The sequence below is a fragment of the Lemur catta genome, chromosome 15 (assembly GCF_020740605.2).
Source record: "Lemur catta isolate mLemCat1 chromosome 15, mLemCat1.pri, whole genome shotgun sequence".
Classification (NCBI taxonomy): domain Eukaryota; kingdom Metazoa; phylum Chordata; class Mammalia; order Primates; family Lemuridae; genus Lemur; species Lemur catta.
Window position 1 is genome coordinate 52,815,745 of NC_059142.1, and position 141,244 is coordinate 52,956,988.

The window sequence follows — 141,244 nt, forward strand, 5'->3', positions numbered from 1 at the left end:
GCACGGAAGCTGCTGGGGGTGCTGTGCACCAGTGTGGGTGTGTGGGTGGCAGGGGCTGGGTGGGGACGTGGATCCCAGGCAAAGCGAGGGTGAGGGGATTGAAAGGTGCTGGCTGTCACCCAGACATATTTCCTGTGCCTCAATTTCCCCACCAGGACTCTGGTAGTCTGGCCAGTGTGAGTGGGGGTGACTCTGAGCACTCCACGCCCGCTTCCCTGGTGGCCTTCCTCCTCCCCAAGCCTGCACTGGCTGAATACACACCAGAGTGGGACACGGGGGCCCTGGGGCTGGGGCCCTCTGACCTCATACCCAGTCCCTCCAGGAGAGGACGGAGGGAGGGAGGTGCTAGACACAGGCCCGGGTGGGGATGAGGGACTACAGACTTGGGCAGGCGAGCCTGGGCAGGTCCTCGTGGTAGGGGAGCCTTTGTGAGTCCCTGCGCTGGAGCAGGGGCCAGGGGCCCACCCTTCCCTTTGGCTCCTGCTCCCGGGGGCCATGGGCGCAGGTCTCCCCATTGGGCAGATGGGGGCGCTGGGGCTCAGGCTGCGGTCTTCTGAGGGCTGCTGAGGGCGTGGGGAGTTCATCAGGGTCTCTCTGACATCCCCCAGTGTCCCCATCGTCTTCTCAGCCATTCCTCGGCCCTCCCAACAGTGGCTGGGCCCTCACCTGTTCCCAAAGAAAGTTTTGAGCAGGTCCATTTTGAGATTTTTTAAAATTTTATTTTTAAAAATTTTTTGTTGTAAATAACTTTCCATGAAAAAGGTTAAATTGCCCCGAGGGGCAGGAGGGTGAATGTGGGACGCAGCCCAGGAGGTCAGAGTGGAGCAAGGCATGCCCCCCACAAGAGCAGGCAGGGGTGCGGGGGTCCCCCCTTCCTGGCCCCAGTGGTTCCAGCAAGCTTGGCACCCCTCCCAGTTAAGCCTTAGCTACAGCTACTCTCACTACATTAGTCTGTCTGTTCCCTGCCTCCCCACAGCTCCGCTGCCCCCAGCGCCCCCAGAACCCCAACTTCCTGCTGCTCTCAGTTTCAAGTTGGGCTCAAAGATTAGGGATTTACATCTGCCCTAGGGCTGGGGCCAGGCCGAGACCCCAGAGGCCTTGGGGAAGATTTCCATGCCCCACCCTGCACCCGCCTCATTTCTGTCTCCTTGCTCTGTGCCCCCTCTCCCAGGCCAGCCTCTGCCCCCCAGGCCCCAGAGAGGCTCTGCCAGGAGAGGTCTCCAGGGGTTAATTTGCTGTCACCTAATTAGCATTTGTTGTACTTTCTCTGGATAGAGACCTGGGGAAGCAGGAGGGAAGCTGGGGTGCTCTGGGGAGGGCCCTCTCTGTTCCTCCCCAGCCTGGCCAGGGCCCCCCAGGCCTCAGCTCTCATGGTGCAGGGCCCTTTCGCCGGCTCCTGGGGCAGCGGAGACACGGATCAATGAAACACTGTGTGTACAGGGGGCTGGGAGGGGAGGCAGCAATTCTGGTCCTGGGCCCCCAGTTCTCAGCCTCCTGGGCTTGAATCCGAGGGCAGCCGGGGCTGGTGGCGGTGTAGCCTCATGGGGCCAGCCTTGGGAGACCTGGCCCAGCCCCTGCCTGGGCGCTGGGGTGTCCGTGGCCTGTGCTGGGGGGGCAGTTTTGGGCCCTGACTTGGGCACTGTCCGGAGGTGGGGTGGGCGGGGCCTCTTACAAGAAGGCGCCCACGCTAGCCCAGTCATGCAGGTCAGCGGCCAGAGTGGCGTCCCCAGCCTCAAAGAGGGGCTCCGGGGGCAGGCAGCCACTGCCACTCTCGTCCCAGGGGTGCTGCAGGAAGGAGGTGGCCAGGAAGGTCTCGTCAAAGTCCAGGCTGTCAGCGGCCTGCTCCACTGGAGGCCCCCAGGTCGCGGGGCAGTCGATGTGGCGGCCGTGGACAGTGAGGTCCACGTCCCCATGCGAGGCGGGGCTCAGCGGTGGGCTCAGCTCCAGGCCCTCCAGGGCACCCAGCTCCCCGCCCAGCGAGCCGCCGTCGAAGATGGCCTCCCAGTCAAAGTTGCCTTTGAGGGGTTCCAGCTCGCCCTGCTCCTCCTGGGTCAGCAGCAGGGTGCTGGGGGGCCGAGGGACCTTGGCCACCCGCTTGGGCAGCGGCTGTTTGCGCTTATGCCCCAGCCTGCCCTCGCCTGCGCCCCAGCCCGCCTCCCCAGTGGCCTCCTCGAACTCCCGCAGCAGCTGCTGGGCCTCGGCGTTCACCGTCAGCGGCCGGGCCCAAGGGGCGGCGCTCGGCTCCTGCGCGGCCTGGCGGGCGAAGGCCGGGTGGATGTGGACCGGGGGCAGCCCCCGCTTCTTGAAGGCCCCGCTCAGCAGCCGCTCGGCGTACTGGGGGTCAATGCGCCAGAAGCCCCCCTTGCCCGGCTCGTCCTTCTCCCGAGGCACTTTGATGAAGCACTTGTTCAGGGACAGGTTGTGGCGGATGGAATTCTGGCACAGGGAGAGAGAACAAGAGAGAAAGGAACCTATAGGTCAGTGCGGACCCTGGTGATGAAGTGGCACCCAGCCTCCTGCAGGCCCCCCATCGTCTTTCCAGGACGGGGGAGGGGAGGGGAGGACAGACGTGCTGCTCTGACCAGGCGCTGCTGTGGCTCTGGGACACCAGCCACGGGGCACCAGGAGCCTGGAGTGCTGTCGAGGGCTTTTGTTCCCTGTTGCCCGGATATCTGCCTGCTCAGTCATCCAGCTCTGAGCCGCAGGGTGGCTCTCAGTGCCACCCCATCGCCTGCCCTCCCTCCCTTACCCTGCCACTTGCGGCCTCTGGCCAAAGCCCTGGGCTCCCCCAGGGCCTGGACCGCCATCTCCCTGGCCTGGGCTGGCTGGCTGGCCCTCTCTGTTTGTGGAATGAGTGGGTCGAGGGAGGGGGCTGGGCAGCTGAGGATGGGGTGAATGTGTGTATGGGTGTGTGTGTGTGTGTGTATCTGGTGTCTTTCCTTGTTTGTTGAGCCGGCTGCTGGCCTGGGCCTTCACCCCCCAGGGCCCCCTCCTCCCACCCCGGCTCAGTTGATTATTACCCAGCCAGGAGCATAGCGCTCATTCTTGGGGCCATTTCCAGAAGCCCAAGCTGCACAGGCTTCGGGTAGGGTGGGGGTGGGGGTCTCTGCTTTCTCATGGAGGCTACAAATGGCACTGTCCCAGGGTCAGGGCCATTTGGAATGGCTTGGCACTGTGTTCCTGTGGCCTGCCCCCTCTGGGTGCCCCAGAGAAGAGTCTGTGCATCGCTGGGGTCTCTGTCTCCAACTGCCCTGGTCTTGATGGTTGAAGACTCTCAGGGCAATATCTACCCAGCCTCAAACCCATCATCATTGTCCATTCTTAGGTGCTTAATCTTGTCCAAACCATGCTGGGGAATAGGGTTCTGGGCTGGGACAGCAGGGTAGGTGCAGAGCTGTGACAGTGCCCACCCCCCTCAGCAAGCTGGATGTTTACATGGTGGCCTGGGCCCCTGGCTGCTCTGCACCAGGTTCCTGCGACTTGGAACACAAAGCCAGTGCAGTAGGCAGAGCCCCTGTGGAAAGTACTTGGCTCAGGTAATTGTCCCCCCAGGGAGGTTGGCTGAGAAGGGGGGGGTGGAGGCAGGAAACTGGGGAGGAGTTGCTGTTGGGGGCTGGAACAGAAGCTTTAGGAAGGCCCCATTGACCCCCACTGGGACACAGCTGGCTTCACACCCCACAACACCCCCCACACCCCTCCCCAAGGCAACTGGGAAAAGGTGGGAAGTAGAGCCTGGCTCAGAGGCCACACTCCAGTGTCTGTTTCTGAGTCCGGCCCTGGCAAACTGTCTTTGGGCAGAGCAGTGTCTAGGAATTCTAGGACTTGGGACAAGAATGTGCCCTCAGTCCACCAGCCTCCCCCAGGGGACTGTGTCCACACATAGTCTAGCCCTGGCCTTTGGCTGGGCCTACTGGATGAATAGCAGGTTCCTTCCCCTTGAACCTTAGTCTGCACCCCTAATGCCCTCTGCCCCTGGACATTCTCCCTCCTCCCTCTCCGGGAGGCAAAAGAGGCAGTTCCAAGCACTGGACTCCTTTGATCCTCCCCTCCAGCGTCCTGACTGCTGCACTGCGCCTACATGGCCCGCAGATCTCAGATGTGAATCCAGTGCGGCTGAGGAAGAAGGGAGTGGGGAGGGAGCAGCCACCGCCCGCACCTCCCCTACCTGCCAGGTGGGATCCGCATGGCGGAAGTAGCAGAAGTTGTCCGTGATCCACTTGTAGATGGCCGACAAGGTGATCTTGGTGGCCTTGCTGGCCTGCATGGCCATGCAGATGAGCGTGGCATACGAGTAGGGAGGCTTCACGTGAGGATTGGTGGCGTAGTCCACGTCGTCGGGGGGCGGGGCCCGCAACCCCGGGGGCGCGCTCCGCGACGTGCACGACGACGTGGGCTTGCCTGGCGTGTGCGGCTGCCCCAGGCAGGCGGGGTCGGCCGCCAGGGGGGATCCGGGCGCCGCGGAGCCTGGCACCTGGTGGTAGCCGTGTGGGTCGGTGCCCCCCGGGGGCAGGGCGGGGGCCTTGGCGTTGAGAATGGAGAATTCCTGCAGCCACTGTAGGCTGGTCAGGCTGTCATCCAGGGCGTCCGGCTCCTCCAGGCCGCCCTCCGGCCCGGCCTCCTCCGCCGGCCCTGCTCCCGAGAGGCGCAGCCAGCTCTCCGCCATGTCTGCGGGGACTCTCCGAGGGGGCGGGCACCATCCACGGGCTGCGCCGGGGGTGGCCTGCCGTGCTCTCCGGGCCGCGGACTCCCGCAGCTCCAGTTACACAGCCTCCTGGACGTGCGTTTCCATCTTGCGACCCCGAGGTCGCCTCCTCCAAATACGTATGTGGTGCCTGCGGGGACCACAGCGTGACCTGAACACTCTTACCCCACCCCGGGGGGACAGGGTGTGTGTAAGGCGGAACCTCCTCTAAAACCGTCCCCGCAGCTGGATTTTTTAGTGCCTGGGAAACAGAAGCAATGCCCTGGGGTACGACCCACCGGATCCGCCTCCCTCTTCCTTTCCTCTTCGAGGTTTTATTAGCCAAAGGAGGGAAGAGGGTAGGGGCATACGGGTCTATCCCTTTCTCTCGAAGAGTAGGAAATCAGGATCCCCTTCCTCCCCGCAACAAATGGAAATCGGGCGAGAAGTCCGGGAGGGCAGAACGACGGGACGGGGGCGGAGGATGTCGTCTGATTCTTGAAAAGGGATATTAGGATGGGGGCGGGGGGGTGTCAAGGGAAAGGAAGGAAACGGAACAGAGAGTTATGGGGGGCAGGAAGCGACTTTTCCTCAAACTCCTCAGATGTCGGTCCCTGGGGCCACCTGGGCCCACCCCTTCGTCTGGGACGGATGGGAGAGCCGGCTGGTATCGACGCCCTCCCTTCCCGTGGCCTGTAGCCCTCCCCCGCCGGCCCCTTACCTGGCTCAGAAAGCAGCCCGGGCCCGAGGAAGGTTCTGGAAGAAGTACCTCCCACCCCCCGCAGCTCTCTGCCCCCAGCTCCAGGGCCCCGCCAGCGCCCTTCGTCGCCCCCCCGCCCGACGGCGCTTCTCTGAGCGCCCGCGGCCCCGGGACCGGCATTAAGTAGCCGCTCCAAAGGCTTCTCCTGCTGCCATGGCGACGCTCCGCCCCTATAAACAGCTTCCGCTGGTGCCATTGGCCAGCATGTCTCCAAGGCGACCGCGGGCACTTGCTACTCTCTCCGGCGGCAACTCTCTTCGAACTCCCTCCTTCCGCCGCCCTCTCCCGCGCCACCCAACCCCCCACCCGCCACCGCGTCCCGGCTCGGCGCATTCCCGCCCTAGGGCCCCGCGCTGGGGTCGGAGAAGCGCGCGGCTCGGCCCGAGGCCCCAGGAACCGCCATCGGTCCTTCACCTTGGGGAACCGCCACTCTCGCCCCCGCCCGCTTCCAGTCCAGGCTGCTCCGAGGCGCTCACCGCTCCTGGACGGAGCCAGGGCTTGGGGGCCAAGGCTGGAGTGGGCTCAGAAACTGTGTCCTTGAGGTTTTCTTTCTCCTGCGCCGCGAGTGCCACTTTCTCATGCTTCTGCGGCCTTTCCCTCCCTCTCGACCCTGAGTGTCGTCTCTGGTGCCCGCAGCCAGGTCTAACTCTCCGATGCCGCCTGCCGCGCATGTCCACAGTAGCGGCCACACAGATCGCGGGCACACCGCGGCGGGGAGGGTGATCCAGGGGTCGCGGTAAACAGCTCCCTCCCGACCCGTACCCTCAGCCGGGTTCCGTAAGCTGACTTTCCAGAGCTTTCTGTAGAAGTGCAGTCCCTCCTTTCCAGATAGCTGAGGAAGCAGAGCCCGTGGGTAAAACTCATAGGTCATGGACTTGACAAAATTCCCCTAACAGGGTCATTTGCCCCGTTAATTTCACCAACCTCTTTAAGTGACAAGGACTAAGGGTAGAGGAGCACTGGGGACTGTCGCCCTCCCTCCTCCCTTCCCCTGGCCTCCCTCCTGTCACCAGCTTTCCTGCTCTTTTAATTATTGAGGAGCTGCAGTGTTGGAAGTTCTCCGGTTTAAGGTGGCTGCAGAGGCCGAGGGGGGCTGGGCTGCCCGCTCAGCCTCTGCCCAGGAGCTGGAGCACAGGACTGGGAAGCCTGGTGCCCGGAAGGCCTCACAGAAAGCCAGGCAATGGCATGTCAACTTCCAGCCAGGAGCACACTTTTTCCTACCCCTTGCCTCTCCCACTCCTCCAACTTTAGATCCTCTTGACTAAAAATATTAAAGAGTGCTGGAGAAAGTCGGACAGAAACTCTCACACATAAGCCCACTTTGCAGTTAATAGTTCTCCTTCCCTTGTAAACAGTTTTATTCATTTTTAAGAATCATGCAGCAATCCATAAATATTGCATCCTTGATGTCCCCACTGTAGTGTGCACATGAGTGTACTCCAGGGAGCGAGGGGTACACAGATGGCATAAATACTATACACATGCACACACCAGGTGTGCAGACCCTAAAGCAAAGTAAGCAACCAGAGTGCCAACACCAGCTGGGCAGGATCCTAACTCCCCAGGTGAGACGGCTTAAAGCATGTGGGGCTGTGCCCAGGAGATGCCCCAGAGGGGGTATAAATTCTGGCAGGATGGAATTGAGTAGAAGGAAACAAGACTGTGAGGAGGCCAGGATCACACCACCTGAATTGCGGAACTGCAGAGCACAGACCTAGTGTGGCAGGAAGGAGCCCCAGGCCCTCACAGTTAGTCTGTGCCCTGTGGGAGGAGTCAGGCCCCATCCCTTTTCTCTGGGTGAACTGCTGACAATGTGATGTCTCTAGACAGACTAGGGCAGAAGAGTTGGCAGCTGACCTGCCCTCATCAGGCTGACTGAGGACCAACCCCCTGGGATGGGATATTTTTGCTTGTCAAAGAGCTAAATCAGAACAAAGAGGACAGAGAGAGAGAAGAGGAGGAGGGAGAGAGAAAGAGAGAGGAAACAGGAATCTAGGAACTGAGAGGCCAGGAGCACAAGGCATCTCTAACGTAGGTATGTCTTGGATATGGAACTGCGGCCTTGAGGAATCCTTCTGAGCCTTTTCCTAGGAGAGGCCTGAGCACTCACAGGGAGGGAGGACACATCCTCCAGAAAGCGGTGAAGATAACAGCTTCCTCTTAGGGGTCCTGGCCACTGTGGCTACTGTTTACCTGAATTTCCTTCATCTCAGCTCCTTCCCCCATCCTCCCAGGTAACACCACACTGGGAATACTACCTGCTGGGGACAGGAGGAGGCTCTGTGTGCTACCACCCCAGAGTAAGGGAAGTTCCCTGTTGCCTTGTGCTTCTGGGGCTCATACTCTAAGGAAATCAGGAAGTGGGGTTATTGCTCAATTTATACTGGCTTAAATCTTAACTATGAAAGGGGCTGTAAGAATGTCGGGGGAAGGAAAGTACATTAGGTGAGGCCTGAACCTGCAGAGTCCACTGCGGTATTTCAGACGGGGTGGATGACAGGCTCCCCTCCACCAGGGCAGGACTCGAGCCACCACCGCTAGGCAGCAACAGCCATCAGTCATCACACTCCTGGTCTCTGCAGCTACACAAGGTGCAAAGGACCCTCTGGGCTCTGGGCTCTTTTTGAGGCTATTTGCCCTAGAAATGGTTCCAAATCCTAAAACAGCCTACCACGATGGGCATAGCCTGTAAGGCTCTCATACATCTCAACCTTACAAATCACTGTTGTTTCTAACTTTGCTTCCAGAATAATCTCACGTCTCACTAAACAACCACCTTTTCCAACAGCCAGTAGACAGCACATCCATCCAAGAGCCATGTGGAATCCATTGATAACACCAGTGTTGAGAAAGGAGTTTAACAGCCCCCAATTTAGAGTCTAGCCATGCTGTTTCAGGGTTGTTTATGTGCCTTAACAGGGGCACGGGACGTGAGTGGAACAGTATCTCTCGATTGCTAATGAGCATGTGGAAGGCTCTACCTCCCCTTCACCAGTTAGGCTCAGCAGATCTGGAAGGCAGGAGAGTAACACATGAAGGGCGGGGAGGGACCTGGTGGTGAAGGCCCAGGCTCCAGCCTCTAGACCACGGCTGCTGGCCCCAGGCTGCGGCCTGGACTGAGTCCAGTGCTCTCCACCACTGCCTTTGGGGTCCCGGGCACCAACTTAAGAATCACTGGTCCATACCTCTCTTAGTATATTTCTTCAACCATTAAAAAAGGGGCAGAGTTGGGGGCAATAGGAGTAAGAATCCCACCTCCTAGGGCTAGGTGAGGATGAAACACAGCAACATACAACAGCTCCTCACACAGGGCCTGGCACATGGAGGTGGTCAACAAATGTGTTTCTCAAGGTGTCACCTTAGGATGGAGTTCCAGGCCTTCCTGAACGTACCTGACCAGGAGAAATTCTCCTTAAGGGTAATCATCGTAACAGGATTCTCAGATTCAAGGGCTCTTCCCCAAGCAGACAGGCATCTGAGGCACAGGAGACTAGCTCTGCTACTAGAAGGAAGAATTTTTTTTTTTTAACCAACTTTTGGTTGCCACCATTTCTCTTTTCCTTGAGAAAGGAGCACCTAATGCTTTTGGAGGGAAACCCCATGTATGGTGCAATATCGTTCTCCCTTTTCACAGGAGCCACCCCCCAACCCCACCCTAAACTGGGGGTTTCAAGTTGGTTATGATGTGCCAGAGATCAGAAAATGCCAGACGGATGGATGTTTGTAAGACAGCTGCCAAAACTCCAAGTCTTCTTGGATCACCCCTTAAGGAGAAAAAAGATGCGTAAGAAACAACTAGCTTGTGGACCTCAGCTCCACCTGAATGTTAACATACAGCGGGAACATTCCAGAGAGTCTCTGCAAAGGGTCTCATGAGCTGCAGTTCATTGAGTGGCTTCAGCCCACAAGGAGAAAGGAAAGGAGGGCTTCCAGTCCCTTTTGAGAGGGGAAGGACCACGGTTACAGGAGGCGAGGCTGGGAGGAGCAGGCTGAACTCAACGTCCAGCTTTCGCAGGAGTATAAAAAGTCTACACGTGTCTTGGTGAGGATGCCCAGGAGGCCTGCAGCCCGGTGAGGACGGAGGGAACGTGAGGACAGGATGGGAGCCTGGTACGCGGCTGGGGCTCTCACACAGCCATAGGACCCCACACACAGGGCCTATTCTCAGGGTCCTCCAGGCTGCTGGATGACAGGCGCCGGTGCTGGGTGTTCCGACGACTGACAACGTTGTCATCAGCCTGCCAGGCACCTGGGGAAGAGAAAGCGAAGGTTACAGGAGCTGGACCTTTGGCCAGGTCTAGACGATGTCTCCAGCAGGGCGGCCCAGGAAGCTAGCAGGATGCATGGGCCTGAAACTCCTAGAGGGGCATAAGCCACAACACACGAGAAAGAACGGAGAGAAGCAGGCACGATGGTGCAGGGGCTGCGTACTGTCACTGCCGCTGTGGCTCCCGGACAGAGGACACAAAAGCTGTTCCCTGTTTTGTGAACTTGCCCTAGGCTCCACTTTTGCACCTTAATTACTGGGTTTAGAAGTGTGCCTGTATGCGATGTTGGACACGGACAAGGACATGGAGACAGGGCCTGGCTGAGCTGTTTCTGTCAGGGCAGGACGAAGTGCAGGGGAGAGGAGAGTAGGTTTGTTCAGGCCCAAAGTGTTAGTGTTTTCTGTGGAAGCCAAGGTGGGGCAGGAAGGGGCTGGCCACCAGGCAGGTGTCTGCGACAGAGTGGCATCCTGTGGGGACAGCATGAGGCTTTAGCACCCCTCCCCCACGGCTGCTGCTCTTCATCTCCCCTTGCACCTGAGCAGCACGCAGAGGTTTGCTATCAGCTGGTGCCATCAGCCCAGGTGACACTAGCCCGAGAGCCTTGGAGTCCCACAGGTACCACCATTAAACTCATCCTCCTGCCACAAATCTGCTGCCACCCTTGTGCGAGCAGCAGCTGCCCGTCTAGAAACCCATTCTTGGTGCTTCTCCCTCCTTTGTGCTCTGTATCCAACCCACCGCCACCTCCTGCTTGCTTCCTGCCTGGTCATGTGACTAAATCTGTAGTCGCACCCACCTGGGCTTCACTCCCAGTTTACGCTGAACTGTGACATTGGGTACATCACTTTACTTCGAGCCTTGGTTTTCTCATCCACTGAGTGGGAGAGAAGTACTTGGCTCACAGGCTGGCTGTGAGGACCAAAGGAGATCACAGGAGAGTGCAGCAGAGCACTGGCTCCGGGCGGGCTGTGCTCAGTAAGCGCCTGTGCTCCTTCGGGCCACCCTCATCTCCTGCCCGCACCCACTCCTGCTCTGCAGCGCCCAGCTCCCCCTCCTGAGGGAAGGCAGGGCCTCAGCCACCTCTGCCCTGGGGATGAAGCCCTGGCTCCCTGGGGTGAGGAAAGGCATTTCCTCCTCTGGTCCCCCTGGGCCTTGGGAACCTTGTCTCCCAGTGCTCTCCCCACAAGGCACCTCGGGGCCAGAGAGGCCCTGCGTGCTCCCCGCAGCCTGAACTGCCACTCCACTCCCCACACTGCGGAAACTGCTGAACCCTTGAATCCTCCCTTAGACTGTGAGCTCCTCCTGGGCAGAGCCGGTGACTTCTTCACTGTGACACACCAGAGCCTGGCACTGAGCCGGACCCCTCAAAGGACTCGTTCAGTGGACAGGGCCGACCAGCTGTAGCGTGTAGTCCTGAGGTTGAGGGAGGCCACTCGCAGGTGTCCAGGGTCTACCTCAGGCCAGTCCAGGACACGAAACCCTTTACGGCACCAGGGTAGTAAGCAGGTCTAAACTGCTTGTTTCCCAGTGTGGAATGAAAAGCCATCCCGACGGCCTCATAGTAGTCTATGGGGTGGACCCCAGGGGGAGAGAGGTGAGTAGAACAGGAGCGTCTGAGGTACCTCTCTCTCACGCCCCAACTGGATTTGGGATCTTTACTCCCTGGGGGCACTGGAGCCTGGGACATGAGTCAAAGGTGCTTCTTCCCCTCTAAATGTGGCAAGATGAATGTAAGGCAATATTGCCTTTTAAATCAGGAACCCCAAATAAAATGAGCTGCTTGTTCATTTATATAATTTGGTAGATCTCATACCTATTCTTCAATGTTTATGGGGCAGGACTCCGGAACTGCGGCTGTTCAGTAGGAAAGACCAAAAGCAAATGGTAAACAAGAGAGAAGACACTCACACCCCCACACCCACACACACATACTCTAAAAACAGCCATAGCAACATCACCACCACCACCACCAGCACCACCACCAGCACACCATGAAATGCTGGGACCACGAGGCTACCCAGAAAGCCGTCCTGACTCTGAATTCACAGGGGTCCTTGCTACAAACTCCACCATTCCAGAAGCCTTAGCCAGGGCTGAAAATCGGTTCCTTGTGGAAGAGACTCAACCCTCAAATCTCTGTTCTCTCTGGCTTCTTCATTTTTTTTTTTTTCAGCAGGAGGTAGTGAGGACAGGGGTTAAATTTCCTCTTTTTTTTCGGGGGGGGGGTGGCAAGTCTCACTTTGTTGCGCTGGGTAGGGTGCAATGGCTTTGTCATAGCTCACTGCAACCTTCAACTCCGGGGCTCAAGCGATCCTCCTGCTTCAGCCTCCTGAGTAGCTGGGACTACAGGTGTGCGCCATGATGCCCAGCTAATTTTTCCATTTTTTGCAGAGACAGGGTGTCAGGCTGGTCTCAAACTCCTGAGCTCAAGTGATCCTCCCACCTCGGCCTCCCAGAGTGCTAGGATTACAGGCGTGAGCCACTGTGTCTGGCCCTCCCTGGCTTCTTGGTACATTCTGTGGTGTGGGGAGATTTGCAGCAAGAATGAAGCACCCTTTCCCCTGGAAAGGACTCTAAAGGGCCCACAGCAAAGCCCTGTGGCTGCTCTCCCTTCAGCCTCATTCAAATGGCGGCCCGACTGCAGGCAGTGGGTCTGGGATGCAGAGGAAGCTTCTGCAGTGAGTGCCACCATTTTGTCTGGCTGAATCCAGGACCCTCAGCCAGAAAATGGAGCTCAGAGATTTAAAATCTTTGGAGGGAGATGGATAAAGGTGCTTTCCATTCAATTCCTGTTTTGAGGACTTAGAAATGGGAGAGCGAAGTGACCTCTAGAGGTAGATTTTGGGAGCACATTTAGGGAAATTTTGCCTCTTTCCTGCCTGTACTAAGCCATTAATTAAATTTAAGGACTCCAGTAATTCAATTGTCTTTGTAGAGCTTCTCTCTAGGGGAAAGAAAAAACTTAATTCGAATTTTTCCATAGTGTCCATGAAGTGTAAACTTTCCTAGCAGCATCTTGGTCTTGGGTTACGAGGCTGAGAGAGAGATGGGAAGTGAATTTCAGGCCTCCACAAGTATTTTTAGATTGAATTGGATATGCCCACTCCTGTGCAATAATACAGTCATTTAAAAATTGTATTTGTGTTTCCACTAAAAAGACCCAAATTATTTGCATTTTTCCATCACATACACTACTCAGAGCCTCTCACAGAACCATCACTCACCCTGATCACCATCCTGCCACTTGTGTAATTATCCACTGAATTCCTTGGTGTGACCTCTACTTAGTGTGGTCTCGCCATTCTAATCTACCTGACACATCCATCCACTGAGCTCTCCCGCTTCCAGAACCTTTCAGAAGCAATCTCAGAACACACCTCTCCCCTGCAAGTAAAGAACCAGAAATCCTCCCTTGGTCTTGGGGCCTAGGAAGACCCAGAAGCTTCAGAGGGGAAGGGGGACTGGAATGACACAGGCGCTGCTAAGCCTCTCACAGGTGTGACTAGAGTGGTGAGGACGGGACTGCCAGGGTTCTCAGTCCTCGCCACCTGCTGGGTCTCCTGGCAGAGCACATGGGAGCATCCTGTGCTCTCCCTGTGCCGGGCTCTGCTTCCCATCAGCCCTCCAAGAAGGGAGTGGCACCCACTTGGAGACAGAAACGACTCAAGCAGAGACCAGGTGCATGCGTAGCTGTCCCGAGGGAGAGAGGAGTGGGGAGCCAAGCTAGCCTGTGGGCCTCTCCATCGCAGGGTGGAAATCTGAACGCAGATTTTGCCCAGTGAGCAGATACGCTTTCCCCTCTCGGGTAAAGGGGGAACCAGAGGTCTTGAGACCTCTCCTGAGGATACAATGGACACTTACAGTGCTTATACTTGAGTCCCTCCCTGTCCTGACAGCTGTCACAGCATCTGATTGCATGTCTGGCCCAAACTGTGAACTCAGTATCATCTCAAAATAGCTGGCTCCAGAAGTCACCATAATGAATGAACCCCAGGGCTGCTTTCTTCCAATTCCCACTCCCCTCCCACAATGCCCTAAGCGGAATCAACACCAACAAGAAGGCTGGCCAGAGGGAGTTAGGAAGAGGAGGAAGTAGAAGGAATAAGCTCAATTTCTACCAGCACTGTTGGCTAAAACAATTCCCAGCAGCTCCCTCTGCCAAAAAATAAGGGTGAGTTGGGGAGCCCCTTGAGGGAGGCAGGGATCTAGATTTCTCTCCTGAAGCCCAGGGAGAGAATAGCCAGTATAGAGCTGCCACAGACACAGGGCAGAGCTAGGGCAGAGATATCCTCTTTACCCAACAATTGACCAAGGATGCCAGTTAAAGACAAATCCTTCCCATCATCCTTGCCACAGAAACATCTCCATTGTTGTTGAATAGAAATTAATAAATATTATTCTTAGAAAATCTTAATATATTGAATACGGGGCCTTGCCCATTCGAAAGGAAAAGCTTGCTTTTAGCCCTAAGCAAGAGCCTCCGAGGTGTGTGCACGCCCAGCAAGCGTGGCGTCGGGCTGAGCAGAGGCAGGGAGGACAGTGCTGGCACAGAGTGAACATGAACTTTCATACTAAGTCCAGATAACATAAATGAGTTTAAAAAATAAACAAATCAGACAGACAGATTTACATTTGACAAAATGACGTGAAACACAAACGGACAGACAGAAGCAAGGTCAGGAGTGGGAGGGCAGGGAGTGATGTGGACCCTGGGCCCAGCAGCCCAGTCCAGGCCTGAGTGGCAGCAGGCTGGCCACGTGGTCAACGCTCCCCCCTCCCTGCTCAGGCAGGAATAGGGTCTTTCCTGGGCCTGCTCGGGAGAAGCAGGTGAACTGATACTGCCTCTTTCGGCCTCACTGAAGATTAAGAGACCTGGGCAGTAGCTTCAGGACAAACTGAAGAGAAAATAACTTAAGAGCCCTTTGAAAGGCTGGCGAAAGTGTCTCCTGAGAACTCCAGCTTCCCCTGCCACAAGCTTGTGTGGGGCCAGAGGGTGCTGGGACCGTGTCTTGCACAGGCTGATGGAGAGTGGCAACCACCGGAGGTCATGTGGCTCCAACACCTCCAGCCACGTCGCCGAGCGAGTAAAGCACTGGACCCATGATGTGGCTGCTCTGAAGCTGATGTCAGTCTTCATTCAGGGAATGTTTAAGAGGATTACAGTCGGTGCAGTGTGAAGGACAATCTCTGCAGTGAAACTAGGAGGGGACATTTGACTGAGTCCACTTGGGCAAGATGTGGCTTTTAGAAAAGTGGTTCTTGGAGCCCTTGAATGAGCACATGGAGTAGGAGGAGGTCAGTGCTCAAAGTGTGAGTAACATGGCTCCTTTATAAGGAATTATCACAGATTCAGTTTAGTGCCACAAGAAGGAACACGAGGCACCCTGACAACCTGATCAAATTTAAAGTTGGGGCTCCAGAGAGCACAGTCACCTCCGATCCCAGACCTCTCCTTTGGGACCCAAATCTAGCATGTACAATGCACATGGTAACCCAAAGCTCACTGGATCACAGAGCCATTTCCTCGCCTATAAAACGCTGGCTTTCACACTCCTCTCTGATCCTAACTGAAACATGTTTCTTCTAAGGAGCTATGGCGTCACTTTTAAAGGACTCAGGCCATCTTTCCAAGACTTTCATGTAGAGGTGGTGTTTTATCTACTTAAACTTCCTGTTGATGAAAACAAGACCAGGCACCTGATATGGTATCGGCAAGATCATGACAGCGGGGGTTCCAGATCAGGCCAAATCATAAGGAGAGGAAGTTTTGCTACTTTCTTCCTACCCTAATATTCTCACTCAGAGCAGGGGTAGCTCTCTGCAAAAACCTCAAGGACTCTCCCAAGGCCTTCTCACTTCCTTTCAGCAACTGGTCTCCAGCACTCAGCACATCCTGGAACTTTTGGGCAAGAACTGCAGGGCAGGAGATGGGTGTATCAGGGTAAGAGCAGGGGTAAGAGCAGAGGGATTGTCTCCCACCAAGTTCATGTTCAGCAGACTGCCACTCACCGGGTAAGCAGACCTCAGAGCACAGCTTATTGTCCAGTGCTTTCACGCTTGCGATGTCAAAGTCATTGTTATTGTCACACTCCATACCTAGAAATGCGCATGTCCTTTGGCCTGTAACGGAGTTAATGCAGTTAGAGAGGGACTGGCTGTGTTTTTCTCGCTTTGCTGTCCTTAAAATAAAATCTTAAGGATGGAGACAAAAAAAATCAAATCATATGTTAAAAAAAAAAGACAATAATTAAGTGGGTAAAGAGTGGACAAAAAGGGAGTCAAATTGTGCGGGCATGTCTGTGTTCTTGAGCTCTCCTGTTCTGTTTCTCTAACTGGCACCTTTCCATCTGCTGTCCCCTAACAAGTCAGATCACCGAGGACGCTGCAGGACACAGGCTCCACTGAGGACACCGCAGAGAGCAGCGCCGGGCAGAGGCCAGGCTGGCACAAGCTGGAGAAGGCCAGGGAGGAGTCACCCTGCTCATGCCCGTGTCTGCCCTGGGCGTGAGTTGGGTGTGTTTGGGACCATAAGTCTCTGCAAAGTACATAAAATAACAACTAAAGGTCTTCAGTTCCATAATTTTGCATATCAGTCAGAATGACCACATGCACAAAATTATGACTGAATTTCCTTTGAGACCTGAGTTGTTATTTTGAGTATGTTTTAAGTGACCAACCAGAAGTCTAAAGACATGTAAGAGGGGAAGGGAAAAGTTTTAGAAGTGACTTTTTCAAGTTTCCCTCTTTTTTTCTTGGTGAAAAGGAGAGAAGAAAACGTAAATCTACCACGTGGGCTAGGGAATGGCAGGTGACACAACCTGGCCACACGGAACTTTTAGAAGCAAATGTTTTATGGGGGAAACAATCGCAGAGGGTAACTCTGGAGTCTTGAGCACGGAAACCATTGGCCGAGTTGGTGAAGCTCCAAACCCTCCCGGGCTGGTGCGTGGGAGCTGAGGAGCCCACCCCTGGCGGCCACCTCTCCCCAGGCTCCTCGGCCAGGCGGGAGCCGTCAAGCCCGCATGCACCTCCTGACCGGCCCCAAGCAATGGCCAGCGCTAAAGCAGAAGCAACTTGGATGACATCTGCTGGCACGTCTGTGTCCAGGCCGGGGCACACGTGTGCTCTGGAGGTGCCCCTGCGGGAGGCGCCTCATGCAGCACAGGGAAGAGTCAGGTGCCAGGAACACGTGGTGTTCCCTGCACAGGGTGACTCTCCTGCCCCCCCTTCTTCCTCCTGCTTCCCTGCTCTGCAGACCACTCCTTCTCTCCTAGCCGGACTGGAAATAAAATTCTTCAGCTGAAGGTATAGCTGAGGCCTGGAGTGCGCTAAGGAAAACCATCGCGTAGCCTACAAAATACTGGCGTAAGCTGAGCTGCTGAAGAAACTTGGATCTAGCTCCTCGCCCCTGCCTGCGGCTCCTGAGAGCCCTCTTTTACAGGAACGTTGACCAGTTTCCTCATTAGAGCAAAACCCGACCAGCTGCCAAATGATCCTCTGTCCCCAGTGAAGACACTGCCACTGCTGCTCAATATCTGAGCTGCTGCGGCAGCTCTGCGGGACTCGGGTGGGAGCCTGTGGCAGGGAGGCTGGCGATGGGACTGCCCGGAAGGCTTCAGAACCCACTCAAGGTAAACACAGAGCTACATGTGTCTTCTGCAGCACCCTAACCCTGATGTCCTTGGCTTCGAGTCCCAGAAAGAGCTGGGAAGGTCACTGAGGTCATCAGTAGCCTGCTTGCTTTGCTATGCCATCAAGAAGACAACCTGTCTGTCCCCCAACAGCCACACAACTGGCAGTGCCACTGAGTCACACAGGCACCTCTTTCTTTACCTTTTAAAGAACACCCAGGAAAGAAACATAAAAAAAGGGAACAAAGGACCAGGCCTTTTACCGTCTTCTTGTGTGGGCGATCCATCCTCTTCCTCTATAACATCATTTCCCTAGGACAGAAGGAAGGCCCCATGAGTCTATATGGCAGCAAAATGAGGAAATCGATTGACTAAAACAGAACTAATCATCCTAATGGCATCGAACTCCAGAGCCTATGTCAACAGCACACATTTCCCACCATGTTTGACACGCCCAGGAGGCAGAGCAGAGGCAGACCAGCTCCGTGAGGCACGAGGGCCTGCCGGGATGAAGTCTGAGCCACATGCCAATATACGGTCTGTCAGGAACACCCTTGTTAATAGCTTAGCTGATATGGTTTCTCTAAGGCCAAGATAAAAGTCATTAAGTAAAAAAGCAAATCTTGAGATCAAAAGACTTTCAGAAATCCCTTAGGGTCCCAAACTCTATCCAGATACTACTTTGAGAACATCTGGTCCAAGGAAAGTTCTAGAGCCCTCACTGTGAGCTAGTGCTCCCAACACTCCATGTACACCGTAGTCAGGGCACTTAACTTCTCACATGAACTGTAGTCCTGCCTGCCTGCTGGACCGGGCTCCTGTTTGGGCACAGTGGGTCAGGGCAGGCAGAAACCTCGTACTCCGAGCTCTGTCTGGGCCCCAGTCCCCTTGTGTAAATACTCACTAGATGGATGAAGGACAGCACATTCTCAAGGTCCAGCGTCTGGCAGGAAAAGTCCCCCCCTGAACCCACTCCACACCCACCACACTGGAGCCGGTGCCCTGCTCACCGGATATCCACAGGCCGGAGTGCGGCTGCCCCTATGTCTGCCCACCGTCCACTTCTAACTGATCCAGGCCCGCCACCCAGGGAGGCTCCTCCAGCACGGCCTCCCGCCCTGTCCTCACTGGCGTCCCCAGCCAAGGCCGGCGGGTGCTCTGGCTGAGGGAGGGCGCTGCTGTCAGGGTTACCTCTGCATCCTGCTCTCCGGCTGGGAGGCCAGCAAAGTTGCTATCTGGAGACTCTGCTGGCAGCCCCTGCAAAAGAGCAAGAGTCCAAGGGCGCAGTTATTACAGACTCTCCTATCAAGCTCTCAACGACAGCAAACCCAAACCCACGTCTTCTTCAGTACAAAATTGGTGCCAAATAGAAGAGTCCGATCTGAGGGACGACCCTGTTTTGCACGGCACTCCTTCCAGCACCTTGGGGGGTGACACAGCCCAGCCTGCAGACCTTTGATGAGGCCACTTTGGACACATGCACAAAGCACAGAGAAGCCAGGGCGGCCCCGTGCCCTCCCCTTACCTCTCCTTCTTCTGAGGGGGCCCTGCTGGCAGCCCGAGGGGAAGGGAGAGCCTCTCCCTCCTCTTCAGTGCCGGGGGCGATGTAGGAGCCGGACATGGAGGACACGGTGTCAGTGCTGATCTGGGAGGACGCCATGGACATGACAGACTGGGCCAGACTGCTGCTGGCAGGGCCTTTGGAGACAGGGGGTGGAGGAAGGGGCCTGGAGGTCAGGCAGGGCTTCTGCACGGTTCCTGGGGAGCAGAGCTCTCGCCCTGCGCTCAGGCCGTGAGAAGTACATCTTGCCCTCCCCTAAAAAAGGTTTTAGGTTTAAGGTTTTCCAAGATTCTCCTCCTTTATATTTTGGAGCTCAGAACTCGACCTCAGGGACCAGGGATTTGCTTTCCCCTGTCATGATGTTAAAGGAAACCTCATGATGGCAGGGCTGGGACTGAGAACTGGTTCTCCTCCAGCGACAGGCAAGCCCTGTCCCACCCTTCTGCTGCTGTAGGAGAGCAAGGCCCTCCCCTCCCAAGCTGGGCCTATGTAGCCATGCACCTCAGGTGCTAGCTTGCTGCTCCGAGTCCATTCCCAGAGGAAATGCCAGGACAGCTGAGGACGCGGTTAAGGGGAAAGGACAGGCAGCCGCTCCCTTGCTCCCCCATGTACCTTCTGGGGAGGAGATTGTGGACGAAAGGGGTGTCCCCGTGCAAGACGACTGGTCAATAGCTCCCGATGATGACAAGGTGAAATTCTCACTTTCTGGAGTCACACCACATTCCTGGGGAGCGTGGGGGACACAAGGGGACATGGAGTAAGCACAAGCCAACCGTGCTGGAGGAAACGGGTTAGGGTGGAGGGGTGGGTCAGGGTAGGGATGAGAGGAAAGGGGACACTGGGAGGGACTATGTGGCATGCGGCTTCTCTTCTGTCTTCACTTCTCAGCCCAGGCCTGGAACGACCGTCTCCCAGGGGAGGCACCGACTTCAGTCAGCACCTCCTGCCTGAGGCACAGCATCTGCCGGGGCTGTACAAAGACTGCAGCTCAGGTGACACAGGTCACCCAGCAGCTGTGACATGGGGACACCCCAGGTTTCCCCAGGATTATGATCAGCTTTCCTTCTGAGGGAAAAGAATACAAAACCAGCAGAGGCCTCACTGCCTGCGGGAACTCTCCACGTGGATGCCAAGATGGTTCCAGCTCCACCATCTACTAACAAAACAAACTCTGCCTCGGCTCCCGCCTGCTGCTCCTCCCACGCCCCACCTCTGATCCCGACCCCCTGCCGGGCTCCTGGGCACACAGCCTCACCCACTGGCAGATGCAAAGCGCCACTGACTGTATCTCCATAATCCTCCTCCCTCCAGGTGCCCTGCTTTTGGCTAGTTCCAGCATGGGCTGCTGAAGCCGTTCGCTAGCTGGTCTGTCTCCTGTCTAGTCCAGGCCACACTGCTCTCAGGGGGCCTCAGGAAGCAGAGCCCTCAACTGTACCCCTGGCCTGCTCCAAGCCTGACTTCCGGCCCGGCCTTTGGTGCACTGTCCCCTCCACCTGGATGTTTCTCTTCATGACTAAAAAAAAAATTTCAAGATTCAGCTCAAATGCTACTCCTTATAACAGTTTTTCTGATTGCCTCCGCTTACAATAATCCTGTCCATCTCTGCTACAGCACTTTATTGCCCTTGTTTTGGGCACACTTTTTTCTAGACTTAAAATTCATTCATTCATCCATTCAACAAATACTTATTGAGCAATAGCGACATGCCAGGCATGGTGCTGCACTTCACGCACCTTTCCTGTCCCAGCTAGACCTGAGCTTCTAAGGGCAGGGACCACTTTATTAGCTTCCTATGCCCCGCTGTGCCTAGCTCCTGCCCTATGGAGAGTAGGTGAGTAATAAACCTCTGTTAAGTAAAGTATGTGAGGGTAGAAAATTCCAGTCTCCTTCCACTCCACCACACTGGCCTCCCAGCACCTCCCCCAGGGCTTTCACTCGCTGTCCGCAGGCCCAGAGCCTCTCTGCTCAACCGTCGGTACAGCTCACCTCTCACCTCCCTTGGTCTCTGCTCCTGCTCCAGTTTTTAAAAACGGCACCCCCACGTCTAGCCTCCACACTCCCTTCCCCTATTCTGCTGCACGGCACCATCCGACACACGTACATTTTTTTGCTTATTGTCTTTTGTGTCTACCCTCACCCCTATAGCAAGTATAAACTCCACGAGGGCAGGAAACTTCGTAGCTTCCCACTGCTACTATTCTCAGCATATGGGACAGTGCCTGGGAAATAATACAGGCTCCAAACAGTGTTGAGTAAATGAATCTAAGGAAACCTGTGCCACCACGTCAGAGGATGTTGCAAAGGTGTTTGATGAATGAATGGAAGCAGAGGGACCTGGAGAGCCATACAGGTAGGAGGACAGTCCCTGGAGTCCAACGCCCAGGAAAGGCGAGGAATGTAAATTACCTCTCCGAGATGCTGGGCTGACGGTCTCTGAGAAAGCTGTGTTTCTGACTCACTGCAGGAACGCTCATCCTCCTCTTCATGCAATATGGAAGAATTTTGGGAAATGGATCTGTAAAAGTCCAGAGGGAAAAGCAGCTATATCCAATGTCCATTTAAAGAACAGAACTTACCCTGCACTCTAGCTAAGCAGACCTCACAGGAAGAGGACAACTGCTGAGAAGAGGAAGCTGAAGGGGAAACCGAGATCTTTTCTGTTTGTTTGTTTTTGAGATGGGGTCTTGCTATGTTGCCCAGGCTGAACTCAAACTCCTGGACTCAAATGATCCTCCCGCTTCAGCCTCCCGAGTGGCTGGGTCTAGAGGCTACCACACCTGGCCGCAAGGACTAGGGAGTGGGAAAGAGCATGAGGGAGGGGCTGAGACCTCTCTACTGGGCGTCAGAAACTCTTAAGTTTTACCCTTAGCTCCTTCAATGAATTGCTGTGTGAACTTGGGAAAAACTGCTGACATTTTTAGGGTCTCAATATTTTCATCTGTAAAATATGCTCCTTTACTCTGCCACAGAAGCCTTACCATGGTTTGTGCCTAGGGATCTAAGTGTTTAGGAGGTACAGGTCACAAGGTTCCTCAGTGTTTGGACTCAGCAATGCTCCCAATGGCCTGAATGACCCTGTGCAAGTGCTCGAAGTCCTCTTCCCTATACACCTGTCCCTTTCTCGTGAAAACAAGAACACTTAAGAGGTTTGTCTAAGCCAAATGCTCCTAAGTACCTACATACTATCTTATTTTCATCTCTTAAGGATGGGATAATCTTCCCGCCAAGCAGCTGTGGGAACAGCTCAGAGGGTCTACCCTGCCCTGGGGCCCCGGGATGTGAGCCCAGGGGGGGGAAAGACGGGTTGAAAGTGTCTCATCAAGGATCCTGGGGGCGACAGTGTTGAGTGCTGGCTACTCACTTGGAGAGACTCTTTTTGAGCTTGAGTCCTTGGTTGCTGCAGTCAGACAGGCGGTCAAGAGGGGAGAGCGCCCTGGCAGGGGGCAGGTGGCCATCGCTGCCATACGATGGCAGCATTCCTGAGAGGTGGCCATCTCCAAGCACATGAAGTGGAGGGACTGCTGGGGACGGGGTGAGGGGCCCATTGAGGGCCTCCAGAAGAGACACCACTTCATATCCTGGTGGGATATTCTCTGAGGACTAGGGGAATCAGAGACAGATTAAAAATTAATGATTTTGGTTTTTGTTTTATGGCATGATTATGATCCTGACTCTACAATGAAAAAGTGTTTTCTTTTACATCTGATCTGGGGGGTCTGGGAAGAAGAGCTTCTGCACTAGAGGCAGAGGAAAGGTAAAACACCAAAGAACCACACATTCTAGATCCTGCTTGTGAACTTTTTCTTAATAATCTCTATTTTTTCTGCTTATAATAGAAATACATGTTCATTACAAGAAATTTGGAAAATACATAAAGGTAGAAGGAGAAAAAAGTCACCAAAAATCAAATCACCCAAAGTAATTTTTGTTACTAATAGCATTCTGATGTATTTTCTTCCAATTTTTTTCTTTGTGATGTTTACACAGTTATGATCAATCTAGAAATAATAATTTTATATCCTGCTTATTTCACTGAACATAAAATTCTTTTTTTAAAATTAGAGACAGGATCTTGCTATGTTGCCCAGGCTGGTCTCAAACTTCTGACCTCCAGTGATCCTCCTGCCTTGACTTCCCAACGTTCTGGGATTACAGGAGTGAGTCACCGAGTACAACCTCTCCTGTGTTTTTGAAACCTCTTCATATTTATTCCCTTTTCATAGATCCCATAAGTTTCCTAACTATTCTATTAGTGCTGGGTATTTAATTGTGTCCAACATGTCCTATTGTAACCATGTTTGAAAGAATATCCTTGTATATAAGTCTTATTTCAGATTATTTTCTTGTCATTAAATTCTTAGATCTTAGATTAGGAGGTATAAATGTTTTTAAGGCTCTTGATATATATATCAGTTCTGTCTTGTTTTGTTCAATAAGCAATACAGAATACCTTTTTGGAGTGTTTCCCTGCCAGCACAGAGAATTTTTAAGAAGGAAAGGTGAAAAATGGTATCACATTTTAATTTGCATATCACTGATTTTTAATGTAGTTGAACGTTTAGAAAACGATTAACCAGCTATGTTTCCTCTTTTGAAAATTTTTTGTTTATATTCTTTGCCCATTTATCTAGTGCTTGATTCAATATGAGCTATGGCAAAGATATTAGTCTATCCTCTGATACATACATTGTAAATACCTTTTTTTCTTTTTAAGAGGCAGGCTCTCAATCTGTTACCCAGGCTGGAGTGCAGTAGTGCCATCATAGCTCACTGCAGCCTTGAATTCCTGGGCTCAGGCGATCCTCCCACCTCAGCATCCTGAGTAGCTGGGACTACAGGCTCACACCACCATGCCCAGCTCATTTTTAAATTTTTCATAGAAACAGGGTCTCACTATGTTGCCCAGGCTGGTCTTGAACTCCTGGCCTCAAGCAATCCTTCTGCCTCAGCCTCCAGAAGTACTGGGATTACAGGTGTGAGCCACCGTGTCCGACCTAAGTACTTTTCTTTTAAAAAAGCAATCTGTTGTTTTCATTTTAATATTGGTCACCTTTTAGACTTCTGAGGTGTTAAACTTTTTACATGGTAAAATCTAGAGATTCTTTTTTTGTAGTTTTTCATTGCTTTCAAGCTTAGAGTCCTCGCCTATCTAAAGCCAACTAAATAATCATCTATAACTTATTCTAAATTTTAATGTTTGGTTTGCTGTGCTTTTAATATAGTTAATTAGTTACTCTAGCTGGAATTTATTTGTTATCTGGTAAGGAGTAAAGTGCTAAAGTGATTTTTCCTTCCTAAATAGCTAACTGATTATCCAAATACCATTCACTGAATAATAATCTCTTCCACCGGTGGGTTAATCTAAAGAACAACAGTATCTGCTATTCTGTAACTGCACAGCTTTGAGGTTTTACCCTAACACTAACACTTCCACTATGGAACTGAGGTCGATTATCTTGTGTACTCGGCTCCCAGTCATGGAAGCCATGAAATGGAATAAAGAAAAACAGTTACTTTCTTCAAGGATTCAGATAAAGACAGTAAACTGTACTCAAATAAAAAACAATCTCTGCTTGTTTCTGCCTGGGGGAGTTCGAGGTGCGCCCCACTGGAGTGGAACTGCAAGCAGATGGCTCCAGGAGTGGTAAATATTAACTGGACACCATGTTCCCAAGGCGGAAAAGGGAGGTTTTAATGACCTGTATTCAAGTTTCCATTGTAATATTGGTTGGTTTTAACAGAACATGACCTCAGCCAGCCTACTAAAGACTTCAGTGTGCCAAGGTTTAATTCCCTGCTGCACTGCCATGTAAAGAAGGATAAAAGGTTAAAAAAAAAAAAAAAAGCCAGCAAGGAGGACCCTAGAGATATTTGCTTCAGAGGGGCTGTGGGTCCCAGCGCAACTTACTGAATGCTCCTCAGAGTCAGATGTCTGGGCTGAGATGATGGGGTTAAAGCTGGTGGGGGATAAGGGGCCCAATTTTTTCCTCATGGCTCGGATCTGAAGCAGTGCGCGGAAGGCTATGAGGAGGAAGATAGCGATCAGGACATCCTGCTGCAGGATTAAGGATGAACAAGAGCCCAGACAAACCGCGATCCCCCCCAGCGCTCACAGGCTTGCCAGCCCCAGTAGCGGCCCGTGCTTCAGGGCTTTGGAAGTGTCCCCCCTGTCCTCACCCCCGCCCTCCGTGCCCCTGTGGCTCTGGGGCTTACGCAGGCGGCAGATGGGGCAGTTGTTGGCCTGGTAGCGCAGGGTGTCTGCGCAGGTGTTACAGAGGCAGAGGTGGCGACAGGGCAGAATCAAGGTGTCCCGGACGTCCGAGAGACACACCACACACTCGGCACTGTTGTCGCTCACTTCGTCCTCAGCCACCTGGCCAGGGAGACAGAAATTTAGCCAGAGACACAAAGCCCTTCGTGTCCCCTACTCTGTTTACCAGGCAGCTTGGCTGAAGAGACAATAAGGACAAAATCTACACTGACATTGGACTTTGTAGTTTACCCAATGTTTTCACCTACTTAGTCTCACTGCTTCTGGGAAGAGTTTTTCTAAAGTTGAGAGGATGGGACTAAGAACTCAAGCTCCTCCTATGAGGCTCAGACCTGGTCCCCTCTGGCAGCGTGAACTGAAGGGACCCAGGAGGCCACACAGATACAGGAGAAAGGGCAAGGAGAGGACCCTGGTGGGAAACCCGGTTGGACAGAGCTCCGCAGCACAAGAACGAATCCAACCAGCCTATTTGAAAATGAGGACATTTTCAAAGTGAGATCAGCATAGTAATCTGAAATGAGGAACAATACCCTTCTGGGACCCGATTCCAGAGTTTGGCTCATTAAATTCCTAGATCCTGGCTTTATCTCTGCCTTCTGGGAAGAGTACATTCAGAATTTTGGATAAAACTTGCCTTAGAATCTTGTGTGTTGTACTTGTTTTCAATTCCATAGATCTCCTGAAGGAGGTAGCTGACCCCATCTACCTGAACAGCAAACAGAAAAGTTCAAGGACAGCCTGACTCTACTGAGAGACAAGGGTGAGACCTCCCCACACCCGACTCCTTTGGTAACCAAGGACTACTGATTCACAATGAAAAAAATCAAAGGCCTAGACAAGTAAAGGATGCTTTTATTTACTTATGTTTTTTCTTTGAAAGGGGAAAGAAAATCAAATGTTTAATTCACCCACCATGTTATACAACGGGGAACATAAACTTTCACAAATGCAACAATAATACTTGTACTGCATCTTACTATCATGGGCAGTTAAAGGCATAGACTAGAAAAAGGATGGAAGAGTATGTATCAAAACATAAGTGTCAGCTATGTAATAAAATTTAAGTTCAGCCATTACAGAAATAAAGGAATGGAAAAAAAAGAAAGAGAAAAAGAAATGGGCAAGTTAAAAGGGGGGATTGTACACGCAAAGGGAGACAGCAAGACCTTGAAGGAAAGGCTGATAGTGTGCACCCCCATGAAGCCACTCCATCCCCAACGTGCAGCAAATTTACCCCTCTTGGCCCAGTTCCTTAAAACCCCAAGTGTCAATGCCCATCCCACTCCCACTAGCCTGAGCCACGTCAGTGCTTAAGGTGGCCCTGCCCTTGTTTCCTTTTAGGAGCCCACTCCTCTCTTCTGTCTTGCCTCTGTTCCCAGCGATCCCTTCTGTCTCTGATTTTATATTGCACCTTCCAGTTTGACAGTCTGTTGCTAATGCCGATCTAGCAACAGAAAAATAGATAAAACATTTTGCTTTAGCTACACTAGCCTCTCCATCCTACCCAGGCCTCCTGGAGAACTAGGCATCCCCCATGAGGCAACTCACCAAGGCCTGGCCTGCCCAGGTAGTACCCTGGGCTCAGGATCTGTTTCCTCCTCTGCTTCTCTTAAAACTTGTTTTCACCTAGTGATTATATTGGAAAGGACATTATCGACTAATTTATACTAAGGTATTAATGACTACTAGTGACCTCATTAAAAGAGGGGTGAGTACTTAACCCAAAAGAGTGAATAATGTAGAATTTCAGATATTTATCACCCATGTTGAAATGGGGGCCTTTCTTTGCATCTCAACAAAAGCCAACCCTGCCTCCCACCCAATGGCTCCACACCCTCCATGAGACGAACTACTCCTCACTCACTCTCCCTTGCCACTGCTGCTGGCCCCACTCTCCCCGCCGCCTCCACGAGATCTCCTACTATCTCTGTAAGAGTGGAAAGAAAACTGCTGGCACACGGTGGTGGTTGGGACTTCCAGCAGACATATGCATAAGGTGCTGATCATTCTGGAAGGGGGAGGATGGCCAGCAAATCTGAATTTTCACATCATTTTAGAAAAGGAATGGTATGAAAATTAAGCCAAGGGCTCTAATTACCCTGAGTTGGACCCCAATACTTTATCCTATTGCTTGAAATGTTTCTTGCCCTGGCATTTTAAATAAAAAGAGTTCTGCCTAAACCCAATGTCAGAAGCTAAATCTTATCCTTTCACTTCTCAAGTCCTTTGCTCAAATAACAGCTGTCTGAACACCAACAATTCGGGAATAATCGAGACATTAAAAATCAGTATTCCTTTCAGGCCACCCACGTAGTTTGTAATAGTTTCTCACACTCAAAAGCATTCCTTTATTTCATCTTTGATTAAAAAAAGAAAGGGGTGGAGGAAAAGAAGAGACTTAGCAAAAGAGTTTAAAAAAAAAAGAAAAAGAAGGGGAGAGAGGGAGAGAGAGAGAGAGGAAGGGGAAGAGAGGACAAGGAAAGGGAGGAGGGGAGGAAGGAGGGAGGGAAGGAGGAAAGGAGGGCAGGAGGGAGGAAGGAGGGCACTAACAGACTAACAGTTCTGGTCCTCAAATACTTACTACTTGTTTCTGTTTGAGGGGCTTGACACAGAAAGTTCCGTCTGTGTGCTAGAATGAAAATACGATAGCTATGACAAGGAAGGAGGGTAATACAGTGCCAGGTATCTTTTGTTACTCCTCTCAATTACAGCAGTCTCCCCCCAGCTGCAGTCTGGCTTCCCACGGTTTCAGTTACCCACGGTTAACCACGGTCCGAAAATATTACATGCAATAAGATACTTTAAGACAGAGAGAGAGAGACTACATTCACATAACTTTCATTATAGTATATTGTTATAATTGTTCTAGTTTATTATTAGTTATTGTTGTTAATCTCTTGTTGTGCCTAATTTATACATTAAACTTTATCATAGATGTACACGTAGTATAGGAAAAACCATAGTCTACATAGCATTCCATACTATCCACTGGGGTCTTGGAACATATCCCCCACGAATAAGGGGGACTACTGTATACATGTTTTTGGATTCTCACAGAGTGGAACTAAAGAATTCTAATTCTTACAGTTATCAAGTTATCCAGTGCAACTCTTTCATTTTAAGAAGAGGCGCCCGAGGCCTAAGCAGTGGAAGGTCATGCAGCAAGTTGGTGGCAGAGCTGGACTGAGACCCAAGCGTAGCCCCTAGTGTGACTGTGATGCTCTTTCAACACCACCACAGCCGCTCAGGCAAGCCCATTCTGCTGAGCTCAGGCAGCCAGCAAACTGTGGTCACGTGTGTCCCCACGTGAATGAAAGGGCTAAACATGACAACGCGAGGCCCTCTAAGGTTACTTACCTTTTCAAAAGTACCCAGCAGCACATGGCAATGGCCAAAATATTCTGAAAGAGACAAAAGCACACGGATGAAGAAAGCCAAACAACGCACATCGATGCCCACTACCTTCCCCAGCCCCTGCAATCTGGCAAACCAAATGTGCCAGACTGTCCCCAGAAGGGGCATGTTATGTAACCCTCACTCTTCACGTCAGCCCAAGTAGCTTGAGATCACAGATGGGAGCGCATGCAGAAACTGCCCGACTGACCCACAAAGAAGGCGTGTTGTTCTGCGGTCACAGCTGCTGCCAGGGCTATGCCACAAAAGGGGACTGTGCACGGCAAAGCAGACAGAATCGCCCTTACCGTCTCCTTCATCCACCACAGCGTGCACCACTAGAGGGTAAACCTCTCGGTCCAGATCAAAGCCAAGCTAAAGGGGAAGAAAAGGAAAAAAAAAGGAGGACTTTGCACATTCAGATGGTACAGTTACCCGGGGAAGAGAAGTATGTCCAGGAGCACTGATCTCGTCTCTGCTCCTCACTCACCAGCCCAGGTCTGTTTAAGAGAAGCCCATCAGCTTCTTTTAAAAAATCTCATAGATATAAAGCCCTCTAACCTTCAGGGTTTTTTATTTGAGCATGGCTGTCTCAAAGTATCCTAGGCTACTGGCTTATTTTAGAATAGAAAAATTAACAAAAGTAGGTGTATCAATGATGTGAAATAAGCAGAACTGTTAAGGACATGACGAGGTCACAAGGCTGAAAGGTGAGCATGGCCTTTGGGCATCTGGGCAGCCCCTTGGCTGCCAGCCCAGGTCCTACGTCGCTCCCGGGCCCTCCGGAGTCTGTGTGAGGAGCCCTCACCTCCTCCTCGGCCCACTCCGACGGGTCCACCGTATGGGAGGGCAGGCAGAACTGCTGGCACACCCCTCGCTTGTAGTGCACGGTCTCCGACTGAAGGCTGTTGTCTTTTGGAATGTAGCTATTGATACAAGAGGGAGGCAAAACAAAAGTTAGTGTCCAGCCCAGGCGGATCTGACAACTTCCTCTGTCTCATGCCTGTTCTCAATTATCAATAAACAGGCTCCGGCACGGAGAAGAAAGGCCTCCTTTGTAATCCGTTTCCTTTACTCTTGCTTGGAGATGTTGTTAAACTTATCTATTCAACCACACATCCACAGTAAGGTAGCTTAACTGATTTCTAACAGCATCTTAATAAGGACCTGAAGGGCTATCTTGCCATCTGCCACTATTCTAAGAGGGGACAATTTGAAGGGAAAAGGTGAACGAGTAGAGTTTAGTAGAAGAAAATCTAAATTCAGGAACCAGCTCTCACCTGGTTGCAGAAATTTTTTTTTTTCCTCCCTAGGTGAGCATATAAGACATGGACCCTACCTGTCTGGGAAGGAAGTGTTCTTACCTGGCAACACCATTCTGGAACTCCTCGGTGGCCTGATAATAGAGGGTGATGGCTACCCGGGCGTCCGTGTCAAAGGTGAACTCAACATTGTAGTGGACTCTGGCTTTGCCAGCCTCTTCTCCAGGGCTCTTCACTTCTTCAGCGCATCTAGAAAACCACAAAAGACTCAGCATATCAATATTTTAAAATTTATCTTATTTTTTTTAACTGAACCATATATTGTAGCTTTTCTACATGATCATAAACATAGGTCTACATCTTCATTTTGAATGACCATAGAGTACTTTATTACCGACACATTGGGTATTTAGGTGATTTTTGATATTTCACAGCACTACAATTAACATCCTTGTGCCCTTTCCAGACTTTTTTTAGTTTTTATTTTAATCAAAGTTATTAATCACATAGTTTAAATAGTTTCCACACGGCTTGTTACAAAAAACAGCAGGACTTACTTCTTCCCTTTCTTCCTCTTCAGAGGAAACTTCTTCTAGCTGATCATTTTGGTGTTTACCCACATTCAGTTTTACTTATTACCTATTGGTTTCCTACTATGGAAGTGAAGATTTCTTTCTCTTCCCTCACTCCACCCTATATAGGAACTTCTCCATTCCCATGGTGTAGTTATATTACCATTTTATTAGTTCAGGATATTAGTGTCTGTTTTACTGTGTTTATATAAACATTATTAACAGTTCAGCCACAGAGTAATCTATGATTATTTTTCTTTTCCTGCATAACTTATTCTTAGAGTTAATGCTCATCTTGTTTTTTCCAGTTGCTTAGTTTTCTATGTACTCATCACACATTCCGACCAAACTCTGCTGGCTGTCTAGATTTCTCAAGATGTTCAGATGCACCAGGAGCTCTGGCTCCTCCTGGAGCCCTCTGACCTGCTCCCATCTGGACCCTGGCCCTCTGTACCTGGCACACAGCCGTCATCCTGGAACCTCTCTCCCCCATCATCCCGCTGGCTCCCTTTTGCCTCTGTCCCGTGGAGCTCATGTTCCTGCGCCTCCTGTCTTGCTCTTTCTTAGGTTACTCTTTCATGTCGGTGGAGCACAACTTCCACTAGCTTCCTGAAAAAGGGTGTTTGCGGGGCATAAGCTTTTTGAGAGCTTTTGCTCTGGACTCACACCTCATTGAAAGTTTGGCTGAGCAAAGAATTCTAGGTCACAAATACTTTCTTTCTAAAAGACACTGGAACACCTCCTCACCGCCTTATCTTTTAGCTGCCAGTGTTGCTCCAACTCCTTCTTCCTCTGAAAGCTTATAGAAGCTGCTCTTTATCATGCCCTGTGCTGGGCACCCGGTGGTCCTTTCCATTTAGAAACTTGTGTCCTCTGGTTCTGGCAAATTTCCTTAAATTATGTATGTCCTTGATGATTTCCTTCTTTTTATGTTCTGTGTTCTCTGTAAAACCATTAGTTGGATGTAAGACTTTCTAAACTGGTGCTGTTATTTGTATCTTTCCTCTTATATTTTCTCTCTCTCTGCCTTTTTGCTCCACTTTCTAGAATATTTCAACTTTTCTTCCTGCCGTCCTATTGAGTTTTTCATTTCTGCTACTAGGTTTTAAATTTCTAAGAGCCATTTTTTTGTTTGTTTCCTAAATGCTTTGTGTCATTGTGTCCCTGAAATAAAAAGGTATCTTCTCTAATGTCTCTGAGGCTATTAATGAAGTTTTCTTCTTCCTGCATTGCTGTTATGTTCAATTAGTTTTTTTTTTCCTGTTGGTTTATTTTACCACTGTCTTTTATATTATAGGCATTCCTTACACATCTAAGAATCTTTGGTTGTCTGCTCCTATTTAAGAAATCTAAGGCTGCTGATTAGAACTCTGAGTGCACAGCAGGACTTTGGGACCCTGGGCTCCACTGTGGGCTGATCTGGGTCTGCTGAGGGACTTCCAATTCCAGTCTCCTAGATTTTCCTATCCAGGTGGGTCTACGTCCCAGAGAACAGTCTTCCTCTCTCTGGACAAAGGCCTGGCTGCCAGCATTCCAGGGGCAGGGACAGGGGGGCAGGCTGGAGGGCCCAGCATGCAGTATGCCAGAATTCACTTACTCTCTGTTTTCAGTACTGAGTCTGGCCCTCAGCTGTGCCAAGTCCAGAGATTCTCTCTTTTAACCTCTCCAGTGAGTCACGGGCCTGGCTTTGCCAGGGTGTGGGAAGGGCAGTTCTGGCTGTGCTGTGCAAGCGAGGGGATCCAGCTGCCTCTCAGGCAGACTTTCCAGCAGTCCTCTTCGTGCTGGCCTCCCACCTCGACTTCTAGAGCCAACTCCTGAGCCTTGGGGGACAGCACATTGTAAACTGAGCGATTTTCAGCTTTCCCTTCTGCTAGCGCAGGATGCTCAGTTCCTGGGTCTAGCAAGTCATGTAACACTCACCACATGTTTCTAGCTTCTAGAATTTTGCTGCTGTTGCTCCTTTCCCATTCTCCCAATTCTTGTGAATTCATGTCTTTTAAAAATACTTCTATTATTACTTAGCGGGGTTTTGAGAGGAAGCAAAAAAGTAGATGTTCAATCCTCCATCTTTATCTGGAAATCTGAGAATCAGAATTTACTCTATTCTCATAATCTCAGAAAGACAAAACAAAAAATTCCCTTCGCCTAAACATCTATGGAATATCAGGTGTTTTTCCCTTCTGTTATCTTGTTTAATTTTGACAACCACCATGAACGGTAACGTTGAGTATCACTATTTTACAGATGAAGAACCTGAAGCTCAGAGACTCTTTTGAGTGAGTATCCATAGACCTTCTGCTTCCAAGTCTGGTCCTTCTGGTACATCCCAGCCACCTCACTCTACTCTAGAGCTCTGGCCAGGCTGCCACGGCAGGGCCCGGGAGACAGCTTGCGCCCTCAAACCATCTCAATCGAATGTGTGAACGTGCCATATGTGACGAGAGAAACCAAGTGCACAGAGTGGCTGACAGCTGGCAGGCTCCTGAGCCCTCTTAGGCTCAGTCTGCTCTGCTGCTGCAGGAGCTCCCTTGGGGGAGGGGTGGCTGTTCTGCAGCAGAGGAGCGTCTCCCCGTGGCTCCCTCCTCCCCAGAGTTGACCTTAGGGGTGAAGAGAAGTTTAGCTGGGGAACGAGTAGCAACTTCAGGGACAAATAAAATATTGAGAGAGAGAGAGAGAGACAGACAGACAGACAGACAGACAGAAATAGATTAGCGGTGATTTAGGGCTGGGTGGGAAATGAGGAGTGACCACTTAATGGGTATGGGGTTTCTCTTTGGGGTGATGAAAATGTCCTAAAAGTAGATAGTGGTGACGACTCACGACTCTGTGAATACACTAAAAACCACTGAATTGTGCACTTTAAATGGGTAAGTTGTATGGTACATGAATTACATCTCAATAAAGCTGCTATATTATCAGAGGCCGGGTGTGGTAGCTCACACCTATAATCCTAGCACTCTGGGAGGCTGAGGCAGGAGGATTGCTTAAGCTCAGGAGTTCGAGACCAGCCTGAGCAAGAGTGAGACCCCCGTCTCTACCAAAAAATATAAAAATTAGCCAGGTGTAGTAGTGCACACCTGTGGTCCCAGCTACTCAGGAGGCGGAGGCAGGAGGATCACTTGAGCCCAGGAGTTTAAGGTTGTTGTGAGCTAGGCTGACGTCATAGCACTCTCTATCCAGGGCAATGGAGTGAGACTCTGTCTCAAAAAAAAAATTATCCGAAAGAAACTTCCAAATGCCATTAAGGCTGACCTACACAAGGATGAAATGGTCTCTGAGCGATCTTCTTTGCCCATTCAGAAAAATTCAGGACCTCTGATTTCCCCTAACCAAGTTTGTCTCCCCAGGGACCCAGAGAGCCTTAGTCGACATACTGTCTTGGAGAGAACAGCATCAGATTAAAAGTTGCACTGGCTAGAGGATGGCACAAAGAAGGCAAAAATGTGGATGGTAATATTGATGGTGAGGATTAAAAACAACCAACTCAGAGCACAGGAGTTCTGTAGAGGAAAGGCATGAGACTAGGAATAAAAAGAAAACATAAGCAACAAACTAAGGATTTCATTATTTCAAGTTCAAATTTCCTATTTTTACTTTGGCTTGTTGGGGTATCTACAAAATTCCCTTTTTCTCAATAATTCTTCTTCCTTTTTTAAAAAAAAAACAAACCCATAACATAGGGATGATAACAACCGCTTCCACACAAGTCAAAGTTCTTCACAAACAGACTGCTGCATCGAGCTCTGAGCATGGGTGTGGAGGACCCGATCTCAGCAGATGAGCAGCTCCCGCAGCTCACGCTAGAGGCCTGGAGCAGTGGGCTGGGCTGTGAGGCTGGCAGAAGCCTCTGTGAGAGTCCCTGGGGAGTGTGCTGCCACCAGGAAGGAGGGCCCTGCGGCCTGGCCCCAGCCTTCTTGGCCTCCCAGGCAGGGAACTTACTTGACCAGTCTCAGGGTGTCCTTTCGGATGTTGATCAGGCTTCGGAGAGTCTTCACGGGTTCTTGGGGAGGTGGGGCAGCATAAGGAAACTGTGTCAGAAACAAAGGAAAAGGCAGAGTGTGTATAAAGATCGTAACTGTGGCTTTATGACTGACAAAGAATAGTGCTGGGAGGTGAGGTGGGAAGGCACCACTCTCCTAACTGAGGAAACTGAGATTCCGACATACTCAGTCAACCCGCTCAAGGTCACAGCTAGTGGGAACGCTGGGATTCAATCTGGAGTCAAAAGAGCTTGATTTATCTGCTTTTTCCATTATATGAAGATTATTTGGGTCGGTGTTCAAACTTGGAGAACTAATCAAAAACTACTGAAAAATACCAAGGACACACTGTGGCCCAGTTAATCACAAAAGGCTTTTCCATCTGACCTTAGACGACAGGGAGCCAGACCTGCAAGCCCTTTCCTTCAGAGAAGCCATATGGTATCCTAGGAATTTAGGGACTGCAAATAAAAGAAAACCCCATCATGTATACAGAGCTGACGCTTGCAAACAGTGAAGAACAAATTTCCCCTGCAGCTGATCATATAAAGCAGAGTTCTTTAACATGTGAGCCAAGAGTTATTTGGGGGTCATCAGAGGTTTATAGCTTTCTTCATCATTCTGAACCATACACTTTTTATCTCTCTTTCCCCATTTAGACCTTTGGATTTAGAGTTCTGAGCTGATGATAATGAACAGACAAAGAATGGGAAATAGTAGAACATCTCATTGGGAATTGCTTTCAGAAGACCAAGAATGATTTAAAATGTTCCCAGTATCTTATAATGTTATTTGGGCAACAAAGTTTTTTTACATATAATTCCTAGAAAACCTACTGATCTTTGTAGCTCTGCAAAATTGGTTCTCTTAGTTCAAAATAAGTCTACTTCTGTAGTGCTGGTATCAGAAAACAGGACACCCATATTATAATCTAATTGTGCCTTCACAGAGTTTTATTGAATGTAGTTATTTTACTTGGGAAACAATTTAACTATGGTACATCTGATTTACGTTCAGTATGATTGCTGATAATTCACATGTATGAATGTGACCCTTAAAAAAACACATTTAATCTAAATTATTGTCATTTGGATTACCTACTTTGTGGGCATTAAATAGCAACAGTTTACTTGCTTACTGATACATTAAACATATATTCTTTCAAAAATTATAGTTGCTTTTTCTAATTACAAAGCAATACATGTTTAACCAGAAAACTTGAAAACCCCAAAAAAGTATGAAACTAGCCATAATTACGACACTTGGCAATACCAAAGTTAACACTGCAGAATGTGTCTGTCTTTCCAGACAGGACTCTATCTATCTATCTATATATTAACCATCTCTATAACTATGTATTGTTTCAAACTGTACATACTATTTTATAGTCTCATTTTCACTTAGATGTGGTAAACATTTTTAAAGTCTGTAATTTTGACAACATGTAAAGATAACAGCATACTTTATTTAATCAATCCTGTATTACTCAATGTTTTCAGTTGGATTTACTTTTTTTGCTGATATAAATGTTGCGGTGAATATAATTGTCCCTACATTTCTACATGCTTCTTTGATTATTTCCTCAGGACAAATTCCTAGAAGTGGAATTACTGGATCAAAGAGTAAGCATATTTTTAAGACTTTTAAAAATATTTTGCCAAATTATTCTCCACAAAGCTGACTCCAGCTTTGCCCTCCTGCAAACAGTGCCTCAGGAGGCCTTGATGTAGGAAAACCGAAGTTCTAGTTCAGATCCCATCTGGGGCCCATTTCTCCTCCCCCCCAACCTTCCAAGGCTGTCCTACTAAAGGAATTTAAAACAATTTTAAAATAAGCTTAAGCAAAATGTAATTAGGCAGGAAAATCCGACACAAATGCAAGTCTATTCTAAAGCCAAAATAAATGACTTTGGGATTAAAATTTTTTTCTGGAGTAGCAAAGTTAATCATTTTCATTTGTACAGGTACTTGGGAGTTACCCATAACTCCCACCTGCATTAAAAAAAAAAAGATGGGTTCTTTCCCTCACTCTTTACCCTTTTCCCCCCAAAAGAAAAACAAAAGGAAATGGAAAACAAAAACAAAACAAAAAACTTAGCACTCTGCATCCTCCATCTTGAATATCACATTTGATGATAATTATGGCAATGAGCCACAGGTTACTCTGCTCTCAAGGAAAGGTGTCAATGAGATCAAGTGTTAATAAATCCATTCCTACACTTTAGGCTTTCTACACACACACACACACACACACAGAAAAGAAAACAATTGAAAATCTGTTCAGGAGAACCCAATCTTGTTCGTTGGCTCCTCCCTACCAAAGCTCTGTCTTGGTGGCCTTTCATTCATGCAATCAGTTCTATATGCAACACTCAGTGCTAGGTATAAGGAGACATTTAAAATGGAAAAGATAAGGTCCTGCTCTTTCAGGAAACTGCATTATAAGGCAGATGCCATAGTTACACAAATAACTGTAATATTAGAGAGAGAGAAATGCCACAAAACAGGCAAAAATAAAGGAAGTGATCACTTCTGGCTGAGATAATCTGGAAGGCTTCACGGAGGAGGTGGTATTTGATCTGGGATCTTGAAGGATAAATGTTAGTTGTAAATTCAGAGATGACAGAGAAGATAAAGGGAACAGTAGGATCAGAGACAAATTGAAGAAAATATTTTTCTGCTTTTAGAGTTGTCTCCCCTTCCTCTCTAAATCAATTTAGCTTACCGTTATCCTCTAAGCTTTTTAGCAATCTTCTTGTCTAAAATTACCATTTATTGAGTGCTTACTATGTGTTAGGCACTATGCTAAGCCCCTTATATATATTATCTCATTTAATCTTTGGGACAATCCTGTGACATAGATATGGTTGGTCCCACTTTTGCAGATAAGGAAATGGAGGTAGTAAAGAGGTTCAATAACCTCCCCAAAGTCCCCCAAGTTTTAAGGAGCATAGTTGAGGTTTGAACACTTTCTACATCCAGCTTTCCCTAAAATGCTGCTTCTTAATCTGGCGATGAGGTTTCCAGGGATTAAAGTGCTACTTATTAAAAGATATGAAAACACAAATTCATTTATTTGCTTACTCTTTTTTTTTTATCAAGACAGTGATAAACTTTTTTGCTTACCTACACAGTCTCCTTAATACATGCACCATTCCTGAGTTACACTTAAGACAAAAGAATTATTTCAATTTAAAACCAGAGATTTCACTCATATGCTAAAAGATAAGTGGGAAATGAAAGCAAACTAAGATCTTCTTGGGACTGAGGAAGATGAGCTCAGGACAGATTCAGGTCCAAGCACTTTTCTGCAGTAATTATTGCACGAGTCCACAGTCCTCAGCATTAGTAATCATTTTCTCAGTTCACATGCAAAGAGTACTTTCTTAAAAGTGTAATGTTCTCAGCCGTAGGCCTACTGAGTTAGGGAGTGAATCGTGACGAGGAAGATCGGATAGAGTCTTTTCTGTCTGATGCAAGCACGCTGGCACACTTGGGCCAGTAAATGGGCAGAAGCAACCTTTTCTATCTTGCACACAAAACCCCCCAGGTCCACAGACAGATGGAGACTGAGGAGCCTTCTGACTTCTTATCTCAAACTCACTATGGACTTATGGAATGCCTTCCTGTTTCTCAGGAGTCATTCTAGAGTAAATAAACTCTGAACAGCCTTGGGATAACCAGATGCAGCTTCTAGAATTCCATTTCACTTTTCATAATGAAAACAAGCTTCAGATCAAAACTAATGAACAAAGAATGAAATTGCTCTCCCCAGGGATTTGTGGACCAAACCTTATGTGTGAGCACCTTTACAACAGAGAAGGCTCAGGTCTCCCCAATCTATTTAATCAGAAAATTCTGCCAAAAGAAAGCCCTTATAATGGGGTAAACCTGAGTAACTTGCAATTACAGCTTGCCATACTATGAGAAAAGAGAATGTAGGGAAATGTTTACCTGAGTGTCTATTATCTGCCAGGCATCATGGTAGGTTCTTTAGATATTTATAGATATATATATTTTTTTTCATTTTACTTTATTTTTAAAAATTGTGGTAAAAGACACATAACATGAAATTTGCCATCTTAGCCACTTTTGAGTGTACAGTAGCATTAAGTAACATTCACATTATTATATAATCATCACCACCATCCAACTCTAGTTTAGATATACTCTTTATTTGTTTCATGTTTTATAGAGACAGGGTCTCACTCTGTTGCCTGGGCTAGAGTGCAGTGGCACGATCATAGCTCACTGTAACCTCCAACTCCTGGGCTCAAGCGATCCTTCTGCCTTACCCTTCCAAGTAGCTAGAACTACAGGCTCATGCCACCACACCTGGCTAAATTTTTGTAGACACAGGGTCTCGCTGTGTTGCCTAGGCTGGTCTCAAACTCCTGGGCTCAAGTGATCCTCCTACCTTGGCCTTCCAAAGTGCTAGGATTACAGGAAAGAGTGACTGTCCCCAGCCTTTGGGTATAATCTTATTTCGTATCCTCAACATGAACGGCATGTCTGCCACTCCCACCAGACTGTAAGCTCCTGGAGGAAAGTCTGACACACAGGGGCAACTCAAAAATATGGTGGCTGACTGAAGAAATGAAGAATGTCAGTTAAAAAGATACTGTGCAGATAAAGAAACTAAGACTCAAAACATTCATATAACTATTCAAGGTCTCAGGGCTAATGAGTAGCAGAAGCACAATTTGAACACAGCTATGCGTGACTCTAAAGGCCACACTGTCTGTCACAGCTGCCCCTGCTACTGCAGGGCAAGTGTACAGGCTGTTCTGATCCCAGGAGTGTTTCAGGAATCTGAGTAGGGTGTAGGGCGTCCGAAAGTTAAACCACCACTGCAAACAGTACTGAATTCTGTTCAAGTTCTGGAAGCTAGTCAAAACTCTCCGGATTACAACTGTATACTTAGCTAGCCGTACATACAAAAGCACACCTAATGCCACAGTCCTTTCAAATTTTAACAGGAACATCTAAGGTCTTCTCAGAGAAAAGCTGTCTTGGAGCATAGGTGACAAAATCCCTTTGTCTGTAAAATCTAATAGCCCATGCAGAAGATACAAATGTACACCTAGTGCAGGGCAGTGCCGGAGAATATTGTCAGCAGCCACGGCAGCAGTGGGTACCTGTCACTGCTCACCTTCCGCCCAAGATGCTCAAAGACAGACAGACACTTCTATAGCACAGTGATTTCTCTCCTAAATTATTTTCAAAGAACAAAGACATTTACTCGTTCGTCCTGCACTCTCACTATGTCTTGAACACTGAACTAGACTTGGGGTACAGTGATGAGCCAAGCAAACCTCTCTTGGTTTCGCTCTGTAAAAGGGCCCCAACCATGACAAAGCTCGCAGCTGGTGCACTGAACGCCTGGTTACAACATCCTCCCAGGACTGTTCTGCTTGTGTCTGTAATGAAATAGGCCCAAATCTGAGAACAATTTAAATCCCAAACGCCTCAAGCCCAGAACGGGAGGACAGTTCCGGCTTAGCCAGAAGACCTCTTTCAGTGGCCCCAGAGCCTGCCAGTCAAGGCCTGGTGTGTGCTGAGCAACCTCTTCTGCAGCCTTTTACCCCAATGCTCCTCAGCTTCCTCTTACGTGCACCTTACATCTCACATCGGTGAAGTGCCACCTGGTGACCAAAGATGAAACTGCCAGATTAGACCCTCACCTGAAAGGAAGGGTGCACGTGTGCTCACATTGTGTGTCTGTACATGCACATATCAACCATCTGTCCTGGGCTTGTTTTTTTACCTTTCTGATTTCAAATATCTTGCTAAACTACCTCTCTGGCTGCACTCATTTTTGTTGTTGAAAATTTGGTCTCAGTATATCTTACTCCATCTGTCAATTATTAGGCAAGTCCCAGTAGTCTATAAAAAAGACTAATCCATTCATAAAAATAAATCATTAACTTCAATAAAAATGTTTTCAAAAAGTATATAATTTCCCCTCATTTGCTGTTAGATGTAGGTCTGATCATATGCATATAGCATAAATAAGTGAAAACTATGACATTATCCCTGCCAATTCTCAGATAAAGTACTGACATTGGTACTTCCATTGGTTACTGTGTGTGTTTTTCTCCAACTATTTCATATTAGTCATAATGCTCTGGCTTTTCTTCAGTTAATATAAACCATTCAAATAAGAATTTCTTGTCCACCTACCTAATACTTCCTTGGGAGACAGGTCAGCATTATTAAAAATAATTAACAACTTGGGTGACTCCAGGAAGAATGAAAGGTCTCAGGATGAGGCACCAAGAAGGTATGTGAAGTCTGTCTGCGATCACACAGAGGAGCAGTAACAGCGCCTACATTTGATTCTCTGTCTACTCCATACCTGGTTAACCTCTAACTCAGCGATACTCAAACTTGAGAGGGGCCAAGAATCACATGGGGGTGCTTGTAAACACTGCAGGTCGCAGGGCCGTGCTGTCAGAATACTGATTCAGCTGGTTTGGGGTCGGGACTGGGAATCCGTAGTTTAATAAACATCCCAGGGGACTCTGATGCAGGTGGACCAGAGACTACACTGAAAGAAAAAATGCTGTTTTTCTGCACTTGATAATATTTCATTATATCCCAAAATAAATTTATGTAAAGCTCCTTTTTTTAGATTAAAAAATGTTTTCTCAGCTAAAAAAGTAATGCGTGTCTCTTATGAAAAAGTCTAATTTTTACAGAAATAGAGAAAGTAGAAAACAAAATTTGTCCATAATCCTAAGCACATTATAACATACATATACATTTTTAAATTTAATTTTTAGTATTTTTGCAAAAATGGGATCATACTGTGATACTGTTTTACACTGCTTCTTTCTCTTCCACTTAATAGTGCATCTGTCCTATAAGCTCAACTTCATTATTTTTAAAAACTTCTTTTTATCCTTACCCCAAATATTCCTAATGTTTATACCTTATATGAACATAGAACAATTACTGAAATCAGAAAATTAACACTGATTCAGTCCTATTAATTAATCTATAGACTCTATTCAAATTTCACCAGTTTTTCCTACTAATGTCCTTTCTCCCGCCGAAGATCCATTACAGAACTCCACATTACATTTTTTTCTCAACTTTGTATAATCAAGATTTTCCAACACACAGAAAAGTTTAAAGACTTTTACAGCAATTGCCAGAATACCACCTAGATTCTACCATTAACAATGTACTGATATTTATTTTTATCACACTATCTATGCATCTTTTTCATGCATTTCAAAATAGGTTGCAGACAACATTACATTTGTGAAAGCAATCTGAAATATTAAAAGTTCTTTCTTTACCTCTCTGGGGTGGCCCTTTCTTGTTATTTTTTGGAGACAGAGTCTCACTCTGTCACCCAGGCTAGAGTGCAGTAGCTTGATTACAGCTCACTGCAGCCTCAAACTCCCAGCCTCAAGTGATCCTCCCACCTCAGCCTCCCAAAGTGCTGGGACTACAGGTGTGGGCCACTGCGCCTGACCCTGAAGTGGTCCTTTCTGACCACCTTCTGACCTTTCTGTTTAATAAATTCCCACAATGCATTTAGTGGCCTCGTCCCTTTGTAATCTTCTCCAATCAGTGATAGTTCTTTAGGTTTGGGTTTCATTTTTTTAAAAATAATCTTGATATTTTGACTGGCTAGTTGTTTTGTAGAATGTCTCTCAATCAAATCAGTGTGTCTGCCTAATGTTTTCACAAGACTGGACTGAGCTCATGCATGTTTGCCAAGACTCCCACAGAAGTGATGCTGTCTTCATTGCATCACGTCAGGACTGGGACACAGTGTGGACGTGACTCTATGGGAGTGGTGAGCTTTGATCACTTGGTGAAGGTGGGGAGTGTCAGGTTTCTCCACTGAACAGTTAACATTTTGCTTTCTGTAATTAACAAGCATCTTGTGGGGAGAAACTCTGAGATTATACAAATATCCTGTTTATCACCACACTTTTGCCAACAAATTTTAGCATCCACTGATGGTTCTTGCTTGTAATGATAATCACTGGGGAGTTTGCCTGCTGGTGATTTTCTACTTCCATCATTCCTTCTAGATTTATTAACTGGAATTCTACTATGAGAAGGAACTGTCCCTTCTCCCTCATTCATTTATTCAATTATTTATTTATAAATTACGTTACATTTATTTATATAACATATTTATTTTTTACTTAGGTAAAAACAAAAACTGCTTCAAAATAGAAAGGAAATCATTTTAGACAATTTATAATGAAATGAGAAAAGTACTCATTTTATACATTGGGCAGACATGTAATATTTGTGCCAAAGAACCAAATAATAGTTAATATGGAAACCAGTGTCTGGGGTCATATCAATAACTCATTTACGGCACTACATAAACCCTTTCTTTTATAGTTTTAAAAGGGCTTTTATGTTTAAATTCTGGTTCGTTTTTATTTGATGCCTGGTAATTTTCTCAGCTTTCTCTATTTCCCTTCTTCTCAGATGTGTAACGTGTCCGTGGCTTACCGGTGGATATTTTTAGACTGGTGATGCTTTAGAACATTTTCTTACATCAGTGTCAGGGGAGAACAGTTTAGTCTCCGCTTGAATGCTGCAAAGTGAATACAAATTTGCCTATTTAACCAGACACAGCCCTGAGACAGACTGTAGTGTGTAGACCAGAACGACAATGATCTATACTAACTGCAGTAAAACCTCTTTTCACTAATTTTTCACCCAGTCCTCATGGGGAGGCAATCACCAGTTTAGAAAGACTGATAATGACAAAGCTGATAAGATGCAATACATTCTTTCCACGCAAATCAAAGACATGAAGAAGACAACAAGAGATGTCACAAGATGACCTTGAACACAAAAATGCCTTGTGTTCAGATCTGGCTACCAAAGAAATCAATCCATTTAGTTATTTATTTACTTTAGAGACAGGGTCTCACTCTGTCACCCAGGCTGGAGTGCAGTGGCATGATCATAGCTCACTGTAACCTCCAATTCCTGAGCTCAAGTGATCTTCCCGCCTCAGCCTCTCAAGTAGCTGGGATTACAGGTGCACACCACCATGCCCAGCTAATTTTTAAATTTTTTGTAGAGATGGGGTCTTGCTATGTTGCTCAGGCTGGTCTTGAACTCCCAGTCTCAAGTGATCCCAGCCTCCCAAAGTGCTGGGATTACAGGCATGAGCCACTACACCCATCCAGCAGTCTATTTATAGTCTGTTAACTCCTCTGCTAGGTCTCCTGGCAGGAAGCACACAGGACCAATGTCATGGCTATATGACATCACACCTAATGTTGACCTTTTCCAAAATATTTAATTAAGCAATTGCCCAATTAACCAATTCTCTCTATTCACCCTAACAGAGAAGAGAGTATGAAAAAGCTACCTCAGAGTAAAGCACACATCATAAAATTGCACAGATCTTGGTTAATGACCATGACAGCAGACCCATTTTCTCTTTCTCCTTATGGTTTAGGTCTTGACTCATCCTTTGGGAGTACTGAGACCAACCCATGCGCTCAGTACCACTCTGACATCAGAGGCACCTACATGGCTACTACGTGAACGGCTTACATGACAAAGAAAATCTAGTCGACTTCTAGGCCCCCATACATAGGAAGCCTCCCTTCCCAGCCCACTAAAACATTCTACTAATCACACTGTGCTTCTAAAATAAAACTACCTTCATAAAGATGAGCTGTTTTTAGATGCAAAGGATTTTGTCTAACACCAGCTAATTAAGTAGAGTTAAAAAGGGAAAGGAGTGCTTTTAGTAAAACAGATACAGTCATCTTTTCCCTCCACTGAATTGGTAAATAATGACTAATGGTCACAGACTACTCCTTTCAGACAAGCAGCCCATTCTCAACGCCTCACTTCCTGATTTCATCTGGTCCGGAGACTCAGCTCACAAGTAAGAATCCACTTTTAAGCAAGAGATTTTGGGATGCCTTGATGCTGTCTGTGAAGAGTATGCTCGGAGAGGCAAGCACCAATATCAGTCAAAATAGGAATTTAAAAATATACAACATATTTTTTTCGCAAAGAAGCATTTGAATGTTCTAATGCCACCAAGTATTAGTTTCCAGATATTTTAAAACAGAGGCATTTTCAACAGGCCAATTACTAAGAAAGGCAAAAGGATCAAAATCTTCCCCATTCCACATTTCAAAAGCAAAAAATAAAAAACTGTAAGTTGGTCTTTAGATTGAAAAACTCCAAGCTGTCCTGTGTCCCATTAAAATACATGAACTCTAAAACTATCTGTGCAAGATTAATTGCAAGAGTAGTCAAGTCTCCTTCTCTCATATTCCTGGAGGGAAAATATGCTCTGAAGTCTATTAGGCTATAATCTCAGCTCTGGCTTGAGAAAAAGAAGAACAATATGAAATACTGAAATAGTTACATTTATAGGCCAATCAAACACAGAAATTCAAAGCCCTGGCAAGGTCTGGTTACTTTGGTTAGGCTATATATTTTCAGATACAGCCCTAGAAAGAAAGCCATTAATCAATAACCCCAATAAGAGTTTATTTGCCTCAGCTAATCCCGAGCTACGGAAGTTCCTATATAATTAGAACAAAATAGCATAAAATAAAAATCCATAGCATATGTCTGATCATTTTAATTTCTAAGTTATTAATATAAAGATGTATGGAAACTCTGATCGAAAAACTTATCCTGCAGCTAATTTAACAAGGTGGCATTCGCTCCAGTTTGCCCTGCTAAGCTTCCAAAAGTCTTGAGAGCTCTTATTCTTCTTCAGTCACCCATCAATAGCAGTGTGGAGTCAAGGTTATGTAAACCAATTGAATTACTTTCTTTGGCTTTTATGAAAGTCTAAGCTCATTCAAATACTGTATATAATGAAATCTAGTGGTTAGAACTGTAAGTTCTAGATGGTGAACCTCAGAGACAAAATACAAATGCCCACACTGTATTATGCTCAGAGTCCAACTCCAAGGGTGAGTTATGTCACCGGCTTCCCTCTAATCCTGTGTCCTACGGCCTACTACCTGAGATCTCTGTGTCTCTCCGTGCCATCACCCATCACCCGTCTCGGTCCATCCTTGTAAATCTCCACTCCTCGAGCCACATCCTTCAACATCTCTAATCTCCCTATTCTCTGCAACCTCTTCTCTATGGGACTTCCTCTTTTTACTGATTTCCTACATGACATTAAGACCCTGGGCTTCTTATCATCTTTCAGGGCTTGTCGGAGGTGATTACAGTCCATCAAGAATAAATAGATATCTTAGCATTAACCACAAGCTTTCTGAGACTAAAAATAGCCAAGTCCTAAGTTTAAACAAGGTGCAAAGCAAAGATGGTGCAACGGATAATTCCCCCAGAGCAATAGATGCTAGTATCTCCTAATATCATTAGTCTGGCTTCCAAGTTTATAATTCTCAGCCTGGCCATAAATACAAAGATTCTTTTATGATGGTTAATAATCTGTAAAGAAAGCACAGCTCCATAATTATGTGGGAAGTCAAAAGTTCAGCAAGAGGATTTAGTGACTGGCTTCTAACAAATAAATTATGGAAAGGAGAAGATTTATAGTGGATAAGCCCGCACCAGCCTGACCAAGTACTCAAGGTTGACATGAGCAGTCATAAGTCATGTGATACATGCACCTCCAATATAATGCAATGAGAAGGGCACTTACAATTGTGGTATTCTTCCCCAAAATCCATAATGCTGGTCTTGTGAAGTTTCAGAAGAAAACATTAAACAAACCTAAATCAAGGGAAGTTCTAAAAAATACCTAACCAGTACATCCCCAAATTGTTGAGGTCAAGAAAAACAAGGAAAAACTGGAAAACTGTCACAGAATAGATGAAATGAAGGAGGCATGACAAGCAAAGGTAATGTGGCACCTGGATTAGACCCTGGAACTAATAAAGGACATTAGTGTAAAAACTGGTAAAATCTTAATAAGGTCTGTAGTTTTAAAAATAGTACTGTACCTGTGTTAATTTTTAGTTTGGATAAATGTGTTGTGGTTATGTAAGATGTTAGTTAACCTTAGGGGAAGATGGGTGAAGGGTATACGGAAACTCAATTCTTCTGTAAGTATAAAATTATTTTTTAAAAAGTAAGTTTAGCAAGAGAAATGTGGAAATGAAATGGAAAAAGCACAGGATCTATAAGCAGAAGGTGTAGGTCTGAGCTCTGGTACTACTGGTTGTGTGATTTTAGACAAACTGCTTTGCCCTACTAAGCTTCGATTTCCTTACCAGTAAAATATGTTTAATAATAGCTACCTCATAATTTGTGAGATTAAAGGTTGTATTAATCAAGACCCACTCAGGAAAACAGGTACCACACCAGTTATTTTTATAGAGAATTTAATATAGGGAGCTGGTCAAACGGGTATCAGAAAACTAAGGCATGGAAAGGGGACACTGAGCTGACAGAGAGGGGCTGCAGGAGGCAACTAATCCCCGGGCTGAGGGAACAAAGGGCAGAGGCTGCATTCTCAGATCCTGGCCACCCAGAGGGGCCCTCTGAAGCTGGCTGAGGTGGGCATACTGTTTGTGGGAGGGGACACAAACAAACAAACAAATGTAAACAACTAGAGACGGTAACAAACTGCAGCTGTCGGTGAAGAAGCAGTGACAGGTGCAGGAAGCAGCGGGCCCTTCTCTTCCAGCTCTGCGGGCCCTCTCGCGCCCTCCATTGGCAGCGCCTGGCAGGGTGCAGGGGGCCATGGAGAGGCTGCAGAGTCCCAGCCCAGCATCACAGCACAGAGGGTGGCCCAGGCTGGGAGGCAACAGCTGAACTGATGCGGAGGTGAAGAAACTCTGTGAAATGTAAATGTGACCCACTGGTACTTACTACTTCTTTTAAGTGGCCAGGCTAACCGTCTGATGTCCCTCTCTTTAAAAATATTCTGCAGGATGGGCCGGGCGCGGTGGCTCACGCCTGTAATCCTAGCCCTCTGGGAGGCCGAGGCGGGTGGATCGCTCGAGGTCAGGAGTTCGATACCAGCCTGAGCGAGACCCCGTCTCTACTAAAAATAGAAAGAAATTATCTGGCCAACTAAAAATATATATATAGAAAAAATTAGCCAGGTGTGGTGGCGCATGCCTGTAGTCCCAGCTACTTGGGAGGCTGAGGCAGTAGGATCGCTTAAGCCCAGGAGTTTGAGGTTGCTGTGAGCTAGGCTGACGCCATGGCACTCACTCTAGCCTGGGCAACAAAGTGAGACTCTGTCTCAAAAAAAAAAAAAAAAAAAGAATTTTTAATATGGCTAGGCGTGGTGGCCACGTCCAGTAGTCCTAGCTACTTGGGAGGCAGGGGCAGGAGGATTGCTTGAAGCCAGGAGTTGGAGGTTGCAGTGAGCTGTGATCATCTTGTCACTGCACTCCAGCCTGCGCAACAGAGCGAGACCCTCCCTTGAAAAAAATTTTTTTAAAAGATAAAGACAAAGCATATGTATAATTAATTTCTGTAATAATCAGGACTACTATTTTACTTGATTGGCCTCAAAAGACCATTTTAGAGATTGAAGTAACTGTGCTGCTATAGGATGCCATGTACATGTAACCAATCATTTGACTCAGAAGTCTTTGACTTTTATAGACTTTCGTAAAACAGTTTCATTAAAATTTAAGGCCACTCTGCATCTCTTTAAAAGCTGAAAAAGTTAACCAAATTTTCTTTGAAATGCAACACCAATAAGTATAGTTTCCCGTAAGATGGGGCGTACAATGACAACAGGAAATAGAGGCGAGAGTACGCACACTTGGTTTCAGTATGTTTCAAAGAAATTTCGAGGAAATTCCTACAACACAGATGCTTTAGAGTTGCACTGCTGAATACCACGGAAGTTCTTTGTACTCTAGTTTGTTAAGAAACACAGCATTAAACAACAAACCAAACACCAAGCATTGAGTTTAGTGGCACTTTTCAAGTCAGCAAAACTTCCCTTATAAAGTTCCTTTCTCGAAGCTTCTGTAAGTCTGTATCTACACTTCATTTTTCACTTCCCCCTTTGTATTATAGCTGTGTGTGTATATGTGTGATCTCTGTGAAGTTATAAACTTGAGGACAAAATCCATGTTGGAATCATCTTTGTGTTATCCCTGGGGATTAGATCGGCACACGTAGAAGATACATGTTTGTAGAATGAATACATGAACAATAAGATCTTCAGCAGAGTACAGCATGTGCCCATGGTGACCCCAGATTCTGAATGTCTGGCCCCCTAGACTAACAGGCAGACACTTGGCACAATTAATGCTCACAAAATAAGTGAAAAACACAGACCACCATGTGTTTTGTAATTAAGGATTTGTGAAGCAGTATTTATTAAGCTTACCTAAGAGCTAAAACTCTCTGGTCCTGGCAGTGAGCTGTATGCAGACTTAAGAATGAAGAGGAAATGATTTAATAAAACGAGTATGACACCAGGAGCCAGAAGATACAGCTTCTTTCCTCAGTTTTCCCACTTACCTGATACCCAAGGCTCTGGGCAAGTAATTTAGTATCTCTGGGCATCAATGTTCTTATTTGTACAATGGGATTCATAGCCCCTATCTCATAGGGTCATTAAGATAAATAAAAATAAGTAAAAATGTTTTGAAAACCATCCAGTGCTATGAAAATATAGGTGATCATTAGTGATTATCATTAGTGATAACATTATCTTCATCAAAGGACTCTACTTGTAATACCATTTTGGATGCTTGGCGAAAAGAGTGTACAAACAAAATATAAGCAGTTTGATAAGTATCTCTTATCTATAAATCCCAAAGCACTTGGAGTAAATACAATTAGGATGTATCTCACTTTGCTGTGACCTGGGAGAATTATTGTAAATCTGTCCCCATACTCTACTGGAATTTAACCCCTTGGGAACAGCAAGCCTCCCTGCGTCCCCCATAAAGACACATAAATTTCTTCCACAGTGACTGAAAGGATCTTTGATATTCTCGGTTTATGACAAGAAGAGAAATGGAAGACACTGTCTAAATTAAAATGAGAGTTGAGCAAGTTCTCCTCTAGTCTGTTGTGACGTTGATGTTCTAACAAACTGCAGCACAACTGAAAACAAGCTGATGGAGAAAACAAAGCACGGGTCCGAGCAGCTCTTCTGGGCAAGCAGTCCTGCAGCGGGGCTGAGATCTGGAATTAGCAGCTCTGGCTGAGGGCTGCGGTTGCAGAGGCAGTGCTGCCTGGCCACCCCTCCCACCGCCACATCCACACAGCCTCTGGGGGACATGTCGACCACTCTCAGTGCTGCGTGTCCACAAACAGGGACTCCACGGACTACATGGAAACCAGGCCCCAGAGAGAAAGCAACCGCATTTCCATTAGCCACTCCTTTCCAAGACACATTCTTTTTTTTTTTTAAAGTCAGGTTTACCAAGGTATAAATTATATACAGTAAAATTCACCCTTTTGAGTGTACAGTGCTATGAATTTTGACAAACACACACAACTGTGTAACCACCATCACAACCAAATAAAGAACATTTCCATCACCCCCAACATTCCCTCGTGCCCCTTTCTAGTCGACCCCTCCACACACCTCAGTCCCTGACAACCATGGATCTGTTTCCAATCCCTAGAGTTTTGCTCTTTCCAGAATGACATAACACTCTTTACAATGCTTAAAAAAAAAACCAGCTGAAGGCCTCATTCAGCTGGCACAGAACACCACGCATTTAGCGGAAGCCAAGGGGTGGGAAAGGCAGCGAATTCTCTACAGCTCAAGATGACTCATAGGCTCTGCTCAAAGCCCCTGAGGGCAGGACGCTTCTTAGTGAGCCTCGGAGCAGATAGTTTAAATCCAAAGACAAAGAACTCATGTTAAACTGTCCCTACAGAAATGGCCTGGTATCCTCTTCCATGATTGTTTAATACTGTACTAGGCACAATTAGGTTTCCTTCCAGTTTAGATGAACTTTTGGCATTAAAAGAAAACATCAATTACTGTAGCTGGAACTGAATATAGATTAATACAAAAATTCTGTTAAGCTAAAAAGCTCGAGTTTCAACAGAATATTCTACTCGCTCCTGTCAGATTTGGCTTGACCCCACAGTGAGTTATTTTGTGCCTAGTGAAATAATCACGTCTTACTGAACACCGCAAGAATCACTCAACAGCCTCCTGCACAACTACAGGCTGACATAAAGGGAAGCGCACAGAACTTGTGAATGCCAAAGAGGGACAACTAAGGGCCCTGTGGCAAATCGAAAGCCAGGGCAATTGCAAATTACTTTTGAGCATGACAGAAGGTCACATTACAGCTATTATGTTGTAAAATTTAAAATTTTTTTACCCAGTGAAAATCCTTGTCCTACAATTTGAAAGCCTAAATTATATCATTTATTCATTCCCTTTCTACTTTATGCAATAAATTATTTATATATTTTATATTAGCTATATATGGGATTAGTTATCAAATTTTGAGATATAGTTTGGAGAAATGACAGAAAATTTAAATTCAAACAGTGCTTCTCGGCTCCCATCTGCACAGATTTGAAAAACTGAAAAAATGAATTTAAAGGCTTATGACAGACCTTCCAGTAAAAACAGATTAAACATATGTATTTATCTCTGCTCCCTTCTGAAGTGCTACTGAAATGATAGTAAAGAGATTAAAAAAGAAAAGGAAAGTGCAAAATCAAAAGAACAGAGAGAATGGGAGAGGAAATGATAATAAAAACTCAGAAGCTGAGACACACATTGACAAGTGGTAACTGATTTGGGAGAACAGAAAAGGCTGAAACCCCAAACAGTAGAAACATATTCATGCCACGGAACCCTAGAAAGGCTTAAGAATTGGGGGTAGTTGGTCCTCCTAAAAGTGGGGCGTAGTGAGGCTGGAAAGAGGAGACTGGGAAAGTCGTCCTGAACGGCAATTAGGCCCCTAGATCTTTTGCCAGACTCCATGCAGCCAGGAGACCCATGGTCTTCCCAGCCAGGGGATCTGTCCCAGGGACAGGGAGGGGCACGGCTGAAGGGGAAGGGCTTGGTGCGGTCTTCTCAGTTCTCTGCCCTACTAATCACCCAGGATCCTGGCAATCAGTCTAGCTTGTCCACCTGCCTCTGTCCGCCACCGCCCCGCCACTCCCCCAGGCTGGAGATGAGAGGATTCTTTACTGGAGAAACCAAATCTTTGTCACTTGATTTATGACAAAGGCAATGCTGCAATGCCGTGGGGAGAAGAATGAACAGTCTTTTCAATAATTGGTGCTGGGTCAATTAAAGAACAAAAACCTTGGCTCCTACTTCACACCATATCAAAAAATCAGTTCCAAATGAATGGCAATCCCAAACATGAAAGGTAAAACAACATGATTAGGGGAAAACCTGAGCATCTTCATGATTTTGTTAATAAAAAGATTTCTGAAATAGCATATGAAAAGTGCTACCATATAAGAAAAAAATTGATACATTGGACTACATTAATATTTAAAAACTTGTGTTCAACTAAAAACCATTATGAGAGTGAAAAGGCAAGGAAAGATTGGGAGGAGATACTTGCAATACACTTATCTGGCAAAGAACTCATAGACCTTACTATTTTCTTACTCAGAAAGAAAAGCAGATAAGCCAATAGAAAAGGGGGCAAATGATTTGAACTGACACTTAACAGAGGAGGAATCCAAATGGCTAAGAAATATATGAAAAGGTACCTGACCTCATTAGTCATCAGGAAAATGAAAATTAATTCTACACACCCACCAGAATGGCTAAAATGAAAAAGATGGGAAACACTAGGTGCTGGGAACTCTAAACACTGCTGGTGGGAACACACTTGGTACAATCACTTTGGAAAAGTGGTTAGCAGCACCTACTCCAGCACGTGCTATGACTCAGCAATTCTACTCCTAGGTATGGTGCTAACAAGTTTGCACATATAAGCTCAACAAAATACAAAATATGTATTCTATGACCCCTCCCCACCCCGGGGTTAAAGCCCGTTAGTTCCTCACACCTACAGGATAAAAGTCCAAAGCTCACAGGAAGGCATTTGAGGCCCCAGTCTAGGCCTGGCGCCACAGCCTTATCTCTTGCGGAGCCTCCTCGCAGGCTCCGGACCCCAACAATGCTCTGGTTGTGCTGGACCATCTCAGTGCACAGGCCTCGCCTTGGTTGGACGCCCTGTGCCTCTGCTCCTCGGCCCTCCTCCAACGTGTTCATGTTTCCTAGCTACACAATTCCTTCAGGCGGGGATTGCATTTTATCTGTCTTTGTATCGGTAGTGTCTAACATTAGCCTTGAGTACCAGGGGTGCTCAATAGAATATTAAATGAATGAGGGAATAGGAAAGAGATGAATCAACCAATGATTTGTGTAACAGGGGGAAGAAGATCAACAGTGGGCACGGTCTAATGATTATTAGGGAAAACTATCTTCTCAGCTAGTATAGAAACCAAATTAAGACAAGAACAAAGAAGAAACTGTTTCTTCCTTCTCCTTCTCCCAGTGCATTTACAATCCAAATTGGTTTTGTTATTTTTAGAGACAGGGTCTCGCTCTTCCACCCAGGCTGGAATGCAGTAGCACAATCATAGCTCACTGTAACCTCCAACTCCAGGGCTCAAGTGATCCTCCCACCTCAGCCTCCTGAGTAGCTGGGACTATAGGTGTGAGCCACCTTGCCTGGGCTGCAACCCCTTTCTATAACTAATCCACAACACTACTCCCTGATGTATACATACCAGACACATAAAACCGGGATAACATCTTAACATCTCCAAGTATTGCAGTAGATCTAACACTTCACGTCCTACTTCACTAACCTCAGCCAACGCAGCATCTTTAGCTAAAGAAAGAAAGCAGCAAACTTAGTTGATGGTTTTTGCATGAAAAAAAAAAATCCAGGCAGTAGTTTCAAAGTATCTTCCCCAAGATACTTAACTACAAAGGGAAAGATGGCGACACTACTGTGGAGAAACCCACAGTGAATTATACCTCAATGAAGCTATGATTAAAACAAGTGATAGAGATGCGATCAGGGTCGGGCACATGGAGGACCGCTAAGGTAAGATGCTACAATGTTCCGTTTCCAGATCTGGGCGGTGGTTACAAGGGCGTTTCCTTTATAATTCTTTAAACTATACATATATGGCTTATACACTTATATATAAATAGTTCACAATAAAAAAGTAAAATGAAAAAACAACAATAGTAAATTAAAAGCAGCTATTTTTTTGTATTCAAAAAAGCAAGTTAGGAACAGTTGGCAGGAATAGCCACATCAATACTGCTGGGTACTAATACTGATTTGACTTCTCTCGGAGCGCCCCTTCTCATCACTGGTGACCTCGGTGTGAAGCGTGACTGTGCTCAGTGACACAGCTCGCTGGCCTCCACCCCCCGCCGCCTGTTCACACCACTGGGACCCCGTCTCTCTGATGATCCATCTACCACAGAAATCCAACTCCACAAAACTGAGGTCTCGGGGCAGGAAACTCCTAAAACAGAAGCCACATAAAAATCCCCTTTCTAGGGCCAAAAAGCCAATGCTTGGACCTGACTGGCTTTCCACAGTTCTCCTGCTTATGCCATAACTTGTTTTCCAAAAGTGTAGTTAACTTTACACATACTGCTAAGCCTCATATTTTATGCTCTTATATACCTAAAAAAAAAAAAGCCCTATACTATCCTCCTTATAAAAGTAACTAGTGTGGCCGGGCGCGGTGGCTCACGCCAGTAATCCTAGCACTCTGGGAGGCCGAGGTGGGTGGATGGTTTGAGCTCAGGAGTTCGAGACCAGCCTGAGCAAAAGCGAGACCCCATCTCTAATAAAAATAAAAAGAAATTATTTGGACAACTAAAAATATATATAGAAAAAATTAGCCGGGCATGGTGGCGTATGCCTGTAGTCCCAAATACTTGGGAGGCTGAGGCAGGAGGATCACTGGAGCCCAGGAGTTTGAGGTTGCTGTGAGCTAGGCTGATGCCACGGCACTCTAGCCCGGGCAACAGAGCGAGACTCTGTCTCAAAAAAAAAAAAAAAAGAAAGAAAAAGAAAAAAAAAGTAACTAGTTTTTTCATATTATCTCTGGAATCGGGAGAGCTGAAACTAACTCTTAAATAAAATCTATAATCTTATTATATGTTCTTGGTATTTGGAGATATGACTATGATGTTATCTACACACTGCAAAATAGTCTTTGTGTGTTCAGTGTTTATTCATTAAGTGACAGGAAGCAACTTTCTCTAGAAGGAGGCATTTGAAAAATAATTTCCTCATCTGTAGTAAGGCTAAAAAGTAATATAAATGAAATACAGTTTTTTTGTAAGAACATAAAAACAAGTTAAATTTCAAAATTGAACCTATAATAATCCTACATAATTTCCTAAAACTAGTCATTTCTTCCCTGGCCCAATATTTGTATGCTTATATGTTTTAAAAACTGAATATGACACCTCTGTTCATAGCAGCATTATTCACAATAGCCAAAAGGTGGAAGCAACCCAGGTGTGCACTGATGGATGATGGATACACAGTGTATCCATACGATAGAATATTATTCAGTTGAAAAAGGAAGGAAATCCTGACCATGCTACAACATGGATGAACTCTGATGACATGCTGAAAGAAATATACTCACAAAAGTATAAATATTAAATGATTCCACACATATGAGGTCTCTAGAGTAGTCAAACTCAGAGACAGAAAATGGAATGGTGGATGCCAGGGGCTGGTGGAAGACAGAAATGGGGAGTTAGTGTTCAATGGGGACAGAGTTTCAGTTCTGCAAGAAGAAAAGAGTTCTGGAGACTGGTTTCACAACCATGTGCGATGAACAGGGTGATCCCCTGAGGAGAGCCTGGAAGCAGGCAGACATTTATCATAAGAATGCTATTTTAAAAAATTCCTTCAGCCTGAGCAACATAGCAAGACCCCATCTCTACAAAAAACTAAAAAAGCAAAAATCAGCCAGGGGTGGTGGTGCATGTCTATAATCCTAGCTACTTGTGAGGCTGAGGAGGGAGGATCCCTTGAGGCCAGGAACTGGAGGTTATAGTGAGTTATAATCGTGCCACTGTACCCTAGCCTGAGTGACAGAGCAAGACCCTGTCTCAAAAAAAAAAAAAAAGTCCTTAAGTGAAACTCTGTAAACCTCTAAACCATTTTAAAAGTATGAATATTCATTCCCTAGTTCTTTCACTGTTAGGTTGTTAGAAAGCAGGCCACATCCATACTGAATCTCACAGCACTTGGAACCAAATGCTTCTGAAGGTGTTTCACTGCATGTGGCACCAAGAGAACCAGGCTGCCTGGTTCCGTCTGTCTCCACAAGCCCCCAGCCGCTTCCTGGCACCCACCCAGCAGACTCCACCTTTCCTGTGGTTCACCAAAAAAATTAAAACCATTATTTTGTGAACTTTCTCAATTTTTCTACTTCTATATATTCTTCTAGACCTCTTTCTTTCCTCTGCTCAGAAGTATTCCCTTTTCTACCTTATAAGAAAATTAAAATGCTTTTAATTTAAAAATGAAAACATGCTCATAGGAGAAAATTTACACAACACAGAAGAATATGAAGTAAGAAGTAAATACCTCTCTGCTTGATGTACCCCAAGACTTACCCCTGTAACAGTTTAAAATGCACTGTTCTCTTAATGTATTTTTATGTAGCTATAAATGTATATACATAAATGTACACATATATATATTGTTATTTTTACCAGAAATGAAATCAGACTACATTATAAGCTGCAACTTCTTTGTTCCGTAAGTGATGTGGTTGTGGACATATTGTCAGCTCAGTGGACACAGATCCACCTAATTTTTTGCTGAATAAAGTTCATAGCATAGACATACTATAATTTATTTAACCATTCCCCTATAATGGCCATATATATATATATATATATTCAGTTTTTATGGAGAGGAGTCTCATTCTGTCATCTAGGGTAGAGTGCAGTGGCATCATCATAGCTCACAGCAACCTCAAGTCCTGGGCTCAAGTGATCCTCCTGCCTCAGCCTCTCGAGTAGCTGGGACTACAGGTGCACCACCACGCCCAGCTAATTTTTCTATTTTTTGCAGAGACAGGGTCTTGCTCTTGCACAGCTATATTTATATATTTTCTAATTTTGTACTACTATAAGTAATTCTATAATATACATTGCAAATAGGAATTATTTCATCCTTTTTAAAGTATTTCTGTAGAAGAGATTCAGAGAAGTGAAATGGCTAGGCCAAAGGGTATATGGAGCTAAAAGTTTAATTAATATTGCCAAACTAAATGCCAAAACCAATTGTAGTACAATTATAAAGGAAGGAAGGAGGAAAGAAGATAGCATGCAAAGGGCAAGTAATCCAATCTCTCTCTCTTTTTCACACACACACACACACACACACACACACACACAGGAAAAAGAGGCCCATTCCCACCATGAGCTTTCGGGCTGTCGGGCAGTAGGTGCCAGGGTCCATGTACTCTGGCCCACTCAGTCAGTTACCCTGTGGCCAGGGCGCAGATGACTGTTCAAATATCACACGTGCACAGCATCCAGTTTCAGCAGTGGCCTTTCACAGAGGCTGCTCCTCAGAGAGTCCTTTGCCTTAATTATGCCCTTTCCCTCAACTCACACAGCCCACAATTCTTGAACTGTACCATGTTTAGTTTATTTTATTATTTTTTGACACCTCTTATTTTATTCAGATAGCAGTCTGATCACACGTGGTCCAAGAACACTCAAACACTAAACCAGGACCAGGCACAGTGGCTCATGCCCGCAATCTCAGCACTTTGGGAGGCCGAGGTGGGAGGATCGCTCGAGTCCAGGAGTTCAAGACAAGCCTGAGGAACATAGCTAGAACCCATCTCTACAAAAAACAAACAAAATATTAAGCTGGGTATGGTGGCACATGTCTGTAGTCCTAGCTGAGGCGGGAGGATTGCTTAAGGCCAGGAGTTAGAGGCAGCAGTGACCTATGACATCGCCACTGCACTCTAGCCTAAATGACAGAGAGAGACCCCATCTCTAAAAAAATAAAATAAAAATAAATAATAGTAATAAATCAAATACAATCAGATGTTAAAGATCGGTCTTGAAACATTATAGCCAATGATGCCACGCTTGCCTAAGATCTCTCTGTTATAAAACCACATCCACACATTCAGCCTGGCTTCCTTAACTGTGAGCTGTTTGAAGCTACCAAGTTGAGCACTATCGACTATTTTTTTAAGGCTCTGAAAAGCTCTAGGGATCTCAGCAGGGGTTCTAGGATTTGGCTTGACCTTGGCTTAGGACCAAAATGTGGCCAATTGAGGCTTTGAGTAAGTCACAGCGCTGCGGCCTTCTTTGCAAGGTTACAGACAAACTGGGCCACAGTTCAGGATGGAAAGCCTGTACCATGTTTATTTTTAATGCTCTTATCCTATTCAGGTATTCTGTATCTTTTTTCTTAACTAAAATAAACTACTTCCTAACTGGTCTCATTTCCTGTCTTTCTGATTCATTCTCTACACTATGAATTAATTTATAGAGTTAATCTCCTAAAATGCAAATCAGATTGTAATAGTTATTTTTTGAGTCTCTAAAATATTCCTGCAAGATAGGTATTTTTATAGATGGTGAAACTGAAGCTCAGTGATTGGCCAACACCTTAACCAACACCACAAAGCTGGTCAGTGGCAAAGCCATTCATGACTGTGATTTCTCTACTGCCATAGGAAGAAAAGCAAAAACTTCTTAGAACAGCCCTACAAACCCAGGCCCAATTTGTCTTTCCAGCCTCATCTCCAGCCAACACCTCTCACAATCCAATCTGTATAGGCTACTCACCATCTGAAAACCCAACATGCACGTCTACATCTTTGAGCTTCCTTGTGTTGCTTATTTATTCTGCCTTGGATACCTCTCCAGATGTCCCCCACCTCGGACTTCCTACTCATCCCTCCAGCTTCAAGAGTCATCTCTCAGAAGCCCCTGCCTTAGAGAGAGGATGTCCCCATTGCTATGTGCCCTAGGGCTGCAGTCCCCAACCCCCAGGCGGTGGACTGGTGGACTGGTACCAGTCCATGGCCTCTTAGGAATCAGGCCACACAGCAGGAGGTGAACAGTAGATGAGAAAGTGAAGCTTCATCTGTATTTACAGCCACTCCCCATCGCTCACATCACTGCATAAGCTCCACCTCCTGTCAGGTCAGGGGGCATTACATTCTCATAGGAGTGTGAACCCTACTGTAAACTGCAAATGTGAGGGATCTAGGTTGTGAGCTCCTTATGAGAATCTAATGCCTGATGATCTGAAGTGGAGCTGAGGCGATGATGCTAGCGCTGGGGAGCAGCTACAAATACAGGTTATCATTAGCAGAGAGGTTTGACTGCACAATAACTATAATGCACTTGAATCATCCCAAAACCACCTCCCACACCCTCAGCCATCCATGGAAAATTTGTCTTCCATGAAACCGGTCCCTGGCACCAAAAAGGTTGGGGACCACTGCTCTAGGGCACTCTGGTCCTCTCTCTCGTAGAACTTACTGCAGCACATCACAGTCAGGGCAAGTCTGCCTGCCCCACTCTGCCCCAAGCTCCCTCAGGGCAGGGGCCACATCTGTTCATGTTTGTATTCCCAGTTCCTAGCACAGTATCTGCTTCATAAATATCTGTTGAATGAATAAACAGCACATGACTGTCCTATATGTACAAAACTCTACTTCACAAATGGATACACCGCCAAGTTTAAATAACTTGCTCTCCCTGCACATGTGTGAATAAAAGGGTTCAACTTACAGAAACTGGATTTAAGTACAACTTTCTGGTATATCTCTACTAGAAAAAGAAGAAAAGCACATTGTATGTACCTTAGTTCTTACCAGTGACACCAGCTGTGCAGCCCTGGCTGCAGGGAGCACGGAGAGGAAGAAACTGTGTCAACGGGGCTCCACTAGGCACACACGAGATGTAGCCTGAAACTCCACTGCTTTCCCTCTAAGATGACAGGAAGGGTTTGAACTTTTAGCTACAAAAGGCAGGTGGAATCGAGGCATCGCTTGATACTCTGACAATCCTAATTTTATTAAGCCTCTAAATAACCTACAGCTTTAGCAGTAATTTAACTCAACAAAACACGACCTAACTCAATAAGGGAGTAAAAAAGCAGCACCAGCTCTTCCACCACCTAGGAAGGGCAGGGATGTCTTTATTTAACATTTCATAACTGATTAACTCCTCTCTATAGACGAGAAAGACCTGGTTCACTATTTAAGACAGTGTTTAAAAACCAGGGTAGATTATCTCCACCCAGGACTCTCCGTAGCTACAGAAATAGCCAGACTGAAAGGTTAGTGAGTGTAGCTAACATTGCTCCACGCTGCTTTTTGTCCAACAACTCCAAGGCATCTTCCAAGCATTACATTCCTCTAAAGTCAGAACTGTCCCTGGTTTTCAAGTAGGCAATTTGAGAGCCTGAGTGATAGGCTTACCAAGGTTACAAAGAGTTTAATAGTAAGATATAAATAAAATGTGAAATCTTGCCGGTCATGGTGGCTCACGCCTGTAATCCTAGCACTCTGGGAGGCCGAGATGGGAGGATCACTTGAGGTCAGGAGTTTGAGACCAGCCTCAGCAAGAGGGAGACCCCGTCTCTACTAAAAATAGAAAGAAATTAACCGGACAACTAAAAATATATAGAAAAAATTAGCCGGGCATGGTGGTGCATGCCTGTAGTCCCAGCTACTTGGGCGACTGAGGCAGGAGGATCACTTGAGCCCAGGAGTTGGAGGTTGCTGTGAGCTAGGCTGACGCCATGGCACTCTAGCCCGGGGAACAAAGCAAGATTCTGTCTCAAAAAAAAAACAAAAACAAAAAAACCGTAAAATCTTGATTCCAACTCTCTTCCACCATCCTTTTGTATATAAAAAAAATCTTTAAATCTGACCCTTAAGGCTTGATAATAAATGTGGCTTTAATGGATTGTCCTAAGTGGTAGATCTATAGTGCTAGGTGTTGCTCAGCCGAATGATAGGCTTTTTGGTCTGCTCATTAAAAAATGATAGGAAATCCCAGAGATCCCAAAAGCCGGGAATTCTGCGGCATTTATACCTTAACATAGCACTTGGTTTCAACATATTCCACTGCCCATATTCATTCTGCCTGGGAAAAAAGCTGCTCTTGCCGCATGCTGGTGGATGGCTTTAAAAGGCTGTTCTCTCTCCTTGCAACCTGACCTCATGTGCTGACACCCAGATCTGTTACTAGAGAGTGGAAGTCACTTCTTCAGAACTCAAGCTGCATGTCAATCTTCAATCTCTGGGCCTTCCCCTAAACAAGTGTGATGTGCAGTCATGGCAAAACCCAGAGGTCAGCCCAGCAGATGGAATTACACACCAAATGCAAACACTCTGAAGAGGTGCTCCAAGAGAACATATCACTGCCACTTGTTCTACTTTTAGATATCTATCAATATCTCACAAATTGCATTTGACGACTTATACAAACAGACTCATGAACAGAACGTGGGCAGAGTTCCTATGTACACCTGACCTTATTAGCAGAAACGGCAGAGTAGCTGAGGCTCTGGAGCTGGACTGCTGGGTTCAAGTCCTGATTCAATCCCTTAAATGTTTTGAAATCTTTATTTTAAACTCCTTGTTTTCTACCTGTCAAATGAGGACCTTCCTCATAACGATGTGAGGACAAAATGAGATAACACATATGAAGAGCTTAGAACAACCAGGCCTAGAAAATAGCAAGTGTTATTGCTAATACAATAGTATAGTAATTACAATGACTAACAGATGTTAGCCACTGTTATTATTAAATAACATGTGGGGAAAGAAAAGAGAAATGTGCTACATTAATTCTGAATACTATATTTCTCTGTAGCTTTTTGAAGTTATTCTGATTTGTTTTCCTAGCATGAAATTATGTGTTTTGAAAACATTTGCTCTGTACAGCATTAGGCATACTTAATGATTACTACATAAAAACAACAACAAAAACTCCAAAATCTATGCTCCTTTGGGAAAAATGCCTCAAGGCAGCTACCTAGTATTTCAGGAAGACCTCAGTCATTCGCAGGCTGCACAGGCAACTTTGGAAAAGTTTGCCAGCCAGGATAAACCTCAAAAGGAACCTAAACAAGCATTTACTTTTTTTTTTTTTTTTTTGAGACAGGGTCTCACTGCATTGCCCAGGCTGGAGTACAGCGGCTATTCACAGGCTCCATCCCACTACTGATTGGACTGACTGGCGCAGGAGTTTTGACCTACTCCATTTCCGACCTGGGTCTGTTCACTTCTCCTTAAGCAACCTGGTGGTCCACCGCTCCCAGGAGGTCACCATATCGATGCTGAGCTTAGTGCAGACACCCGATTGGCATAGCACACTACAGCCCAGAACTCCTGGGCTCAGGTGATCTTCTTGCCTCAGCCTCGGATTAGCTGGGACTATAGGCCAAGGTGCATGGTGCGTTTATTAATACTTATTTTTAAATCACCTTTATGGTTTGAAAAGTCTAAAATTTTTAAAAATATGTAAAACACTATTTCCAACAGAGGAAAGAAAAAAACTGATGCAAACGTCAAGTCCACATAAGGAGAAAGGGCCACTTTCTAAGCATGAGCTGACTCCTGGTGAGTGACGAAACATTCTTATCTGGCTTTCAGGAAAAAAAGAAAGATCTTTCTATTCTAATTGCTATGGTAGTGGTAACACAAGCAAAGAGTAGACATTTAGTATGAGTTGTCATAACTTAATTTGAAGCAGAAGGGACTTGGTATTTTGAAGGGTACTACTAGACTTAAAATTAAAACAGAGGTAACTCCAGATAGGAAGAAAAACAACAAAAATCAACAAAAAAATTTTTTTCCTTTCTTTTTTTTTTTTTTTTAGAGATAGGGTCTTGCTCTGTCGCCTAGGCTGCAGTGCAGTAGCATGATCATAGTTTACCGCAGCTTTGAACTTCTGGGCTCACGCAATCCTCCTGCCTCAGCCTCCTGAGTAGGGGGGACCACAGGTGCACACTACCACACCCAGCTATTTTTAAATATTTTTGGAAGAGATAGGGTCTTGCTATGTTGACCAGGCTGGTCTTAAACCCCTGGCCTCAGGCAATCCTCCCACCTTGGCTTCCCAAAGTGCTGGGATTACAGGCATGTGCCACCAAATCTGGCCAAAAATGTTATTTTTTTAATTAAAGTTCACAATGGAAGACCATCACCAGATCAATCTTCCTAAAAAAACAAATTCTCAGACGGGCGCAGTGGCTCAGGCCTGTAATCCCAGCACTTTGGGAGTCTGAGGCGGGAGAATAGCTTGAGGCCAGGAGTTCAAGACTAGCCTGGGCAACATAAGTGAGACCCCATTTCTACAAAAATAAATAAATAAGTAAAATTAGCCAGGCGTGGTAGTATGTGCCTGTAATCCCAGCTACTTGGGAGGCTGAGCCAGGAGGGTTGCTTGAGCCCAGGAGTCTGAGGTTGGCAGTGAGCTATTATGATGCCATTGAACTGTGTAGCCCAGGCAGTAGGAGACCCTGTATAAACAAACAAACAAACACAATTTCTCCAGGTCAGTCACCTGCCTAAAAATCTTAAATATTTCCCATAACCTACAGGAGAGAGTCAAAAACCTCTTAAGGTAACAGAGACCCCACCTACTGTTCCAATCTTGTTTTACCATGTGAACTAAAATAAAATTTTAAGGCTCACCCCCCTCCCCCATCAGCTGACTAAATGGACCGCCTCGTGGCCAAATGAATATCCTAAAACTAAATTGCCTGCCAGGAGGAGGGAGGTCAGACCTGCCTTATCATGCCCTGCTCCCTTCTTGGGGACATCCTTTGTAACCCATTAACAGGCCTAAGGGTATGAGACAAACCTACAGGTCTTCAGTTTACACAACAAATCTATGTCTGGTGGCTTATCTCTGATAAACAGCTCCTATGTTAAAACATTCCAAGCTTTTAGACAAAGCTTCATGTCTTTAACCAATTACAAGCCAAAGAATCTTTAAAACCCACCCATAACTTGTAAGCCCCCCCCACCCTTCGAGATGGCCCACCTTTTTGGGTCAAACCAAGGTATGCCTCCCACGTATTGACTTATGACTTTACCTGTAACCCCTGTCTCCCTGAAATGTATAAAACCAAACTGTAACCCAGCCACAGCGAGTCCACTTGCTCAAGGCCTCTTGGGCGTGGCTCCGGGTCATGGTCCTCAAATTTGGCTCAGAATAAATCTCTTTAAAATTATTTTACAGAGTTTGGCTTTTTTTTTCCGTTGACAACCATCAGGCCAGACTCATTTCCTTATTTGTTCCAGGGAGGAAGGAAGCACGCTCATTTCAGCTCTGTATCCACAGCTCCACCCACAGTACCTGGCACACAGTAGTTGCTCAGCAAATGTTTGCTGATTCAATGACAACATGAATGCTTTTGGACCTGTGCTGTCCGTGCCTCACTCCTGGAAAGCTCCTCTCCCAACACCCGTCCGACCAGTCGTCCTTCAAAGCCCCTCTCAACTCCCTCCTCCACAACCTGCCCTTGCCATTCTCTTCTCCCATTCTCAGTTCCTATAGAATTCAACCGCTTGGGATCTTTATTGTTATTTAATATTTCCTGTTTATATGTTTTGTCTGCCCCACTAAACTGGGAGTACCTTGAGGAAGGCAGAATATTTTGAGGCAGTGCAAAGCAGTGGAAAGGTTATTGATCTGTGGCCAGGCAAACCTAGTTATGTGACCTTGAGAAAAGTGTACAGAAAACACTCAGAGCCTGGAACGTGGTATGCACTTCATAAATGCTGGCTACTATCATTCATCTCTTGGAACCTCAGTTCGCTCTTATCATATGGGAGAAATAATAAGACCCTGTCAGGTGGGTCTTCATAAGGAGTAGGAACAATGTCTGAAAAGTCTCTAGGACTTTCCTAGCACACAGCAGCCACTCAACAACTGCCAGACAGCTGTTACTACAAAGCCTCGTGCTGGGTGCAGGGAAGGTACTCGATTCAGTTTAGAGGATGAGCTGAAGGAACTGAGAGACTATTCTCATATCAACTCAGATATCAAGGGAAACTTCTTCAGTCATTCATTCAACAAATGTTTATTAAGGTCTTATCATTATGTGCCAGGCTTTGTTCTAGATCTGGGATACCTCAGTATAAATAGTCCTTACCCAGTGAAATTTACATTCTAAAGGGGAAGGCAGACAATAAACAGAGAAAGAGGCAAATCAGTGAAAGCCTGGTGTTAACTGCCCTGAAGAAGAGCAAGGTCAGTGCAGGCGGGCGGGGCTGAGAAAGAGCTGTCTGAACAGGGGCCCTTCAGGCAGAGGTCTGCATGCTCAGGAAAGCTTAATTTTGTCAGTCACCCTCACCCTCACCCTCACACAGACTCTAGGATCCCTTCCGCAGGTCTCCTCTAGAGCCAGGAGACCCAGTACGACCAGAGAGGCTGCGGTCTGGCTCCTAATTCCTCTCTCACGCAGCCCAAGCTACAAACTCTGCTGTACCAGCAACCGCAAACTTATTTTTTGTAAGACTAAATTGGCCACTTAACCCCATGTGGAAGTAAATTCATTACAGCCATACCGCGACCGGTCTGTTCCCCAGAAAGTTCAGATCACTGTTCTCTCCAAACAGGTAACCTTCTGGATGGGTTGAGTCAAACTTCTCTCCTCCCATAATGAAGTGGCTGGCAAAATAGCTTCCTAGAGAGGGACAAACAGAAAAAATCAGACAAGCAGAAAGCAGTCAAACTTAGCCTAGTAAAAAAGCTGATTTTAAAAAATGCTAACGCTTTCAACAAATAATTAGAACAATTTCTAACCCCAGGAGTGTTTTCTTTTCCTGATTTGGGACAATGGCACAAAATAAGCAAAGTCATAGCAGGGAGAACCCAAGATACTAAACATAAAACAGATCATTGTTTTCCTTTTAATATTCTTAATTGAAACCTTATGATCTAAAATACCACCAGCCAAAAGATATACATTAATGACTCTATAGTTTTTGTTCTTGAATTTTTTCCTCTAAAGTTGAAGTAGTTAGTCCATGTATCCGAGAATCTCAACTACAGGTATCAGCACGTATATACACTGTGATGTGAAATATATACTTAGTCTTTGTCCCCATTTCTTGGCATACAACTGTAAAATCCTTGGAATCTCCAAAGTGATGTCTTTATGTATGCTAATGAGCTGACTGATGGCTGGCAGCCCCTAGGTAGCTTCAGGATGCAGGCTGGTCACCGCAAACAGCAGGATTAGAGGGTTAGGACTCTCATTCTACCCCTCAATCTCTGGGGAGGGGAGAGGGGGGTAAAGGTTAAGTTGATCACCAGTGGCCAATGATTTAGTCAATCATTCCTACGTAATGAAGCTTCCATAAATGGAGTTTCCTGGAAGTTAAAGAGGCTGGAGAAGGCATGAAAGCTCTGAGCCCCTTCCCACCATAACCTCACCCTACGCATTTTTTAAATCTATATCCTTTGTAATATCCTTTATAATAAACCAACAAGCCTAAATGTTTCCCTAGTTCTTTGAGCCACTCTATTAAGATAATCAAACCCAAGGAGGGGGTCATGGGAATCCCAATTATAGCTGGTTGGTCAGAAGCACAGGCAAAACAACCTGGGGCACATCACAATGTGCATTGGACGTGGCGGGCGGTTTTGGAGGCCAAGCCCCTGCGGAAGCGCCCCAAGTGTCAGAATCAAATTGAATTAGAAGACACCCAGCTGGTAGCCACTCCAGAATTAATCGATTACTTGCTGGTGAGAAGAAATCCCCACACATTTTTATGGCCAGAGATCACAGAAGTCTTCTGTGTTGACTGTGTTGTGAGAGTACAGAAGAAACTGAGTTTTCCTGTATCCTCAGACACACACATACATTGCTTTGCCTAGATTGTCATAAGCCAGCTTATACCTACACACAGAAGTCTCAGTACCCACCTACTACTACTTCTATACCTCTACAATCCTCTATGATGAAGGTGCTTCACTTGAACATGCTACAAAACATAAGATTGTTTCATAGGAAAAAATGAATTTACACAGTGGAGCTTTTGCTGCCTTTACCTACCAGTTACCATATAGACAATGGTGTTCAGTAAGGGGGCAGTTTAGTGTTGTGGAAGAAGGCCACACACACACCCCCTTCAGCTTCAAATTCATGACAGTGCTAACAGCCAGGGCTGCTGGCGCATCAGTCATGGCAGGTCCTCTCTGCCCCACCCTAATCAGCCAGGAGGCAGGGACATTTGCACTACAGGATAGTACCCAGATGAAATCAGCAGTCAGGGGTCAGAATTCTCATCAGCCTTATGCAGACAAACCAAGGAACTGTGCCAGGATGTGATGTCACTGAGAAGTCACCAAGGGAGGCTCGGGTAACACTGAAAATTCCACCTGGGAATACGTTTGTGTGTCTGTGTGTGTGTGTGTTTAGAGATGGGGTCTCACTCTGTTGCCCAGCCTGGAATGCAGTGGTGTGATGAAGCTCACTGCAGCCTCCAGCTCCATGGGATCAAGTGATCCTCCCACCTTAGCCTCCCAAAGTGCTGGGATTATAGGCCTGAGCTACCGAGACTGGCCACATTTTAACTTTGATGATTAAATGAATGCCTCTTACCCTAAATTTCTATAAACTAATTGTCCCATAAAAGTACACTGTCCAAAGTAAAGGACACATACCATAATATACCTTTATCAATCCTCTCATATACCCCAATTCTCAAATTCATACAAAGAATTTATGAAATGGCAAAAGGCTTGTTCACATGTCACACAGCTAGGATATACATAAACTCCCTAAGTCACTTGTAATTTTCACTGAAGATCTAGAGCAAACTAAAAACATGAGATTTAACACTTTGAACCTGTGGAGATGCCATGGGAAGGAAGACAGAGAAGAAAATTCTAACAAAAGCTGAACCAAATGTTCATTTTTAAAATTTTCTACACATGAAGCTTTAGACTAGAAACACCTATTAAACAAAACAATGTGGATAAAATCGCTCACCACAGAGTGAGGCAATTCTTGAATTAAATAACATGCAGGAAAACATTATTTGGCTGCTATTAATAGCAGCCAAAATCAAAGCAATCACCGAGGAATTCTTCAAAGTTACGTATCAAAACTTAAAAACACAAATAACAGCCATCTGCAGTGATACAACAGCACAATTCATCATTTAGGAAAACTAATTATCAATTATTTATGTCTAGCACTTGCTAGCCCTATTTTCCAAGTGCATAATTTATAGAGCAGGGAGGTGCCTAGTTGCCTTAAGTAGAAGCAGCCATCTCAAATAATTTAAGTCATTTACTGATGAACCTTAGTAAAATATATTTTCTATGCGTTAGGGATTATATGTTTATTATACATTAGGTAAAATCAGAAAAGTTGAAGATGTTACATTGACGAATATCTTGCCAAAATGATGAACAAAAAACGGACAGAAGTAGGTTTTGTGTCTGGAGTGGTCCAGGCTGAGCTCAGTGTGGGATTATGGAGTTTTAGTACCTGTGAGCACTCAGGTGAGGGATCTGGGGCAGTGAAATCCACAGACAATTGGCTTACAGGTGGCACTGACTGAACCTAGCAAGAGAAGAGCACTACTGACTTGAGGGCTAAAGGCTTAAAGCAGGTGACAAGGTTCTATTAGAAATGCCCTTTTTTGCTGTAATATTAAAAGAAAAGAAATTATCAAGAAATATGTATAGAGTTAATTATAGTTTTGCCTTGCATTAAAGATCAAGAGCAATGATACACAAAAATCTAAAATTAGGGTCAATAATTCACAGATTGAAAAAAGGACTTTTCATTTCAACAGAAGAGTCAATGCAAAGTTCCTTTAAAAAGCTGATCTCGGCCAACGTGAGAGGATCGTTTGAGCTCAGAAGTTTGAGACCAGCCTGAGCAAGAGCGAGACCCCATCTCTACTAAAAATAGAAATAAATTAGCTGGGCAACTAAAAATAGAAAAATTTAGCCAGACGTGGTGGTGCACGCCTGTAGTCCCAGTTACTCGGGAGGCTGAGGCAGGAGGATCCCTTGAGCCCAGGAGTTTGAGGTTGCTGTGAGCTAGGCTACACCACAGCACTCTGTCTCAAAAAAATAAAATTAAATAAAAAATAAAATTAAAAAAATTAAAAAGCTGATCTCAGGCTGGGCATAGTAGCTCACACCTCTGTCACTCAGGGCCCAGGATGGAGTGCAGTGCATGATCATAGCTCACTGCAACCTCAAACACTTAGGCTCAAGCGACCCTCCTGTCTCAGCCTCCTGAGTAGCTAGGACTACTGGCACATGCCAGCACACTCAGCTAATTTTTTAATTTTTTGTAGAGATGGGATCTTACTAAGTTGTCCAGGCTGGTCTTGAACTCCTGGCTTCAAACAATCCTCCCACCTTGGTCTCCCAAAGTGCTGGGATTACAGGTGTGAGCTATTATGCCCAGTCAAATTAAAAAAATTTTAAAGCAATTCCTAAAAATCAAATGTAAAATGAAACAAATGAACCTAAGTGTATGTCCAGTTAGTGGCATAACCACACAGAGAGAAACTATTCCAAATAACTTGGAAACACTGCATTTAACTGTACAACCAACAGGGAAGAAAACTGTGAAAAATTTATCTCAAACTGTTTACAGTAATCATAAGATTGGTAGTAGTATTTTGTTTCCTGAGAATGTGGCATTAAGCAAATGAGTAATTATGTGATTTAACTTTATCATACCTGGTGTCATTGAGAATCACCTGGGAGAAAGTTAAAGAAAGCCAAGGTTAGGAAAAAACTGTGTCGTCCTGAATTTGAATTACAGCTATCAATAAAAACTCATGATGTATTTTATCCTTACAAACAATGTTTCCTAGCTCTGTCCACTGAAAAGGCCTAGAAACAAAGACCAGCAAAGTAGCAGTGAGCACCTCTGGCACCCAGACTGCAGTCTCCACATGTCATTTACCACTCACAGGAACAAGCCTGAGGCAGGAAATGCACAAGATGAGGCTGGAACATCTTGGAGCACCAGACAACAAGGAAGCTCTCAAAGCCTCCTAGTGTCATGTCAAAAGGACTCAAGAGCTGATGTGAAGAGGTTCCCCCTGAGCACAGATGGAATATACTGAGCTTCATCAGGATAATAACAGCAAGGATTACAATATAGTAATTGTGCATAAGTCCACGAGAGCCCATAATGATTTTTTTTAAAATCACCACTGAAAGAGGTTGGTAATCCAATTCTTTACTCTAAAAACTGGTAAAAGCATGAAGCATTTCTCTTGCCTTTCCTATATGAACTGCACCTCTGGGTGAATGAACAACTAATAGGTGAGGGGAAGCTTCTCTTTACAGAAATATTCCAGCTAAGGAACAAAGGAATGACAGAATTAGAATATAACCCTTATTAAATTAATAATTTGGTGACTCATCAATCACCAACCCCCCCACCTCAAAAAAGACAACCCGATACATGCCTACAGTGATGGAGAACATAAAAAAGCAGTCTTACCAAATACATAAATATGTACAAATTTGAAGCTTTAAAAAGCAAATAAATTTGATCAAGCTGCTGGACCCAACCACCCCAATTTACATGAAATAGAACAGAACATGATTAATGACAGTTCAGGGAGGAAATCAGCAAAATTCAGGCTGTGGAAAACTCTACAAATGACTAAGTTTCCTTAATGAATATATTGCAAGGGGCACAGTATGGCAACAGAAAACCCAAAGTACAAACTTTGTTTTAATCAATCCTTTAATTTCCACATACTTTATAGTATACAATCAGCAAAGACTAGGACTTTCCTGGCCTCAGGTATTGTCCATGCTCCTTCATTCGTTCTTCTAAAATAACTCTAAGAAATAAAATACAATGAAATAACAGACATTAAAATCATATGGGTTCATAGAAGCACTATTCACAATAATCAAAAGATGGAAATAATCCAAATGTGCATCAACAGATGAATGGATAAACAAAATGTGATATATGATGTATCCAAAATATGTCCATACAATGGGCTATTACTTAGCCATAAAAAGAAGCGAAGTTCTGATACATGGATGAACCTCCAAAACATGCTAAATGAAAGAAGCCAAAACAAAAGTTCACATACTGTATGATTCCATGTGCATGAAACATCCAGAATAGGTAAACCCATAGAGAAAGAAAGCAGATTGGTGGTTGTCAGGGGTTGGGGGCAGGGGAGAATGGGGAGAAACTGCTTAACTGGTGCTGGGTTTTATTTTGAGGTGATAAAAATGTTTTAGAATAGAGGTGGCAGTTGTGCAACATTGTGAATGTACAAAATGCTACTGAATCGTATACTTTAAAATAGCTAATTTTGTTACGCGAATTTCACCTCAATTAAAGAAATCATATGGGGAGGAAGAATTTGGCACAAGTCGGATTATGATGTCATTTGAATTTTAGCTTAATTTTCAAGCACATATGGTAAGCAAGATACAGAAGTTTACCAAAATTATCCCTCTTAAATGTTCTTTGTGAGATAGGTTTTCTTATGCCCATTTTTCCGTTGAGGAAACTAAGGATCAGAAGAGTTCAGTGACTTGCACAAAGTCCCATAGTTAAGAAACAGCAGAGGCCAAGAGAGGCAAGATTTGAACTCATGGTCTGGCCCACTCCAAATCCCTTGTCATAAAGTACACACCCATCTGACCATCTGAGAAAGGCAAAGAATAATGTGTAAGTGGGGGTGGGGTGGAGGACAAAAACCAACACCTCTGTGTTTGTATAAATTTAGTGTCTATTATTTCATATATATGTGAACGAGGACCCAAGTGTTTGGAGTTCTCTGTGACATGAGCAATATCTGACTTTTCCTTTTCCTGTACTGTAACACGAATCAGGGGCATTACATTTGACGATAAAATGCTCAACCAGATAAAGTCCAGGGTTTTTTCTTTCTGACAAAGGCAAACAAAAATTGTACATCAGACCCTTTAGTCTCAAAAACATTTTGTTTTCCATATCAACTTTGAATATTTTGTTTTACATGTGTAGTGGAAGAACCAATAAATTTGATGCACAGCTTCCCTGTCCAGAATAAACTATGGAATAAAGTGAAATAACAACCAAAAAAACACATGAACAGTACTGCCCGACTTTATGTTTTTGCAAACAAAAGCAAAAGATCTCTGAACCGAGGTGAAAATGTTAGAACATGCTGTGTTTTCAACACATACACAATTTCTGTATAACTTTACAAAGCACCATCAGAAAGAAATAAATATAATTAAATATTGCAAAATCTTATACTGACTCTGAATACCAAGAAGAGGAATTACAAACATTAAATATTTATGAAACAAAAAGTTCTATTACAATTTCTAGAGTCCCTCAAAGTTTCTAGAGGTCCTATACGTAGACCAAGAGACAGAAACACACCTCTACTTTCAGCCAAGATGCCTGTGGAACTCATCACACGTAATCGTTTTAAGATCTCATCAAAAAATGCCTTGTATAAATGTCCATCAATACGTAACATATTTTAATAAATCTATCAATAGAATGCTATGCAACCATCAAAAATGTCGATATAATTCTACATTTATTGTCAAGGAAGGATGCCAAAGACATTTATTGAGCAAAAGATACAAGTTACAAAAGAGCAGGTATAGTATTAACCATTTATGTAAGTCTATGTGTATATCTCAGGAGAGATTCCTGAAAGAACATTCACTGAAATATTAACAGTGGTTTTCTCTATGTAGAGGGATTTTATAGTGTTTTTACTGTTATCTTTTTGTTTTTTCTGTATTGCTTTAGTTTTTTTACAATGGATACCTACTATTTTTATAATAAGAAAAAAACTCTAAAGCTCCTTTCATTAAAAAAAAGCAATAAAATAGCTTGAAAGTGTGGCATAACTATCCAAAAAATTAACACTATTTATAAAAAGTAATCTTTAAAACACTTAAAATTAAGAAATAAATTATTGTGCGCCACCAAACCTGGCCAAAAAAGTTATTTTTTAATTAAAGCTCATGATGGAAGACCATCACCAGATCAATCTTCCTAAAAAAACAATTTCTCAGACCAGGAGCAGTAGCTCACGCCTGTAATCCCAGCACCTTGGGAGGCTAAGGCAGAAGTATTGCTTGAGCCCAGGAGTCCGAGACCAGCCTGGGCAACATGGCAAGACTCCATCCTACCAAGTAAAAAATTAGCTGGGTGTGGGGGTGGATGCCTGTAGTCCCAGCTACTCAGGAAGCTGAGGCAGGAAAATATAGCTTAAACCCAGGAGTCTGAGGTTGCCATGAGCTACGATGACACCTTTGTACTCTAGCAACAGAGCGAGACCTCGTTTCAAAAAAAAAATTGTTGTACTTATTACCTGGAAAACAACTGTACAACGTTTTTCTAACCAAATGTGAAGGAAAAAAAATTGGAAAATCAACTCAATTACACCAATACTATTAACTATTAGGAATCAAAATGTCATTTTCTAAGAGCAGGCTTATAAAACAGAAATAAACAGAGTTATAAACATTCAATAAAGTTAGTTTGTGCAGGGATTTTTTTCCTGCCCTTATGAACAAATGTACAAAGAATTTATCCAGATAACTGAAGACCTCACTCTCTCCCACCCAAAACCAAAACAGAACAAAACAAAAAAATCCACCAAGCCACCTATTGTTTTTCCCCCCAAAATAATCAAACTTAGCATTTGCATTATCTTAAATAACAAGACAGTCACCAACTGGCCTTTGATGTCTTTACCTACAGTTCCAGGCTTTCAAATTAGATACCTGATCAGTTTCAATTGTTTTACCTAAATTTCTTTGTGGTACAATGTTTTTAAAAGCTGTAGAGTCCACACTAGCCACTACAACTGTTACTCGTAGTACAGATCCATGCTGTCCAATAAGAATATAATGTGTGCCACAAATGCAAGCCACATATGTAATTTAATAATTTTTAACAGCTACATTTAAAAATGTAAAAAGAAACAGGTAAAATTAATTGTAATATATTTTATTTACCCCAATATATTCAAAATGCTATCATTTCAACATGCAATCAATATAAAAATTATTAAGAAGTTATTTACATTCTTTTTTTTTTTTTCAAAATCTGGTGTGTTTTCTCCACTGTTTATAGCCCATCTCAATCTGGACCAAGCACACATCAAGTGCTGTACAGCCGCATGTGGCCAGTGGCTACCATACTGACAGAGTAAGTAGCTCCAGGCCCTACTCCTTAACACCTGACTTTATCTTAGTCACTATAAAGATGTTCTGGCTCTACAAGAACTCAGGGCAATGCCAAGGGAACTTCTGTCATTCTGTGGGAACCCTATGCTATCAATGGCAACTTTTTAAGCAAGAACTCAAAATCAGTAAATTGATTTCAACAAAGAAAAACGCAACTATTTGTTCCCCATCATGTGAACAAAAAGAAAAAAGTTCATTTAGAATTCACTATCTTAAATAATTTACCTAATCATCTTGCATTTAAGCTTTTGGTGAATATTCTTAACACCGCAGTGAAATTAAATATCAGTCAGTAGATTCCCTAAATTATGTCTGCCTCAATGAGATATTGTGACATTTGCCACCAAAGCACTATGAACTATAACATAATACAATAAAAGACAGTTGAGCCCATTTTCCATTCTTCTACAACTCTGTGGGAACTCATGGGCTACAGGAATCCTACTAAGTTTTCTTATATTTGAAAAATCTTCATCTACATGACATTTTAATAATATACTTTAAGCTTTAGGTCACACAAATAAAAAGAAAATAAAATTTTTTTTTCAAACACCTCTAACTGTTCAATTCTATAATGCTATAGTGATGCTTTTGTTATTCATGTTTTTTAAAAAATTCTCCCCCAGAGCATGTTTTTATTTATTTAAAAAATTATACAATATAGGTCCTTTCAAAAAAAATTAATACATAGAGGTATGTAATTTTAAAAGTGATAATCCGGCCGGGTGCGGTGGCTCACGCCTGTAATCCTAGCCCTCTGGGAGGCCGAGGCGGGTGGATCGCTCGAGGTCAGGAGTTCGAGACCAGCCTGAGCGAGACCCCGTCTCCACTAAAAATAGAAAGAAATTATCTGGCCAACTAAAAATATATATAGAAAAAAAAAATTAGCCAGGCATGGTGGCTCATGCCTGTAGTCCCAGCTACTCGGGAGGCTGAGGCAGGAGGATCGCTTAAGCCCAGGAGTTTGAGGTTGCTGTGAGCTAGGCTGATGCCACGGCACTCACTCTAGCCCGGGCAACAAAGTGAGACTTTGTCTCAAAAAAATAAATAAATAAATAAAAGTGATAATCCAACTCTACTCCATGAGAAATAGTCCCACTACTAACAATTGGGTATGGCCTTCCAGATTTTTCCATACATATACAAATACATCCAAGTTTTCTGTTTTGTTTTTTAAATTGAATGGAATATTGCACATATTGATCTGCAAGTTACTTTTTTTCACCTAATGTACTGTAGGCATCTTTCCACGTCTATACTTATGATTGGACCTCATTGCTTTTAATGGTCACAAAATAATAATAACCTCTTATTGAGGGGTTACTGTATATCAGCACTGTACTAACATGTACTACATGGGTTATTCCTCATAACCCTATGAAGATGTTATTATTTTCTTTTTATTTTATATAAGAGAAAACTAATGTACAGAGAGGTCAAGTAACTTGTCCAAGGTCACACAGTAAGAGGCAGTGTCAGGACCCCAAATCCAGCTATTTTTATTCCAGAGCCTATGTGTGCTTTTTTTTTCTTTTTTTTTTTTTGAGACAGGGTCTTGCTCTGTTATCTGGGCTAGAGTGCAGAGGCATCATCATAGCTCGCTGCAGCCTCCAACTCCTGGGCTCAAGTGATCCTCCTGCCTCAGTCTCCCACTGTGGCTGCTCTTAACCATTACACTGTATTCCCATTGAATACCCAGATTTAGCTGTTTCCCTACTGAAAAATAATCTCTACTCTTTCCGGTTTATGTTATTTCCTTTTTCTTTTCTTTCTTTCTTTCTTTTTTTTTTTTTTTTTGTATTTGAGTATTTTTACACCTGGCATTTGTGGGTGTAGACTGCTATGTGGGATATTTTTTTCCAAATAGAAAATTTTGCTAAAAATATTTATCAAATATTCCATTTCCCCCACTAATTTGATAAGCTCTTTTTATCATGCTAAACATACCTAGATCTGGACTCTATTCTATTCTGAACCAGTATGACATAGTATTAACAACTATAGCTTCATAGTATTTAGAGCAAGGCACACATCAACATTTCGAAAGCCTTCCCACATTCTCAAATTCCCAACCCCAATCCCTGTACTCTTCCTCCTTCTACTTTGTGGAGTTCTCTCAAAACCTTTCTCTATTACAGAAATTTCAACATCTTACAACTTCTCCATATTTCTATCTTTGTGTTCTCCTGGTCTCAAGGAGGCATTCTTTCTTTCCCTGTTCCAAGGTTAACTTCACCTGAATTCTCATTCCCAACTACCTCTACCTCCTCTGAGATCCCATCAATAACCATCTTTCTGTTCCTCTCCTTCCACTGGTTTCTTACTTACCTCATCCTACAAGCATATACTGGTCTCCCCAGCTTACATAACAAATGCAAGAAAAGTTCCAGCTGCCATGGCTTAATATCCACCCACTTACAAACCCACCCATCCAACCACTCATCCTGTCTGCTCCCACCATACATCTAATAATTCCTCGAATCTTTACAATAGTCCCCCCCCCACCGCTACTGAAACTGTTGTCCCGAACACCAACAAAGCCTAGTCTTTTCTCACACTTCATTCAACCTATGTATGCTCAGCAGAATTCAACACTCGTTTCTGAGGCTCTCTTTCCCTCGGCTTCCAAAAGCCTTGACAGTTCCGGTCTCTTCTACTTCTCACTTGCTCCACCTTTTTGCCCAGCCCATAAACACAGACAGACGTGTTCTGAGCCCTCTCCTCTCTCACATCCTCGCTCTCTTCCTCATAGACTCAAAGCAGAGGCTTTGACTGAAGACAGTCTGGTCTTTATTCAGATGCTGCTGTCTACCAGCTGTGTGACCTGGGAGAAGTTACTTGAACTTTTTGAGCGTTGATTTCTTTATTTGTAAAATGCAGATAATAATAATTCTGCCAAAGGATTATTGTTGAGATCAAATGAGATTACATGTCAATAGCAGCTGGCTAGGCCCAGCAGGCATTTAGTAAATGCTGGCTTCTCCTTTCCCATACTCAACTCCCAAACCTTTGTTTCTGGTCTTTTCTTTGGCATTTTAGACCAAATCCTCAGCCACCTGCCCTATCCATCTTTGCCTCAAACTCTATGAATAACGATTTCTTCAGGAAGGAGGAGGAATAGAGAGCATTTTACCTGAAGAGCTGCCACCAGAACGCCCCTGAGGGAAGGCACTATCTTTTGGGGGATATACCTGAATGAGCGACTTAGACTGGAGAGCGACACACTAAGGGTATGGGTGCTTTTGTTGCTCCTTGATGGCACCTAAACTGCTTTGTAATTTGTTTTACTTCCAAGAGGGAAGAGTAAAGAGTCAGAAAAAGGAGAAGTAAGAAGACATTAAGGCAGAGAAAGTCCCTTCATGGGTCTGGGGTAAGTTAAAAAAAACAGTAAAAAAAAAATAATAAGACAGAGAAAGGCTGGGGTTGGTGAGTTATGAGCCAGTAAAACTCACTCGCTGAAGGTAACATTAGGGTAACAATGCTTATTATTCCTTTGGGGTTGTTTGCATTTCTACAACGTACACTCCAACTCATCACTCCCCACAAATCTTTAGTTTGATTACATCATGTGAATGGAATTTTTGGGAGAAACTGAAGAATGGACTGATGTCACATCTGTAGAGGGGCAAAGACAGCATGCTGGAGCCCAGAAGCCAAGATGATCATAACATTAGTTTCTTGGGAATTCACAGAAATCTTGGAGGGGGCATTAAATTCTCCATTCTATGGTTTTGGGGAAGGAGTGGGTTTTTGTCTAATTTCCCTGGATCACAAGGCACAGTAAGGCACCAGCTGACATTTAGGACTCACTTTGAAAGCAGTTTCTGCTCCAGATTCCCAATATCTGTCAATGGTTCCTCACTTGTCTGGTCATCCAGGCTAAAAACATCATAGTCATCAAAGCCACAAAACTCTTGAATATGTGCTTTGTGCAAAGCACGCCTGGTCAAGACCTCAGTCCCTTCCAAGTTCAGTTACAGTGGGTTAGCATGTAAGAGTTTGCTATCAAGTCTCTTCTCCAAACCACCCATACCCCTTTCTTAAAAACAGATACCCTTTTAGATTAAATAATTTAACACAATTTTAAAAAATAATTTAATTTAATTTGTTTTTAGAGATCAATCTTTCTTAGAACACCATTTGGTTCCTCTCAATTTTGGCTCCTACCCACCTCCTAAATTTTATTTCTCACTACCTTTCTAGAACTTTCTGACCCAACCAACTAATCTGCTCATTATTCTCTAATCCAGTAAGAACATTTGTAACCTTCAGGCCATTACTAATACTATTCTCCACATTGGGCTACTTGAGAGTTCTATAACCTGCCTTCACAGTCTACCTTCAATGCCATTTGCTCCCAAGAACCCCACCCTTTTAATGATCAAGCTCTTCTCTTTATTTTATTCAAAAGGCATAAACCTCTATGTGCTGTTATTTTTTTAACAATTTTATTGGGGCATAATATACATAGTATAAAATCCATCCATCAAACAGTTCAATGATTTTGGTAACCATCACCACAATCCACTTGAAAACATTTCCATCATCCCAAAATGTTCCATCATGCCCATTTACAATTAATTCCACTCCCGTCCTCAGCCGTAGGCAAACATTGTTCCACTTTCTATCTCTGTAAATTTGCTTCTTCTGGTCACATATCATACGAATGGACTCACACAATACATTGTGTTACATCTGGCTTCTTTCACTTGGCATGTTTTTGAAGTTAAATCATGTTGTATAGCATGTATCAGTAGTTTATTTCTTTAAATTGCTGGGTAGTGTTTCGTTGTATACCACAATATACCACATTTTGTTTATCCTTTCACCAGCTGATGTACATTTGCACTATTTCCAGTTTTTTAGCTATTATGAGCAATGCTGCTATGAACATCTGTATACATATCTTTGAGTATACATGTTTTCATTACTTTTGGACAGATTCTTGGGAGTAGAATTGCTGAATCATAAGGTAAATTTATTGTTTAACTTTTTAAGACACTGCCAAACTTTCCAAAGTGGCTGTACCATTTTACATTCCCCTCAGCACTTCACAGGGATTCCAATTTCCCTGCATTCTCAACACTTGACATTGTCTGTCTTGTCTATTCTGGCCTTCCTGGTGGGTGTGAAGTGGTATCTCACTGCAGTTTTAACTGTATTTCACTAATAAATAACGATGCTGAGCATCTTTCCATGTGTTTATTAGGCATTCCTATATCTTCTTTGGTGAAATATCCATTCAACTCTTGTCCATTTTTAAATTGAGTTTTTTGTCTTCGTAATATCCAGTTGTAAGAGTTCTTGATATATTCTGGGTACAAATCCTTCATTTATGTATCTGCAAAGATTTTCTTTCAGAAGGTAGCTTGTCTTTTCATCTTTTTAATGTCTTTTTTTTTTTTGGAGACAGAGTCTCACTCTGGGTAGAGTGCAATGGTGTTGTCATAGCTCACTGTAGCCTCAAACTCCTGGGCTCAAGTGATTCTCCTGCCTCAGCCTCCCAAGTAGTTGGGACTATAGGCACATGCCACGACACCTGGCTAATTTTTCTATTTTTAGTAGAGATGGGGTCTCCCTCTTGCTCAGGCTGGTCTCAAACTCCTGAGCTCAAGTGATCCTCCCACTTCAACCTCCCAGAGTGCTAGGATTACAGGGCTGAGCCACCATACTCAGACTTTTTAAATGTCTTTTGAAGTGGAATTGTTTCTAATTTTGAAGAAATATAATTTATCATTTTTTTACCTGTATGGAATTGTGCTTCTTGTGTCATATCTAAGAACTCTTTGCCCAATCCAAATCAAACAAATATTTTATCCTGTGTCTTCTTCTAAGGGTTTTATAGTTTCGACTCTTGCATTTAGGTCTATGATGCATTTTTTAAATAGCTTTATGGAGATATAATTTACATACCATACAATTCACCTATATAAAGTGTACAATCCAGTGGTTTTTAGTATATTCAGTTACGCAACTACTCACCACTATCTAATTTTGGAACATTGCCATGACCCCAAAAGGAAACCCATTAGCAGTCACTCCTCATTTCTCCTCTCCAGCCCCTGGCAGCCACTAATCTACTTTCTGTCTCTATGGATTTGCTCTTCTGGATATTTCCCATAAATGGGATTATACAATATATGGCCTTTTGCATCTGTCTTCTTTCACTTAGTGTAATGTTTTCAGGTTCATCGAGATTGTAGCACATAGCAATACTTCATTCCTTTTTATAGCCAAATAATATTCTATTGTATAGACTTGCCACATTTTATTTATCAGTAGCTCCATTCATCAGTTGATGGACACTGGGGTTAATTCCACCTTTTAGCTATTATGAGTGATGCTGCTATGTACAAGTTTTTGTGTGAACGTATTTTTTTCATTTTTCTTGGGCAGCTACCTAGGAGTGGAACTCCTGAGTCATATAATAACTAACGATCTGAGGAACTGTCAAACTGTTTTCCAAAGTGGCTGCATCATTTTATATTCCCACCAGCAGGGTATGAAGCTTTCAATTTCTCCATTTCCTTACTGACACTTGTCATTATCATTTTTTTGATTATAGCCATCCTAGTGAGTGTAAAGTGGTATCTAATTGTAGTTTTGATTTTTATGTCCCTAATGATTAATGATGTTGAGCATCTTTTCATGTGCTTATCATCCATTGTATATCTTTTTTGGAGAAATGTCTATTCAAGTGCTTTGCCCATGTTTTAATTGGTTATTTGTCTTTTTATTATTGAGTGTAAGAGTTCTTTGTATATTCTAGATACAAATTCCTTATCATATATATGATTTGCAAACATTGCCTCCATTCTTGGGGTTCTCTTTTTACTCTGTAATCCATTTTGAGTTAACTTTTGGTGATGTGAAGAAAGATCTGAGTTTATTTTTGGGTTTTTTTTTTGCTTGTCAATATCTAATTGTCCCAACATTATATGTTGAAAAAGACTATCCTTTCTCCATTGAATTGTCTTGGCACTTTTGTCAAAATCAACTGACAATAAATGTAAGGATTTATTTTTGGCTTGCAATTCTGTTCCATCCAACTACATGCATTTTGTTGTGCCAATATCACACTATCTTGATGTGATACATTACTGCGGCTTTAGAGTAATTTTTTAAATAGAGTAGAGAGAGTCCTCCAAATTTGTTCTTCTTTTTCAAAGTTGTTTTGGATATTTCAAAGTGTCAAGTGTGCCAACCAAATAATTCTTTATTCTGTAATAAGTTCCTATTTTTAAGTCCATGGTTTCAAAACTAATATTAAATTGATGGTCCTAAAGCTACGGGAAACTTCTATAATTATTTGACAGGCAGATTTATTACTCATGCTTTTAAAAACTGCTCTTGCCATAGGACAGACCCATTTGAGAAGCATATGTGTACTCCAAGGTAACACAAATTTGGAGGAGGTAGATGTAATTAATATCTACAATTATTTGAAGTTAAGAAGATTATCCTTGATAATGTGGGTGGGCCTCTCCAATCAGTTCAGGGCCTTAACAGCAAAAACCCAGGTTTAACCAAGTTAGCTGGTCAGGACTTAATTACCATTCTGAATTTTTATAATAGGTTTTCCTCTTAAGACTTCAGCAAAATGAATTCTTCTTATTTTCCAATTTACTCAAATACATAGAGGGAAATGAACTAGATTTTTTTTATCAAAAGGCAGATTACTTGGGGAGAAGGCATACAAATTTATTTAATGTGTACATGGGGAGAACCATGGAGTGATTAACCTTGAACTAGATTTACGAGGTACTGATTTATACGAATTAAATTGTCTTTGTATTATAGTATGCCTATTTCTTCCTGGATAGAGAAAACAGGCTTTTATCAATGTGGATACACCTGTCAAAAGATGGGCTTTTATGCATTAAAAACAACCACTTCAGCAAAGTCATACCTTTGTTAAACAATGACCACTTAGACTTTTAAAGAAGGAAGATCTTAAAGGATTAAAAGCTTCTACAGCCTCTAACTCAAACATTACAAAGGCACAACTAAATGCAGCATAACAGTGCTCTAAATTGCTTTCTCTGCTAATGCAGAAATGCTATACAAAAACTAACTCCCACCGAACTTTATTATTTAAATGATTAATATTCATGCATTTATTAGCACAGCTAAAAATCACCTAAGAACATATACATAACATTACTCATTGCTACATTGTTTGCAATAGTAAAATACTGAAAAAAACCCCACAAATGTTTATCAATAGGAGACTACACAAAAACATGATGGGATGTGCACAGAGGAGTATAATATAGTTGTTTTAAAAGAACAAATAAATTCTCAAATATGAGACAACATAAAATGATCTCCAATGTCTCTAAAAGTGAAAAGAATAAGGTGTAGAACAGTCTAAATACCATGCTATGCTTGTATTTACACGAGAAACTCTGGGAGAATGCCAAAGAAACCAAAAGTGGTGACACAGGGAAGGCAGGTTTACGAGGAGGAAGGCGAACAGGGTGGCTGGACAACAGCAGCAAGAACAAGACTTTCACTGTATGCCTTTTTTTTCTTTTAAACGTTGGCCCATATTACTCTGTTAGTTACACAGAAAATAAATAATTGCAAATAATTTAGGCTATTTTATTTCTACCTGACTCTATTTAAAAAAAAAAAAAAGGGAAAAAGGGCCAGGCGCAGTTGCTAACAACTGTAATCCTAGCGCTTTAGGAGGCCAAGGTGGGAGGATCACTTGAGGATTACTTGAAGCCAGGAGTTTGAGGCCAGCCTGGGCAACGTAGTGAGACATCCGTCTCTGCAAAAAATAAAAAAATTAGCTGGGCATGATGGTGTGCACCTGTAGTCCCACCTACTCGGATCACTTGAGCCCAGGAGTTCAAGGCTGCAGTGAGCTCCACCAGCACCACTGCACTCCAGCCTGGGCAACAGAAAACGACCGTCTCTAAAAAAAGAAAAAAGCTACAAACCCAAGTCCCAATACCAAATCAATCATTCTTGATAGTTTTTAAATGGTTCAATTTCAATGTGCATACAAAACTAAGACGTTCCATTAAAAATACCAAAAAAAGGAAAGCAATTTCTGCTGGGCGCTATGCCCATCATTACAGGGACAGGTGACAGTGTTTCTTCCTGAAACAACTGTTCCGTAGGCAGTATAGTTTTTTTTAGTGACTTTCCAGTGAGCCAGAGGGTGATCTCGGCTCAGCACCTAGACTACAAGGTATGTTCCGCCAATCACCTGGAAAAAGCTGACTCTGCTATTTGCTTTGTTCCACTATCGGTACCCAGGGTAAGGAGACTTCTCAAAATTAACCCAGGCTGATTCCTCAACAGGGACAGGCCTCTGAGTTTTCTTTCAGTTCTAACACAGAATGGCCTCCATTCCACAAATCATCCAATACAGGCTCAAAACCCAATTTCTTATGAAAGGCACAGGCAGATGGTATAGCAAGAAGAGCACTAATTTGCTGGGTGACCTTGGCCGCACCATTTCATTTCTCTGGGTTTTCATTTTCTTACTGGTGAAATGTATGGGTCTGGGCCAAATTCTCTTGAAGGTTCCTTTTAGGACTGAAATACCGTAAGTCCATAAAGAGACAGGTCAGGTCAATTTAAAGATCAGATGAAGGGTGGGAGATGCCTCTAGTCTAGAGCATATATGCAAGCTCACATAAGTTTTCAAATACACAAGGGTATGCTAACGGGACACGGACGTTCTGGTTCCTATTTTCTGTGTTTTACCTTCAACATAAATAATTTGGTCCACTTGCTGTAAAGATTTCTCTCATATACAACGTCTGATTAAAAGTGAATTACAATTAGGTAAAACTTTTAAAAGACCTATAGGGAGGATTATTTAAAACTGTAAGTATTGAATGTGTTAGTTAAAGTAAGTTTTAGTTCGGCCCATTATCCTTTCTTTTATCATCATCATTCAAGATTCATACTTGTACTTACATCCTTCGGGGAGCAGCCTCCCAGAGATTTACCTATGTTAATTCCCATACGTGAAGGAGGGGTGAATATGCTCCTGAGACAGCAAATGCTACTGAAAATCCAAGCTCAGCAAAACATGCTCCACATTCAGATCAATAAAAGCTGAGTGATTTAAGAAAAAAATTACACAAATACTGCTCTATATTTTTGTCTATTAAAAAACAAAATGCATGCCTTCATTAGCACTGGCTTCATGTAGTTATAATTATCAAGCACTTTTTAAAAATACTAATGATCCACATCTTTACCTTAGAGCTTCCTAAAACAGCTCTTAATCATAGTCATTTCTGCAAAGATTCATTCTTTGGCACAAAAGCAGTGAGAAACACACTCTGGCAGACGCTCTGCAGGGATGCAGGTTCATTGTCTGGCCCCTGCTTTCACCTGGCAGAAACTGGACACACTGCTGAGAAACAGCTCATCTCATTAGCATGTCTTTATTCTACCAAAATGAGACTGGCTCTGCTCCAATTCTGACACCTCACTCCAAGATCACCGAAATCACCATCAGGTCCTAGGCCAAAGAGAAGGTTGTAGCCATCAGCCCCAGAAGTCTTGAGAATACCAATTAAAAATAAAGAGCTGATAGCTAGGTAATGCACCAGCAGTTCAAACTGGCCCGTGCTCAATCAGCTGAACTCCCTTCTTGTGATTCTTTCCTTTGCTGTCAAAATCCTCCTCTACCTCCAATACTGATGCCACAACCCAGAGGATGGAAACACTTATCTTTCTAAGTGAAGGAGTGATTCTTTCTGAAAACACTTCTGTACATATTAAATACCTCTGCCCTGTCCCAGAGCTATCCCAATTCCAAAAACCAGGCTTGCCGGCTACTCAGGCAAAGGGACATCCAGAGACTCTGATACTCAGATTCTCAAACATTTCCAATAAAAACACTTTTTTTCCCTCTAACAGCCTCTGGGAAAGCACCCGCATTGCAAACGCATGTTCGGCCCCCATCCTCCAGCAGGCAATGGGAGCTTTTCCAGGAGAAACCTCATTCTAACCTTTCCAGAGGCCTGGATGCGGCAGCCCAAGACAGCACCTGTGCCAGGTGCCTGTTACAGAGGCCAAGACCGCGTCCCCCAAGCTCCCAGCCCCTGCGAGGCCAGCGGGCTCTGCGGTCCGGCTAGCCCGGTCCGGGCCGGGCGCCGACGCCCCCGTAACGCTGCATCCCCACTCCTCAGGAGCCCGCAGTCCCCGCCGGCCACGTCCCCGCCACGGGGCAGATTACAACGGAGACTGATCACGTCCTCAAGTGATGGGGCTCTGTGACCTCGGTGACCCGGCGGGGGGACCTCGGCCTCCCCGAATACCTTCCACGCTCGAAGGTCGTCTCGGAGCGGCCGCGACCACCGGGTCCCTGAGGGCATCCCGACCCGGAGCCCCCACGTCTCCCCTCCCCCTGCTCCCGGCCGCGGCGCCCGCCCGGCCCTCACCGGACTTGGGCGGGTAGCGGTACACGGAATTGGACGGGATGTCCACCTCCTCCACGCCCGCGTGCTGCCGGCTCGTCAGGGCCCCCATGGCCGCTGCGGCTGCGGCGCCCGGCCCGGCTCTGGCGCCCGCGCCGCCCTGCGCGCCTCACCGCGGCCGCCCGCCCCGCGCCCCGTGCGGGGGTCGGCTGCCCGCCGCGGCCGGCTCCGCTGCGGCGCTGCGGCTCTGGCGGCGGGGAGCCCCCGGCGCGTCGCGCACCATCCTCCGCCGGGCACCGCGGCGGCGCCTCTGCCGAGGGGCTGCGGGGCCGGGCCGGGGGCGCCGCCGCCGCCTCAGGCCGCGTGATGTCAGCGGTGGCTGGCGCGCGGGGACCGCGGCGGGCCCGGCCAATGGCGAGGCGGGGCGGGAGCGCCCGCGCGGGGCCAGCCAATGGGCGGCGGGCTGTCTCGGGGGCCGGCGGCGCGGGGCTCGCGCGGGGGGCGGCGGCCGGAGCGGGCGCGGGGACGGCCCGGGGGCTCGCGGCGGGGCGGGGATGCGTCGGGCCGAGCAAGCGTCGCCCCCGCGCCTGGTTCTCCCGGCCCTGGTTACCCTCCCGGCGCAGGAAGCCGCCCCGTCCCGCGGACCGCCGTGCCGGCCCGGAGCTCGCTCGCCATTGTCCCAGACCCCCGAGCGCGTGCCGGCCTGGGGGGCGCCGGCCCGGGCCCCACACGCTCAGCATCTGCGGACGTCCGTCGGAAACGCCGCACAGCGTGGCGAGGAGGGGGCGCCCCACGGTCCCTGGAGGCGGCAGAGCAGTTCAGGGGGCGCTACCGTCTCTGTAGCCCCCAGCTTCCGAGTCCCAAGTGCTCTCCCAGGAGTCAGGAAGACTAAATAATTAATGCTGGTGACCGGCTAGGAAGAGTCGCCGTCCCTGTCACGTAGGTCGTCGCAACGCGCTCCGAACTCTATGCGTGCTGTTTATGGCTCCCTTGGACAGCTCGTGTGGCCCTGAAGTTAGGAGAGCATCAGTTCAGCATTAGACCAAGACGTTCGTCCTCCGCCGGTACCTTGGAAACGGTGCCCTGGAAACTTTGGAAAGGCCAGCATGTGGCCTGCCTGCCAAAGAGCCAACGCAGGGGGAAGGAAATCGGGCCAGGCAGAACCGGGGGCTCCTCTAGATTAAAACACACAACAGGAGGAAACTTGGGCAGGCAGAAGACGTCATTCTAAAGCTTAATTACAGACATTTGTGTTTTAAACCTTTTATTTTCTTTATGGGTCTGGTGTTTATTTCTGAGAGAGTAGACAGATCAGCAGCAATTTCAAGTGCTGGAACATGACTTGCACAAGTTTGCAACAACATTTAAAGTACAGTTTGGGGTGTTCCCTGGATTCCAGTTCCCTGGATTAGGTTTGTGAAGCTATTTTATAGAGGCTAGCTCTTTCCTGATTATATTTTGCATTGTTCATCACCCTCTTTTCAGCAGCAGCCAGAAGACCTGGTGCTAAAGGTACCTATGCACACTTGCCTTGGTTTCTCCAGCGTCCCAGGATGGCAGGAACCCACCCCTGTTGTATATATTGGCTGATGCGGAGGAGGGCTTGAGCTACAGGGCAATTCCCTGCCCCAGGCAGCCTCTCCCAAGCACCAGAGCTCCCTGGCAGAGTTCAGTGCTCTCTCTCCAGCCCCTGGTCCTAGCCACTAGAAGGCTTTCAGACGTGCCTTTGGGAGGGAACTGATGTCCTCCTCCATACTCCTTTCACCACACACAGGTCCTACCTTGTAATTGGTGGGTAAAGGTAAAATACAAGTCATGAAGAATCTAGGACCCCCTCAAAATAGAAGGGCTTCAGCATGTCACAGAGTAAAATGTTGCCTTATAATCTTGGGCGCTGTTCAGAAGCTTTTGTTCTTCCTGCCTTCAGCATTTTGTAAAGATGTCATCCCTCCCCTTTATGGGTTTATCTGTGTCCAAGAGTTTCCTCTTCTTAGCCAGTGCCAGGTAGGGATGTGGCTCGGGCAGGCAGCTCAGTCCTGTTGTTTACAAAGAATCTGTTCTGGTCCCACCTCAGCCTGCTCTGAACCTGAGAAATGGGTTCATCCCCCAACTTGAGTAACACTCCTCAAGCCTAGAAGTTGGTTCCTCCTTCCACAAAGGAGTCATGAGTCCAATGCTTGAAATAGTAAAGAAAAACAAGGCATAGCATTATAATATTAGTGGACATTTATTGAATACTGTTTATGTGCCAAACCCTGTCTTAAACACTTAACACATATTAAAGCATTTAACCCTCTCAACAACCCTGCCGGGTACATGCTATTAACTCCCCCATTTTACAGTTGAAACTGAGGCAGAGAAAGAGCACTAGACTTTGAATTGGACAAATCAAGACCCTAAGTAGTTGTGTAACTTTGGACTAAACCTTTAGAATCTGTGTCTCAGTTTCCCCCTCTGAAAATAGCCCAGCTCCCACTGGCTATTGCAAAGATGCATTAAGTGAATCCAGACTCGTTTTATTTTTATTTAATTAATTAATTTATTTTTTTTTGAGACAGAGTCTTAAGCTGTTGCCTGATAGAGTGTGGTGGTGTCAGCTTAGCTCACAGCAACCTCCAACTCCTGGGCTCAAGCGATCCTCCTGCCTCAGCCTCCCAAGTAGCTGGGACTACAGGTGTATGCCACTATGCCTGGCTAATTTTTTATATTTTTAGTTGCCTGGCCAAATTTCTTTCTGTTTTTCAGTAGAGCAGGGCTCTCACTCTTGCTCAGGCTGGTCTCGAACTCCTCAGCTCAAGCAATCCTCCTGTCTTGGCCTCCCAGAGTGCTCGGATTACAGGCCTGAGCCACCGAGCTGGCCATCACTTCTTTTTAAAATGAGTCTGGGCTGGGTCTGAGCAAGAGTGAGAACCTGTCTCTACAAAAAATAGAAAAACTTAGCTGGGCTGGTGGTGTGCATCTATAGTCCCAGCTACTGGGGAGGCCGAGGCAGGAGGATCCCTTGAGCCCAGGAGCTGGAGGTTGCTGTGAGCTAGGCTGACGCCACGGCACTCTAGCCCAGGCAACAGAGCGAGACTCTTTCTCAAAATAAAATAATAAAAATAAATTTAAAAAAAGAAAGAGAGACTTTCTGTGAATTAATTGAGTTAGAGTCCCATAACCTACAATGTGATCACCTAATGTTACAGTTTTGGAAAAAGAACCTCCGCCAGAGCCTAGGGCAAAGGCAAGATAAGCAGCTCAGCCCTTGGAGCAGCCATCTCTGCAGGGGCTGAGTCCTGCATTCCTCCCTGGTTCTTCCTTGGCTCCACTTGGTTCACTTTCCAGAGATCTGGGCCAGGGACAGTGCCTGAGGGAGAAGAGAGCACGGAGAAGAGGAAAAACCCAGAAGTGACTGCTGTCAAGAGACCCATAAAAATGCTTTTTACTTTGAAAAACGGTCTAGGGAGGGGTTGCACAGTGTGCATAGGGAAATTACATGCAAATACCGTGCTTCCTTTGTGTAAATAGCCTGGCAGCATCCTCTCCATTTCCACAGCCGTGGATGCAGCCCTTGAGAGAATCCCAGCAGAGAACTCAGCATTCAAGGGTCTCAGGGGTTTCCTCTGAACATCTGTGTAAGGCAGGGGGGTAAAAGCCAAGTATTTTATCAGGTTCGAGCCCTTCTTCTCAATCTTGGGTCTCAGAAATACAAAGGGTAGAACAAGTAATTTCTAGGTTAGCTAGCAGTCCCTTTGAGCTTTTAATTTTGTTCATTTTGGTTGTCCTGGTTTCAGCCCAGATGTGTCTTTTCTACTGTTGTAACACATGCACTCATTTCAACATTGGTGCGGATCCTCACAGCAGGAAGGTGTGAGAGCGCCTGCAGGTGGAAGCTGAGAGACTGGGCCCTGCAGCACAGCATTCCCGAGGCAGTAGGGTGAGGGAGGCAAACTGATGCCTCAGGTGACCTGAAGGAGCTAAGACAGGCCCCTGCTGTGGGGGCAGGAAGATTAGAGTCCTGGCAGTTCTGAATGAGCAGAGAGGGTCTCTCCAAAAGATAGGGCCCAATCAGCAACACACAGGCCGGATCCCTCTTTCAGTCCTTGGCATGTGGCTTCGATGGACTGAAGCCAAAACCACTGGCAGAGAATTTCACATCCTGCTCCCGATCAGCAGGCTAGGATAATGCCGTCAGAGGGCTCTGATCCTACATGCTTCAGGACCCTGCAGACAGTTCCTCTGGCAACCTAAGGCCCTCTCTCTGTTGAGGAAAATAACCTTGTCCATTAGAAAACCTGCAATTGAGCTTTCATATTTTGCTTCTTGCCAAAAGTGAATTCCTCCTTGTTACTTTCGTCCTCGGCTGTGGGCTGCTAACAAAGGAGACCTGTTCACATGGCTGCAAACTTCAGTTGGGTTTGCAGCTTCTTAATCTACTTTTCAAGTTAAGACCAAAATGAAAGACAATGTTAACATCAGTGGCCCAGTGTGGTGGGGCTGGGGGTAGGTGAGTAAGGTGCCCTGGGGGTCAACTTCAAGGAGACCTCACTCTCGGGTATCTCACCTGCCTCACGCTGGTTCCAGCCTGTGCCCAGGCATCTGGCATTTGGAGAGATGGGGAGGGGGGAGGTGCTGAGACATTATTCCTGCTGAAGGACTAGTTTAAAGAAATTAGGAGAGTCCATTCTATTTTTTGTTCCTATCAAATACCAGATCCTGTGAGCTTATTTCTCTATGTCCACTCTGCCTGCATTTTCCTCCTCATTGGCCCTGCCCTTCTTTTAGTTTTGAGCTTATCCTGCCTGGGCTGCACATCCTGCATGGGAAAGTCAATGTGAAAAGAATGTGCCACTAACGTGTCAGCCCAGTATCGACCCAGCTGGTCCTGCTGCCCCTCTCTGGGAAACAGAGCAGACAGGCACAAGGCCTAGCATCTGTCTCTTGCTACCTAGAGAAAGCAGAATGTGGTAACAGCCCCAAACCTTTCTTTAACAAAACAAATACTCAATTGCGGTTACTTAGATGATCAAAGGAAGAAAATGAGAACAAATTTACTCCCTTCTCCCAGGGTTTCTTGAAAATGCCTGTCCTGGCTGCTTTGTCAGATTTGAAAGGAACTGAAAAAGTGCAGCCCCCTCACCTGACAGGTGAGGCAGCTGCCACCTGGATGGGTGAAGTGGCTTGCCCAAGGCCCTACAAGTGGCAGCGATGGCTCAGAACCCAGGGACCCCTGGCTCCCTGTGCATTGGTTCTTGCTATGGGAAGCAGGTGCTACTGGTTTTCTTTCTTTCTTTTATTTGCAGGGTGAGCTGTCTGTCTCCTAGGGCTGGTGTAAGAGGACAGGGCGACTCAAGGAAAAAGCTCAGAAAGCCAACACAAGTGCATGTGGGTGTTCAGCTGTTACAATAACAGTGCCAACTGTGCTCAAGTCGAAATAAGAAAACCGCAGAGCTCCTCTGGGCTGGAGACTCCCTCCTCCTCCCTATACTCCTCTGAAACTGGAGGTAAGATGAGGGCGGCAGAACAGAGAACCTATCAAGTGCTTACCTAACTCCTCCCAGGCACAGGACTCAGAGAGCTGCTGAGAAAAGAAAAATAAGAGTGGCCCTTGAGGTTAGGGGATCAGATTCTTAGCAAGTGGGTTATAAGCAACGTATGCTCACTCATAGCATGTCCCAGCTGAAGTCAGGCTAAAGTCCAAACAGACCAGCAATTTATTTTCAATGACACATTTATTCCTTAGCTAATCAGTTGTTTATTTAAGTGATAAGTACTATCCTATTAGAGCACTTCAAAGACTGTGTTGAGCCTGGCAAAGTAATAAACAGAAATACCATTCAGTGTTGTAGTTCTCACAGTAAACTATTGGAAGGCTTAGATTCTTTTTTATGCACCACGAGGTGTGTATTTATTATCTTGCTTAGTTGTATACTGTTATCTGTTATATTACAAGATGAAATCTATGTTTGAAAAGAGATCTGACAATTTCATTACCTTCCTCTCTGTTTTTCCTACCTCTTGGTCTTCCTGCATCTCATCCATTCTAAAAATTATTCTTAGGTTAGCTTTACCAACATGCAGTTGTCATGTTACTGTCTTGCCCAAGTACCTTCAGTGGCTCCCTACTACCTTACAGAAGACACTTGTTCCCCACGCCCTTTCCTCCCTCTGCTTGCCATCAAACCCCTGCTTGTACCCAGAACGCAGCTTATCATTCCTGCTCATGTCTTTGCTCATGAAAAACCCTTCCACGTGGGCCCTTCCCATTCCTGTCTGCCAAGGTGAATTCCACTCAGCCGAAATCCTACCTCTTCCATGAAGCTGGCTCTGAGAACTGCAGCCCATAAACGGTTCTTCTTTCTCATTTCTATTGCATGAATTATTTTCTGTGTAACTTGGTACTCATTCACAGGATGACCCCAGCCTCAAAGGCAAAAGGCATATAGAGTTGTCCCTCTGTATCTGTGAGGGATTAGCTCCAGGACTCCACAGGTAACAAAATGTTTGGATGCTCCAGTCCCTGAAATAGCATAGCATTTGCATGTAACCTATGCACATCCTCCCAAATACTTTAAATCATCTCTGGATTACATAAAATACCTAATACAGTGTAAATGCTACAAAAATAGTTGTTAAACTATATTAGGGTTTTGGTTGTATTGTTATTTTTTATTGTGTTTTTTCCAAATATTTCCATGGTTGGTTGAATCCATGGATATGACTTTATAAGGCTCTGAAATCAAACAGAACAAGGTTCAAAACCCAGCTTGTCCATTATTGGCTGTGCATCTGGGAAAGTTCCTTGACCTCTCTGAGCCTTAGCTTCCTCATCCATAAATGAACATGAGAACATCTAAAAGCTGTTTGAACATTAAATTAGACAAAATATGTGAAGCCCTAGCACCGTTCCTGGCACACAGCAGGTGCACAATAAATGCTAACTTTTTTAAATTAAAAAAATGTATAGGCTGGGCGTGGTGGCTCACGCCTGTAATCCTAGCACTCTGGGAGGCCGAGGTGGGTGGATCGCTCGAGGTCAGGAGTTCGAGACCAGCCTGAGCAAGAGCGAGACCCCGTCTCTACTAAAAATAGAAAGAAATTATCTGGCCAACTAAAAAATATATATAGAAAAAAAAAATTAGCCAGGCATGGTGGCGCATGCCTGTAGTCCCAGCTACTCGGGAGGCTGAGGCAGTAGGATCGCTTAAGCCCAGGAGTGTGAGGTTGCTGTGAGCTAGGCTGACGCCACGGCACTCACTCTAGCCCGGGCAACCGAGTGAGACTCTGTCTAAAAAAGAAAAAAAAAAAAAAAGGTATAAAGTGATTAGATGCCAAAAAGACAATTTTTAAGTCATATTTAAAGGATTTCAGAGCCAAGATATGTACTTGAGACCCTGTCTTAATCGTGCAGTTGAGGGAAGTGAGGTACGTGCCCTACCAGGTGCAGGTAGAGCCCAGGAGTTGGAATTTCCGAAGACATCATCTTTCCGTACCGGTTAGAACTCAAAATGCTAGGAACATGTCTCCTCTGTCATATGGATGGTGGCTGCTAAAGGGCCAGAGAAAAAGATAGCCGGGCCCTTCCTTCTCGCTGAAGAGTGGCAACCCAAGTCACTGCGCCAGAAGCCAACAGGCCCCCTAATGGCACACCCGCCCCGCCGTCTGGACCCACCGTCTGTGGACTGCTGGTGTGTGTGGAGCTGCCATTGCCAGTGTCACACTTGTGTGCCATTTGCTCACTACAGAGAAAGTTCACTGAGTCGGGGCCTGCTGTCTGGAGCTGAGTGTTGAGGAATTCTGCCAGGCAAGTGTTAAACTTGGTAGCTTGAAATTGGCCATGATGGGAGTATTTACACCACAGAAACCATTAAATGCTACAAATCAGGGCTGTCTCTCTCTCCCCAGAGCCAGTTTACCAGAACACCATCTTATGTTTCTTCTAATCTCTCTGAAGAGGTAGGCACATTGCTACCCATATAGTCAGTGCTTACTAAATAAATGACTATTTAGGTATGTATTAAGAATAATCACTTTTGAGGGCCGGGCGCGGTGGCTCACGCCTGTAATCCTAGCACTCTGGGAGGCCGAGGCGGGTGGATCACTCAAGGTCAGAAGTTCGAGACCAGCCTGAGCGAGACCCCGTCTCTACTAAAAATAGAAAGAAATTATCTGGTCAACTAAAATATATATAGAAAAAATTAGCCGGGCATGGTGGCGCATGCCTGTAGTCCCAGCTACTGGGGAGGCTGAGGCAGTAGGATCGCTTAAGCCCAGGAGTTTGAGGTTGCTGTGAGCTAGGCTGATGCCACGGCACTCACTCTAGCCCGGGCAACAAAGTGAGACTCTGTCTCAAAAAAAAAAAAAGAAGAATCACTTTTGAGGCCGGGCATGGTGGCTCATGCCTGTAATTCTAGCACTCTGGGAAGCCAAGGCAGGAGGATCGCTTAAGGTCGGGAGTTCGAGACCACCCTGAGCAAGAGCAAGACCCCATCTCTACAAAAAAATATAAAAATTAGCCAGGTGTGGTGATGCACGCCTGTAGTCACACGTATTCAGGAGGCTGAGGCAGGAGGATCACTTGAGCCCAGGAGTTTGAGGTTGCAGTGAACTATGATGACGCCACTGCACTCTAGCCCGGGTGAGAGAGTGAGACCCTATCTCAAAAAAAAGGAATAATCACTTTTGAGCAATGACTCTGTCCAAGCACTTTTAATGCTTTATCTCATTTAATTTTCAAAACAACCCTATGAGATAAGTATTGTTATAGTTCCCATTCCCCAGATGAGGAAGCTGAAACTCAACTAGGCACAGAGAGCAGGAACTTGCTCGAAGCTCATCCAAGCCCAAAGTCCCAGGTCTTACCTGCAGATCGTCTGTCCCATCAGCCTCTGTGGGGAAAACCTGTGTGAGTGCCAGGCCTTGGTGGCCAGCAGGGCCACCAAGCCAGTGGATTGTTCTCTCTGGATGGTGCTAGTGATGACGGGCAATGCATGGGTCTTCTACATGGTTGTACTACCACCTCCACCTTCCCTTGCCCCTCTCCATGTTTCATCTTTCTTCCTTGTCCCACCCACTTCCTTCTAGATTGTCTCTTTGCTTTAGGACTATTTTCTCAACGTGCTCTGAGAAACTTTTAGCTATGGAAGTCCTTTTTGGCCTTAAAAGTTCCCTCCAAGAGCTCTGGCAGGTGAGTAACCTACTCTCCTATAAATGCTGCCTGAGCCCTGTGCTTCCCTAACCGCCTGCCTTCAGGACTGGAGACACACCCTGTCGTGTTGCTTCTCCCCTCTGACAACTGGGTTCCCCATGCAACCTGGTCAGTGGGTCACCTCTGGTTTGGAGGCTCCCTGAGGATTTTCTCTGACTGCTCCCAGGCCCCGGGGCACTGGGTGTGGAGAGCACGCCCACCCGGATGTTGTTGGTGATGGGGCACAGTCTGGTGGTTTCCCATTCTGTTGTATACAACCCAGTGTTCTTGTGCTCAGTAAATACTTCCTTCCTCTTTAAGCAGAATGCTGGCCGCGTTTATTAACAGCACCTCATCCCTGGCACAAAGAATGATCAGTGTGGCTTGGGCTCTTGGGGGTCAGGAAATAGCACTTGTATGTCATCTGCCTTGAAGGTGCCTTGTTTCTGAAGAGGGGGCCCTCTTCTGCAAAATGATTGGGGACTTTATTTTAAACAAATTCTTCTCTTCCAGGACTTGTTTCTCTCTCTTTTTTTTTCACCCTACCCTGGCTTCCTGTGTTCCTGAAAATTTCTGAAACCTCAAGCGTTATCTCATCAGAAACTCCAGACCTCTTTTAACATTTCTCTTCTTTCTGCTGAGTCCTAGTCCATTTAAATTTCCTCTCTGACTGGGATTTAGAGAGGAGCAAGAGAAAATAGGTTCACCGTCATCACCCCACAGCCTGGGCAGATGGACAGAGGTTACTGACGCTCACCTGCACCCGGTCCTCTACTTCTGGACACGCAGATGGCTTCTGCCGCCCCCTTCAAGATAGGAAAGGCCACGTGATTCTTCTGCACAGTGAACCCTGAACAAAGTTTATATTACAGTCATGAGTCACTTAAGGATGGGGACATGTTCTGAGAAATGTGTCATTAGGTGATTCTGTCATCGTGTGAACATCAGTGTACTTACGCAAACCTAGATGGTGCAGCCTGCCACACGCCTAGGCTCTATGCCACAGCCTGTGGCTCCTGGCTACAAACCCATACACCGTGTCGCTGTCCTGAATACTGTAGGCAATTGTAACACAATGATAAGTATTTGTGTACGTAAACGTAGAAAAGGAACAGTAAAAATATGGTATTATAATCTTACGGGACCACCCTCATATAGGTCTGTCATTCACCGAAAAGTCCTCATGAGGTGTGTAACTGTACTTCCAGCTTACAGCATTTAATTGCCGATGCTTAACTCTCCAGCCCTCTCATTGTCTGCTGGAATGTTCCATATGGTACAAAGGGCCAGATAGGAAATATTCTTGGCTTTGTGGTTTGTATTGCCACTACTCAACTCTGCTGTAGCACAAAAACAGTCATAGACAACACATAAATAAGTATAGCTGTGTTCCAATAAAACTTTTTTGGGGAGCATCAGTAAAACTATTTACAAAAACAGGTGGGACCCTGAGGGCTATAGTTTGCCGACTTAGAGCTACAAGAGGGTGAAAGTTTCCACAGTCTGGATCATTATGTCATTACATCACTGCCCAGAAGGCAGTTTTTCTTGAGTCGTAGCAGCTACCTTTATATGAGTGAGAAGTAAAACTGTAGGATTGTATGTTACCTCAGTATAGCTTAGCCTAACCTGACGAATTTGCCGACTCTCTGGGCTAACTTGACAGCATGTGCTGTGTGTGGATGAAGGATAAAGGATGTCATGGATAAAGGCAACGAGCCTGAGCCCCATCCCCCACTGCCTCTCCAACCCCATCTCCCAACAGATGTCCCATGGCCCTTGCTGTGAACTCGCTTTGGTTTGCTGTTCCTTCTTCCAAAAATTCCTTTTCTTCTCCTTTCTGTCTACGCTGATCCTTCCCTGCTTGTTTTCCCTGCCCTAATGAGCCTTCTGGACCATTTCCTTATGACCCAGGATTGCTAGTTGGTAAGGGACTTCATTGAGTGCCCTCCCCCCCCCCACCCTCGCAGAGTTAAGTGGGAAGCAGACTGGGTCACTTACACAATAGAGTCAATCTGTCACACCCACAGTGCATTGTTCCAGAAAACATACCTATAGGATCAAATGACAAAGAAAAGCAAGGGAATGATTGATGGAAATTTGAGGAGGATCTCTGCATCTGGGAAGTGCCATTCAAGCGGCTTCTAAGGTACTGGGCTTGGACTTCTTCAATTCTGTGTTGGGTACATGGGTGTTTGCTTATTATCCTTTCAACTGTGCCTATAGTTTTGGTATATATCCCCCAAATTAAAAAATAAGGTGAGTCAGATAGGAAGACATCCTCATACCTTGAAGTTGGTGGCTGCCAAACCAATAGGCCTCCTGTGTTTTGGACACAAGGTGCAAAGCTAGAGTGGCCCACTCCAGGCCCGTAAATACCTGTCCCACCCACAGAAAGTGGTTGGAAGCCCTGAGTCTAAGCAGATAACCAGGAAGGCTTTTACTCTGCCTTCCCTTTGTCCCTCTCTTTTTCCCTCCCTTGGCAAAGAGGCAACCTCCTGTCTCTGGCTAAGTGCCCCTTTGAAAGGATTGCCAGGGACTCACCTACCATAAGACACACCTAGCAACACGAGGCAGGGCCATCTTATCACTGGGCTGGCAGGTACAGAACAGAGCGTACTTACCGGCCAGAGTACTGCTTTTGGAAAATGCCATTAACTGTGCTGGGAGTGGTGTGGCCTTTGTCCCTTGTGGGACATGTGACATTTGGTGAAAAATGTAATCTGGTATAAACCAGCAATGAATTCATCACTAGGGGATTGGCTTTGACCTTACTGCTGCTTCCAACAACACAGATACACTTTTGTGTCTTTTCAGTATCACTGAGGGAGAGCTAAGGGGGGGATCCCAGGGGGTGGGCAGGGCCTGAAAGTAGAACGTGATATTTAAGACAGCCATCCCTGGAAGCAGACACCAGGTACCTGGGCTCAGACCTCAGCTCCACCCTGAGCTGGCTGAGTGACCTTGGGCAAATCATTTCACCACTCTCACCTCCTTGCTTTCCTCATTTGTTAACTGGGGATATGCACAGTCCCACCTCATTGGGTGCTTGTATTATGTGAGGTAATTCAAGTAAGAATTTAGCACACAGTTGGGTTCTTAGTACGGCCTCGATAGATAGGGCTGTCACCATCACCTGGGAGGACTGGGCTTTGCCTAGAGTAGAGGAAGCCCCTCTGCACTAAGCCTCCTTCCTCTTTGATGCAAGAGATTAAAAAAATAATAATAATGCTTTAAAAGTGGCAAAGTCTACTTAACCAGCCATATAGTAGAAATAGCATAGATTTGCAATGAAAAATAGCAGCAAAAAATAGGTTGTGTTAAACAAAGAGTAGCCATTAGAAGTCCACAAAAGGGGAAGGAAGCCATCCCCCTACCTCCTGGGCCTGAGCCTTCGGGGAGCGAGTGGGTCCAGCCTAACCCAGCTGCCTGGGGCCTTGGTGCTGCTTGTTTGCAGTTTGTCTGCTCCATCCTTTCCCATTCCCCCTCTGCTTCTCGAAATATCTTCCTGCCTCTCCTGGCCACCTTGTCCTTTTGTCCTGGCATCTTCAAGCAACTGTAGGGAAACAAGAAATAAAAATTAGAGGAAGGAAGGAAGGAAAGAAAGGAAGGGAGGGAGGAAGGAAATGAGCTTTTGGATCAACAAAACCTGGATCTAATCCCAGTGCTACTACAAATCATGGGGGGTGGGGGTGGGGAGGGTGTTGCTTGACCTTGAGTAGGTTCCAGCCCTCTCTGAGCCTCGGGCCTATTGGGAATTCCCAGAGTCCTCAAGTTCCCTCTCTCAGCTTTGTTGGGTCTGTTTGTTTAGGGGAGTAAAAGGTGGAAAGGAGGAAAAAGGGAAATGCGCTGCAGTAACGGGGTTAGGGAAGGCCAATTCTCCACCACTCCCCATCTTCCCCAGGACCGCTGGTGCCCTTCTTTCCCTATTGGGGGCTCGCTCATTTCAAGCATCACCAGTGGAAATCTCAGAGCCCTTGATAGCTCTTGCTTGGAAAGGGGCCCCTTATGAGTGCCACTGAGGTGACAACTTAAGCATTAAGGGAGGTAGTAGGGTGTAGCCGTTAACCACTGCCTTACTCCACCACTTACTGCTGTGTGACCTTGGGGAAACTCCTCCCCTCCTCTGTCCTTTAGCTGCCCCACCTGTGAAATGGGAATCTGGATTGTTGGGAGGATTAAAATGAGTTAATGGACATCAAACTCTTAGGGGCTTGGCTCACAGGAAGTGCTTGGTAAGTGGCAGCTGTTTCTTATGGTCCAGCTAGTGGGTGCTTGTTTCAGGGCTAACTCGATGACTTGCATTCACAACACCCTTGTTGTCTGGGCACTGAGGAAATACTGGCTAAGATTGTTTCTCTTCTCAGTTGCTGCATTGCTGCTTGTTCTGTAGCCTAGACCACTGATGCAACAAGGATTTGGTTCTTTCTGAGGCTGTGGTGTTTTATTTGTTATTAGTGGCCATGTATTTATTGCTCTGTTTCACCTGCCAGACATTGTCCTCTCCGATTAAAATAATAATACCTTCAGTTAATAATACCTTGCACTTAGGAAGTTGCTTTCATCCCAACAGCTCAAAGCCCTCTACAAACATGACCTCATTCATCCTTCCCCCGCTCCTGGGAGGGGGGCACTCCCATGTTTCAGCCATTCATCTCCAACTAGATTCTCAGAAGCCAAAGTATTGATTAAGCACTTCTACCTCTCAGGACCACAAATCACAGGCTCTGTTGCCTTCCCTCCCTGTTCCCAGAGTGATCTTACACCTACAGAAGATAACCAGAACCCTGTCCCTCTGGCCTGAGGGCCTGGCCCTCCCTGCCTCATTAAGGTGCCCACTGCTGTGCCCTAAAAATGGTAAACTTTAAACAAACCTTCTGGATAAACTGCCTTGATATCTAGGAAATAACAGGTTTGGCAATTTGGGACCCTTATCTTCCCTGAGAACTTCTTAATTAAGACCTAGGGGGTCATGGGGGATGTTCTACTGCAGCCAGAAATGTCTCTGCCCAGAGTAGACCCTACTACTCATGGCCCTGGCATGTTTGACACCTGTATGTACTTGTGAAAACCTGCCACTACACAATGACAGTACTTCCTTGTTCTGGGGCTGCTTGTGGCCTGAGCTCCCTGGCAATGTAAGCCGCGGGCTGCTCACTTTTGTTTTCACTGTGCGATTACTGGAAGGGAAGGGCTGCAAGCTGTACTTCACTCTGGTCACACTCTGGGTCTCAGCTCATGCACAGGAAAAAGCTGACTCCTACCCCTTCAAAATAAATAAGCAAACAAAAAGACTAACCAAGTGCAATTAACTCATTATAGTGCCCAAGGCTGTTTTTCATGGGTACATAAGCATCAGATGTAACCTTTCCCTTATTTATATACTTAAATATATATATACACAAGTTTTCTTAGATGATGAGTTAAATCCACATTAAGCAAAGTCAAAACAGAACCATGGCTTACTTTCTTATTATTAGCCTCTTTCTATTCTGAAGACCCTTAACTATTAAAATATATTCAGTAATTAGTAGCTCAGATAAAAAAAAGTACTATGTTTTCCAGAAACAGAAACTCTAACAGTGAATCCCTAACAATATTTACCTTCCTAATCTCTTCTGCCCCTTCCCCAATCTGCTGAGACTCCTAGTTCTTTTTTTACCCCTACGATTCCTAAACACAGCCCTAAAGGTCAAATCCTAATCCAGAAGGTGGAAGCTCAGCACTTATGAATGATTTTAAAGGGCTGTTGTTGAGAGCTAGTATTGTAACAGAGTAGTCGCCCTCCTCCCATAGATATGAGAGGGAAATATTGAGAGTGGGGAATATGTCACAGAGAGAATGACCTGAGAAAATGGCAAAAAATATTTTCTGTTTTTTTAAAACATCCTCCACTCCTTTTTGAGAACTAAATCCTACATCCCTGCCTCAGGCCAGTGGTTGGGAGGGACAGGGTAAGTCTTTTGTTATTTGTGCTAAAGGAGATGGCTCAGTGTGGACCTGGTAAAGGGAGGTCCTGGGCAGAGGAGCAGAGGTGGGAGATCAGAATCAACTGTAGTTGAATAGTAATTGCCTACAGCTGAGAACCTACCCTTTAAAAGCTCTGTATTTCTGCTTATTATTGGGACAATGGCATTTCAGACAGGAGCCTCCATCCTCCTTTGCTGGCAAAGTAATAAAACTTCTCTTTCCTCCTTCTCAAACCACTTGTTCTCCTTCTTCTGATGCAGCCTCTAGGACCAAGTGGCCAAGCATTCACTAACAGTCTCACCTACTTGGGAGACTGAGGCAGGAGGATCCCTTGAGCCCAGAGTTGGTGGCTGCAGTGAGCTATGATCATGCTGCTGCACTCCAGCCTGACCCAGTCTGGGGGAAAAAAAAAAACCAAAACCTCGTGTTGGGATATTAGTCACTAAGAAAGTCTCACTTTTTTCCTTGTACATTAATATTGACTTACATCTCCAGAGAGCAAAGTCTTTGGTTTAAAACCTAGGAAAAGACTGCTCGATTCTTGGGGCTGGGTAGTGATTAGAAGGTAGCAAGGAGGAGGTTCTTGGGGTGCAGGTAATGTTTTGTTAGTTGATCTCGGGGCTGTCCACTTTGTGAAAAGTCAGCGAGCAGTACCTGTGACACTCGCACTTTCTTTATGTGCGTTATATTTCAATAAAAGATTTCAAAAAATGGGACTACTTGAAAGTTATTAAAAAAATTAAATGCTTTTGAGACTTGAGCAGCTGCAAAGGCTCTGTTTTCTATTTTGATCATTCTGTTTCTCGAGATGACCACATCTTTCAGAGGAAGTGAGTCAAAGCCACTCTGTCTTGCTTTTCCAGCTGAGCATGTTCAGTTTGAATGAAGTAATGAATGAACTTGGCCGCACCACCCCCAAGCCTACAACAGCAAACAGAGGGCCTCGGCCAATCAGCAGGCACTCAAGGTTTTCAAGTTGAGTTCAAACAGGACCCCGGGAGGCCAATCAGCGCGCGAGGCCCCGCCCCGAACTCCCGGCCGCGGCCAACCACGAGGCCGGACGAGCCAAAACACAGCGGCCGGCCAATGCCCGGGAGCCCCACGGCGCCGAGCTCCGCCAATGGGCGCGGCCGGGCCGAAAGAGAAACAGTGCGGCCCGGCAGGCCGCAGGATTCGAATCGAACGTCCGTCCGGGAGCCGGGCGCTGGCGGAGCGGCGCGCCGGCCAATCAGCGGCGGCGGCTCGCGGCCCCCGAACGTTGGGACAGCGGCCCCGCCCCGCGCTGTTGTTTGTGGTGTCGGCCGGCCGCGGGCGCCGGACCACAACATTCGCCGGCGGCGGCCGATCGGCGGAGCGGCGGCCGAGCGCGAGCCCCGGGCGGCCGGCCCCCGCGCCTGCCGAGCGCCGCGTCGCGCCATGTCGGTGAACACGGACGAGCTGCGGCACCAGGTCATGATCAACCAGTTCGTGCTGACCGCGGGCTGCGCGGCCGACCAGGCGAAGCAGCTGCTGCAGGCGGCCCACTGGCAGTTCGAGGTGCGTGCGGGCCGCCCCGTCGGACGCGCCCGCCCCGGCGGGGGCCGCGGGTCGGGGACCGGGGCCGGGCCGCGGCGGGGCGGGTTAGCGTCGGCCGGTCAGGCGCTCCGCGCCGGCGAGCGGGTGTCGCGTGGGGCCGGGGCCGGCACCCCCTGCACATGGGGCGCGGCGGCCGGGACCGTGGGCCGGGCGCGGAGACGGGGTGCAGCCCGGCGGGGAGGCCCGGCCGGTGGGTCTCCTGCCCTCCGCCGGGCCCGGGCCGCGCTCACCTGCGCTCCGCCACCGTGTTTGTCCGCAGACCGCCCTGAGCACGTTTTTCCAGGAGACCAACATTCCCAACAGTCACCACCACCACCAGATGGTAAGTGTCGTCGGAGGGCCGGAGGGCCCCGGAGCAGGGCCGGGCGGGGGCCGAGGGGCGCGAGCCGGGGCCGCTGTCAGCCCCGGCGGTGACAGCCATGTTGCCGGGGAGCGCCGCGCCGCGAATGTAAACAAAGAGCCAAAATGTCTTCCAGGAAAGAGCGGCTCCCAGGCCGGCGCCGGCTCCTCGAACTTTGTGGCCCGCCTCCTGGGCTGCTGCCTCTTGGCCCGAGGCCTTGTGCCTGGCTCCGTTCCCTGGGGGAAGGGGCGCCAAAGTCGGGGGGTGGCAGCGAGGGGGAGATGGCCAGAGGACAAGCCAAGGGCTCAGGGGCTCTGAGACACTAGTGGCTGGGGAGGAGGACGGGGCTCCGATGATCACCAGGCGTTTGGGCAACTGGGGAGCCCGACTGAAGGGCCCACGGCCAGGAAGTTGGGGTGTTTGTGTTTGTGGGAGCTCCCTTTGCTGTTGAGTGGCAGCCCCTTCCCCCCCTCCGCGCACACACACACCCAGCGCTACAGGGAACAGGAAAGGCATAAATCCACTGTGGCTCAGGAAGCTGGGCTGTACCCACAAAGGTATGTTCTCCCTTCTAAAGCCCAAGGGGACTGGGAAGCCTGGAAGAAAGACATACCCCAAGCATGGAGGACACAGGGATTTTGACCCAAGAAAAGCCCAAGAATTTGCATTGAATCTCAGTATGTTCGGTTCCATACAGCCTCAGATCAAGGTTTGCTTTCTTCTCGTTTCCAGCCTCTCCCCAGGCCCAAGCCTTTGCCCTCCTGGCCTTGGCCTACCCTCCTTTCTTGAGGCCCGGGACATCCCTTCTTCACCCCACCCGCTAGTTACCTATTAGCCCGCTGGGGAGGAGGGGCTGGGCTCAGTGATAGAGACTGTAAAACATTATTCCCCAGATCTGTTGTGGCTTCTGGAGTACATTTTGGCATTTTTAACACTTGTGTCCTTGCCCATGGTTCCCTCCGGGGCAGAGCCTGCAAATGGTTCCTCTGTTGTGTCTTGTCCTTGGCTCCCTGTTTTCATTTACTCACAAAGGACAAGTAGAGAAGGGTCTGTCTTGACCTTTTTAACTAGCTTGTCTCTTACAGTGGCTTATGCCAGTTATAAATCAAACAAAAATGGCATTTGGAGTGTGATGGGAGAATGGTGCTGGCCACGGGGCTCTTAGTAAACCCAGAAGGGGTTTGTCTCCAGAGACACCCACCCTGCATCCACCGTGGGAAATCTCCAGCTCCCACCTTGCACTTGAGCCTGGGAGCTCCCTGCCATCTCCTCCTCTCAAAAGTCTTGAGGTTTGCTCCTGCCAGCTGTGGCTGTCCTGCCTGTGGGGCTGGGCACAGGGAGGCTCCCTGGGAAGAGCTGGTACTGGCATCCTGTCTAGTTCTTGTTGCCCCTTGTCTTGCAAATCCCAGGGGGATTGCAGTCCCCTTTGGAAGCTTCCCTCAGGAAGGTGGCAGGTTTTGTAACATTATAATCAATGTCTCCATCAGTGCACAAGTATTGAGCACTTTATTAGAACAGTGGAAAACACCATCCTTACTCTCAAGAGTTGGCAATTTTTTTAGACACAATAAATCAGAGGAAAAAGCTAAAAACACTGGAGACCAGTAATAGCAAAGTGGCAATGGCAGAAGTGACCCCAAGGCCTGAGTTACTGATAGATGGTTGTCCTGATAAATGATTGGTTACTGTAGATTCCCACAGTTGGAAGAAGCTTCCCAGATAAAGGTTCCTGAGTCGATTTGGAGGGGCCCAGGAGTGGAGAAAGGCACTCCAGACTGGGAAGCAGGAGGGCACTGGCAGGTGGCAATGGACACTGGGTTCACTTGAGAGCTGGAGGAGGGGGCTTTAGAACTCTGGTCCCAACTCCTGGTTTTACAAAAGCAGCGAGAAGCTCCAGAGGTTCAGGAACTTGCCCTGGCTTATACCTGCTGGCCGGCCCAGGCCTGTTAGCCGTGAAGGCTGTTCTCTGGTGGCTGTTTGAGGAGACAAGCCTCACTGGCTTGGGGAGATCTGGGGAAGTCGGTCACGATGCTGTGATGCAATTGGCCCCCACCCCCCATTCATTGTTTCCTGCTGCCGAGAAGTCAGCCCTGGGGGGTGGGGCAGGGAATAGCAAAGGGAGGAGGGAAAAGGTCTGGGTGGGGCCAGGCCCTTAGGAAGACTGGTCAGAGCTCCCCAGGGGCCGATGTGGTACCGGCCTAAGTGAACAGGGCTGTCTGCTGTCCCCCTCCCAGGTGTGTCCCCACCTTGCTTCTGGCCTGGGTTTAACTGCAGAGCTGTGAAAGCTCCCTCTTTTACTGTTAGCAGTCTTTGCTCTCCCCACTTCTGTGCCTGGGGGAGGGGCCGGTGTTGCTAAAATTAGGAGAAATTCAAAGAACTCCCATGGCTTCCTGGGAAAGGAAAAAGCAGCTTTGAGGTCCGAACCAGCGTTGTGTAGGTCTTGTTCTCTGTGTGCCTCTTGCCCCCGCCCCCAGTGAGGGGCTCCCTAAGGTAGTGGTGGCAAAGACAGCAGATGTGGGAGCCCCAGGAAGAGGGCTGAGGGGCTGGACAGACTGAGAAACTGCTAGCCTCTGGCCGAGGGCATGGGGCCTAGGCTGCAGATGTGGGAAACAGAAATCCTTGGGCTGTGTCCTCAGGGAGCCCAGACCGAAATGTGCTTGACTTTGTAAATGCCGCCTAGTGTGGCCAGGGTGACTGTTACAGAGCTTGGGCCTGCAGACCTGGGAGCCTGGAAATTTATCTTCTCAACTTGCACTGCTAGGCTTGCATTTTTGGGCAAGTGACCTGACTTCTGGGCCTCAGTTTCCGCATTTGTAATATGGAGAGAACACCTGAAACCACCAAGCATCACTGAGAAGTAAGAGGGAGGCAAAGGCTGCAGGGCCTGGTGGCCCTAGTCACGGGGAGTGAGCCCACACGCCGAGACAGTGTAACTTTCCCATGGCTGGCACAGGAGGGGACCCTCGATTTGGCTGCTCTCCCTTGAGCGACAACATGGGAACATGTGAGGGTGATTGTGGCGGGAGCCAGCTGGTTTCCCCAGCCGGGAGGCGCTGGGCACGCTGTCCTGCCCTGCTCCCTGTGCTCTCACTTCAATCTGACACCTGAGCTTCGGGTTGGAATTAACCGTTGACTTTAGCTACTCCTTGGGGTCATTACCAGGCATCATGCAATGCTCTTGTTTTGATAAAGTCGTTGGGTTTGTCCCTTTTGTTTCGATTGGCTCAGGAGAGGGGTGTTTTTGTCTTGCTGGAGCTGCTCGTGGCCTGAAAAATGGGAGTAAGGGAGGGGCCGAGCTGGGTGAGCCCCGCCTGGAAGGCTCTGGGACCCTGGCGAGCGGCCCTCCGCACACCTGTGTTCTCTCCCAGCAGATGTGTACTCCCAGCAACACACCTGCCACGCCACCCAACTTCCCCGACGCGCTGGCCATGTTCTCCAAGCTTCGAGCTTCCGAGGGCCTGCAGAGCAGCAACAGCCCCATGACGGCCGGGGCCTGCTCCCCCCCTTCAAACTTCAGCCACTTCTGGGCCTCGTCCCCACCTGGCCACCAGGTGCCCTGGCTCCCACCCTCCTCGCCCACCACCTTCCACCGCCTCCACTGCCCACAGCCCACGTGGCCCCCCGGAGCGCAGCAGGGGGGCGCCCAGCAGAAAGCCATGGCGGCTGTGGATGGCCAGAGATGAGACTGGGTGCCGCAGGCGCTGGGCTGGAGCTGGGGGCAGTCCAGGGTTGTGGAGACAGAGGAGGGCCCGGGAGGGGGGCTGGGGAGGGCGGGGGGTTTCCTGAAGATCGCACTGGAAGATTTTATAAAAGAATTTTTGTGGGGGGGGGGACAGTAAACTTCCTGGGCCACTTGGGTCCTTCAGGAGTTTCTCTTCAGGCAAAGTTTTTCCTCTTTTTAATATATAACTATAATATATATGAATATATAAATATAACTAATGTATGTGAGAATGGGGCGCACCTGGGTGCTGGGGTCAGAGGGGAAGGGCCAAGACAACCCTTCTCTTGGGCCAGCACCGCTTCCCCCGCCCCAGTCTTGCCCCAGTCTTGCGGGGCAGGGGTGTGCTTCAAAGCCAGATGGAACGGTTTTCTGTCAGCTGCCTCCTTTCAGAAGTCTCACCTGGTATCAGGAAGAAGACCCCACTGCTCCAGGCCTGGGGGCAGCCCAACAGCAGCTCTCCCCGCTGCCAGCCCCAGGGTTCTGGGCCTAGGGGTCCTCCCTATCTCCTCCTCCCCCCACAATTGCTGGCTGCCACCCGTCTGCAGCTGGTTGTGCAGGGTGGATAGGGCACTGAAGAGCCGGCTTGGGTCAAAGGCCAGGCTCTGCCCACTGGGGACTTGACTGTCCCTGGGCGCCCTGTCCCTCGGGCTGCACGTCCAGTCCGTGGGTTAGTTCCCACGTCAGAATCCTGCCTCACTCACCAGGGTGAAATCTTAATTTAAAAGCTTAAAAAGACTTTTCTAACTTCCCTGGTTTGTGGTGCTTTTATTTGCCTTGGTAGGAAAACCCATCTCCTTGGGAAGAGGGACAGTGGGGCTCTTGGCCATGCTATGGTTGGGTGGGGTGCCATTGCCATTGCCATTTGGCTGGTCTGGGTGGTTTGTGATGTGGGGCATTCACACCAGGGACTCTGAGGCACAGGCAGGATCCAGATTGGGGTGGGGAGGGCAGGGGCGAGTCCTGACTTGGTTGCTGTAACCCTCTTCTGGGCCCCTTGCTGTATAGCCCCTGCCTGGGGGGCCCATCTGTGGTGGGGAGAGCCGCTCTTTTCACCTGGTGGCCTGGTGCCGCCTGCCCCACTGCCTGGCCCCACAGGCCCCTTCCAGCTGGCTCACGTCCGCTCCTGCCCTCGGCTCCCACCAGTGCCGTGTGTCTCTGTGGGCCTGTTGTGCGGCCGTGTCCCAAAGGTCAACCAAAGCTGTCGGAGCCATGAGACGAGGTGGGTCCCCAAAGGGACTTGCTTGCACTTCCCCCTCCCCACAGCCCTCTAGGCATTAGAGTGGGGCAGTGTTGGCAATTCCTGACCAGCACACCTTTCTCAGATTGTCCTCTAGTGCAGGTGCTCAGGTGGGTGGGGGGAGCCTGGCCACCTGGCTGTGAAAGTGGGTGACAGGCCACATGTTGATCCCTCCCTGAACTCTGGCCTGCACAACACGCTCTGGGCAGCCAGGGCGCTGCGGGTGGTGGGGGCACCCTCTCCTGCCCTGCTGTCCTGCCGCCCGTTCTCTGCGCGGTCTGAGAGGGACCAAGTGCTGCTGGAACACAGACCTGGACTGGGGGTTGGAGGTTCAGGCCCAAAGTGAAGTGAAACTTAAGCAGGCCCAGCCTGGCAGCCACCCCATCCTGCTTCTGGGCCTTCTGGTATCTTCTCACTCTCGGTGGTGGGGCAGCCCCTCCTTCAGCGGAGCAGGACGGGGACCCAGCTGCTCTGCCTCCTCTGCATGTGACATACCCATGTGCTTGGAAGCTGGGTTTGTCCTTTCGGTTTTGTTTCCTGGTTGGAAACCCCTGAAACCCCTCCCACCCTCACCGTGTCCCCTGCCCACCTGTGCTTTCCCAGGCTGCACGGGGCAGCCCCTCAGCACGTGGGTGGTCATGCTCTGACATCCCCAGAGGCTGCTGGGGCCTGGGTTAGGGTCTGCCTGGGTGTGGGGCCCAGCCTGGCAAGAGAGCCCGCTGGCCGTGCCCAGGTGCGGTATGGTGGGGGTTGGCCTGGCTGGCTCTGGGAATGTCACTCCTGGCCCTTCTGTGGGCGAGGAGGGCTAGGCTGCTCCTCCCTGCCAAGCTGGTGGTGAATTTGGCTTCTAGACCAGGGAAACTGAGCCGACCTTCTGACATTTTGCAGCCGGGGTGGGGCCTGAGTGAGAGAAACCGGAGCCCGCTGGGGTGGAGGAGGAGCCGGCCCTGGCTCTGCCTCCTGCACAAGAGAGGGGCACAGGGGGCGCAGGCCCCGGGAGCCCACCCAGGACTCCACTGTCCAAGCGGCTCCTCCCCGTCCAGCCACAAGCATTACGTTGTCACCTAAAGAGTCACTGGCTCTCCGCAGGTCAGGAGGGACCCCTCGCCGCCCCCACGGCACCCCCAGCCAGGCCCGCCCTCCTTTGCCCACGCATGTTGGGTGAGAAACCCGTTTCTGGGCTGTTTCCTGCCACTCTTTCCTCTTTACACCCGAAAGTGGGCCTCTTGCCCTTGACATCCCTTTCCCTTGAGGGGGGGAGATGGGAACTGGAGGTGGGGGGAGTCCCATCTTTGATCTGGTACTTCCTTCTCTGGGTGGGAACCCCTGAGGCAGAGAACTGCTTTGACTCCAGGGCTCTACAGGCCTGGTAGGGGGCTGCGCTCCCATCTCACCGGGGCTTCTAGGATCTGGCTGAAGTCCAAGCTCAGGAGGTCAGGAGATTCCTCAGTCCTGGCTGCAGCTGTGGTGGGGCTTGTCCCTTGTTGTTGCTGTACCAGCCTGAGCTTGGGCCCACCCATGCTTCTCTGTCCCCTCCCACCCACCAAGACCTTTAGCACAAAGACTGGGTTGGTGGCGTGGGGTGGGGAGCAGGGAGTCTTTCCTTGCAGGTTTGGGGGCTAGTGTAGAGATAAACACACTGAGCCACCGAACAGGTCAAGGACGAGGTCACAGGCCCCTGGGCCAGTGCTGGTCCCACCTCTCGATCCCCCTTGGCAAGACACTCTTTTGTGCTCTGTCTCCCTGGGGAGGAAGGGAATGGGGAAAGTGGGCATTAGCCATGGCAACTCCTGGCCCGAGCCCATTCAAGGCTGAGCAGTAGAGGGTGTCAAACAGAGACCTTACCAGCTGGCTCCAGGGATTTTCTTCTGGCTGGTGACACTGCTTCTCTGGGACCCTGTGCCAGGAGCCAGCAGCAGGGAGAGCAGCAGGCAGCTGCCCCCCTCACCTCCAAGGTGCAGCATGACACCCACAGCACAGGCCCCAGCCTGCCCAGAGGGCCTCAGCAAGCAGGGTGCCCTTCAGACCAGCCCCCCAGGCCAGAAGGCAGGGCAGGAGCCAGAGCAGGCAGCAGCACCCCAGGTCTAGCCAAGATCAAGAGAGAGCTGCTGGGTAAGAGCAGGATCAGCCAGTCCCCAGGGCCAGGCCCGGATTCTGGGGTCTGGCTTGTGTCACCCTCCCTGCCCAGGGTGCAATGCCCAGCCCTCCTGAAGCCCCAGCACCTCAGAGAACAGAGGCTGTAGGTTTAATCCTGAGGCTACAGACCAGACCCTCTCTCTAAGAGGTCCGCCAAGTGGACCTGGGGGTGTCTGGAGGCGTGTCGGGGGGGCTGGCTGCCGGGCCAGCAGCGGGCACCTCCCTCTCACTCCCTCTTCCTGAGCCAGCACTGCCAGAGAAGCCTCGCCCGACCTGAACTTTTTCCTGAACGTTTATTTATAGCTCTGGTCGGTGAACAGTGGTGGACCGCGGCCCCCGGGTGGGCTCCTCGACCCCCTCCCCTGGAGGCATGTCTATGTGCATCTCCAGCCCCAGGGGGTTGCCCTGCAGGTCCGCGGTCTCCGTGGGGCTGGGCGGGTGGACTATATTGGGCTGGGTGAGACGGCCCTCAGAGGAGATGGGTCTGTCTTTCCTGTGACGTGTAGACACTGCAAGACAGGAGGGGCTGAGGTTGCTCTGCCTCAATTCCCACGCATATCAGCCCCCCGCCCCAGCTTGCCAAAGCCAGGGAATTCGGGAGCAGCCCAGTAGCCTGGCTGAGTTGGGGCATAAAGCTAGAGGCGGAAGCGGTCGGGGCTGGGGTGTTCCGTGCAAGCTCCTAAGCAGACATGTAAGGCCCCTTTCTATCTTTATGAATGAAAAATAAATTTGTAAGCAAGCCCTCCTGCAGGGGCCAAGAGTCTGCCTCTTTGGTAATGTTTCCTCTGTTAACATGGGGACTAGGCAACATTCACATGGGTACAGGAATTTTCCCTAAGATTCTCCTCTCCCTCTCTCCCGCTTCCATAACATTTTAAGTGCCCTCGGAGCCGACAGTGGGTGACAAGGGGAAGGAAGCTGAGTATCCCCAAGAAAACAGGTCTGGGAGACAGTCCTGCGCTCACTGTCCACCTCTGAAACCCGCCATCCCAGCCCCTCAGTTACCAGCACTGACTCTGGGAGCAGAGGGCTCAGCTTTGAATTCCACCTCTGTCACCTCCCAGCTGTGAGACCTAGGGCAATTATCTTAACCTCTCTGTGCCTCAGCTTTCTCAGCTGTAAGTAGGGCTAACAATGGTCCCTACCTCTTAGTGTTGGCATGTGGTTAACATTGGCTCATATGTGTGAAGCTCCTAAACTGCCTGGCTGGTGAGGAGCCCAGCCCAGATGAAAACAGGCGTCACCACTACCACTGCCACTTACGCTGTTTCCGCTTCCCCCTTCCTCAGCCACAGGCCCTCACTGAGTGCTGGGGTGGAAGGGATGCTGGAGGGCAGCTAGGCTGCGGTCCCCAAGCCCCGGACTGCGGGCTGGTGCTGGTCCGTGTTAGGAACCAGGCCGGCCATACAGCAGGAGGCGAGCAAGCAAAGCTTCGTTTGTATTTACAGCCGCTCCCCCTGGCTCACGTCACTGCATAACCTCCACATCCTGTCACATTAGCAGCTGCATTAGGTTCTCATAGGAGTGTGTGAACCCTACTGTAAACTGCGCATGCAAGGGGCCTGGGGTGCACACTCCTTATGAGAACCTAATGCCTGGTGGTAGGTGGAGCTGAGGCGGTGATGCTTGCTCTGGGGAGCAAATACAGGTTATCATTAGCAGAGAGGTTTGACTGCACAATAAAAGTAATGCGCTTGAATCATTCTGAAACCATCCCCCCAACCCCCAGTCTGTGGAAAAATTGTCTTCCATGAAACCAGTCCCTGGTGCCAAAAAGGTTGGGGGCCACTGGTCTAGGGTAATGTTGGGGCTGAGGGTGGTGTGGGGGTTCCAGGGGACCCCTGAACCTCCTGCAAGCATTTACAAATTGGGTACATAACTGTTTTAGAGGAGGAAGGTTGGCACCTTTTATTAGATCCCCATGGAGGGGCCCTAACTCTGTGAAGCACTAACCCAGCAACCCCTTGATGACAGATGAGGAAACAGGTCTGGAGACGGAGAGACTTGCTCAAAGTCACTTGGTAGCAATCCAGCCTCCTGGCTCCAGGCCAGTGGCTCCTAGTAAGATCCCCAGGCCCTTGTGTGGCTGAGCCCTGGGGCCCTTAGCTCCCTCCCCTTCAGGCATGATTTGGCTCCTGGGGGTGGGGGATCAGGGACCCTAGGGACCTTCCAGACACAGTCATGGACCCATGCCCACCAGCCACCATGCAGAGCCTAGTAGCACTAGCTCCAGGAGAGTCAGCACATGTGAGCAGGGGAAGGACGTGGCCTTGGGGCCAGAAACATGGGTGGCAGACCCTGTCCCTGTCCCTGTTCCTCTTCTGTGAAATGGGGCAGCAACAGTATCTACCCCACAGACCTGGTGCACGTCAAGCACTCAGTCACTAGGGGTTTTCTCTCTTTCTCCTCCCATCCCATCCTTCAGCTCCCAGGCCCTTCTTCTCTCCAAGGAAACAAAGGTATAAACCAGCACAGGCAGGAAAGGGGGCCAGCGGGGAAGGAGGAGAGGCCTGGGGCAGAGCCAAGGCCACCTGGAAGAACACTCCATCCAGAAGGAAGCTACCTGAGTTGTTGCCGGCCAACATCTGAGCACTCTGAGACCGAGACGGCAGCTGGCTGCTGTCGCTGAGGGACTGCTGCTTGTGGGGCCGGGACTGCTTGGACTTGTGCTTTGAGATCCCTGCGGCTGATGAGGGCGATGGAGGGAAGGGCCAGTTCTGAGACACCAAGTGAGGGCTCCATGGGAACACATGGGGTGGAGAGAGGGCTGCAGGGCTGGGCACAGCCAGCCTCAGCTGTGGTGGGGTCCCTTTTTGTCTGGATTTGTGGCTATGCTCCTGAGAAGCAATGCATCATTCATTCATATGCCCCCGCCCCCCCCATCTAGCCATCCATCCATCCAGCCAGCCAGCCACTCATCTGGTCTCTGCCAGGTGGAGGTGAGTTCTGACCCGGGGTTTCCAGTTCAGGAGGGGAAGTGACTACAAAGGAACATTCGTGGCTGTAACGCACTGTGGGAAGTGAGAAACAGCACACTTTGGGGGTGGGCAACTGGAAGTGGGCATTCAGAGGACAGGAGATCACTAAGTGGCGGGGGGCTCAGGAGAGGGCATCGCGCTGAGTCTTGAAGAAGGGGTAGGTGGGACTTGGCCAGGATGTGCCGTGGGCAGGGGCCGAGGCAGGAAAGCACAGTGGTGCTGCAAGAGGGTGAGGGCTGGTGAGAAAAGATGGGGCCACCACATCCCGGCTGGTTGGCTGAGGCCGGACAGTTGTCTTCCACCTGCAAACATTCACCTGGTGGCTTTGGGGCAGATCTGAACGTTTGGAGTCAGGGAGGTAGAGGAGGAAGGCAGCCAGGGGTTGGTGGCCCAAAGAAGTGCCTGGCCTAGCAAGAGATGAGCGTCCCTGTGGGACCCAAGCAAGGAGAGTGAGGGGCCCCTGAGCCACCTGGACACTCACTGTCTTTGGTCAGGATGCCTGGCGGCCTCATATCTATCCGTCCCTTGTAAATATGTCCGTCCAGGCCCAAGATATCCACCTCGTTGTGCTGCAGAGGTGGACACACATCCGTTACCATCGGCGCACGCAGAGCCCTCCATCTGGCCCTGCCTCCACGAAGGCTGGGCGCAGAGCACTGCTGTCCCCTGCCTTCTGGCACCAAACAGTGCTCAGAACCCTCCTGGGGGACTCAGGGCAGCACCAGGGCAGAGAGACAAAGCAAAGGGAGGTGGAAATGGCATCACTCTGAGGGCTGGTGGCGGGAGGTAGTAGTGCGGGGTCGGGAGGTAGGCAGGATGGAGTCTTCCCCACAAAGGATAAGAACCTGCGGCTGTAACGGAGTCTGAATAAGAAACTGCCTCAAAGCAGAGGGCTGCATGAGGTGACTTCTGGTGGTGTTTCCGGAATGACTTGGGAATCTGGAGCCATGTCAGGGCCTTCCTCCCTGGTGGCTCCCAGCAGGGCCCTACCTTCATGGCAATCTGGATCTCCTCGGTGGGACACAGGCCCTGGGACAGGTGCTGCAGGCGGCTGCGGCGGTACGGGTAGGTGAGGGTGTGGCTGCCCCCGCAGCGCCGGGGCACTGTCGAGTAGGTGTAGTCGGCCATATCCGGCACCCTGTGATGAGGACAGTGTGCGAGTATCAGGACCAGGCCACCAGGGACGTGACCAGGGACCCACCCATGATGGGGCCAGCCAGACGGAAGTGGGCATCTCTCTGCAGGGTTGCAGGAGTCAGGGCAGAGCAGGGGGCCCCGGGACAGTGGGGTGGGTGAGCCAAGCAACCTCGAGCCTGGACCACCCTGAAGACCACACGTATTCACACACTGTCAATCACACGCTCATATGCACACACACATATGCTCTCATACGCACCCGTGTTCACACACACATACACTCACCAACACACACTTATGTGCTCACACTCTCAAATACTTGCACACACTCACATACACTCGCTCACACCCTACACTCATGCTCACACTCCCATACACATGCATGCTCAGACTGACACCCATCCACACACACACACACACACACACACACTGACAGACAACACATACATATGCTCACACACAGCACATTCGTACACACATATGCTCATATACATACATAACATACTCATGCTCACACATACACTCGCACACTCACAACACACATACACACTCTCACACGTGCCTCCTTGTCTCCTGGGGCTTTTGCCAGCAGCGAGGTGAGGCGTTTGTCCCCGTGGCCATGGGTGGGCAGAAGCCACGCCAGTCAGCACAGCCGCGCCCCTCGGACCCTGGCCCGCCTGGCCCTTACCGTTTGTAGCAGGGGGAGCTGAAGCACTGGGCCTGCAGCAGCTCACGGATCATCTGGCTGCTGGCCTTGACTGAGCCCCCAAAGTGGATCTGCACCTTCTCGATGTCCATCAGCATCTTGGAGTGCATGGAGCGCAGGCGCCCCACGCTCCGCTCCATCTGCACATGGTCGCCCCGAGGGAAGGCACCGCCCAGCTTGAGGCTACAGAGCAGGACAGAGGCAGGGTCGGCCCAGGACGGGACAGGACCCCAGAGCCACTCTGTGCCTCGCCCTTGTGCGAGTGGCTTCCCTCGGCCTCAGGCCCCTTTTAGCGCAGGGTCCTGTGTGGGCCAAGCCAGCCCTGAGTCCCGTGAAATTTCCTCCAGGGGAAAAGTACAGACGAGCCAAGTGGGCAAAGCCTCTGACCACAGGGGTGGAGGAGCCGACTCGGCCACTGGCCTCTCGGGTCCAGTCCCTGACACCTGGCCCTGCATACCTGGAACCCCTAGGGTTCCAAGAGCAGTTTGAAGTCCTCTTTCCCATGAGCCCCCATCCCTAGGGGGTGAGGAGGGCCTGTGCAACTCCCCACCCCCAGCAACCCCGAGGCTGAGCAACGCCGGCCCCTCCCCCATTCTCTCCCCCCATCCCCAGGTTGCTGAGTCAGCTGAAGGATGGGGGAGGTGGTGGGAAGTAGAGGAGCTCTCAGCTGCTACCCTTGTTAACGTCCCACCGTAACTCCGACAGGTCTCCCTCCAACGCTCATGCCTAGGGAAGAGCTGGGAGCTAGTTCAGAAATCAGTTTAGTGGCCCCTGCTGTCCCAACCCCGGGGAGGAGGCCCTCTGCACTGTCCCCCAGAGCTGCCCTCTGTGGCCCTCAGCCCTCTGTGCCCCGGCTTCCCGTTCCAAGGCCCTGCCCTGGGACCCCGCTGCCCGTACTTGCGGCTCTGCTGCCGGACCTGCTCCAGCTCAAACACCGTGTAGGGGCGCATGGATCGGTGTCCTGGCAGGCTCGGACCCACAGGTGTCTGGGGCATGACTCTGGAAAGGAGTGGGCCAGAGTGTGAGAAATCCCATCGCCCAAGTCCACCTACCACCTACTCCCCACCTTCCACCTGCCTCCAGAACCTTCTGGACCACCCAGGCTGGGCCCCGGTGCAGGACTGAGAAGGAAAGGAGGGGTGGTAGGGAGAAGGGGAGGAACAGCCCTGCTGGGTGGGCCGGGTGTGGGCACTCACTGTCCAGTCAGAGGTGTCTCCAAGGGGCGGTCGCACGAGAGGCAGTGGAAATGTGCCAGGAGCTGCCTGCCGGGAGGGGTGCACGTGGAGGGTGAGCACTCTGCCCAGAGGGTCCCCAGAAGGGCTTGGCCCTCTGCAGGCCAGGCAGGCTGGGCGCTCAGCCCTCCAGGGTGGCAGATCCCAGCCCTGCTCCCAGGCTCACGTCCCACATCTGCCTGTCCTCATCCAAGGCCAGCGGGTTCCCAAGGGCCCCCGAGGGTGCCCTGTGTGAGCCTTGGGGGCCCTCTGGCGGCCAAGAATGGGAATCCTGGGATTCAAGCCTGCCAGGGGCCAGACCCCCAGGAGCTGTGTCAGCTCAGGGGACTGAGGACCCCTCCCTGACCCAAAGGCATAGCACACTCAAAGCCAGAGGGCCTCATGCCGCCTGCACTCCCTTTCTCCTGTGGGATGAAGGGGACTGAGCTAGAAGAGTTGAGCTCCAAAATCCTGTCCCTGCACCACAGGATGGTCCTGGGCAGGCTCAGCTGTGTGCGGTGGGAGCTGCTTGCTTGGGACTCGAGCCTGGCACCTTCCCTCACCAGCACAGCGTGCCAGGCCTCACCTCCGCATGGCGGCTGCCTCATCAGCCTGGTAGAGCAGAGAGCGCTCTTTGAGCTGCTGTCGCAGCGACTTCCACCGGTCCTCCAGCATCAGCTTCAGTGGGTCCAGCTCCAAGCGGTCCAGCTGCAGGGGCCGGGGCGACAGGTGAGCTCTAAGGCAGCAGGTGGGGGTCTAGCCCCAGAGAGGGTGGTGGTGTCCCGGTCCAGGGGCAGGACTATGGCGATGGAGAGCCCCCAGCCCACGCCTGCCCCACACCTTGCCGTCCATCTCCACAAGGAGCTTGTCCAGCATCTTCTGCCAGTCCTGCTCCTGGCCACTCATCTTGGCCACCAGCTCCTGCATCATGTGGTTCAGCTGCTCCGTGGTGGCATCAAACTGGACACGGCTCACTTTGGCGGCCAGGGCACTCTTGTCAGCTTTCTGCCCGGAGAGAGAGGAGGCAGCCCCCTAACCTGAGAGAGAGCCATGGAGGGGCCCCGTTCCCCGGGGTTTCCAAGAGCCCACGATCCTCCTGCCCCCTCCACTCATGGCCTCTCAAAGGATGGCCAGCGAGAACTCCCTGGGACAGAGCGGCTCCAGGGCCTGGCACTTACCACATCCATCTCCATCTCCAGGTGCTCCCTGTTGGCCTTTTCCTTTTCGAGCTTCTCCAGACCCTGGTACAGCACCTGGGGGCCGAGCGGGCAGAGATGAAGAGCCAGGAGCTGAAGGGCAGGGGGCAGAGTCAAGCCCCCGCCCGCTCCTGCTGCCCTGCCAGCCGCTCACGTCAATGTCCTTCTGCTTCTGCCGATGGTCCTCGATGAGGTTGCTGGTCGTGATGTTGAGCTTCTCGCAGTCGCCCTGCACCTGCAGGATGGCGCTCTGCACGTGGCCCAGCAGCTCCTCGTCCTGCAGCAGGCAGGACAGGAAGGATCTCTGAGGCTGCTGGGGTGACCCCTGCCCCCACCACAGTGTTGCCAGCCCTTGATAAGGTGGCCTTAAATCATTGCCCAGCAGAGAAGCTAACTTCAGACCCCATCCTGGCTTTTCTCGGTTGCCTTCATAATTTCCCACTAACGGTGGAGAAGGTTCTCTGCCCTTTCTGTGTGTCCACTCCAGTGGGACAGGAGCACCAGTCACCCACACCCCCATGGACTCGCCTCAGGGGAGGCTGGCCTGCCAGTGCGGGCGATCAATAGAGTGATGGAGGCTCAGGAGTGATGCTGTCCCATGGCCCCTGAGAGCTGGGGTGTGGGCTTCAGTCTCCTCACCTCCCCTGGGCCAAATCTGAATTCTTCAGTCCAAGAGGCAGGACTCATGGACTTGTGGCTGTCTCCAACCCCCCAGTGAACCTGCCCTTTGGAGGGAATGGGAAAGGGTTGGGGAGATTGATATGCAAGCTGTCTCCTATAGCTGTTCCTGTGTCCCCATGGCACGGGAATGACACTGCTCCACCCTTGGCCAGCCTGTGCTATCCCACCCCATAGTCTCCTGTCCTCAGAACTAGCTCTGCTGCCACCCTTGCTGTGACCCTGAGGAAGGAGCAGGGACTTTCATGGATCTGACTAAAGGGCACCATCATGGAAAATTGACCCTCAGGCCCAAACACCCCTCCTGGGGAGCTGTGGCAGCCACTCCATCTGCAGGCCTCCAGGGCTGTAGCTCTTCCCAGTGGGGCTGTCTCCAGCTGCACCAGGAGCGAGCTGGGTGGAGGCTCACCTGGCTCTGGAGCTTGGCTTTCTTGGAGGGCCGGGAGGCAGCCAAGTTGTTGACCATGTCCTGGAGGTGCTCATAGCGCTGCACCAGCATGCTGACCTGGTGGCCCACGTCAAGGCTGCAGGCTGGACAGGTGGCTTCAGGGTTGATCTGGCCAGGAGCCAAGTTCATCAGGGCCTTGTGCGGGGTCATGCTCATGGACAGCAGCGTGGAAGAGGAGGCCAGCATGGTCTCGATGATCGTCCTGAGCTTGTCCAACTGGGTGCAGAAGAGACATTGGGGGCAGGGCAGTGAGGCGAGTCACAGCCACATTCTGGCCATGCTAGCACTACTAGTGTGGTACTTTCTGCCTCTCCCCTGCTGTGATCTGGGGCAGACACCGTATCCTCCATGCCACCATGTCTCACAGGGCATGTGGCCCATAGCAGGCACTCTATCTGTTAAGTAGCGAGTGGAGTTTTCAGGGAGTGCAGCATTAATGCCAAACAAAGCCCTTGCAAGCAGGAGGTCTCTGAACCTTTCTCCAGCCAGCCCCTTGGTCCAGTGTGAGAACCTCTCTCTAGCTAAATCCTAAAGTGCTGCTGCCTGTTAGTCAACCCACAAACACCCAGAGGACCCTGATGACACACAGGCCCTGCTCTGGGCACAGAGACTGGGAAGGGTGGGCTTGCACCTGCTCCGTCCCACCTAGCATGTAAATAACTAATGATAAAAGAATGTGACAGGTGCTAACACTACCACAGGTGTCTCTCATGGTCTGAGTGGTGCAAATCCCTTCCAGGGAGAGCAGCGAGACTGTGGGGTTGCTAAGCTCAGACACAAGCTTGGACTGACAGGGGACTTTTGCACACTCTCCATGGCTTCTCAAGCAGGACAGTTGGCTTGGAGTCATGAAGTGGTGCACACCACTGTCCCAGCAACTCGGGAGGAGCCCAGAAAGTAGCTTAAAGCACAAAGGGGTTCCTAACGTGGATGCCCTTGGCCGTGCCTATAGTGGCTTTTTCTAACTGCTCCATCTGTGAGCAGTTAGGAGCAGACACTTCTTACTGGGAAATGACCAAAGATAGCATCATTCAAGATGTAAAGGCAAACACTAGCAAGAAAGAAAAATGACAACCCGTAGAGTAGGAGAAAATATTTGCAAGTCATATGTCAGATAAGAGTCTAGTGTCCAGAATATATAAAGAACTCTTTACAGCTCAACAATAAAGAGAACTCAGTTTAAAAATGGACAAAGGATTTGATTAGTTGTCTATCTTATCTTTAAAGAAGGTATACAAATGGCTAAAAGGCACATGAAAAGATGCTCAGCATCATTAGTCATTAGGGAAATGCAAATCAAAACCATAGTAAGATACTTCACACCCACTAGGATAGCTGTAATTTTTTTTTATAGGAAATTGGCCAGGAGCAGTGGTTCACCCCTGTAATCCCAGCACTTTAGGAAGCCAAAGTGGGAGGATCACTTGAGCCTAGTAGTTTAAGACCAGCCTGAGCAAGAGCGAGACCTCATTTCTACAATAGAAAACTTAGCCAGCCGCAGTCGTGCATGCCTGTAGTCCCAGGTACCTGGGAGGCCAAGGCAGGAGGATCGCTTGAGCCCAGCAACTTAAGGTTGCAGTGAGCTGTGATGATGCCCCATTTTATTCTACCCCGGGAGACAGAGCAAGACCCTGTCTCCAAAAAAAGAAAAAAAAATTAAAAATTAAAATAAAAAGGAAATTAACAAGTGTTGGTGGGGATGTGGAGGAACCGAAACCCTCATACGTTGCCAGTGGCAATGAAGAACGGTGCAGCCGCTGTGGAGAGCAGTCTGGCAGAGCCTCGGATAGTTAGACAGTTCTATGACCCAGCAATTCCACTCATAGGCATATACCCCAGAGAAATGAAAACAGATCCACATAAAAGCTTGTACATGAATGTTCATAGCAGCATTATTCATGATAGTCAAAGGGTAGAAACAACCCAAACATCCTTCAATGATGAATGAATAAACAAATGGTGGTACAGCCACAACATGGAATGTTGTTCAGCCGTAAAATGAAGCACTGACATGTGCTACAACATGGATGAACCTTGAAAACATCATGCCAAGTGAAAGAAGCCAGATGCACAAGGCATGTCTTATGATTCCAGTCATATGAAATATCCAGAAGAGGCAAATCCATAGAGACAGAGAGCAGGTGAGTGGTTGTCAGGGAAGAGACTGCTAAGGGGTACAGGATTTCTTTTTGGGGTGATGAAATGCTTTAGAATTAGATCATGGTGATGGTTGCACGACTTTGTGAATATACTAAAAATGACCTTGTTTATTTTAAAAGTGTGAATTTTATGATATGTGACTTATATAATAAAAAAAGAGAACAAAGATTTAATGGGAAGTAAACAGACCTCAAAGGGGCACTCTTCCCCTGCCACGGGTTGCAGTCACCCACACACCTGCGGCTTCAGAGCCGGCTTTGAATCAGGAAGGGGCTGCATCCTAGATCAGTGGCCCATCCCTCCACACACACAGGGGGACTGCGGCGGGAGGGCAGGGCTAACCCACTGCCTGCAGCCCGCTCTGAGAAGGAGCTGAAGAGTGTGAAATCCTCACCTGCTCCTGCAGATAAAGGGAGGCTTCGGAGACCGAATTTTCCACGGCGGTCTTGCCCCGCTCCTGGCTCTCCCTCAGTTCAGACAGCTCCTTCTCAATGTCAGCCACGGAGACTCTGCAGTGCATGACAAGAGATCACCTGGCTCCGTGGCCAGCCCAGAGTCCCGGCTCACCAGCGCAGAGCCCTGGCTGTCAGGGACGCGGGAGGATGCAGATGAGGGGTTCGTGCCACCTTCCCGTGGGCCCTGTCCTGGCGGGGGGCGGCTAGCATGCTGGCCTGGAGGCTTCTAGGTGGTGGGAATGGGCATCACAAACAGAGCTCTGAGGAGCTCCAGCAAGTGTTGTCCTCCAGCCTCCAACTGGGGACAGTCTAAGGAGCTTCTCCTTGCCCTTCTAAGCCCTGGTCCTGAGCTGTTGTGGGAACCTGGGGAGTTTCTACCAGTCCCTTGAATTAGACATGGGCGACCTGAGGAGCAAACAATCCAGGTCAAAGATGGTGGTCAGTTTAGGGGCACGAGTGAACCAACAGCCGCCATCACCTCCTTGGCTGAGAGTATGTGATGCCAGGAGACCAGCTGCACCTGGCTGGGGCACTTTACCTGAGGACACCCAGCTGCAAGCTCAGCTGGCCAGTTTTCGACTCCTTCCCCGCTTCTTGCTCCCCTTCGCCCTCCACGATCCTTTGCAACCTGTCCAGCTACAAACCCCACAAAAGGGAGTGTCAGGTGGCCCCAGTTCCCACTTCCCCTATTCCCTAATCCTAACCCAACCCCCTCTGACAAGAGCCAAGGCCCTCTCAGACACCAGGCCATCCGTCCATTGATGTAGAAAGCTGGCACTGAGAGAGTGACTGAAGGTCCAGCAGCCCCTTGCAATGACCTCGGGCCCCCAAAAGTCCCACAAACTGGGCTGGAAGGCTGCCACATGTAATGAAAAGAGCAAAGCCCTTGTTGTTTGGCTCAGCTGAATTCTGACAGCTTTGAGCATCACGTTTTAGATCCAGAAAATGAACACGATGATAATCTAAGGAGCATTTCCTGACAGGATGGCAAGATCCAGTGACATAATAATGTGCGGGAAGGGACGGCATAACCCATCAAGATACAATGGAAAGTGCTATTATTAACATTAAACGGCAAAGTAGGTCGACCCTCCCTTTCTTACTTTTGCTTTTTCCTGCCGAACTTCTTTGGTCAAAGTCTTTAATGTCTTCAGCTGTTCTTGCAGGTCAGTCGGTATGGTCTTCTTGACTATGGAAAATGGAGGCCTTGTTGTCTGAGGAGTTAGATTTCCGTTTCTAGCCCCCATAACAACGAAGATTCCCCAGAGAACAACAGGACATATCAGTTCATCCTGCTTCCCCTCGTGACTGGGGAGAGGGGTTGGAAAGAGGAAGAGAGAACTGTTCTTAGCCCATAAAAACCCCACCTAATGCTTGACATCCTAACAGGCTTTGGGACAACTGACTTGCCACTTCCATTCACCTCTAAAATCTTACATTTATTTATTTATATATTTTTGTGAGACAGGGTCTCGCTCTCGCCAAGGCTAGAGTGCAGTGACATGATCATAGCTCACAGCAACCTCAAACTCTTGGGCTCAAGTGATCCTCCTGCCTCCTGAGTAGCTGGGACTACAGCCTGAACCACCATGCCCAGCTAATTTTTTTAGTTTTTTTGTAGAGATGGGGTCTCGCCATTTCTCTGGCTGGTCTCAAACTCCTGGTCTCAAGTGATCCTCCCCTGTCAGTCTCCCAAAGTGCCGGGATTACTGGTGTGAGCCACTGTACCCAGCTATAATCTTAATTATTCTCTGAGTCTAGAGTTGTGAAGGGGCAAATATTAAGTTTAATTCTTCCATGTTCTCTCTCCCCGTCCACCTGCCAATGCTTTCCCTCACCCCGTCACTTTCCCAGCTGCTGTCCAGGGGCTGACACAGCTGTAAGAACCTGCTTCATTCCTCTCTGGGGGCTCCTTCAGTCCTACTGGTTTCGTTCTACCCTTTGCCTACCTAGTCATTTGGACCCTGAAGGCTATGGGAGAACCTGGAATGACTACAAATGAAAATGCTGTTTTCAGGGGCTCAGGAAAAGGTCCAGCAGTCAGGAGTTCAGGCCAAGGGGAGGAAAGGATGAAATCAACTCAAAAGTAAGATAATGGTCTCCCCTTCATGGGCAAGCAGTACTCACCCATGAGTGCCAGCAGGTACTGTATCTTCTCCAGATCAGTCTGGCCAGCTTCCTCCTCATTCAGATTCTTCATATTCTCCTTCAGCTCCACATAGAGGCCGATGAGCTCTCCCATCAGACGAAATGTTTCCATCGCTATGGGGAAACTGGGAGCTACGGAATCATGTCGGTCACTCTGGACCTCAGTCTGGGTCTCACTCCTTTCTGATGAGAGTTGGTTGAGGGAGTCTGGACGCCTGAAAAAGGTGGTATCTTGGCCTGGGATAGTCTGGGCAGAAACTCCAAGTTGGCGTGAGGCATCCATTGGATACAAACGTACGTGGCCACGCTGATCTGCACCTGTGTCTACCTGGCCAGGCTGACCTGGGCCAGGTGATACCAAATGTTGTTGATCTGGGTGTACAGATTCCAAACCTGTGCTTAATGGTGTGGGGCCATGCTGCTCCATGCCAGGATGCAACAAATCTTGCTGGTAAGTTTCTGGTGGTACCAAACCCCTTTGGTCTGTACCTGGTGATGCCAAACCTTCACTGGCTAGTAGTGGTGACACCTGGTCATGTTGTTCTCTGCCAGGAGGTACCACACCATGCTGATATGGGTGTGGTGACCAAGAACTCTGAGCATCTGCATGGAATGTTGGAAAGCCACGAAGCTCTGTGCCTGGTGCTATCAAGCCTTGCTGATCTGCACCAGGTTGTCTCAAACCACGCTGGTCCATTCCAGGCTGCACCAAACCACGTGGATATGCACCAGGTTGAACCAAACCACGAGGATAGACACCAGGTTGAAACAAACCACGAGGATAGACACCAGGTTGAAACAAACCACGTGAATCTGCACCAGGTTGCACTAAACCATGCTGATCTGCACCAGGTTGTACCAAACTAGGAGGATATGCACCAGGTTGAACCAAGCCAGGCATATAGATACCAGGTTGCACCAAACCCTGCTGATCCATTCCAGGTTGGACCAAACCATGCTGACCCATTCCAGGTTGGACCAAACCATGCTGATATGCACTAGGTTGCACCAAACCACGCAGATCCACTCCAGGTTGGACCAAACCATGCTGATCCACGCCAGGTTGGGCCAAACCATGCTGATCCACGCCAGGTTGGGCCAAACCATGCTGATCCACTCCAGGTTGGGCCAAACCACTCTGATCCATTCCAGGTTGGACCAAAGCACGCTGATCCATTCCAGGTTGGACCAAACCACGCTGATATGCACCAGGTTGCACCAGACCACGCTGACCCACTCCAGGTTGGACCAAACCATGCTGATATGCACCAGGTTGCACCAAACCACGCTGACCCACTCCAGCTTGGACCAAACCATGCTGATATGCACCAGGTTGCACCAAACCACGCAGATCCACTCCAGCTTGGACCAGACCATGCTGATCCACACCAAGTTGGGCCAAACCACGCTGATCCATGCCAGCTTGGACCAAACCATGCTGATCTGCACCAAGCTGTGCCAAGGCACGCTGATCCATTCTAGGCTGGACCAAACCTCGCTGGTCTGCACCAGGTTGTGCCAAACCAGACTGATCCACTCCAGGTTGGAGCAAACCAGGCTGATCTGCACCAGGTTGCACCAAATCAGGCTGAACTGCACCAGGTTGTTCCAAACCACGCTGATCCATTCCAGGTTGGATCAAACCATGTTGATCTATACCAGGTTGCACCACTTCAAACTGATATGCACCAGGCTGGACCAAACTGTGCTGATCTGTACCAGGTTGTGCCAAACTAGGTTGATATGCACCAGGTTGGACCAAGCCAGGCTGACCTGCACCGGGAGGTACCAAGCCAGGTTGACCTGCACCAGGCTGGACCAAACCACGCTGGGCTGCACTAGGTTGTGCCAAAGCACGCTGATCCTTTCCAGGTTGGACAAAACCATGCTGATCTGTACCAGGTTGTGCCAAACTAGGCTGATACACACCAGGTTGGACTGAGCCAGGCTGACCTGCGCCGGGAGGTACCAAGCCATGTTGACCTGCACCAGGCTGGACCAAACCACGCTGGGCTGCACTAGGTTGTGCCAAAGCACGCTGATCCTTTCCAGGTTGGACAAAACCATGCTGATCTGTACCAGGTTGTGCCAAAGCACGCTGATCCTTTCCAGGTTGGACAAAACCATGCTGATCTGTACCAGGTTGTGCCAAACTAGGTTGATACACACCAGGTTGGACTGAGCCAGGCTGACCTGCACCAGGAGGTACCAAACCAGGCTGACCTGTGCCAGGCTGCACCAAACCTCGCTGATCTGGGCTAGGTTGGACCAAACCACGCTGACCTGTGCCAGGTTGTACCAAACCAGACTGATCCATTCCAGGCTGCACCAAACCATGCTGACCCATACCAGGTTGGACCAATCCAGGCTGATATGCACCAGGCTCCACCAAACCATACTGATCTCCGCCAAGCTGGGTAAAATCATGCTGCTCTGTGCCAGGCTGTATGAAGCCAGTTGCTTCCAAACTGGGCTGTACAAAACCTTGCTGATCTACACTAACTTGCATCAAACTAGGTGATACCAAACCACGCTGATCTGTAAGAGGTAGAACCAATCCACGTTGATCTATGCCAGGCAGTACCAATCCTTGCTGATTCATGCCAGGGGGCACCAATCCATGCTGACCTGGGCCTAATATTACAAACCCATGCTGATCCATGCCAAGTGGTATCAATCCCTGCTGATCCAGGCCAAGTGGTTCCACACCACCCGCATATATGCCAGGCTGTTCCATACCACGTTGGTCTGTGCCAGGAGGTATCATACCATGCTGATAAGTGCTGCGTGGAACTATAACAGGCTGGCCTATACCAGGTAATTGCAATTCATGCTGATCTCTGCCAGGTACCAATGGTGGCACCACACCATGCTGATCTGTGACAAGTGGTACAAATCCCTGATCATCCATTGCCGGTGGTATTGCACCAAGCTGACCCATGCTGAGGGGTACCACACCATGTGCAGAAGTGCCAGGATATAGCAATCCCAGCTGATCCATGCCAGTTATTCCTAATCCAGGATGATCTGGCCTTAGATAGACTTGACCCTGGCTAATGGGAACCCCACCATGCTGATCTGGGTGCACATATTGATGCTGATCTCTGGTCGAAGGTAAATCCTGTTGAACTGGGCCAGGGTGTGCATCTCGTTCATCTCTTCTTGGATGTGTTAAGGAGGACTTATCTCTACTCTTGCGAGGATCTGAGTCCCCTCTGAACTGGGATACAGAAGGCTGATGGTGTCTCGACATGCCAGCTTCATCACGGGCCCTGGGGTACTGCTCTCTACTGGAAGCAGAGGAGCCCCTGCCTCGTTCCCTGCTAGTAGCCCCGTCAGTGTGGTATCCTGAGCCACCAGATCCTGATAAGGTCTGATCTGGGACCAAACCACCAGAATAATCCAGAGCCTGGTCAATACTTGGATGCTTGGTAGACACTCCACTTGGAATCCGATCACTTGATGTCAGGGAAGTAGACGGCCTTCTGCGCTTAGAAACTCCTGTTACTGTTTCTGAGCCCTGGTTGATGAAGAAGAAGGAAACCAATAACCAATAGTCAAAAATGCTCACAATAAGAGTTGGAAGGAAGGAAATCTGGGATATCTGCCTGGGATGATTTAGAGTCCTTGGAGGAAAAAACTCTCTGGTCCAAAAGGCTAAGCTGGACATACAGACTTTGACATTCTTGAAGGACAGGTCTACAGATATTTGAGAGTCTACACATTTGCAAATGGCATCAGAACATGTAATTTTCCTTCATAAAAGACAGGGGGCAAACTGCAAGATACAAGTGATCCTTCTGGACTTTTGCTGAGTCTATAAATAAAGGATATAAGTAATTTATTAAGTTTAAAATATAAAGTCTGTCCCATTGTGAGCTTATTGCTGATGGTAAAAGTGTACACTGGAGGGCATGTAAACCATATATTTAAAATGTAAATGTGCAAACCCTTGGACCTGCGAATTCCACAGACAGGAATTTTATCTATGGACTCACAAAGGATGCCAACATGTACACACAAAGGAGTTTGCAGCATCATTTGTGAGACTACATTATCAACAGGGGACTGATATATTTATGGTACACCCGTACAGTAGAATACTATGAATCCACTAAAAATTCATGACAGACTGTTTTCATTTCCAGTTGAGATGAAGTGACAGGGACTGGATTTACCCTACTATTTGTAACAACAAAAAAGAAAACCTACCACCAACGATGAAACAGCAGTATTCTAGACACTGGCTATCAGGCAATGAAGGACAGTAATCCTCGAGAGATGGACAGACACTATGAACCCTGCTGTTGCCTCAGCTTACTGTCATGATAGAGCTTTCAGGCTACAGCGCAGGGAAGTAGAACGAGGTGGAGCCTGGCTCACCCAAGCTGAGGACACAGAGCTGAGCAGTCAGGGAGGTTAAGGCAACTGGAGTTCATCGGACAGAGCATCAGAAAAAGGGAGACACACAGAAGGACCACTCCAGAGATCCGAGGATGGTTCCCCTCAAGTATTTAGCACAGAAACGATGAGCACATACATGTGAGGAGACTTCCCAAGGTTGGGAAATAACCATCTGCAAGGCTGGACGGAGCAGGACCCAGCCTCTCATCTGTTTTGACAAGCTAGTTCAGAGACCCACCTAACAAATCATAAAATCATAAAAGCAAGACCTAAAAGGATCAAACTATTTTCAAGTAACTGCATCTTGGGGAAAAAAACTCAAGAAAATTTATGGGAATACAAAAATATCCAGTAGCCAACAAAGTAGAATTCACAATGGTTGCCAATCAATCAAAGAACACCAGGCATGCAGAAAGGCAGAAAACCATGACCTGTAATGCGAAGATAACTCAGTCAAGGGAACTGACTCAACACTGACACAGGTGTTAGAATTAGCAGAGAAGGATATTAAAATAGTTATTATAGCTATATTTCTTATGTTCAAAAAGTCAAATAGAGACATAGAAGATATTTTTTAAAAGACTTAACTTGAAGTTATAGAGATAAAAACTACAATGTCTGAAATGAAAAATACACCAGTCGAGGTTAATGACAGATTAGACATTGCAGAAGAAAAGATTATAGAATTTAAAGGCATAGCAATAAAAACTATCTAAAGGCTGGCATGGTAGCTCACACCTATAATCCTAGCACGCTGGGAGGCCAAGGTGGGAGGATTGCTTGAGGTCAGGAATTTGAGACCAGCCTGAACAAAAGTGAGACCCTATCTGTACAAAAAATAGGAAAAAATTTAGCCAGCCATGGTGGTGCACGCCTGTAGTTCCAGCTTCTCAGGAGGCTCAGACAGGAAGATCACTTGAGCCCAGGAGTTTGAGGTTGCAGTGAGCTATGATGACACCACTGCACTCTATCTAGCTGGGGCAACAGAGTGAGACTCTGTCTCAAAATAAATAAATAAATAAATGAGCAAACAAAAAATAAAAACTATCTAAAATGACAAATGGCCAACAGGCATATGAAAAAAATGTTCAACATCATTAGTCATCAGGGAAATGCAAAGTAAAACCGCAAGGAGATACCACCTTACCCCAGTTAAAATGGCTATCATAAAAAAGGCAGAAAATAAGAGATGCTGTTGAGGATGTGGAGAAAGGGGAACATTTGTTCACTGCTGGTGGTAATGTAAATCAGTGTAGCCACTCGGGAAAGCAGTATGGAGATTCCTCAAAAGACCAAAAATAAAACTATCATCTATTCTAAAATAGAACATATGATCTGGCAATCCCACTGCTGGCTATATATCCAAAAAAAAAAAAAAAAGGGGAAATCATTATATCAAAGAGATATTTGCACTCCTATAATTATTATAGCATTATCCACAATAGCCAAGATATGGAATCAACCTAAGTGTCCATCAATGGATGAATGGATTAAAAAAATGTGGTACATATACACAATGGAATATTATTCAGCCACAAAAAGAATGAAATCCTGTGATTTGCAGTAACATGGATGGAATTGGAAGACATTATGTCAAATGAAGTAAGTCAGGTACAGAAAGGCAAACATCACATGTTCTTACTCATATGTAGGAGCTAAAAAAAAATTGATCTCATGGAGGCAGTGAGTAGAATGGTGGGTTGGGAAGGGTAGGGATGAAGAGAAGTTGGGCAATGGGTACAAAAATATAGTTAGATAGAAGGAATGAGTTCTAGTGATTGATAGCACAGTAGGGCAACTATAATTAACAATAATTTATTGTATATTTCCAAATTGCTAGAAGAGAAGATCTGGAATGTTTCCAACACAAAAAAAGGATAAATGTTTGAGGTGACAGATATTCCAATTACTCTGATTTAATCATTATACATTGTATGCATGTATCAAAATATCACAAAGACCCTATAAATATGTAAAACTAACCTGAAGGAGAGGGTAGGAAGGGGACAGAAAAAAGATTTGTGGAAATGATGTCCAAAAACTTTCCAAACTTGATGAAAACTATAAACTCAGAGATACAAGAAGCTCAGTATACCCCAAGCACAGAAACAATGACAATGACACCATGGCACATCATAAATTGCTCAAAACCAGTAATAAAGAAAAAAAAGCGGCCAGGGAAAAAAAGGGGTATGTGCAGAAGAACAAAGTTAAACATGACAACAGATTGCTCATTGGAAAAAATGCAAGCAAGAAGACAATGGAGCAACATCTTTAAAGTACATTTAAAAACTGTCAACCTAGAATTCTATACTAGATAAAAATATCTTTCAAAAATGAAGGGAAGCCCACCTGGGAAACAGAGTGAGACCTTGTCTCTACAAAAAACTTTACAAATTAGCCAGGTGTGGTGGTGCATACCTGTAGTCCTAGCTACTTGGGAGGCTGAGGCAGGAGAATTGCTTGAGCCTAGAAATTCAATGTTATGGTAAGCTATGATTGTGCCACTGCATCATTTCCACAAATCTCCAGCCTGGGCAGCAGAGCAAGATCCCATCAATCAATCAATCAGTAATTCTTTAAAATGAAGGCAAGAAGGACTTTCGGAATGGCTGAACAAGGACCTCTGAAAATTGTTCCTTCATAAACACAATGAGAACATTGGCAAAAATGGTCAAAACCAACTTTTTCTGAATTCTGGAAATTAACCAAAGGCTTGCAACAATCTGAGGAACATTTATTCAAAGAAAACGGCTGGGCCAGGCGCGGTGGCTCACGCCTGTAATCCTAGCACTCTGGGAGGCCGAGGCGGGTGGATTGCTCGAGGTCAGGAGTTCGAGACCAGCCTGAGCAAGAGCGAGACCCCGTCTCTACTAAAAAATAGAAAGAAATTATCTGGCCAACTAAAAAATATATATAGAAAAAATTAGCTGGGCATGGTGGCGCATGCCTGTAGTCCCAGCTACCGGGGAGGCTGAGGCAGTAGGATCGCTTAAGCCCAGGAGTTTGAGGTTGCCGTGAGCTAGGCTGACACCACGGCACTCACTCTAGCCCGGGCAACACAGCGAGACTCTGTCTCAAAAAAAAAAAAAAAAGAAAGAAAACAGCTGAGCTACATGGTGTTTCAACTTGCCCTATTCCCATCCCCCTCTTCCCAATTCTGTGGTAGCCTTGAAAAACATGAGCCTTATAAACTCAGTAGCTGTGAAAACTAACAGATTGGCGGTCACTGGAGGGGGCAGAGCAGGTTTGGAACTCCCCCAGAAAAGTCCCATTCCCAGAGAATTGTCAATATTTCACCTGCTGGCCAGCTCTGTAGAAAAGGACTTACCTTTAACCTGACTCAGTAAGAAAACCTATCCCCCGGGACCTTTGTCCAATACAATTGGTGGCCATTGTTTACATCACAGCTGCCTGAGACAGTGATAAGAGTTGGAGTGAAAAAGAGACTGGCTAAAAAACTTAAAGGGAGAATCTGGGAAATGAGGGATGTGAGGGACTCTGATATCCAGAGTCGCCACATTATATTATTTAAAATATTCAGTTTTCAACCAAAAAATTATAATATATGCAAAGAAACAGGAAAGTATGGCCCATGCACAGGTAAAAAAGTAGTCATATTCCCTGAATAAGTCCAGATGTTGGACCTACTACACAAAAATTTTAAATCTGTTATTATAAATATATATTATTATAAATATATATTATAAATATGTTCAAAGAAATAAAGAAAACCATGTACAAATAATTTTTAAAAAGCAAGGAAATGATTTATCACCAGAGAATCTAAACAACAAAAAATAAAAAAAATTTTAAAAGAACTAATTAGAAATTCTAGAGTTCTAAAGCACAATAAAATTCACTAGAGGGGCTCAACGGTAGATTTGAACTGGCAGAAGAATCAGTGAACTCGAAAATAGGTCAATTAAGAGTATTCAGTCTGAGGAACAGAAGGAAAAAATAAGCAAATGAACAGAGCCTCAAAGACCTGTGGGATACCACCAAGCATACTGACTGTATTGGTTTCCTTTTACTCCTATAACAAATTACCAGAAAATTTGTGGCTTAAAACAACACAATTTTATACTCTTATAGTTGTGGATATAAAAATGTCTAAAATGAATTAGCAGGGTTGTGGACTTCTGGGGGAGAATACTTTTCCAGCTTCTAGAGGTCACTTACATTGCTTAGTTGGTAGCCCCATCCTCCACCTTCAAAACCACAAGATGCTGCCTTTTCTGTCTTTGACCCTCCTGCTTCCCTCTTATAAACACCCTATAATTACATTGGCACCCCAGGGTAATCCAGGATAATCTCTTTCTCAAGATCCTTAATCATAACTGCAAAGTTCCTTTTACTATGACAGGTGACATATTTATTCACAGGTTCCAGGGATCGGGACATGGCCATATTTGGAGGGCTGTTGTTTAGCCTACTGACATACATATAATAGAAGCCCCAGAAAGAGAGCAGGGAGAGAATGGAGAAGAAAGAATATTTGAATAAATAATGGTCAAAAACTTCCCTACACATTAAAAACATTAACCTACACATCCAAGAAGTCCAAGGAACTCCATGTGGTATAGACTCAAAAAGATCCACACCTAGTCAACATAGTCAAATTGTCACAAACCAAAGACAGAGAGAATCTTGAAAGCATCAGGAGAAGAACAACTCATTGTGTATGAGAGATCCTCAGTGAGTTTAACAGCTCATTTCTCCCTAGAAACCATGGCGGACAGAGGCAGTGGGATGACATATCAAAAGTGCTGGAAGAAAATCAAGAATGCTTTATCAGCAAAACATATGTTTAGCTTTGAAAAATGAAGGAGAAGTTAAGACATTTCCTGATAAGAACTGAAATTATTCATTGCTAACAGGCCTGTCCTAAGAGAAATACAAAAGGGAGTCCTTCGGGCTAAAATGAAAGGACATAGATAATAATTTGAATCCACAGGAAAAAATAAACACCCATAAAGGTAAATATAAAAGCTAGTATAAATATATTATTACTTGTAACTCTTTTCTTCTCCATATGATAAAAAGACAACTGCATAATGCAAAAATTATAAAATGGTATTGATGGGCTTATAATATGTAAAAATATTTTTTGTATGACAATAATAGCACAAACAATGGGGAAGAGAATGGAGCTATACTGGAGCAAAGTTTTTGTATACTATCATATTTAAGTTGATATCAATCCAAATTAGACTGTTTTAAATGTTAATTTTAATCCCTAGGGAAATCGCTAAGAAAATAACTCAAAAAATACAGTAAAACAAACAAGGGAATTGATATGATATGGCATATTAGAAAACATTATAATCCAGCTAGGACAGACATCTATAGAACACTCCACCCAACAACAGAATACATTCTACTCTTGTGCACAAGCCAGGGGACGAAGGGGTAGGAGGGCAGGAGGAGGAGGAGTAGAAGCATCATCATCTTTCGGCATATGAACGAAGTGGTGAGGAACTGTCTGGCTGCCTGTTGGAGTGCACCCTTGGAAAGAGCTGGTTTGTGCCCTTTTGGACATTCAAGTCCTGGAATAGGTATCGGCCACTTTAATATTAAACTCCTTTAACTGTGGCTGCTCTAAGTACACTTGCAGCCTCCTTCCTCAAGATCAAAATCCAACTCCTCTCCCACGTCTGGTTAGCCAGATGTAGAATGTTACCCCTCTCTGTACCGACCACACCCCCAGACTCACCACCCTCCCTTCAATCCTGGCTCTCTGCCCATGACGCAGGCAGATAGTACCCCTCACGATTGCCAGTCACCACCATCTGCCAAAACCCATAACTGACCTCAACAACACCCAGCTACAAAGTTCTGATTTCATATTTATGCTAAAGGGCCCACCAACCATGCAGTCCCAGGTGTACTTCATGTTCTCAACTGGAGGTAGTAGAACTCTCTGCTGCTTTCATTCTGGTCTCTGCAATGGATGAACTGGTCACTACCAGAGCTTGTTGTTTTTTCTCAAAAGTCTTCTAATATTTATACTTATTCTCATTTGCTTTTGCAGTTGTTCATGATTACAAGCAATGGTCAAAACACTGATGCTTTCTAACATATGGAGAAGTAAAGACTGTCTATTAGTGTTTATTTATAAGTCTCATGGGTGTCTCCTGCCCACACCCTGAGAAAATGTGTTGCTCACTAAAAATAATACGATTGTGGTTTGTGTAAAGATTTGGCTTTAAAAAAGGCAGAAAAAGCAGAGGCCACCTTTTTCTAGGCCCTGCCTTTTGTGTTTAGGGTCATCGTGCAACTCTTTCTGAGGATGGGCCTTGAATCCAGGAAACCATCCTGGAAACTGGCAGGGTGTCTTCTGTGCCAAGATAATATCTGGCGCTCCTCAAGATGGCCACTTGGTGGCACCAAAAGGCTTACTCTTCCCCTTGCTGATCCTGTTTGAGTCACCCAGTTGCACAAATCCAGGGGAAGGTGTGTCAAGACCAAAGGAGCAGCTAAGCCTCAGGTTGAAGGGCCACTTGAAAATATTGAGGATGAAGAAAGGCTGGGGATTTGAAAACGATTTGGTGGCCAGGCGCGGTGGCTCACGCCTATAATCCTAGCACTCTGGGAGGCCGAGGCGGGTGGATCGCTAGAGGTCATGAGTTCGAGACCAGCCTGAGCAAGAGCGAGACCCCGTCTCTACTAAAAATAGAAAGAAATTATCTGGCCAACTAAAAATATATACAGAAAAAATTAGCCGGGCATGGTGGTGCATGCCTGTAGTCCCAGCTACTTGGGAGGCTGAGGCAGGAGGATCGCTTGAGCCCAGGAATTTGAGGTTGCTGTGAGCTAGGCTGACACTATGGCACTCACTCTAGCCCAGGCAACACAGCGAGACTGTCTCAAAAGAAAAAAAAAAAAAAAAAAATATATATATATATATATACACATATATATATATGAAGAAAAAAAAAAGAAAGAAAACGATTTGGTAAACTGTGAACTGTGTCAGGACAGTGTGCTCATGTGCAAAAATCACCATCAGCAAAGGGCCCCTACAGAGGTTTTCAGGGTGGGTCACTGTGGTCCACTAATAATGAACGGACTCATGCATTTCGGGGCAGACTGTAAGGGAAGTTTCAAAAGCCACAAAAGCAAATTAAAACTACACTCAGGTACCATCTTCCATCCAGCCTGTAGGCAAAGCTCAAAAAACTGGGTACTGACATACAGTGCTGGGGGGATGTCAAGGAATAAGTTCTCTCCTGTGCTGCTGATGGGGTCTAAACTGAAGCAACATCCATGGAAAGCAATTTGGCAACAGCTAAGGCAGTTCACAAGTGCACATTCCATTTCTAGGAATTTATCCTACTCACATATGTGAATGTCGCCTTGGAGCAATTGTTATGAGATTGGAAGAAACATTTAAAATAACCGTAATATGGAATTTGTGAAATAAATTATGAATGCCCATATAACAGGACATTGTGCCGTTGTACAAAGGGAGAGGTTCTGGGGAGCCCCACCCAAGACCACCACCCAGACCCGCTTGTTCACCATTTGTGAGGCTCTCCAGCCGTCAGCGATCGCTTGCTCCAGCTCTTCCCAGGTGACCATGGTGACTTCTTCACCAGGAACCAAAGACAGCCTCCGGCCCACTGCTTCCTGGCAATCACAGATAATACACACACACACATACACACACACACACACCTAGTTTAATCCCAGGAAGTTTTAGGGACAGACCTGGGTTTACAGGATTGGGTGGGTCCTTCCATGGCCCTGACCCCAAGGAGAATTCATTGTCTTTCAAATGACCGGCAAATCTTGGGCGACTGGTTCTTTTTCCCATGTGGATCCCCAGTAGAGCTCTGGGCAGGAATGGAGAGGATTTCACCCTCAATCCAGGAGCAAAGAATCACACTGGAGGGATGCAGACATCCAGAGGGGGAGTCTGGACACACCCTGAGAGAGCCAGGCTGAGGACAACCATCCCCCGACCCCTTGCAGGGCCCCTTCCCACAGGACTGGCTGATATTACCAGGAATTCATCCCGTTCTCTGATTAGCTTCTCTAGTTCATCGACCTTCTGGAGGAGCTCCTGGAAGAAGAGTTCAGGGATGGGGGACCCGGCAGTTCTGCCTGTGGCCCTACACACGCGGGCTCATAGCGAGAGCGAGCAAAGGGAGGGTTTCCACCTGGCTGGTAAAGCCAGGCTCTCAGTTCTTTTCCCAGCCAATGAGAGGCAGGGAAGCGGGGTGCTGTGGGGGCAGCACCGGCGGACTGTGCCAAGAGTGAATGCCGCTGCGGGGATGGGAACCTCCGGTCCTGGGATGCATTCACACTACCGCTCACAAAACCTCAAGCACGGCAGGATGACGCCCACCTGGTCTCTCAAGGAAAAAAAGGTACCAGGTACTTCAACAGCCATCTGAATGTCTGTGCTGTTTAAAAAGAAAAGGACCTCAAAAGAACCAAAACAAATTGCTAAAACTTAAATTGCTCTTTATAACTTATGCAAACCTTCAGAATCTAAGATTAGCTAAAAAAACAAAACAAAAACTCCACCACACTTAAAAGTTTGAAAAGAAAAGCAGATATGTTTCCCAGAGCAAAAGTGAGTGGTGCTGGGGTCGCAAGGCCCCGGGGCCATGCAGGCCAATGGGACCAGCGGCCAGGTGTCCCTGGGTGCTTGGCCTCTTTTCCCTCCTGTCCTGCTTCTCAGCCTCCCCCAGGCTCTCTCCCTCCTTGCTCCTCCTTTTTCTTCCGGGTCCAAACTCCCCATCTGGCAAGCGGGGCTCTGAGATATGCGCATGTGCCCGTTACCTCCTTGAGTCCAGCTGGCCTGCTTTGTGCTGCCTGCTGTTTGTTGGAGGATACTTATGCTGAACGATTTGTGTGTCCTTCTCCTTCCAAGAAAATAAAAGCCCAAGTGAAATTGTCCCCTGCCTGCTTGGGCTTGTGTCATAACCGCAGGGAGCTGGGGTCTCACTCTCCATCCTGATTCCCTTGCTCTTGGACTGGCCTTTGTCTTTCAACACAATCTTCGTATTTCTTTATTCTTTTAAAAAGGGAATTCACTCTAAGAACATTCTGAGAAGTTGTCAACTTCCCTCTGGGGCAGTGCAGGGTCCCTGGGTGTGTGACAGGCGGTGGGTGAACCCAGCGTAAGCAGGACCAGGAAGGAAGGGTGTGGGATGGAGCTACTGGGCTCCCCAAGACAGGGTCTCTGGTGTCCTCACCAGGGGCCTCACCTCAGGGAACACCTTTTGCTGTGCTTCCTTCAGGGCTTTCATGTCTTCTGTGACCTTCCGAAGCAGCCCTATGGCCTGCAAAGTGAAGCATGGGCCACGTGGGACCAGGCTGCACGGAGGCCCCGCGCCCCCTCCGCGGCAGGGCCGGACTCAGCTCCGGCCGGGGCTGGAGGGCGGCCGGGAGGGCCCGCGTGCGCTCACCTTGGCGGGGCTGATCTCCGCCATGGCGGTGTCCTCCGTGGTTTTCGTCAGGCCAACTTGCGCCCTCTCCTGCGATGGCCTCTCCTGCCATGACATCTCCTGCAATGGCAAGGCCGCGAGCTTCTCCTGCAGCCACTCCAAGTCCAGCCCCCCGGCCTGGGACATGTGCTGCACGTGGGCGATGATGCTCTGCACCTGGCTGCCGATGGTCCTCAGCTGCTTGCCCAGGTCCTGCACCTGGCTGCTCAGGTCCTTCACCTGGCTCTCCAGCGCCTGTGGGGCGGGCCTGCTTATGCTGCGCCGCTTCTCCCGGAGCGCAGCCACGGTCGCCGCGGTCGTCGCGGTCGCTGAGGACTGCCTGCGCAGCTGGTGGGTGCTGATAGAGACCCGCGCGGACTCCTGCGAGCGGCTCGGCTCCGGCGACACGGAGTCGAAGTTGATCCGTGTCTCCTGGAGGTTGAGGTTCTTGAGCATGGCCACGATGAGCGTGTGCAGGGCTGTGAAGTTGACAGCACCCACCTCCGGGGTGCCGATGGCGAGGTCGGCCAGCTCCCGGAGGGAGACCGTAGGCCCCATCGCGGGCGCCATCGTGCGACCAGTCAGGAGCGGTCCGGGCTCCCGGGGGGACAGGCGACCATGCTCCGCTCACTCCATACAACGCCTGGGGGCCTTTCGGGGGCCCTGCGAGGCCCCTGGGCTCAGCCGCGCCCAAGCGACAGTCACAGGACAGAGCCTGGCCAACTTCCGACTCCCGTCTTGGGGAATCAGCGCCCCCACCTCCCCGGCGGGGTCCGGGACAGGGACCCTCCGCTGTCCGCCCGGCCACCGGCTGGTCTCCAGGCTCGAGCCTGGGCCCCCAACCCCCTCGCGCCGCCGGACGTTTGGAACGAGAAGTGGCCCCGTTCGTTCGCGCTCCTGTTGTGAGCCCCCCCCCCCCCGTGCCCCGAGGATTCTGCCTGAGAACGCGCCCCCGCCAAGAGCTTCAGAGAGCAAAGGCCACCACACGCGGGGGCCTTCCATACTCAAAGCGACCCCCAAAGTCACAAGGGGAGCCTCAGCCATGGCCCAAAGCCCCACTCTTTTTATTCTCAATAAACGCTCCCAGGCCAGGTGCGGTGGCTCATGCCTGTAATCCTAGCACTCTGGGAGGTCAAGGTGGGTGGATCGTTTGAGCTCAGGAGTTCAAGACCTGACTGAGCAAGAACGAGACCCCGTCTCTACTAAAGATAGAAAGAAATTATCTGGACAACTAAAAATATATAGAGAAAAACTTAGCCAGGCACGGTGGCGCATGCCTGTAGTCCCAGCTACTCGGGAGGCTGAGGCAGGAGGATCGCTTGAGCCCAGGAGTTTGAGGTTGCTGTGAGCTAGGCTGACGCCAGGGCACTCTAGCCTGGACAACAGAGTCAGACTCTGTCCCCCTAAAAATATAAATAAAACGCTCCCCCAAAAAGGTGCGAAAGGGCTGTGCCCAGGCATTTGCATTAGTGATGCATGTTTTGGGGATGGGGAGTCTAAGATTTAGCTAGACTCCATCCATCCCCTTAACCTAGAAAGAACTGCCCACTCTTGAGGAGCCACTTAAGGATAGATTTAAGGGTATCATTAGCAACCACGTTTTGTGGCATTAGCTGTGCCCATTACATAGGGCAGTAGCACATGTCTAAGAGATGCAGTCCTGGGACCTCGGCCCCTTGGGGACAGATCCCATATTTTGTTCAACCAAAGCTGGGGCAACTTGGAAAAGAGGCCCCACTACCCAGGTGTTTCCAGTTAGCCACAAGATAACCATCCTTTCTTGTGCTGCCCTAGTCTGATCTCAAAACACATTCATTTAGTCAAGTGGCAGCACTCAGCTGATTACAGGCAAGACTAGAGGAATCTGATGCCCTCAATAATTGAGGCATGACTTCCCCATACTCAATTCTTCCAGAAAATGTGTAAATAAAACTTCATAACAAGTGTTCACATGCAGCAAAGCCACTCAAAGAAAAACTATGAATTCGGCTGTACTTTGTAGTTGGCCCTCCTTATCTGTGGGTTCTGCACCCTTGAGAGCTGGGGTGGAGTGAGAAACAGTTGTCTGTACTCAACATGTGGACTTTTTCTCTCATTATTCCCTAAACAATACAACTATTTACTTTGTTACATATTATAAGTAATCCCGAGATGATTTAAGATACATGGGAAGGTGCGCATAGCTTGCATGCATATACTACTCTTGTTTTAAGCAGGAACTTGAGCATCCATGGATTTTGATATCCAAGGGAGTCCTGGATCTAATCCCCCCCGACATACTGAGAAACAACTATTATTTTAACAACCTGTCAAATTCATATTTTTAGTTTAGTCTGAGTTGGTACCGTTTATTTAATTGAAGGATTTTTTTTCATTATATTCCCAATACCTGGAGCACAATAGGCCCCCGAGGATTAACATCAAGAGTAAGTTCTGAGTGGGGAGAGGTGGCTCACGCCTGTAATCCTAGCACTTTAGGAGGCCAAAGTGGGAGGATTGCTTGAGGTCAACAGTTTGAGACCAGCCTGGACAAGAGTGAGACCCCGTCTCTAGCAAAAATAGAAAAAAAATTAGCTGGGCGTGATGGTGTGCCCTGTAGTCCCAGCTACTTGGGAGGCTGAGGCAGGAGGATCCCTTGAGCCCAGAAATCTGAGGTTGCAGTGAGCTATGATAACCAACAGAGAAAGACTGTCTCAGGGTGGGGAGGGGGAGAACAAATTGTTCTTTGTACTCTTTTGTGCACTTACGCTCTTACCTTAGAATATGTAAAGACAGGTCCCAAAGTTAAAGCCGTGGGATGGAGAACTGGCTGTCCTGGAGGCTGACGTGCTAGGCCTGCCCACAGATAAGAAAGATACTTTCTCATTTCTAAGTTCAGTGACCTTCCAGAATAATGCCAGCAGCCACATTACTACATTATGACCAGAATGTCAGCTCCCAGAGTCCTCACATGTTGATTTTTATATCCCCGATGCTTAGTATCTTGCCAGGAACATGTCAGGACTCACTAAATACCAAAGGAAATGGTAGCATATTCTAATTCCAGGAACTACTGTATATTCTAAATACTCTTGCTAATTAAGTACATTTTAAAATTTCAGCCCTTGGAGATATAGGAGAGAAAACATTAGCTGGAGGTATAAATGGAATTTTAGACTTGAAAAGGACCTCAGTTTTCAATTCCAAACCTCCTTTTTCACAACTGATGACTGAGGCCCAGAAGGACTAGTCATCTGCCTGATGTTACAAACAAGAAGCATCTCTTCCTTCACTACCACACTAATTATCTGAATGTTTGAGCTCTTTGCTCAAGTTCCCTTACTTGGTCTTCTAACAGTAGCTAACTTATTTGTGTGCTTAAAAATCCTAATGTGGCCGGGCGCGGTGGCTCACGCCTGTAATCCTAGCCCTCTGGGAGGCCGAGGCGGGTGGATCGCTCGAGGTCAGGAGTGAGACCAGCCTGAGTGAGACCCTGTCTCTACTAAAAACAGAAAGAAATTACCTGGCCAACTAAAAATATATATAGAAAAAAATTAGCCGGGCCTGGTGGTGCATGCCTGTAGTCCCAGCTACTCGGGAGGCTGAGGCAGTAGGATCGCTTAAGCCCAGGAGTTTGAGGTTGCTGTGAGCTAGGCTGACGCCACGGCACTCACTCTAGCCCGGGCAACAAAGTGAGACTCTGTCTCAAAAAAAAAAACAAAAACCTAATGTGCTCAAAATCTTGATTGTGGGTTGGGAGCTTTTCTTGTCATTAGGAAAGGGATAAAAATACCAAGTAAACTTTTCTTTGCCCCACAGAGAAAAAACAATTGTACAAATAGAAGAATTCTGCCTCTCAGAAGCGAATAGAACCAATAAGCAATTCTAGTTCATTTCCCAGCAGACACTCCTTCCTATGACATTTGGTCCCGAATTGGACCAGGCTCAAAGGTATAAAAAGCAATTCTAAGGCTGGGCGCGGTGGCTCACGCCTGTAATCCTAGCTCTGGGAGGCCGAGGCGGGTGGATCGCTCGAGGTCAGGAGTTCGAGACCAGCCTGAGCAAGAGTGAGACCCCGTCTCTACTAAAAATAGAAAGAAATTATCTGGCCAACTAAAAATATATATACAAAAAAATTAGCCGGGCATGGTTGCTCATGCCTGTAGTCCCAGCTACTCGGGAGGCTGAGGCAGTAGGATCGCTTAAGCCCAGGAGTCTGAGGTTGCTGTGAGCTAAGCTGACGCCACGGCACTCACTCTAGCCCGGGCAACAAACTGAGACTCTGTCTCAAAAAAAAAAAAAAAAAAAAAAGCAATTCTACATTTGCAGTAAGGCCTCCCTAGCAAAGGCAGTGCAAACTAGAACTGTGATGATGGAATTTAAAATGTTGCAGGTTCTAATAATTAATAAAAAAAATAAATTAAAAAAAATATTGGGAAGGGCCAAGTGCAGCCCTAAATATTAATAATATAATAAACATGAGTGTCATCTATCACACAGGAATAAGGACAATCATTCTATTTTTTCTTTAAATTTAGATTTTAAATATATTATTGAATAAGGATTTACTAATAACTTCAATGCTCAGGAAGGGGAAAGAACCTGGAGAATGAGACTGACCAGCCATGGAGCTGACCACCCTTTATTCTGTTGTCCATGGTCTTCTGCAGTTTGGACGTAAGACAGTCACCATTCAGTGGAGCAGGTAGGTCTGCAGTGTAGTGAAGACACCAGGGAGACAACAAATTCTTTTATTTGCAACTTCAGAGCCACACAGATACCCAGAGATGGGACACTATTTTCTAATCTGACGTCCTTGGGAGGAGTAACAACATGAATGCTTCGTTGTTTAATGGCTGTAGGCACAGCGGTTTCTGAAAGAAAAACAGGATTCTCTATAAAAGACGTAAAGTTGACTGGGGGGAGGACAACTGACAGAAACAGTGCGGGCACTCGGCTTCCCTAACCAGGTTCAACACCAACACTCACGCTTCCCTGCAGTTGAAACAACTGAATGACCGGTCCAGAGCTAAGACTTTATCTGCTTTTAACTCCTCTTTAGTATCAACAAGAGTTTCAGATTCTTTTCAAGAAAGCGTCTGTAACTTCTGCTTAAGGAACTGGGATGATGATGGCAGACATTTAAGGCCATGTTATTTGTCTATTAGCTCTGTCTTCTTCTTGACTATCTTAATGCCTCCTACCCACCAATCTTGGTGACA

The 141,244-nt window shown here is 47.5% G+C and overlaps 5 protein-coding genes and 2 long non-coding RNA genes across 18 annotated transcripts in view; 2 read left to right on the plus strand and 5 right to left on the minus strand.

Moving 5' to 3' along the window:
• Positions 1-697: 697 nt before the first annotated feature.
• On the minus strand, positions 698-5,588 carry FOXJ1 (forkhead box J1). 2 transcript variants are annotated; one of them, XM_045525728.1, is made up of 3 exons: positions 5,403-5,588; positions 4,166-4,832; positions 698-2,436 (listed from the first exon to the last, which is right to left on the minus strand). In XM_045525728.1, exons 2-3 carry the CDS (start codon positions 4,661-4,663, stop codon positions 1,669-1,671), a joined length of 1,266 nt encoding a protein of 421 aa, XP_045381684.1. In that variant the 5' UTR covers positions 4,664-4,832; positions 5,403-5,588; the 3' UTR covers positions 698-1,668. The 2 variants fall into 2 exon arrangements, with proteins under 2 accessions (XP_045381684.1, XP_045381685.1); XM_045525729.1 differs by lacking the exon at positions 5,403-5,588 and having other exon boundaries at positions 4,166-5,377.
• Positions 5,589-6,761: 1,173 nt separating this feature from the next.
• On the minus strand, positions 6,762-85,177 carry RNF157 (ring finger protein 157). Of its 4 annotated transcripts, XM_045525733.1 has the most exons (20): positions 84,956-85,061; positions 64,883-65,001; positions 34,339-34,427; positions 29,930-30,076; positions 29,374-29,491; positions 28,874-28,940; positions 28,530-28,573; positions 27,754-27,801; positions 25,807-25,878; positions 25,115-25,274; positions 24,810-24,922; positions 22,263-22,501; positions 21,308-21,416; positions 19,514-19,625; positions 18,866-19,038; positions 18,532-18,597; positions 17,604-17,652; positions 15,719-15,829; positions 11,523-11,563; positions 9,607-9,690 (listed from the first exon to the last, which is right to left on the minus strand). In XM_045525733.1, exons 1-19 carry the CDS (start codon positions 85,041-85,043, stop codon positions 11,523-11,525), a joined length of 1,965 nt encoding a protein of 654 aa, XP_045381689.1. In that variant the 5' UTR covers positions 85,044-85,061; the 3' UTR covers positions 9,607-9,690. The 4 variants fall into 4 exon arrangements, with proteins under 4 accessions (XP_045381688.1, XP_045381689.1, XP_045381686.1 ...); XM_045525732.1 differs by lacking the exon at positions 11,523-11,563 and having other exon boundaries at positions 6,762-9,690; XM_045525730.1 differs by lacking the exons at positions 9,607-9,690; positions 11,523-11,563 and having other exon boundaries at positions 15,254-15,829; positions 84,956-85,177.
• LOC123620479 lies at positions 29,922-33,788 on the plus strand. Its single transcript, XR_006728856.1, has 3 exons — positions 29,922-30,004; positions 32,644-32,675; positions 33,747-33,788. It is a non-coding gene; the product is annotated as an uncharacterized LOC123620479 (long non-coding RNA).
• A 5,498-nt stretch (positions 85,178-90,675) lies between the features above and the next one.
• Positions 90,676-97,496, minus strand: LOC123620480. Its single transcript, XR_006728857.1, has 3 exons — positions 97,478-97,496; positions 94,858-94,906; positions 90,676-91,433 (listed from the first exon to the last, which is right to left on the minus strand). It is a non-coding gene; the product is annotated as an uncharacterized LOC123620480 (long non-coding RNA).
• A 3,932-nt stretch (positions 97,497-101,428) lies between these two features.
• On the plus strand, positions 101,429-106,457 carry UBALD2 (UBA like domain containing 2). 3 transcript variants are annotated; one of them, XM_045525742.1, is made up of 4 exons: positions 101,429-101,606; positions 101,905-101,967; positions 102,563-102,694; positions 105,357-106,457. In XM_045525742.1, exons 1-4 carry the CDS (start codon positions 101,487-101,489, stop codon positions 105,666-105,668), a joined length of 627 nt encoding a protein of 208 aa, XP_045381698.1. In that variant the 5' UTR covers positions 101,429-101,486; the 3' UTR covers positions 105,669-106,457. The 3 variants fall into 3 exon arrangements, with proteins under 3 accessions (XP_045381698.1, XP_045381699.1, XP_045381700.1); XM_045525743.1 differs by lacking the exon at positions 102,563-102,694 and having other exon boundaries at positions 105,354-106,457; XM_045525744.1 differs by lacking the exon at positions 102,563-102,694.
• QRICH2 (glutamine rich 2) lies at positions 106,458-140,728 on the minus strand. Of its 4 annotated transcripts, XM_045525736.1 has the most exons (21): positions 136,026-137,193; positions 135,825-135,899; positions 134,612-134,671; positions 134,128-134,235; positions 124,233-125,719; positions 122,179-124,112; positions 121,155-121,240; positions 120,590-120,687; positions 119,991-120,105; positions 117,398-117,652; positions 116,465-116,587; positions 116,293-116,367; positions 115,955-116,119; positions 115,701-115,822; positions 115,100-115,165; positions 114,801-114,902; positions 113,886-114,086; positions 113,051-113,198; positions 112,542-112,629; positions 111,646-111,768; positions 106,458-109,591 (listed from the first exon to the last, which is right to left on the minus strand). In XM_045525736.1, exons 1-21 carry the CDS (start codon positions 136,611-136,613, stop codon positions 109,380-109,382), a joined length of 6,231 nt encoding a protein of 2,076 aa, XP_045381692.1. In that variant the 5' UTR covers positions 136,614-137,193; the 3' UTR covers positions 106,458-109,379. The 4 variants fall into 4 exon arrangements, with proteins under 4 accessions (XP_045381692.1, XP_045381693.1, XP_045381691.1 ...); XM_045525737.1 differs by lacking the exons at positions 135,825-135,899; positions 136,026-137,193 and adding exons at positions 138,799-138,878; positions 140,643-140,728 and having other exon boundaries at positions 122,179-125,719; XM_045525735.1 differs by having other exon boundaries at positions 122,179-125,719.
• A 31-nt stretch (positions 140,729-140,759) lies between these two features.
• The window catches only part of PRPSAP1 (phosphoribosyl pyrophosphate synthetase associated protein 1), a 25,516-nt gene continuing 25,031 nt past the window's right edge, over positions 140,760-141,244 (minus strand). For 2 of the 3 annotated variants that reach the window (XM_045525741.1, XM_045525740.1), the window contains exon 8: positions 140,760-141,244. This exon is cut by the window's right edge and continues 259 nt beyond it. The gene's annotated coding sequence lies outside the window, so the exon portion shown is untranslated. The other variant, XM_045525739.1, reaches the window with a different exon arrangement.

Excerpts from the sequence above, each read along its gene's own strand:
- FOXJ1 (XM_045525728.1), bottom strand. The coding sequence starts at position 4,663 with ATGGCGGAGAGCTGGCTGCGCCTCTCGGGAGCAGGGCCGGCGGAGGAG. Across the intron at positions 2,437-4,165 it reads ATGCGGATCCCACCTGGCAG|AATTCCATCCGCCACAACCT; the intron begins GTAGGGGAGGTG and ends TCCCTGTGCCAG.
- RNF157 (XM_045525730.1), bottom strand. The coding sequence starts at position 85,043 with ATGGGGGCCCTGACGAGCCGGCAGCACGCGGGCGTGGAGGAGGTGGAC. Across the intron at positions 28,574-28,873 it reads TGTGGTGGATGAAGGAGACG|AATATTTTGGCCATTGCCAT; the intron begins GTAAGGGCGATT and ends TGTCTCTTTCAG. Across the intron at positions 18,598-18,865 it reads CCCCCTCAGAAGAAGGAGAG|GGGCTGCCAGCAGAGTCTCC; the intron begins GTAAGGGGAGGG and ends GCTCTTTTGCAG.
- UBALD2 (XM_045525742.1), top strand. The coding sequence starts at position 101,487 with ATGTCGGTGAACACGGACGAGCTGCGGCACCAGGTCATGATCAACCAG. Across the intron at positions 101,607-101,904 it reads CGGCCCACTGGCAGTTCGAG|ACCGCCCTGAGCACGTTTTT; the intron begins GTGCGTGCGGGC and ends GTTTGTCCGCAG. Across the intron at positions 101,968-102,562 it reads GTCACCACCACCACCAGATG|CCCAAGGGGACTGGGAAGCC; the intron begins GTAAGTGTCGTC and ends TCCCTTCTAAAG.
- QRICH2 (XM_045525735.1), bottom strand. The coding sequence starts at position 136,613 with ATGGCGCCCGCGATGGGGCCTACGGTCTCCCTCCGGGAGCTGGCCGAC. Across the intron at positions 135,900-136,025 it reads CGGAGATCAGCCCCGCCAAG|GCCATAGGGCTGCTTCGGAA; the intron begins GTGAGCGCACGC and ends TTCACTTTGCAG. Across the intron at positions 120,106-120,589 it reads TTGCAGCTGGGTGTCCTCAG|AGTCTCCGTGGCTGACATTG; the intron begins GTAAAGTGCCCC and ends CATGCACTGCAG.